This window comes from Carassius carassius, chromosome 34 (assembly GCF_963082965.1).
Source record: "Carassius carassius chromosome 34, fCarCar2.1, whole genome shotgun sequence".
Taxonomy (NCBI): domain Eukaryota; kingdom Metazoa; phylum Chordata; class Actinopteri; order Cypriniformes; family Cyprinidae; genus Carassius; species Carassius carassius.
The window spans coordinates 16,794,600-16,905,929 of record NC_081788.1 but is presented as its reverse complement, the minus strand read 5'-3'; the positions used below and the strand labels follow the sequence as shown (position 1 = coordinate 16,905,929).

The 111,330-nt window shown below is 37.1% G+C and overlaps 5 protein-coding genes across 9 annotated transcripts; 3 read left to right on the top strand and 2 right to left on the bottom strand.

The window, feature by feature from the left end:
• Nucleotides 1-9,353: 9,353 nt before the first annotated feature.
• On the top strand, nucleotides 9,354-17,192 carry LOC132114519 (podoplanin-like). Its single transcript, XM_059522676.1, has 4 exons — nucleotides 9,354-9,605; nucleotides 14,690-15,070; nucleotides 15,233-15,338; nucleotides 16,200-17,192. Exons 1-4 carry the CDS (start codon nucleotides 9,539-9,541, stop codon nucleotides 16,204-16,206), a joined length of 561 nt encoding a protein of 186 aa, XP_059378659.1. The 5' UTR covers nucleotides 9,354-9,538; the 3' UTR covers nucleotides 16,207-17,192.
• A 5,517-nt stretch (nucleotides 17,193-22,709) lies between these two features.
• On the top strand, nucleotides 22,710-28,958 carry LOC132114515 (PR domain zinc finger protein 2-like). 2 transcript variants are annotated; one of them, XM_059522668.1, is made up of 3 exons: nucleotides 22,710-22,789; nucleotides 24,221-24,295; nucleotides 24,455-28,958. In XM_059522668.1, exons 2-3 carry the CDS (start codon nucleotides 24,277-24,279, stop codon nucleotides 28,924-28,926), a joined length of 4,491 nt encoding a protein of 1,496 aa, XP_059378651.1. In that variant the 5' UTR covers nucleotides 22,710-22,789; nucleotides 24,221-24,276; the 3' UTR covers nucleotides 28,927-28,958. The 2 variants fall into 2 exon arrangements, with proteins under 2 accessions (XP_059378651.1, XP_059378652.1); XM_059522669.1 differs by lacking the exon at nucleotides 22,710-22,789 and adding an exon at nucleotides 22,813-22,932.
• A 3,324-nt stretch (nucleotides 28,959-32,282) lies between these two features.
• On the top strand, nucleotides 32,283-59,030 carry LOC132114516 (beta-citrylglutamate synthase B). 4 transcript variants are annotated; one of them, XM_059522671.1, is made up of 7 exons: nucleotides 32,283-33,008; nucleotides 43,007-43,237; nucleotides 45,165-45,251; nucleotides 48,605-48,808; nucleotides 48,992-49,520; nucleotides 57,253-57,324; nucleotides 58,810-59,030. In XM_059522671.1, exons 1-6 carry the CDS (start codon nucleotides 32,846-32,848, stop codon nucleotides 57,284-57,286), a joined length of 1,248 nt encoding a protein of 415 aa, XP_059378654.1. In that variant the 5' UTR covers nucleotides 32,283-32,845; the 3' UTR covers nucleotides 57,287-57,324; nucleotides 58,810-59,030. The 4 variants fall into 4 exon arrangements, with proteins under 4 accessions (XP_059378654.1, XP_059378653.1, XP_059378655.1 ...); XM_059522670.1 differs by lacking the exons at nucleotides 57,253-57,324; nucleotides 58,810-59,030 and adding an exon at nucleotides 51,433-52,247 and having other exon boundaries at nucleotides 32,284-33,008; XM_059522672.1 differs by lacking the exons at nucleotides 57,253-57,324; nucleotides 58,810-59,030 and adding an exon at nucleotides 50,986-51,426 and having other exon boundaries at nucleotides 32,284-33,008.
• Nucleotides 52,286-61,597, bottom strand: zmynd12 (zinc finger, MYND-type containing 12). Its single transcript, XM_059522674.1, has 8 exons — nucleotides 61,361-61,597; nucleotides 59,432-59,573; nucleotides 59,176-59,347; nucleotides 57,835-58,004; nucleotides 57,430-57,552; nucleotides 57,267-57,348; nucleotides 53,508-53,653; nucleotides 52,286-52,873 (listed from the first exon to the last, which is right to left on the bottom strand). The coding sequence occupies exons 1-8, from the start codon at nucleotides 61,471-61,473 to the stop codon at nucleotides 52,760-52,762; spliced, it is 1,062 nt and encodes a 353-aa protein (XP_059378657.1). The 5' UTR covers nucleotides 61,474-61,597; the 3' UTR covers nucleotides 52,286-52,759.
• Nucleotides 61,598-65,096: 3,499 nt separating this feature from the next.
• On the bottom strand, nucleotides 65,097-83,874 carry LOC132114513 (monocarboxylate transporter 1-like). The gene is made up of 5 exons (XM_059522666.1): nucleotides 83,736-83,874; nucleotides 73,122-73,414; nucleotides 67,883-68,026; nucleotides 67,008-67,802; nucleotides 65,097-66,002 (listed from the first exon to the last, which is right to left on the bottom strand). Exons 2-5 carry the CDS (start codon nucleotides 73,336-73,338, stop codon nucleotides 65,764-65,766), a joined length of 1,395 nt encoding a protein of 464 aa, XP_059378649.1. The 5' UTR covers nucleotides 73,339-73,414; nucleotides 83,736-83,874; the 3' UTR covers nucleotides 65,097-65,763.
• Between the last annotated feature and the right edge of the window lie 27,456 nt (nucleotides 83,875-111,330).

The window sequence follows — 111,330 nt, the reverse complement described above, 5'->3', positions numbered from 1 at the left end:
GGTCGCCTGATGGATCTCTGGTCTGGGGAAGAGGGGGGAGGTTTCGGCTCATCAGGGTTTGATTCGGCCCGGAGGAGCAGATGGGACAGGGAAATTGTCTGTCCAACCACACACACAACAAACACAAACACATACTCACACCTATACTGGAACACATTTACACTGACCATCACAAACATTTTTTGAGAATTTTATAGATTATGAAGAAAACTATACTATTTTGTGTAAATTAATTAAATAACAATCACAAGTAAAATGAATCATTTCAAATGCTACAAGTTAATTTAGGCATTCATATGATAACATACAGTAAAAAAAAAAAAGGATATTTATTTTGAGATTTGCTAACCATTTAATATTAAAGAATGTAAGCTACACAATTTAATATCCTATAGATATTGAATTGAGTAAACTGTGAACTGCAAAATTGATTATATATATATATATATATATATATATATATATATATATATATATATATATATATAAATGTATTTATGTAGCAGACGCTTTTATCCAAAGCGACTCACAAATGAGTGGAAGCAATCAGTGGAAGCAATCAAAAACAACAAAAAAGAGCAATGATATATAAGTGCTATAACAAGTCTCAGTTAGCTTAAACATAGTACACGTAGCAAGGGCTTTTAAATAATATAATAAATAAAAAGAAAACAGATAGAATAGAAAAAGAATAGAGCAAGCTAGTGTTAGAGGTCTTATATATATATATTGCTGGAATCACAAGCAGTTCTGTCTTGGCAAGGTTGAGTTGAAGGTGATGGTCCATCCTCCAGCAAGAAATGTCTGTTAGACGAGCTGAGATGCGAGTAGCTACCGTCGGATCATCAGGATGGAATGAGAGGTAGAGTCGAGTGTCATCAGCATAGCAGTAGTATGAAAAGCCATGTTTCTGAATGACAGAACCTAATGATGCCATGTAGACAGAGAAGAGAAGTGTGTATATATATATATATATATATATATATATATATATATATATATATATATATATATATAAGTCTTTCTTTCAAAAAAAAAAATTAAACAGTAGTGTGTATATGAAGTAGAAATGAAAAACTATAAAGCAGAAGCAGTATATAAAGGAACATGATTGGCTGTACCTCATGAGTGTCATGGCTCTCTGAAGTGCTTCTTATTGATAAGCAGTTATATCTGCTCTTCATCTCCCAGATTTGGCCTCCACCCACGCAATGGAACCTGACCCTCTGCAGAAGCACAAGCATATGCACGTTTAAACACAGTTAAAGGGAAGCCATAATATAATAAATGGCAGTATTAACACTAATAGTAACCCCGAGTGATCACTGTTTTCCATTTTGACGGAGTTGAAGTTAATTAGGATTAAATTTCTGTTTAATTTAATGAGTTTTAAATTAAGATATAGTTTAATTAGGAGCAGATCTAGGCCAGTAGCAGAATCTCATTGTCACAAGGAGATTGTGAATTCTTAAAGGGACAGTTCATTCCAAAAAATAAAATTATTTCATTATTTACTGACCTCTTTTTGTTCCAAATACTTGACATTTTAAGCGGAACACAAAATATGAATTTACAATGTTTAATTAATATAATTAAAATGTCTGATTCTGAATGTTTTTTCATCATATTCTACAATGATTTTGGATGAAAATATAAGAATTTTGTGAAATGGATTTAAACATAGTAAAACTCAAAATAATTTATATCTTATTATTGATATTATTAATTTAAATAATATTTATCTGATTAGATTTCTTTAAAAAATACTTAACTTTGATAACCATAAAATTGCTTCAGTCAATGTATTGCTTAAATACATAAAGTGTTTTCCGTTCACACTTTTTATTACATTTTTAATACTTGACATTTTTTTCATAATTCATAATATGCCAGTCAATTACAGATTATTCAGCTCAGTTGGATGACAATGTTTCTGAAACACTAAAACACTGAAATGTGTGCGTGTGTGAAGGCATTAATAAATTTGTCAAAATAGGACCTGCTCATATTAATACCACTGAACTCAAGACAAATACACACAATGACAGACAGTAATATTTCTCAGCATATAAACTGAAATACTTAAAATATAAATCTAAATTGTACAACAGTTAACAGGTCAGGATTTATCACATGCCATCTTCTGAATTGTTCAGAGATCAGTTCATAAATATTCAGACAGACATTATTGCTTTTGGAGTCATCTTTCTCACAACCCTTCACTGTCATCCTCCATCTGTCTTTTATGTCTCAAAGTGGATCTGAACCTGAACACATACATACATATCTAAGAAAAACAACCAAATAGGGAGAAAATCTTTCTCTTTCAAGACCAATTTAAAAGATACATTTTAAAGGAATATCTTAATTATCTTGTGTCTGGTTTACAAACCACTACAGCGCTCTAGGCATTTCATTAGCTGATGACAGATGCTTAAGTGAAATTATACCACTTATCGTTTAGAGTGCTTTAATAGATGCATGTTGATTAATCTAAACGGTGCTGACAGGGAGGAGGACGAAATGAATGTCACTGAATGCTAGTATGAGCTACATCTGTCAAAGAGACTATAAACAAGAAGAAGATTGGTTCAGAGCAAAGGCTTCCTAGTATTTCTAACATTAGATGTGTAAGTCTGCTGAAATAGACATGCTAGACAACCAAGACTGATTTTGGCTGTCAGTCCTAATCTATGAGGACATTACTTATTTTAACTTCACCATCACTGGAAAAAAAACAGATCAAATACTGCTATTAAACAATACTGTTCATGTGTGTGATTATAGGCTTTGCAAGTATTCAGTGTTATTCAGTGGAAAATAAATGGTGTCTATATGGGTCTGTAAGGTTACACTGAGCATCTATGTCGCCCTCTAATGGTCATATGTCACTGAACAAGAGCAAACCAAGAGCAAAGAGCGATCATACAGGATTCTTCCATATACTACCTATCAATAATATACTGCCTATTACAATTAATCATCTAGCAGTCAGTTATCATAATGCAGTCAGAAAAAGTGAAATATAAGGTAGCAAAATACACAAAAGAAAGACATACTACAACATTCGATTTACTGTATAATGTTGTAAAGCTGAAAAAATAGCAATGTTCTCCCACATTTAATTCCTGCAGAAACATCTTAATTGAATTCTCACGTCAAGTGTCAAGAGGGATGTTTAAACAGCAGTGAAGAGATTTATGACACATTTTGAAAAAGAGTGAGAAAGTGATAGACTTCTCAAACAACACAGACTCTAAAAACTCATCTACATCTTGTATAGCCTGATGGTGGTTTAATATGTTATAGTCACCCATTACAGCCAAATTGGTGTTCATCTGTTTAATTAAAAATATATAATATTTTAAAAATATATATTAAAAATATTAAATATCGCTATACTTATTTAATTATCTACATTATTTTACACCAGCGGAAATCATTTAAAGAGACAGATTAGTTAGATTAGGTGTTTTGCATTTGATACCATCCTTTTCTCGGTAAAATTACAAGTCTTTCTGTGCTGAAGTGTGTGAGTATTTGTAAGAGAGTACACATAGGTGTCTGGCAGACTAAATAAAGCTTTTGATATAATGAGAGCTGAAACCAAAGGTCAGAGAACTGAAGCATCTCTCTCCCTATCTCTCTGTTCTTTGGAGATTCACAAATAACGTCCTGCTGTGTTGCATTTAAATGATCTGAAGTGAAGTGAGGATCCTTGCGGTATGTCATGTTTAACTGCTGCCCTCTCGTCACTGCACAGCTGGGCATTCGAGTACATCTGGATAGAAGGCCCTGTCATTGCAGCAAAAAATGTATCCAAGAGGCTTCTGCTGAAGTGTTCCTACTGCGCTCAGGGGTAAAAGCCTGCAGGGTAAAAGAGTGGAGTGAAGGCAGCCAGGCGAATGAGTGTGCTGACATCCAAAATCTACAGAGTTCAGAAACCACAGTCTTGGAAAGACAAAGTGTGTGTGTGGAATAATCTGCTTCAACATTTATAGTCACAAAGTCGAAGAAGACCACAGAAAAGCTGTCTCTCTCTCTCTCTCTCTCTCTCTCTCTCTCTCTCTCTCTCACACTCACACACACACATACACACACACAAACAAACACACATACACAAAAAGCAATCAAATAAAACAGCAAATCTCTCTGTTTTTCACCCTGTTTCTATTTCTTTCTTTTTCTCAGGCTAATTTGACTGTATCCTTGAAGGCTTAAAGGGATAGTTCACCCAAATAGAGCTTTCTGTTCCTCCATTGAAAATGTGTGTACGGTATACTGTCCATGTCCAGAAAGGTAAGAAAAACATCTTCAAAGTAGCCCATGTGACATCAGAGTCAATCCTTTTTTCGTTATCTGGCTCGGCTCGGTGTTCATCTTCAGTTCTCTTTTCACAGCAGTTCAGTCAGTGTACTGTTTGAGTGCATGAATTACTCCGGGATATTGGTTTGTTTGAACTCAGAGGGAGTATCAGCCACATTAAAAAAGTTAACAGTTTTAGTAATTTGTGGATTAATGCTTACTGGAGACGCGAACCGTTTCAAACGATTCAGTTCGATTTGGTGAACTGGTTCAAAAAGATCCGTTTACATCGAATGATTCGTTCGCGAACCGGAAATCGCTAAACTGCAGTGAACTCTCTCACAACAGACACGGAAGAGAAGACAATGCTGAATAAAGTCGTAGTTTTTGCTATTTTTGGACCAAAATGTATTTTCGATGCTTCAACAAATTCTAACTGACCCTCTGATGTCACATGGACTACGTTGATGATGTTTTTCTTACCTTTCTGGACATGGACAGTATACCGTACATACATTTTCAATGGAAGGACTGAGAGCTCTCGGACTAAATCTAAAATATCTTAAACTGTGTTCCGAAGATCTGGTCTGGAGGTCTGACGGGTTTGGAACGACATGAGGATAGTTCACCCAAAAATGAAAATTCTGTCATCGATTACTTACCCTCATGTTGTTCCAAACCTGTACAAGTTGCTTTTTTATGTTGAACATAAAAGAATATATTTTGAAGATTGCTGGTAATCAAACAGTTGGTGGCTCCCATTGACTTTCATAGCAGGAAAATAAATACACTGGAAGTCAATGGGAGCCACAAACTGTTTGGTTACCAGCAATCTTCAAAATATCTTATTTTATGTTTAACATAAGAAAGCAACTCATACAGGTTTGCAACGACATGAGGGTGAGTAAATGATGACAGAATTTAAATTTTTGGGTGAACTATCCCTTTAAGTAAAAATCACCATGTCCAAACAGCATCTCAATCTGTGAACAAATCCTTATAAGCTAAAAGACTAATAAGCTATTGATTATATGTTCATGCTCCCTAATTTTATTAAAAATTATATATATATATATACAGTACAGACCAAAAGTTTGGAAACATTACTATTTTTAATGTTTTTGAAAGAAGTTTCTTCTGCTCATCAAGCCTGCATTTATTTGATCAAAAATACAGAATTTTTTTTTTAATATTGTGTTATATTATTACAATTTAAAATAATTGTTTTTAACTTTATTATACTTTAAATTATCATTTATTTCTGTGATGCAAAGCTGAATTTTTATGATCATTATCACATGATCCTTTAGAAATCATTCTAATATGATGATTCATTCATTCAGTTCTGCTGCTTAATATTTTTTCAGAACATGTGATACTTTTTTAGGATACTTTGATGAATAAAAAGTAAAAAAAAGAAAAAAAAAGAAGCAATGTTTTTAAAATATAAATATTTTGTAATAACAATATACACTACTGGTAAGTAGTAATCAGTAATTTGGGGTCAGTAATTTTTTTCTTTCTTTTTTTTTAAATAAAATCAATACTTTTATTCAGCAAGGATGTGTTGAATTGATAAAAAGTGATAGTAAAGAAAATATATTATTAGAATATATATTATTAGAATTTTTTAAACTTTTTAACCTTTTATTCATCAAATATATTAGACAGCAGAACTGTTTCCAACACTCATAATAAATCAGAATATTAGAATGATTTCTAAATGATCATGTGATAGACTGGATGTTACATGTGACACTGAAGGCTGGAGTAATGATGCTGAAAACTCAGCTTTGCATCACAGGAATACATTATTTTTTATTTTTGATCAAATAAATGCAGGCTTGATGAGCAGAAGAAACTTCTTTCAAAAACATTAAAAATAGTAATGTTTCCAAACTTTAGGTCTGTAATATATATATATATATATATATATATATATATATATATATATATATATATACATACACTCACCTAAAAGATTATTAGGAGCACCAATTTCTCATTAATGCAATTATCTAACCAACCGATCACATGGCAGTTGCTTAAATGCATTTAGGGGTGTGGTCCTGGTCAAGACAATCTCCTGAACTCCAAACTGAATGTCAGAATGGGAAAGAAAGGTGATTTAAGCAATTTTGAGCGTGGCATGGTTGTTGGTGCCAGACGGGCTGGTCTGAGTATTTCACAAAAGTAATTTTCACGCACAACCATTTCTAGGGTTTACAAAGAATGGTTTGAAAAGGGAAAAACATCCAGTATGCGGCAGTCCTGTGGCCGAAAATGCCTTGTTGATGCTAGAGGTCAGAGGAGAATGGGCTGACTGATTCAAGCTGATATATAAGCAACTTTGACTGAAATAACCCCTCGTTACAACCGAGGTATGCATCAAAGCCATTGTGAAGCCACAACACTCACAACCTTGAGGCGGATGGGCTCCAACAGCAGAAGACCCCACCGGGTACCACTCATCTTCACTACAAATAGGAAAAAGAGGCTACAATTTGCACGAGCTCACCAAAATTGGACAGTTGAAGACTGGAAAAATGTTGCCTGGTCTGATGAGTCTTGATTTCTGTTGAGACATTCAGATGGTAGAGTCAGAATTTGGCGTAAACAGAATGAGAACATGGATCCATCATGCCTTGTTACCACTGTGCAGGCTGGTGGTGGTGGTGTAATGGTGTGGGGGATGTTTTCTTGGCACACTTTAGGCCCCTTAGTGCCAATTGGGCATCGTTTAAATGCCACGGCCTACCTGAGCATTGTTTCTGACCATGTCCATCCCTTTATGACCACCGTGTACCCATCCTCTGATGGCTACTTCCAGCAGGATAATGCACCATGTCACAAAGCTCGAATCATTTCAAATTGGTTTCTTGAACATGACAATGAGTTCACTGTACTAAAATGGCCCCCACAGTCACCAGATCTCAACCCAATAGAGCATCTTTGGGATGTGGTGGAACAGGAGCTTCATGCCCTGGATGTGCATCCCACAAATCTCCACCAACTGAAAAATGCTATCCTATCAATATGGGCCAACATTTCTAAAGAATACTTTCAGCACCTTGTTGAATCATTGCCACGTAGAATTAAGGCAGTTCTGAAGGTGAAAGGGGGTCAAACACAGTATTATGGTGTTCCTAATAATCCTTTAGGTGAGTGTACATACAGTATATATCAACTAACAAAAAACAATAAGTTACAGTACCATCAAATTAAAAATATGTGATTTAAACAAACAGAATTACAGTAAACAAACAACAGTACATCACTTACCACAATTTTCACTCACTACAAAGGGAGAGAAGGCAATGCTGATAGCATCTAAAATCACTGCCCCTGGAAATGTGTGTGTGTACACAATTTTTTTTAATTTTATATATATATATATATATATATATATATATATATATATATATATATGTGTGAGTAAGAGTATTTCCTTTAAGTGACGCTTCTGCTTCTCATTCTTGGCTAAACTGACTTATCTTTCCTTTTACTTAGCAGCCCTCCTCCTGGGGTCTCATGTGTGATGTGTGTAGCCTATTGTCTCTTGGTCTTTTACATTTTGATGAGGTGCATCCATTTGAATAAGTTGAAAGAATGTCTTTCAAATACTTCAGGGTCGTTCCTGTTATGCAGTACCTTTTGAACTTTCTAAGAGAGATTAATGTTGCATACTAAGAGTTTAGCATAAGAGATACTTATAAGAATCAAACTATTGATATTAACTTCTGTAGTTTTATCTAAAATGATGGAGTGCTTTGACGTTGACACGACAGATCATCAAAGAATATATCAAATCCATTGCTAATGCCAGTGCAGCTGTTTCCCCACCAGGATTATGTAACTTCCTGCCACTTCATGTCATCATGGAAGAAGCTTTTGGTTTTTAAAGGGACATTACAAACAATTAGAAAATTCGGAATGTGATATTGAGGAAATGGGAAAACCTATCAAATTTGTTCAATCATGTTTTTGGTACATGACACATTTTCACTAGAGAAATGGAAAACATGAAGAAAAAACATATTTAAAATTCACCTTCACCTAACTGTAATACTATAAAAGTAATTTACCATCTTTAAGACTTATAATATACTTTATATACAATATTTTATGTCACATATAGACATGAAAATGTAACAAATAACAGGAATGAACCTACACAATTTTTACATGTTCTGTTATTAAAATCCATATAACTACCCTCAGTCTTGTACATGTACATGTTCTGTGTGGTCTTGTTGTTGATGTGTGAGTGTGGATGTGGCTGCTGTCAGACAGAAGGAACATTGTGCTCCTGTAATTACACTAATTGGCCACTAGATGACAGCATAAAATGGCAGCATTCACGCCTAACAAATGCCACACAGGCCATTTCAAACTTTTTTAACGGTTTAAAATAATTCGGTGTCAAGTTTTCCCCCCTCAAATTCTTTGGAATCATAAACCGTGGAAGTAGACGACTCTCATTTTCGGGGATAAAATAAGCAATCTGTCCATAATTACATCCTAAATTCACAAATTCCCATAATCCAATAAACCTTTAGTCAGGGTGTGCGCCATATTTATATTTATATTTATTTTACACAATTACTTTACACAACATGGCTATGAAGGACAGACATACAGTCTGTACAATAGACTGTACTGTGTTAAGTCACATCTTATTTTCGGAAAAATTTTGGAAAGTCATATATTCAGTAGGCTACAAACCATTGCTCAATCTGTCTAGCAATCGCAGCCCTGTTTATAATCACATAAGATTTAATATAGTATTACAAACCTGTTCCATAAGATAGATTTTTTGTTTATTTAATATTACTATGTTTTTTATATTTAAGAAAAGAAATGCAATGGTCAAAATAAAAAAATCAAGAAAAAAAAGGAATATAAAAAAGGTGATTTGGGGGCTGTTTGAGAGAGAGAGAGAGAGAGAGAGAGAGAGAGAGTTACTTTAAGGCATAAGGGGCAGGACCACCTAACTCTAACACCAATGCCCAACCCCCTCACCCTCTGAAGACACACTAATACACATTTACTCTCTCTCACTTTGGCTCTCAGTCCCTCTGTCCAGACTGCTGCTTCAGACCTCACCGCCCTTTTCCATTTAAACCAACTTTAAGCCACACTTCTGAGCGTGTGAGCCAGCATTTCATCCACAGCCTGTTGTACTTTCAGGAGTCTCTTAATTAGTTAAAGTTTTAGTTGAAGAAAAGTGACCATGATGAGGATCATCCTGCTGTTGCTGGTCACCCTGGCGGGGCCTTTCTCTACCTTTACCCAAGCAAGTAAGTAAACATCCATACAGTGTGCTCTACTTTCTTTCAAACACTCTGGCCATTCTCTCCATCTGTTTCCAACCATATCCTTCATTCATTTCAGCAAAGGTCCACTAAATGATGTTTGTTCTCTTTTAAGGTGTGTTTTGGCTTTAAATTTGATTATGTAAAGTAAAACTGTGTATTACAATGTTTAAATGATTTGAAATTATTTCATTGTATGTATATATATATATATATATATATATATATATATATATATATATATATATATATATATATATATATATATACACGTAAATCTACGTATATACATCAATTTACGTGTATAGTTAAATTACATTAAAGCATGTAAATCTATGTATGATGTTTCAGTGCATTCTGTTCATGAATCAACATTAGCCAGACATCTAAGCATGTGCTGATACAGTGTTTCTCTCATGTGGACCTAGTGCTGGGAAAATTATGTAATGGTGCAATGAGTGTTATGCTGTTATTTACCTGCTTTGAGTTAGTCAGCACTGATCTATTTCTCGGTTTCTCCCTGTTTCTTTCACTCTGGGCAGGGTTACATGTGTATTAATAGAACCAACTCTATATTTAAGGGAATCATTTGAGCATTTAGTACACAGGCTGGTTACGTCTGAGGGCAGAGCAGGCCTGAGAGAGAGAGAGAGAGAGAGAGAGAGAGAGAAAGACGCCCCATAGGAGCTTATTTTGTAGGTCTTTCTTTCCCTCTCCTCACCCCCCTTCACTTGTAACCATCTTTGGCAGGGTATTAAGCTTTCACCCCTCTCAGAGATGGGTTTGGGGGGGGGCATGTGCGTTATTTTTAAACTGCAATGCCTCTGACTCACTGCTCAGGGTCAGTTACAGCCCTCTAAACATCACATTAAAATGCTCAACAAGTTTCAAACTTTGGAAAACTTCTGTCCCTGCTGTCAGAGGAGAGCATCAATGCACACTCTTCCTCTCCTGACTTCCTTCTGTCTCTCTTATTCTTTTTCCTGATAAAGTTTGCCTCCCTTTCTTCCCGTTTTCCCAGTCTGATGGTGCCACTCCCTGTTCTAAAAGTGGGGCTTCAACAGACAGTTAAAGAGTATTCCGTACTCTCTCTTTTTTTTTTTTGTATGCGGTTTCATTTATACAATTAGTTTGAGGAATAGATTAATGTTTGTGTTGTTCTGTGAACTTTTTACCTTTTCAGATCTCTCAGTCAGTCTGTTATGTGTTGTGTGTGTTATGAATAGAGTAATGGTAAACTGACACATGAGCACATCAAGGTATTGGGTGTACTGACTGTTAATATAGCTACATGAACCCTGAAACTCTCTCAGGATCTCTGACTACCACAGACTCAGCCCAACCTATTCAATCTTTAGCTCAGTAGCCTACAACTCAAAATAAATCAAATCCAGTCCTCTGGATCTAATCAGCTCCTGGAAGTGCTGTCTAATAGAGATTAACCTGAACTGACATTCTTGGCTTTATTTGAATGAATTCCATACAACACAAGGTAAACTATCGTCATAATCCAAATTCACTCTTCAACTATATTGTTGCTGATAACTTAAAATAATTTTTAATAAAGGTGCATTAAGCAATTTCTGAGAAATGCTGTTGATATTTGAAATCACCAAAACAAACACGCCTCTAGCCAAAAGTATTGCACCCCTATCTTGCCTCCACCCCAAATTTTAAGAACACAGGCACCTCCCCCATCACTACTGGACACGCCCCTTACTGATGATTGGCTACAAGTGTGTTTTGGTGCTCAGTCTGATCCACTTTCGTTTCTCAGAAATCGCTTACTGCACCTTTACTACAAATAAAGCTGAAATAAAATAAAATATAATTATTCGATGAAAAATTTTAATAAGAAATGTTGCTTTGGGAACTCCTGTAACTGGAGAAATTACTAAGAGCACATAACATTAAATTAAACAGCTTTAAATTAAAACTAATTTAAAATGTCAATAAATACTATACTTTATTGTATATACTTTATTGTGCTGAATTACCTTTACTCAACTGCTTAGTGTTAAATATAAATCAACTTCACAAATGTTCTCGATATCGATACAGTTTCGACTCCCTCGGGTCTGGACTCCTACGTCCTGTATTTAGATAAGCATGTGTGTGTTAGTCTGAGATATGTTGTTCCCTGGAGACTGGGAGTGTGAGAGCCTAAGTATGTGTATAGGTGTTGTTCTAGTGATAAGAGTGATTTTTCACTAGCTCTGTCCTCTACTGCCCACTCATGACATACCTTGATATGTGTTTATATGTTTGAAGGAGTAAATTTGCCTTAATGAGATGTTCTTCACTTGTTCTTCCTGAACTAAACCATTCCAGCTTCATACTCCCACGCAGCATACACACACACCCTACACACACACACATTCTGAAGGAGTAGATCGAGATTAGTCAGAGTAATTAATTAGGGTAAAGGGAGATGTCTATCTTTCCTGTCCATAACCTGGGAAAACAGTTCTGTCTCCCTGTTTAACAGACACCCAATACTGGCCTCTTGTGCTCTATTTCCCTTGTTCTCTGCTCTTTTTCTCTATATTTGTCTCTCCTTTTCCTTGTCTTTCCCTTTTATGGCTTCGGTTTTGTCAGGAAACTGTTTCAGGCTTGGTCATAGATTTGAATTTGATCATCTAATGGGTGGACTTTCGATGACACACACATACCTGCTCTATTTTCGTGGGTTTTGAATCAGTGCTGTCAAGCAAGAGCTGTTTCTCAATCAAGGCATTTGGTGGTCTGATATTCTTTATTTACCACTGCCGATAAACGATCCTACATAGGCCAAGCTGTTTGGATGGATGTACTGTTGCCAGTTTCCATTTTGTATCCATCTTATTTTTTCAATGCAGAAGAAATTTCCTGTGAATGTTCAAGACTTCCTATTCATTAAGTAAACATCTGCATTTCAGTGCAAAACTCAGTGAGCGTGCGAGACTTTCAGTTCATTAGACACAATAGGTAAATAACTACAAGAATAACAAAATGCAGTAAACGGTAAAACTATTTGCGCTAGTGTTTATATTAAAAAGTTTGTTCATGTTTTCATACTGCTAAAATAACTGGAAGTGACAGATACCAGAAGTCTTGTATGCTTAAGGTAAAAATGGCTGCGCTTTCTCTTCTTACATTAAAAATAATGTGGATATTTGTCCAGGTAACCGAACCAACACTACTGTCTTGTCACTTTCACTATCATACAAATGCAACTGGCACCATCTTGCATCTCATTTGGGGAATGTAGTGAAAATTATCACTACAGAATTAATATAACTGTACTATTTTTGTATTGTTTGTCATGCCCAAGTGGACTATTTCCACTTAGAAGCTTAAGATAATGTACAGGTAACATAATGTGTGGCCTTTATAAGTATCAATCTCCCAGTTTGGGTTTATTTACCAATAATGAGCGACTGACTGTACATTATTCTTCACATAACTAACTGCTACAATCACTGGCCATGCTGCTGAGTACAACTCAGAGAACGAGAGGGAGAAAACAGCCAGTTCCTTCTCCATGTTCCACTCCTCCCATCACATTGTGTGTATTTATGTGAGTGTGTGTGGTAGTGGTTGGAAGGGAAGAGAGCCATATTTAGAACTAATTGTTGGGGTCTCACACATAATGAGCTGATTGTTAGCAGCAGTCAGCGAGAACATTAATATGAACACACAAACTGACACTTACACACAAACACACAGGACAATGTGATCTCTGACCGCACCCCACCCTTAAATATGTTTCTTAACAGCACTGTATTGTTTGATTGTGGCACTATGAAAAGCAACAGTGATTTTTTTTTTTTTTTTACGGCCACTTATAATTCAATTATTTTCTCCTCTCATGTAAAAGTTCTTAACTTCTTTTAATGTTTTATTTTGGAGTCCACTTGATTAAGTTATATAAATGTGAGTTTCAAATAACTATCTTAGGGGAAACCTCATTATTAGGGACAGTTATAAGGGATATTTCATCCAAAAATGAACATGCTGTCAATTCCTCACATACTCATTTACTCATGTTGTTCCAAACCCGTATAACTTTCTTTCTTCTGTGGATTACAAAAGGACAGATTTTGCTGGGTGTTCTTTCAATGCAGTTCCAATGAATGAAAAACAACGTTCACTCAGAAAGTCCTAGTACTATAATTTCCACAAACAATTATGAAGAAACAGCAAGTGTGGCTATTCGTGTGATATTGCGCAAACACACACTCAATGTATACTGTAATTTGTCATATATTTTCATTATAAAAAGAAAGCCCTTTAGAAGAAAAAAAATCCCATTTAGGGTTAGAGAATGACAGTCACATGGGTTTGAAACGACTCACCCTCATGAGTAGGCTATAATGACATATTTTCATTAGGGTGAAGAACTCTTTAAATTCCAAACTACTGAAGGACTAAAACATTAATTTGATATTCACCCAGAACTGATGATGCATGCTGAGTTTGAGGTGGTGTTATTGTAAAGGGAGGTTTCCCTCAGATCGCCAAGAGAAAGTCTCTCATATGGAGTCCATTTGGCTTAGACACAGCACAGATCTGAGATGATTTTTTTGCTGGGTCTCTAATGGTTGCTGAGGTAATTGTGAGCGATGCAGAAATATCTAAGATCAGCCCCTGAGGAAACATGCCATTTTTGCCAGTCTTTTTTCCCAGTGCTTTAATTCATTCTGTGCAGTCATTGCCGGCTCCACCCAGGAAGTGAGACAATTAGTCGGGTTGAAGGTATGACGTAGAAAGGATGTGATCTGAAGTCGAGCCGAATACTCAGGACATGACTTTCCCTGTTGCGAGAGAGGCAGAATGTTTTTGTGCGTACATGTCTTGAGTGAATGTGTAAGTGTGTGTTTACTGGCCTGATGGAAAAGGCTGGAATGTTCTCGCTATTAATGGCAGGCCATGAGAAAATTCTGACTTACCCATCCAATACAACCAAAACTTCATCAGTGTTACCGGAATTTCTCAATTTTCATCCAACTCTCTCCTCTTATGTTGAAATATAACATATAAGGGTTTCTAGTGTAAGATTTTTACGAACATTTTTATTGTTTTACCAGGTACTCTGGTGGTGCCAACAAATGTTACTGCAGCTACAGAACCAAATCTTGTCTCAAATCAGTCGAATTTCACTGCCAAAACAGAGGGATCGGCTACCCAAGCTGCGGTCTCAACGCCAACGCCTGCTCCTGAGGCTACAAAAACAGCGTCGTCAACAGAAGTGGTGCCAGTGGTTTCCACAACTGCACCTGTGACACAATCAGAAGCCTCATCAGAAACAACAGCCCCAACAGATACAGCACAATCAACAGAAGCTGGACCTAAAGAGACGACCAGCCCTGAAGCCTCTACTCTCATTCAAGAGTCAAGAAAAGTAACTTTGAAAGCCGAAGTAACAGCACCTCCATCAGAGACTACAGATGTAAAGGTGGAGGATGAAGGTTAGAAATACAGTATACTCACAGGCACACAGTGTAAATGCATGTTAGAGTAAAGGTCTGTTTAGACCAAGTTTTTTTTTGATCATTAATCATCTGGAAAAAAAAAATTTAACAAGTGATTGCAATGATATCGTTTCTCTGTGTTGATTTTCCTCATTTCAGCTATGGGCACAGGACAGTTGGTGGGGATCGTCATTGGCGCTTTGATCGCGGTGATTGTTGTCATTGCTGTAATAATCTTGGTAGCCAAAAGAAAGGGCCAATACTCGTAAGTAGTTATATTATTATGAACAGGAAAGTAAATAACATTTTCAAGGTAAAAGTATTTTTCATAAATATCATTAGGAGATTAGTGCAAAAAATGAAAAAATGTGTCATTTTTACTCCCCTTCATGCCATTCCAAACCTATAAGATCTCCTTTCTTCATTCAATAATTAAACGATGTCTGTTTTTAGCCCATAGAATGAAATCCAATGTTGTCAAACATTGTATTGATAATAATGAGTGACAGATGTTGCTGGCTACTTTAAAATGTGTTTTGTATATATATGTTTGAGGTGAAATTTTGCATGCTAATAGGAACTGGTTTCTACATTGTAGGACTACAAAGAAACGAAAGCGTCAAATACAAGAGAGCATATTGATCTCTGTAACTGTCTTACTGTTTCATTGATAACCCAGATTAATTAGTGTAACCCAATTTCTTATAAAATGGTAAACATGTTAGAGCTTAACAAAACTGTGTTGCAACTCCAAATAATCTTCCACAAATGTCAAACCAAATGGCAAATATCATAGAAAAATCACACTGCAAATATAACATTTTTAAATGGAGATTCAGCACAGTGCTGTTCATGCTATATTATTTATGCTACTAACATGGCAGTGTTGCCCAAAAAACGAAATAATCTAATGATCTAAAAAACAAAACTGAGTGTGTCTGGATCATTACTGAATCAAACTCATGAATGAAACTCATAAATGCAATATAAATGTTAAATAACTTATTTAATGTATATTGTCATGTACTGTGATTTTTTCTTTGTCTGTTATATGGATAAAAACAGGTTTGTGTCTGATGGTGATGTATTTGTGCTAAACTGCTTTTCCTCTTTCCTGCTTTTCAAGCCCCTGAAAAGAAAGGCCCGACAGGAAGAAAAGAAGAAAAAATTTGGGAAGTTCTGAACTATTGTTCTGATGTTAAAAACAATGCAAGCAGCACTCTCACCTCCCATTCAGGACTTACACGGGGCGCAGGAGAGTGCCCCATCCCCTTTCCCATTGAAAAGATACCCTCCCCTTTTTTTGTCCTCCTGAAATCCTAATTTATCCCTCACCAGTACGAGTTACAGTATCTGTTTTTTTTAATGCACATTAATATAACAGGAGATGAATGAATATGGAGTTTGTTAAGGGCCCAATAAACAAAAACTAAGAAACAGCTGCCCAGGTAAGCAAAAGCTTGAATGTTTTTTTTATTCCACTGAGTATCAGTAACATACAGAAAAAAAAACCTAATTGAAAAGCATTAATTTTCATTATTTATCTTACATATTTTATTACGTTTATTTTGAAGTGCATTAATACGGAGTGACTTGACTGTGTTGTTCTTAACTGTCACCCATTCCAAAAGTGACATCACTTCCTCTGGAACACATCTTTTATTGTGGGTTCCAATCAGCTTAGCTCCAGCGCACAGCTGCTATTGGCATGTATCTCTAAAATTCTGATGTTGCTCAGCCTGGACTATATCATTTTAACAGCATACAGACATTTTGCATGGTAGTTGTTTTTGCATTTCTTTTTGTCAGTGTTAGGGTTTGTGTTTCTTACCGACGTTCAAGAGTGTTGCTATCCTGGGCTTTGCTTTAAGAGATCAGTAGGTGCAATGAATGATGAAGAATACGTTTAACATTTAGAAGACACTGCAACTGTTTGCAACGATATTTGTGTTTTTTTTTTTCCTTGCCAGATTCCTCTTTATATCCCGTTACTCCATGACTGCATTTTCCCATTTGATATCAGAATCCGGTTAAAGCCGAGTGTTTGTCTTTGTATTTTGAGGGTGGTGTTATTTTTTTCTTATCGTTGAATCGGTTTAAATAAAAAAGTTCTAAAGTATGTTGCACTTCCATATTGTGTTGTTGTGGATCCCAGATTACATTGTCCGTTTATCGGTGTTTACTTTTCAGCCCCTTTCAATCAGCATTCCAGCTTTTCACACAAATTTCCGCCCATGCACTGTCTCTTTCTCACACAAACACACACCCTCAGATTCCCTCTCTCTGTCTCTCTAATCCCTTAGGTTATAAAGACTGTAAAAGACAAGGGAGAGCGAGGAAGAGCTGATGAATAAAGGCTATGTAAGTGACCTCTCTGGTTAAGTGGAGTAAATAACACAAGAGTCCCAAACAGCTGCCCCCAAAACGTATTTGGACATTTAGACTTTCATTTGGAGTGGATCATAAGAAAGTGTTTTCTTTCCATACATTTTTCAAGTAGCTTTACTTTATCAGATTATTTTTATTTTTGGCCTTCTCAATGCTTTTCTGTTTCAGATTCCAAATGTTTCACTTCACTAATAATGCGCACATGTTTTTATTAAGGTCGGCATGAAATGAAAATTCAACTATTTTGTAAACATACTATAGATTTTATTGATCGTGATTCTCCATGCTTAATTGTATTTTTTGACCTTGTTATGTTTAATTAAAATGGCGTATCTCAAGCTTCCTATGAAAACTAAATAGATCGTAGAAACCCTTGGCACAAATAATCTCTGTGATTTTCTTACACTTACAATGCTTTTGGAAAACACAGCCCAGAGCAAAGTCTGAGTGAGTCTCAAGTAACAAATCACTAAAATCATTGAATGTCCGACTCGAAATGAGCCAAGAAGCGAAAATCACATGATCTGTTGTACTTGAGTGTCTTCGTCCATTGATAAGAAAACAAAATATAAAAATTAAGTGCAAGTCATTGTAAAGAAATATAATACACACATAACTTTTTGAGCAAATTTATAAATATAAAATTAAAAAATATATACAAATTTTAAAATATATCATTTTGTACACTTTCTGCTTGCCAAATATTAGTGGAACATGTTAATATTTAATATGCATGCACTATACCTATGTTATAGTTTAATTGTGGTTTGCTTATTTTGGTCTTGAGATTAGTCCTCCAGCATTGATAATTTACAAAAATAATTTTTAAAAATATCTATAAATATCTCATTCTCTGTTTATTAATTGAAAGCCCTCTAATCACGTACATGATGAAAGTCATTTCTGCGTGTGTTTTTGTTAGTGAGCATGTATGAGGCTGAATGTGGTTTTAGGCAGTAGTAGTTGTTACTCTCTCTGTCTCTCTAGGTATGAACAATGGACTCTTTTAGTGTGAGTCCCACTCTGACGTCCTGCTCACAGTCTGATCTTTATAACAGTTTGTTTGTGATACAATAATTTCTACATTGCTAGTGAGAAGGGGCAATTCCTGACCAGTAAAAGCCTTTATGTACACTCACATGAACACAAAGGAGACCCAGAAGTGCCAGAACACAAAAACAATGTCTGGATATGCACACACACTGAAAAACAAATATACACACAATTTAGCAAAGTGACATCAAAGGTTTGTAAGCAGATTAGGTAGACTGAATAAATGCCTGCAGAAAATAGGGAACACAAACCCTTGGACAATCCTATGAAGTCCTGCTAACACAAACACAGATGTATACATGCATGCTAAACTATAAACACTACAGTTAATCCTTAATCATGTATATTTGATTTTTTTTTTTACATTATCTTGTCTCATTCCTCTCTGCGGCTTCTGTAAAAATCACAAATAAATAAATGTTAATAAAATAAATATATTTATATAAAATATATATTTGTTTCATGGTTATTGTGAGGATCTCATTTCCCTATAGTAGACAAAAATCACTGTATCAAAGTTATTTCTCCTAGACTGTAATGAGTGAAAAATAAGCATCAATGGAGTTAAATGGAGCTTTTTCACTATCTGGTTCTCAGAAATTTCTCCAGAGAAAAAAAAAGGCTCCATCTTTACAATCTTCACTTCATTTGTGAATGTGTAAATTGAATGTGTGTGAGTTAATGTAATCATTCAGATTAAAGGGTACTATATACATGTAGTGGGTGGGGGTTGGTGGGGTTAAATGCCATCTAAATGTACAATACACGAGAAGCTGATGTCAGGAGCCAGGCTGACATTTGAATTTATTGGACAGCTGAGCTGGGTGTGTGTGGATGTGTTAGCATGTGTATGTGTGTGTTGGATGGGTGTCAGGATGGAGGCTGTTTAGTTCACATCTGGTGTTCAGTGATATGTAAGTCTTACTCCCTCTCTTTTGTTAAGCAGTTGTTGTTGCCATGTAGACGGAACATGTATTGTGTGAGATTAATGGCAGTTTAGAAGTGCCCATTGTTTAGTACGTCTGTCTGTGTGTGTGTGTGTGTATGTGTGTGTGTGTGTGTGTGTGGCAATGGTCAGTAGTTGGCACAAACATATATCTACCGCAATGATATGAGTCCTGTAGATTTTTCTGCGTTCATGTCTGGGTTTTCAGCGCATGAATGAAATTGTTAGAAAAGAAATAATGGGAAATTACATGTTTGCTCTTGCTGAGCAAAAACTGTTTGTTTGAGACAAATCCTTTAGCAACCTACGCACAAAACCCCACACCACAATGTTTATTGTGTGACAATTGCATTTAATGGAGAACACTTCATTTATGTAAATTGTATTTATATATACACTGTATAAAATACCAAATTACAAATCATGGTAAATCATCCTATTGGTTTTCTGGAGATCATTTACTAAAAATCCAAGATAACTAGTTTTGTAAAAAAAAAAAAAAAAAAATTTAATAAAAACCTTGGAAGCAGTTGTTATGTTTGCTATTCCCTTTGGTGCCACAATGATCTTACAGTCTCTGTTCTGATCTAGGATGCAGTCATTATCTCATAAATTGATCAGCGCTGTGTATTTCTGCACAGAAGATTTCTCACAGCTTCACTTCTATGTTGGAATTCAGTGGAAATGCAGATGGAATCTGGCTGAAAACTGACGTTTCACAGATTCAAGAAATATCTTGCTTTATTCCACAAATTTTTGAGTCAGGCTTATCAAATAAATACATATGGTCATATTGTTTTGAAACTGTGGAGTATTTCCCTACTATTTGATTCATGTTGAAAGAAATGTTGTACAAATGGGTTGTATTTAAATAAGCAGTATCTAGATTAATAATTTTGTTTAACTCTGTAATAACTTAAAATTCGTTTTTTATTTTTTCTATGTTAAGAACTAAAATCTTCTGAGCAATGAAATAAAATAAAAGTGATAGAGGGCAGATACTGTGATGCTTTTTTTTAAGCTCAGTACACAGTATCCATAGCCATGGGCGTTGAGGTCACGCATAATCTCACTCGTTAACATGAGAGAATATGCATGGCACATTCTTTTGGCTCACTCTTACACAAATAAAATTTAGTATGATGGTGAGAGTCTGAGGGTGGAAGGCAGATGATGGAATAAGAGCGGGACAACACACAGATGAAGGACGAGTAGGTGAAGATTAATGCAGAGTAATGTGACAGTTCTGTCAAGGGTGATTGTTGAATAGAACAGAAACCTGCTGACCACAGATACCAAAAGCAGGCCTATACATTCCACAGATGGCCCATGTGCTCGTATAGGTCCTGTGATTTCACAATAAAGGCCTACTGCGGACTCATGCCTGGCTCCACATGGGGGGTGCCATGGTGGGCATGTAATGTAATCAGTGTATAACCAAACACGGTGTAACACCAACTACAGCAGCAAGTCTAGTGTTAATGTAACACCATTCTTGTTATACCCACAACTACCCCTCATCCCCCAAGGAATATCACTTGGCCCACCCTTCATCTCATATCTGGAGCCGGGCCTGCTGCAGACTTTTATCTCACTCCTCTTTAGACAAAAATGTGACCCAGGGTCCTACTTGTTGACAGAAACAATCACATGCATAAACATACACCAACACAAACATATCAGATGTCAGTTTGAGAAGTGATCCAGCGGCTTCTCTTATGTCTCTCTAAATATCCTATCAAACATATAATAAGCATATCCCTAGTTATGGAGACACAATGCGAGCTCTTGATTAATGCATCACTTTTCAGTAAAAATTGGGACACTGCGACCTCTAGTTGTCACTCGTAATAACTACAGGAAAGTAGGTTTTGGAACTGGACAGACTGCAACGAAACATTCCTGATATTTACCATTAAGGCATTGATTCTAAATATTATACATATATATATATATATATATATATATATATATATATGAGAGCAAGCACAAACCTCTTCCGTGGTTTTCAGGTAGGCCTATATTACACAAACATGAACACACATATTGGCAATAAAACACTGTGCTCCTTTGATATTCATTGAGTGAAAACTTTATAAATATAGCTTTACATTTAAATAAGGGATCGGGGTAGTAAGTTATAGAAGTCCAAGCAGGGCACATTTTCAGAACTTTGGCCAATGTCCTGACAATGTTCTTTTAAAGTTGTGAACATAAGTTCAGTAACAGAATGTACGTTCAAAATTATTTGGTCTATATTAAGGTTCTTAAAACAGTAGTACAAAAACATGGATTATTTATATTATATTATTATTAATTACATGCATTACTATTTATCTATTCATACATCGTTCATGGAATGATTTTTTAGAAACATTTTTGTTCTGGTTTCAGAGAACATAGGCTACACCTATAATGTTTGCAAAATGCTAAAATTGAATGTTCCTTTAACATTCTCATAAGCAGAACAAAACCGTTTTGGAATAATAAGTGATAATAAGAAGAAGAATAAGTAAATATAATAAATAATACAAAAAAAGTAACTGGACGTTTAGAGCGAGAACATTAGCAAAACATTCTTAGAACATATATATATTTTTTTAGTTGGAAGTATGCTTTGTTTCTGCAGAAATCTATTGTCTCTATCTACAGTGAGGCTGTCATGTGACAGAGTGGATGATGAAAACAGCAAATCGTGGGTGTTGTCTAATTTGGAATGCATTTACTGAAAATGATTTTTGATTTGCACAATTTGCATAAAATATGATTTACACAATTTGCATAAAGGTTTTCCTATTGTGTATATTATTTATAATTTATAATAAATAAAACTATTTACATTTATATACAAATAAACAAATTTAAAACAAATAGGCTATATACATTTGTGATTATATAGCCTACATTAGATGCTTAAAAACATTAATAATATGTATTAATGACAATCATTTAGATGCAATACCTGGATAATCTTGAGGAGTTTGTTGTTTCTTTGAGGGAATGTTACTAGGCTAATATATACCTTTTTTAAAAAGTAAAAAAATGTTCATGCATTTAAACTTATCACTTAAGTGACCTTATCATACAGCAGTTTTCCAAACAAAATATACTTCTAGACCTCTAGTCAATAAAACATCATCCCTGAGTCCATGCAGTTAAAGAAAATCTTAAATCTGTTGTCCCTGTGCTTTACGTGTAATATGTCACTGTATGTAACTATACAGGTGCAGAGATCTCGCACATGCGCCTTGTCATCAGTGAAGTCTGCAGTAGCGAGCGTCCTGCGCGTGCCCACCAGACTCAAACAGCGAAGCGTCACAACAAAGCTGGTAAGCAATTCACAGGAATAGCCAATTTAATGCGGAGACCAAAGGTCATACCAAATCAAAATCATGTGGCATAAAATGGCTCGCTGAAGCTTTGCGATGTCAGTCGTTTATGTTGTCTGAGAGTTAGCCCTGAGACTAACCATGTATGTATTTTTATTATTTTTGCACGTAATTACGACGTAAAATCAAAGCGATATATAGGAGCACTAACAAAATGGATGTCGAAGCACTTTAACGAGAAATGTGTCGTGTGTCTCTGCCAGTGACGCTCAGCGACATTGCCAAACAGGGTTTGTCTTATTTTTAAGGGCTGTCAGACACCCGCAACATGTGCTCCCTGACTGTAGAGTAGATGTTTTTACGCGATTATTCCCGTTTTAAACAGTTTAATCTATTCGCTTATACCATGCATTCATGTTGTGTTAGTGCGTTAATTATTTGCGCACATGTAGCCTATAAATCTTAATATGCCTGATATCATAAACAACCGCTGCATGGTAAATCGATTCTCCGCATATGTACAGCGGGTATGCGGCAGTTATGAGTGCATTACGTTATTTATTGAGCATCGCATACAATGAGTTGTGTCTGATCCTGTTACTAAATTTGTGTTGATAAATTCTCAGATAAAACGCCCTGTGACCCTAAGACACGTCTGTAAAGTGAGATGATTTAATATTAGCTTAGGTAAGTTTATCTGACCCCACCCACACCTCCACAGTCTTACAGGTGGACTCCAAATGAACCTCAGGAGCTCACTTTCTTTTGTGTTTAATCATCAAATGTTTATTCCAGTGTGGGGTAGGTTGTAACACCAAATGAAAACACGTTGGATGTTTTGCCTGTCATTTTATATCCATTAACATGATCACAAATCGTAATCGTAAATTGAGACTTCTATTTAATCTCACGATGACAGTGGACTTTTACAATAATTTACAACAATTACACCCTAACTAATTTTAAATTGGTTAAACTTATAAATAACCATATTACAATTAACATGTAAATGTTTTTCTGTTTACATTATTGATAATTATTGATCGTTGAAGGGCAGTGTTCTTGGGTGTTCTTGGGAGAATGTTTTATGATTATTATTATTTTACATTATAATCACGTAATGTAAATATTAATTCATTAACCTTTGTTTACTAATTTTCAGACATGAAAATAAGTAATATTGCAATTATGTGAGTTTGGTTAGTTTAAGATGACATTGCAGCATGCCATGAATCAGCAACTGCACTCTCTCTCACCCAATTAATTAATTATCTTGCACAAAAACAAATTCTACTAAACAAACTGTGTAATTTTAATAAAGATATCCTTTATGCTTTGTTATTTTAAGTAATTGTTTTCGTTGAGTGGTAAATTCTAAAATTACATCATAGAAATTGTCAAAAAATATTACTGCATTTATGTTCCCCACAGCCAACAGGGGGCCTCTTTTACACCCCAGAAGAAACATTGGAGAGGGAAGTTAAGAGATGTGGAAATCAGATGACAGTAAGTTATTATTATTTATCTTCATTTAGTACATTTAGAAATGTATGAGACCTATGATGGACAATACTGCACATAGTAGATATATTAATATAGTTATTGTTTTGTGTTTTTTAGCAAATAAAAATTCTTCATTGTGTCGAGCATGTTCATGTGTTTCAGTTGTGGAAGAGGAGAGGCCTAGTATGCCATCAGAGGTTTTTCTCCAGCAGCCCGAGGTTCAAGATGCCCAAGATGAAATGGTACTTCATAGCACCTCGGAGCCAGAAGGGGGAGAGGTAGAAAAAGGAATAAAAGGAGAAACAGATGTGAAGATGGACTGCAAAGACAAACAGAATGCAAGCCAGCCTGTGTCCCAAAATCTAGCTAATCAAAATCAAGCCTGTCAGACAAGTGAGACTGAGCATGTTGGAATGATAGAACAGGATTATGGGACTGAGTTACCTTTAAATGGCACTAAGGGTGACCTTGACCCGGGTAGTAAACCCCAGGGTGAATTACCCTGTCCTCACTGTGAGAGAAGGATTGCGAGTTGTCAAGGCCTACACCGTCACATACAAACACATGCTCTTTCAACCTGCCACACACAACGGTTTAAATCCAGTCGCTGCAGAAGAAATTTCAGTACATTGTTAAGTCGTCGGAGGCATGAGAAAAGACATGATAATCGATATAGGAAGACAGATGATCTGACAGGTGCCCCTTGCACTGCCAGTCAGAATATGCCTGGCAGTGCTGAACCTTTGAAAACAACATCACAGAACCCAGAGCCAAACAAATGTATTAATGCAGCTGATGGTGAACAAAAGTATAATAAAAACAGTGATGTCAAATCCTCATATGTCTGCAAGTACTGCAAAAAAACATTTAGGTCTCATACTAGTCTAAGGAGACATCAACGCAGGATCCATGAGTACCATCTTCTTCCTAGAGGAGTTTATAAGAAGGTCAGAATCATTGAAGACCCTGAAGGACAGCAGCTTGTTGAGAAGGCACAAGACAACCATACTGCTATCTCACAGTGTGCAGAGGACATTGATCAGGAAAGGGAGTACATGGTTGACATCTCCAGTAACATTTCAGAGAATCTCAGCTTCTACATAGATGGGAAAATTGTCTCAACAAGTGCCATAAGTAACTGCGAGGTGATTGAGATGAACTCTGGCAGCTCTGCTGTGATAGGATTAAATGCTGTTATAATAAGTCCAGCTCAAATTACACAAGCTCTTAAATCAGAAACCAGTACTAGCAGTTTTACCTCTGACCTGTCTGGGCAGTCCTCAGCCAGACGTAGGACTTCTACCCCACCTTTACTCCCACAAATAAAAACAGAATTAGAGTCTGAATCCATCTCGAGTACCTCCTCGTCTTCCTTGTCATCCTTGACACTGTCCCCTACATCTGGAGCTCCGCTGGTCACTGCTCATTTAACTCAGTGCATTGAGACAGTGGCCTTTCACAAGGAAAAAACAATCTATCTGTCTCCTCAACTCAAGCAGATCGTTCAGAATCAGGATCGCAGTAAACCAGCATTTACACTGATTGCTGATGACCACAAACTTGGTCCTCCCATTTTCCTGACTGTTTTACCTGAAACAACAACTAGATTTAAGAGAAGGACAACCTCCCCTCCCAGCTCACCACAGCAAACCCCTGATGTGAATATAAAAAAGCAAGATCAGGATTCTACAAATGCCAGGAAGTCAAAGTTGGAGAGCCATGGGTTGAGCCTCTTGGCCAAAGAGGAACCTGAGCCTTTGAATTCACCCGGTAACAGCTCTGATGGAGCTCCAATGCAGGAACCAATCTTACCGTTGGACTGCTCTGTATCAAGAACTGGTGGAAACTCCTGTAATCAACAGCCACTGGACCTCTCAAATTCTGTGGTTAAGCGAGAGAGCAGCAATGCCTTAGCAGAGTCCATTCTGGACTTAAGTATTAGTGGAAAGAGTTTAGACTGTGACTTAGCTGGAGTCTACCTCAGTCAGCCTGGTTTAAGGAAGATTAAACCTAACTCTAGTATGCTTCAGAAGGTGCTTATGAATGAGTATGGTGGGGTAGACATTCCTTCAGTTGAAGGTCCAGCTACTGCAGGTGTCCTCAGCGTCCCTGACATAACAAATCTTGCAGTCGTGGCAGTGTCTGATGCAGGTCCACCAAAACCTGAAAAGTTTTTGTTCGAGTTGGCTCTTCCTCCTACTTCAATCAGTCCAACCCCTCCATTGCTCGCTCCTGTCAGTATCCATACAGCTACCCCAGTCCCTTCACCTCAGAGTTCACCTTCACCTCCAACTTTTGTATCCTTTCTCTCGACTCCCACAGTGGAACCCACTCAGGACGTTCAAACTCTTCATTCAGCTTTCGTGGTATCTGACAATGAACCACCCACAGGGTGTGTAGAAGAGTGTGCTGATAATCCGGTACATCTTTCACAGGGAGATACAAAAGTTACAATCCCTGACTGGGGGTCCTCTGCTCCTGGAGGTCTGGAAACCCTTATACATGCAGTCCCTTCACTAAATTTACAAAGCTCTCACTGGGTTGCTGATCCTGCTGTATGTGAACTAGCTCAAAGAACATTGGTTGTAGACTCTGTGTTAGCTTCTGATGCACAGATATTTTCTCCATCTCTGCCTGTTAACCAGTCCAACATCACGTCCTTGGCTTTTCCTCCAAACACTGTTGTTATAGAGTATACAGTTGAAGTGCAATCTACAGAAAATATTCTTCCAGCTCTCCAGCATAATTCGGTTCAATGCCTCTCAGATCAAATTCCTGTTGATGCATTACAGCAAGAACTTTATGTCCCATCTGAGCCACAATTTCTGAGTCCTGACACCACCCTACTACCTGAAACCTCCAAACAGTTGGCATCTACAGAGCAGTCAAAAAGTTCTACAGATGGTACATTGACTCTGACTGCTTCCACCAATGTTGTTGAGTCAGAGAGCAATGAGAATGGACAAGAAAATGTCCAGTCCTCTGATTTTTCCAAGCAGGAAAACAAAGTTGAAGAAGAATCATCTCCCTTGCATCCTTTTTGCAAGAACTTCATGTGCAATGTTTGTGAACAGTCTTTCCAGTCCATGAAGATTCTTAGTCAACATGTAGGTGAGCACTCAAAGGAGTGGCCCTATAAATGTGAATTTTGTGTGCAGTTGTTCGAGAGTGACGCAGGTTTGCTGGAGCACCGATCCAGTTATCATGGCATTGGTAAAATTTATGTTTGTAAAACATGTTCCAAGGAATTTGCTTTTCTCTGCAACTTGGAACAGCATCAGCGAGATCTCCATCCTGGTCAAGAGTCCTCACACACCGAAGCAGTACATGGAAAGTTAAGACCTGAAAACCACAACAGTCCCAAAACTGACATGATTGATCCAGGCCTCCCAATCACTGAAATTAAGCAAGAATCTGACAACACAACCTCAGAAGCAGAGAAGGATGCCTTGGACAACACTTCTGAGGAGCTGTTCACAACAATAAAAATCATGGCATCAGGAGCAGTCAAATCAAAAGGCCAAGTTGTACGTCTAGGCATTAACCAACATTACCCAAGTTTTAAACCGCCTCCTTTTCCATACCACAATCACACACCAACTGGGACAACAGCAGCATCGGCCACCAACTTTACCACCCACAACATCCCTCAGACCTTCAGCACAGCCATTCGTTGCACCAAGTGTGGTAAGAGCTTTGACAACATGCCTGAACTGCACAAGCACATCTTAGCTTGTGCTAATGCTAGTGACAAGAAGCGATACACTCCTAAAAAGAACCCTATACCACTTAAGCAGTTTGCAAAAGTGCAAAATGGGGTGTTATCAACTGCAAGGATTGTTAACAGTAAGCAGAATCTCTCTCAAAAGGTTGGACAACCAAAAAAATTTAACTTTCACGAATCACCAATTAAGATAAAAATGCGTATCCTGAATAAGAAGAAACCTCAGCTGGTGCAAAGGGGTAGACCTGCTGGGGGAAGAAAGGCTTTTGCTCAGGATGACCTGGGCATTTTTGCATGTCCTCACTGTAGGAGAGAGTTTACTTACAATGCTAGTTTAAAGAAACACGTAGCTTTTAGCTGCCCTATGAGACCAACCAGTAGAAACTCCAAAAAAAGCACACTCAGCATTGTTTCAGCACAGGAGAACAACGGGAGCCTTCGCAGACAACTTGCAAATTTGAGCGCAAAGCCACAAGGGTCAGACCATGGGCCAAAAACAATAACAAAGAATCAGATCATCAAGCAAAATTTAGCAGTTGAAACCACTCATGATTTTAGGCTTAAAAGATCTACAGTTCTATCAACATCTGTGGTTCAGTCTAGTAAAAAAAGCAAGCCTATTTCAAAGAGTGGCTTTATGCCACAGCTGGCTTCAAAACAGATAGTTCTCTCATCTGTCGCTCAGGTAAACTCTCAGGAGCCAGGTGTTCGAGTACATGTTTTAGGAAGAAAATTGGAGCAGAGAGTGGGTGATATAAAGATACAGCCCAGAAGAGATGACCGTTTGTCTCTGAGGTTGAGAGAGAGAGTAGGAGGACCCATTACTCGCAGTGTGCAGCAGTCCAGCACCACAGCAACAGACAGTGACAGCATCATCATGCGCCCTGTCGTTCTTCAAGTCAAGAAATGAGACTCGTGAAATAAACAAAAAATTATTATTGATGTTGACCGTCTGTTTTCTTAAAATACCTCCTCAATACAACAGTCATTGGTAAATATGATCAATCTAAATATTGGACACCGTTTAAACAAACTTAAAATGATGGCTAAAATAAGAAAGCTCTTAATTTTTTTACTTTTCTTTTTAAATTTAAATAAATAAAACATTAAATCTCAAGCACAGCAGGCTATAATATACATTCTAAGCATTATGAAATCCCATTACACATCAAAATCAACTTCTCATTTGTAAATGCATTTGCTGTCTGGAACAATTTTAATATGCTAATACGGGGAGCGATATTCCTGTATGCTTTAGTTTATATTTACCTGGTTTAAAAGCATTGCAATACAATGAACCCATTACTAGTAATTATTTATTAATGTAATTATTCTGTGTTTAAAAGAAAATGTGTTCAGTGAAGTTCACTGGAGGACAGGTATTATTGTAATGGTAATTCACTTCTATTTTTGTAGACTGTGTTAGTTGCATTTTTACTTGTTGTATAGATGCAGTCTTGACTATTCATGCATGCCAGAGATTTCATGTTTGAGCGTGAGTGTTTATATATCAGACTCTGCACTATAACAAAAAGCAGCAGATGTGGAAATAGAAGGGTCAGAATATACTGCATACCTGACAACATCTGCACCTCAAGGAGCAGGAGAAAAGTATATTCTGTTCACAAAGAATATTCATGACTAAATGTCAAAAGTCTCTGTATTTATCTCATTGATGCTTTTTTGTGCTATCATCCTATGTAATATAAACATATTTGGTTAGTGGTCAAATGAGACATCATATTTAATGGGTCTAATTTTTTGATGCACATGCTGGGGAAGCATTGGGGAAGATATTTATTTGCGAAATAAGAAACCATTTGCCATCAGGTCCTATGAAATGTAGCTTAAAAAGATGATTGTTCAATAGTTTGAGTTTGCACACATTTGTGTCTTGCTGAGTGAACATTCTGATGGTAAACATGGTATTAGATTAAGCAAAAGGCCTTAAAGGATCAATCATTTATAAATCATTATGAAGATGCATTGTTTAGGAAAAATATTACAGAATAAAATTTACTTTTAATTAGAAATCCTTTTTTTTAAATTAGGTCCAATGTTTTAGAACAAGTTAATGGGTAAAAGGCTAATATGAAAGCTGAATTGTTTACACTTTGATTGATTGCTGTGACTGAAAATGTTACCAAAGCATGCCTGTTTGAGACATTTACAGTAATAATATCAGAATTTATCTTCAGGAAAGAAATTTTGTCATTAACCATCACACATAGAGGTTCCACTGCAGTTTCATTACACCTTCATGATGGTGTGGCTTAATACTCAGCAGAGAGGGAGGGGGAAAAAATTATAGGCATACGGAATAATCATTTTTGTTACTTTGCTAAAAATTTATATATTTAATCCACTGTTCATTTCCTCACACAAAATTAAGAATTAAAGGGGATCAGAAGCTTCTTTAATGTGAAATGTGTGTGGTCTGGCAATTAGTAAAATAATGTTCAACATCTCCAGGGTTGAGTTGAATCTGTAGAGTTTAGAAACCTTGTTCTCGAATTATTGAATAAATTGCTCTGATTTAAAGTTCATTTGATGAATGTATGTTTCGTTTTCATTGCCTTATTGCATGATGTCACAAGAAAGAAATTACAGTACAAGCCAAACAATCTGAACAACAGACACTATATCATAAACATAGAAAATACATCTTTTTTTATACTACCCCCAAAAAATAGCATCACAAGTGTTAAGGATTTCAGTGACATTTCAGTTGCATTTCAACAACACTCACAAGCCTCATAAACACACAATGAATATTAGGACAATACATGTTATATGTATTAATAAATATGGCAGTAATGTAAAGCATGTGTTGATGTTATACTAATAATAACCACTGGATGGCAGCATTGACTCGCCTTACGATCGCATCACAACGACATTAACATCTCCGTCGCTGACATCACTGGTGTCTTCTAGTTTTCATTATTTAGAAGTAATGCAGTTGCAAAGCTTTTGCTTAAGGAAAAGTAAAAAAAATCCATCATATTAAAGCGCGTAGTCTTAGTTTTATAAACATTATTCAGGCTGCGCAATGTATGTTGTCTGTTTCGACCATAGACTGTATAAAAACAGGTTTTTCTACAGAAAAGAAATAATTAATGAGAATCACACCATAAATGTTCCGCCCTGAAAATGTTTCTTGAAAGCTGATTGGTTAAGGAATTTGGCGCTGGGGGTTGATGGACGTGTTCGGTCGAGATAAGGGTGTGACTAACAGTCCTTTAGGCTGAAATTAGGATTTACTGCATCGTTATTATTTCTGTGAACGTTACTGATCACATTTCACAACGAATTGAACACCCATTCATCTGAGAGAGGGCTTCTGATTGAAACTCCTTTATTTACTTGCAAGTTTGATGATATCTGTATATGCCTGTTCTCTCTTCCTCTCCTTGCCTCTTTGGGTGTAAACAAAGCCGATGTGGGTCATTTGTCATGGTATGATCTGGTAAAGGTTCTGCATCCCTGACGCATCACGTACAGAGTCGATGTATTTGGTCTTAAACCCACATAAGAAATTAAACAAAGCATTGTGGTACATTGACTCATATTTCCAGACTGACGACTGACAAGCCATCTATATCCGACATCTGCCTTGACAAGAAAAGGATCTTCGGTGTTTTCTTGTTATTGGGGTTGCCACGACACTACGCTGATCGAGCTACACAAAAGAGCAAGGATGCGCTTCGCAGACGCATGCAGGGATTCTTTTCTTCAACCGTTTTAACCGTTTCAACACGTAGCATGAGCGAGAGGCGTTGGTATCCAAACTAAACCAAACCTCCCCACGCCCGGTCTGAACCGGTTCGGGGGCAGTGCGCGCTCCTGGAGACTCCCCTCCCCTCTCCCTTGCTGAAATTCCTGCCACGCGCTTACACACAACACAAAATATGCTTACCAGAGAGAGAAAGAGAGCGAGAGCGAGCGCGCGCATACGTCACCCTTCCCCTCTGCTCGAGTCTCTGCAGTGCAAAAGTGGGCGTTTATCACCTTGTGGGTGTTTTCAAACTGCTGGGCGTTTCTAAATCATGCAATCTAAATGATCCCCCTAACCCAACCCCACCCCTAAACCTAACGTCACTATGACGTCAACCAATCAGGTAGCATGGTGTAAAAACACCCTGATCTGGTAACTCCCATTACTTTCCTGCAGAGATCTGCCTAACTCTCCCCCAGCATCCCCATTTGCTCCTGCGGACATCTCGAGCCTCCTCTTGTTCTCGTCTCTTATTGGTTCGCGGTGAGGACTCTGTCCTGCCATTGGCCGATGCGAGTGCGAGCCCTTTTCGCTCATTGGCTGGTGCGGGCCGTCCATGAGCGCGAGGGAAAGAGTTGTAAACGCAAAGCGCGTGCTGGAAAAGCCGAGGCGTAGAGCTGAGAGCAGCGCGAGCACCGGGGACCAGCAGGGGCATCTCTCTTAACAACATCCAGCCTCTTATCCGCCCGCTCTCCATTTATTTGCGATTTTTTTCGTTTTTATCGTTGAAGCCTAAATTGTAGGAAGCGATAGGCCCGAATTTCGCAGCTAGGCTTTTGTTAGCCCGTGTTGAGGGCAGTTACTGTTGCCCCTCAGCGGGGGAGCGCGTTATCATCTTTCGGTTATTTGGGAGGCAAATCCGCAGCCTCTCACCGCGTGTTCGTTAAATATCGATTTTAGGTGTGTTGTTGCGTAATTTCGCATCTGGTAAAACCGGACTGTTACCTGGGATTAAAAAAATAAATAAAGAGTGTTGCGGCTCTTTGTGTGGCTTCTGCTTCGTGTCTCTGTTTGCAAGCTACCAGAAGTTCTGCACTTCGAGCTCTAAAACATGTGCTCCAGGGTGTGGTTTATCACAGACCGGCGGATCAGCCAGGAGTACCCGCAGGTCCAGATCCTGCGAGCTCTGAAGGAGCGCTGCGCCGAGGACGATGTTGAATTCCGCTATCTTCTCATGGATGAGATCGTCCTGACCATCACGGATGGACAGCTCGGTAAAAACCGCACACAGACATATATATCCACATACACATTTCTTCTGTACGAGCACGGAAATTGTATTTTGTTTAAACTGTTGAGTTGGCTAAATAGCTGGTCAGTGTGGATGGTTAGCGCGCTTGCATTGAGCGGATGTACATCACCGTGTGAGCGTGTTTTGTGTAACATTAGACGTGCGTGGGGTGACCGCCTAACCCACTTTCAGCCAGTAAGCCACCTTAGCCTAGCCGATAGATGGAAGGTAGTTTAAAATCGTTGAGAAATTGTCGTTATCTTATATTGAACATTTGATATATAATAAAAATACTGACGTGAACGTGTTTATATCAGCGTTTATTGTTGCAGCTATGTGAGCGCGGGACAGTCACGAGCGTGCGGCGCGAGCGCGTTCATTATCAACACATAAAGCCTCAAGCGCAGATGGCGCGACGTACACAAAGACCCGTTATATTAAGATGTTAAGCGATAGTTTTTGATTTTTAGCTTTTATCTTTTGTGGGTATTTATATTCAATGCTCAAGATTTTGTTCAGTAGATTAAATTGAGACGTTTGACGCATTCGCGCGAGATTCCACATACAAAGGGCTTGCGTCGAAATAATCGATTCGCCACGTGTCAACCTCGACTGAAATACGATTTTTAAAACGTTTAATCAGTCGGACGAAGTTTGTATCGTCGTTAAGACGATTTTTGATGTAAAAGCATCACGGTTTGGTAGCCATACTAAAGATACAGATATTATCTAATGAACTTGAGGTATCTGGGATGCTCAAAAGATACACACACCTTACGTTATATCGTATCCTGTTCGTCATGGATAAATGTATCTTGTTTTACCAGTTTTTATAGCCCCTTATTTACTTTACCACTTGAACATATGAGACAACAGTGGTTTTTATACCAACGATGATTTCAGGTGACTTTAAGATCTAGTGTGTGAATTTGGAGTGTGTAGAACCCACTGGAATATGAAGAAAACATTTGTGGTGGTCATGCCGTTTAAATTAAATAATTGGACAGTTTAAAAATTAATTTAATTGCCCATATGTTGTTCCAAGCTTATTTTCTTCAGTGTCCTGCAAAATGAGATGTTAAGCATAGTGTTTGAGGCTGGCTGCCTGAGTCACCATTCACTTTAATTGCATCTTTTTTTTCTCCATGCAATTCAAGTGAAGGGTGACTGAGTTGGTCATTCTGCTTATCGTCTTTTTGGAAGCAAGACATATGGGTTTGGAACAACATGAGGGTGAGTAAATGATGTTTTCATTTTCATCTTAACTGTTCCTTTAATATTCAACTAACAGCAAGTTGCAAAATGTTTCATAAGACAATGTTCGGAGTCATTCACACCAGTGTTGCCATTGTGGGTGGGGCTGTTTTGCTTTGAGGTGACAGCATTTCTTTTAGGGGCGGCAGATGGGGACTGGGACATTTTGCATGGACCTGAGGTAAAGGGAGTGGCTATGCACCAATGCAGCTTTGCTTTGAATCAGCTGCTTTAAGTTTAGTAGTGTGACTTCACAACATGAAGGACAGCCAGTCTAACAGGAAGACACAAAGAGACAAGATAAGTTAAGGAGAGACGGGCCGAGACCATATTGACCTACTTTAACGCAGAGGTAGACCGCTGTCTGGAGAGCAGCACAACTGGTGCAGGTTGTTGGCATGTCATATTTGTGTGTTTGTGTTTAATCTGCTGGCCCGGATCCTGTCTTGGTCTGATTAAGAGGTGGTTGACAGTTGGTCAGCTTTGGGACTTGAACCCCCAGAGATCCTGACATTCTGCTGAGTTACATAATCAATAGTAGACACATGGAACAGTGTAGGTCAATGCTTGATCATTATCTCTTGTGTCAGTAAAAACATTGCAGTTTAATATCAGCACATGCAGCCTTATCAAAAGGCAAAAACATTTCTCTTGATCTTTTGACACATAAGCGGTACTTGTACTATTAAAACATCTTGTGTGTTCAGAATTTAAAACTTTCTTGGACTAAAATCTGTTTATATTGAAGTCTTTCAAAATGAAATGGTTGTGAAACGAGCCACTTTATGACGTAATAATGTGGCTAAACTCACCACTTCAGATCAACACCTGCTTCTACATCACTGCCTGTTTAGCCCCGCCCACCAATTTGTACATGTAGTAAGTAAATAACGAGAGAGACAAACACAGGTCTACTCAGAAACCAAATGATACAGATGGCTCTGAAGACAACAAAATGCTTTGCAGTGCCAAGCTGTAGAAAAGTACAATCTTTGCATTGCCTTCCATCTGATCCCAACATTAGGAAAGAGTGGATGAACTTTATTGTTATTGAAGTTCCAGACCGTGTCAGTAAGAACTTGGTCCTTTGGTCACTTCATTTCACTTTGAATTTGTTTGCAAACAAGGCACAATTCAACACAGGATTTTCAGAAAGATTGAAAGTAAAAGATACTGTGCGAAGTCGACTATGTTGGATCTGACAGAAATTTCGCATCACACAAGTGTGAGTAACTTTTTTTATTATGTGGTCACTATTGCTTTGTCTGTTATTATAGATCATTTGTACTGATATGTTCTATAATGCATTTTTAACCTAAATCATAAGAGCATCCATCTATGAAGGATGTAGGCTGTCAACAGTTAGCCAATCATAGCAGAAGTCATACTTCAGTCTACAGACCACCAGGCCTATTCAAATGGAGAGTTCTGATTATTCTAAATATTTTTTGATGTAAATTGTTTTGAGAACATTATAAGTGGATCTCAGAGAACAGTACAAAATAATAAAGGCAGTTTATGACCACTTTAAAAGTGGTGCAAATCCATTAGTGAACCTGTTGACAGGCACTGCAAGAGTGTGTATAGTTATCTTATCACCTGCTGTGTGTGTTGCGCCACATGCAGCAATCAAACAATCAATAGGTAATCAGGGTTCAAGACTTGTGACTTTTATTTTCACTTCATTGATGGTGTGACCTGAAGTGTGTGTTCCTTTTTGATGTCAAGTGTCCATTCCTCTAAGAGATGCAAAATCTAACACCAATTTAAAGTCTCACACATGCACAAAATGGAAGCATGCTAAAAAAAACCAAGCAAACAAAATAAACTGTAGTTGGCAGTAAGTGAATCTTCAGACGGGAACGATTTAATCAGCCACTTCCCAAGACATTTCATTATATAAATAAAATCCTTGGGAGAAGTTTATAGATCTAGATGAGGATGGAGAGGTATAGTGTTTAAATGGCATTGGTATCTGTTGTGCGTTAGGATTATGATTTCACTGGCTTTCAGGACTGAATGTAGGGTTTCTGTGATGTAATCATACAAGAATGATTGCCTTTTCTAACCCTTATTGCACACAGAATAGGTTGTATGTGTTAAAATGTGAGTTGTTTATTGTAGTCTAGCTTATTTATGAATGAAAGGCCAACTTGACTTTTTTTGTGTGTGTGATTAATTGTGGTAGAAAATGTAGTTCTGCACGTAATGGTGTTAATCTGCTCTCATTGGCAGCTGAATGACATTTATTCAAAACTTTAAAAATTTATTTCAATTAAATAAATATGTCATTTATATGTAGCGCATCAATTCTGCTTATGTAAGACTCTCGCTGTCACTTTGTGTGATTGAGAGAAAGCGACGTCGAGTCGTGTGCCTTCGCACTAGAGTTTACGGTATGCCAAATACACAAACACAGGTGCGCTGCGCATCCATTGAGATGAACTGAAAAATATCACAGATCGCTTGACCGAGAGTGAAACTGTCTGAAGCGCTCAGGCAGGCAGTGTTTGGCGAATGAAAATAAATCTGTGCAAAACTTATATTCAGCCTCCAACTCGCACACTGGCAAGTAAAATCTGAGAATTTATTAGCCATTGGCTAATATTAGACATAATTTAGTCACCCAGAGTGAAGATTTAGTCAAATATACGAGTGATTTACTCACAATGTAGAAGGTTGATGATAATGTTTCTTGAGCACCAAATCAACATTAAAATGTATATTTTTAAGGATCATGTGACATTGCAGACTGGAGTAATAAAATTCAGCTTTGCCATCACAGGAATAAATATAATCAAAAAAATATTAAAATAGCATACAGTTCCTTGTAGCATTTCAATTTTTATTTTATTTATTTTTTATAGCAAATAAATGCGGTTTTGTAAGCCTGAATGTATCGTTCAAAAACATTAAATTGTACCAACCCCACATTTTTGAACAGAAATTTGAGTTTACTTTTTTTGTCTGTTTACCTACCTGTATCTAATACTAGCTCACCTCACCCTCAAAGCACTCCTCTAAAGTAGGTTAAACCTGCGTCTTTACTGTACTTAACATAGAAGGTTAGCCTGAGATTCTCACTTGCTCTGGATTTAGTTTGAGATTCAGTTGTGTTTCTTAACCCAGTGAGACAGCTGTCAACAGTCTGTGGATACTTTTACTGATTGAGCCCTCGGGCAAAAAAAAAAAAAAAAACATAAACACTTCATTGTCTTTTAGTAACTCATTCATGCAAGATAAAACAAATAAAGATGTGTACACTTACAAGTGGTTGAGGGCTGATTTCTTGTTGTCACAGTGAGTGTATGACTGTCATTTCCTCCGGAAATTAGTCAGACTGGTATGAGCCTGATTTGTTGGTGTACCTTTTTGTTAGTGTACAATAAGGTGTTAGTGTACCTTTTACCCAAGGTTGTGGGGTAAATTTTTTTTAGAAAAGCTAATAAAATAGCATGATTACATCCAATGAAAAAAATAAATGTGCTGCCTTGTTAAATAGTGTTTAGAAATACTGAGTAAGAGAAATCTGCTGTTTAAAAATTTAGTGAGCCACTTACACCATCCAAGATGGTGGACATGGCAAGAGTATACTGTTCAAAAGTTTGAAATAAAGATGTTACTTTAGCACCAAATCAGCATTTTAGATTCTGAAGGATCATGTGACACTGAAGACTGGAGTAATGCCTGCTGAAAATTCAGCTTTACCATCACAAGAATTAATTATTTTATTATATATTAAGATAGATAACTTTTTTTTTTTTTTGAACTTGTAATAACATTTCACTCAATTATTGGGTAGAAATTATTATTTCGTGATTTGTTGTAATTAGAAATGAAATGGTGCACCCAATATTTGTGTTTTTTGTATTCTTTTTTCCAAGCGTTATGCTTTTAGGTTAGCAATAAGGCTAAATGCAAATTCTATTAAAATCAATCATGACACATTACGAGTTTCCAACATGTGAGTGCTATTTGTTTAGCGTGCAGAATTATTGTCTGTGTAGAGCAGTGGTTTTCAACCTGTGGGCCGCGGGTATTGCAGGTGAGCCGCTATTACTATTAAAAGAAACAATAATATTGTTCATATATGTAAAAATGTCTAAGTCATAACATAATAACACCATTTCATATATGTAATTAAATAACAAAAAAATAAATATTAAACTGATACTATGCTTCCACTATTCAAGCTCGCTGATTGGTTTTAAGAATAAACCACCAATTTATCTTAGATATTTTTGCTGCATATGCTACAGAACAACAAATTCAAACATGCATAAATGGCTGTCAACATGTTCCCTCCTGACTGCTTGCTCCGCTGTCTACCCGCTGCCGAGCTCTGTCTGGATCTGATTTTCCCGTTTTGCTGAGCGGTGCCAGTTATTTTCTGTTCATTTCCAGTCCATTCTAGGGCTGTGTGATTAATCGAAATCGTCATAAAATCACAATTTGAGCGTCACGATTTCTAAATCACTTTATAGCACGATTTTCTGTGGCCCTGACCTATCTGATCCAATCAGAACGCAACATGCCAGAGGGATTCGCGCTCCTATATTATTTTAATGTGCTTTCGCGTTACATTAATGCGCTCTCTCTGCTGCTTCTGCACCGCTCACATATACACACTACAAACGGAGTATGTGTGAACCTGTATAATGTATAACATGTATAATCTATTTGTATAATGAACAATGTATAATCTATTTCAACACCTTAGGCACAGCTACAACTAATGAGCTCTATGAACAATGCATGGCAAAAAAAGAAAAAAAGTCCCTGGACACGGGATTTATTTATATATTTTTTTTGCCATAAGTCTATACATTTTGTTACACATTTACTATAGTGATTATTTTGACTTATGTCTCTTGTAGAGACGTTACAACTTTTTGATAAAGCTCTAATTGGTTTTCTTTTGGACATATGTTTCAAATTCATCCTGAATGCATTTATGACTGTAAAGCATATATGTGTGTGTAAAAAGTGTGATTAAAATCGAAATCACAAAATTTATCAAAGAAATCGCGATAGTTTTTTTTTTTCCCATATCGCATAACCCTACTTCATTCAATAAATACAGTTAACAATCTAGCTTCTGAGTACTAAGTTATTAAAGATCCCGTTTTTCGTGCTTTTTTGAAGCTTTGATTGTGTTTACAGTGTGCAATAACATGTGTTCATGTTTCGCGTGTAAAAAAACTGTATTTTTCACACAATTCACCTATCTGTATACCGCTGTTTTCACTGTCACAAAAACGGGCTGATGACTTCCTTGTTCTATAAAGTCCCTCCTTCAGAAATACGTGGCGAGTTCTGATTGTGCCAGTGGTTCCTGTGTTGTGATTCGACACCAGCTTAGAGCAGGCTGCCCTCCTGGTAACGCGACTGGACTAGTTTTGAGAAGCAAGTGGGCAGGAGCATGTGCTGGAGATGTACTTATTATCACAGGAGCGTTTTTACTAACAAAATGCACATGAAAATCACATTAGTTTTTTTGCACAGCCCTAACATCTAGTTAACAATGCTAAACAGGGTTGCCCTTTGTGTAGTAAGTTACAGAAACTGTTAAACGCACTAACTTAAATAATAAAATACACTTACCGGTTGTGGTCCATAAACAATGCCTTTTCCAGACAAAGAGGGAACTGCTCCATCTTTCAAGGATAATCTTTTTGCGAATCCGGCGTTAAACTAATTGAGATTGAGGAAGTTGTCCTCAGCAAGCTGTCCTCAGCAAAATGTGCTGCACGTAGTTTTACATGTGGATTATAATTTTCGGGAACCGAGTTAAACATAAATTGTAACCATTGATCTCTAAGTACAGCGTCCCTGTGAAGCCCAAACAAAGATGATTGGACTCCGAGATGAAAATAACAGCGTTTCAACGACATGGCAAACACAAACGCAGCTCTTCCTTCTCCGTCGGAGAGCAACAAGGCCACGCCCCCCTTTTTGTGAATTCATGTGGGCTGAGGTTAGTCAAAAAACTGTTTTCGTGACGTCATTACTGCAGGAACTAGAGGGCTGTAGTCCAAACGGGTCGTTTTTTGTAGGCGAATTCTGTTAAATAAAATATCTCGCTTGGCATTGAACTTTGGAATTTTACAGATATTATTTATACTCTAACAACAACATTACACACTAACTAAAGTTTAAAACATTGGATCACGAAGAAGGGGACCTTTAACCCAAAAATAGCGGGGTCAGTTAAATTTTTTTTGTAGTGGGCCGCGCAAACATATGTGTTTGGTTGGGTGGGCCGTGAGTTGAAAAAGTTTGGGAACCACTGGTGTAGAGCAACCTATAAGGTTCTATGACGTCTAGGATGCTGCCTATGTAGGGAACTTCCTACTGTGTACTATGTAGGGAGTTTTAGAACAGAGCTATAAGTAAGGCTGTACAATTAATTGAAATTAAATCGCAGAGGCAATAAATTGCGATTAGGCAGAAGCAGCGATTGTCATGCGTATCTTTCAGTGAAGCAAGGTTCTGTGATCAGCAGTAAAATTAATATCCATCCAAAGGCCAGAGGGCGCCCTCGTGCTGAAAATCCAAATATATGCCCCAAAGAAGAAATCCAGGAAATGCCTATTGCTGCAGCTGAATAAACAGAAGATTCAACTGCTTTCATTGATTCAACGTGACTAATAAACAGACAACTAAAGCAATATATGGTTTATTGGAGTTCTTCTTACTATAATTTCATCATAATAAAGTATATCTATAATGAAATCAAATGCTGTTCCACCTGAAAGCTGGTGATGGAGATTTACTGCTGATCACAGAACCGGCTTTACTAACTAAATGGACATGGCAATCGCAATTAATCGTGTTCGATTAAAGAGTAACTAAACCCTAAACCAACTTTTTTTAGTTAATGATCTGTAAAATTGGGGCTTTATTAGTGCGGTTCATTGATTCGAGTAACTTTTTTGACATTTGAGTATAAAGTGTTTTAATTCTAGTTTTAATAGAGTGCTGCCCTCTTCAGGTTGAACGATGGCTACTGCAGTTGATTTTTCCTATTGGATGTTTGCGGTGGTACGTGACGTAAGCGGTGTCAGGTGACGTAAGCAGTTTCCAGCCCACCACGCCCCTTGGTACGAGCTACCACGCCCTTGGCAGTATAAAACCATCTTGTTCTGTCAAAATCACAGTAGCGAGTCATGAGTTGGAGTTGCCAGTATTGAAAACGATCAGGATAGAGTATTTTAGCATCTAATTAGCATAGCATTTATATAGTTATTTAGATCATTTTGTGTAGCCTATGTAGTTAATTAGCGTAGTTGTTAGTGTAAAGTTAGTATTGTTAGAAGCATAGTTAGTTAGCAGCATAGTATTGCATCAGTTAGGATAGCTTCAAGTTAGCGTAGATTTATTTACAGTGGTCAGGGTGGTACGTAGGTGTAGTGTTGCTGGTTGTAAAAGCACTGCTGGACTGCATAGTTTTCCAGCAGACTTTAAAATTAGGCGCCAGTGGTTGCATGCACTTGGCCTGAAAGACCGCGAGTTCCCGCCTAGAGCTGGAGTGTGCAAACTGCATTTTACGCGGGATTGCTTCTCCAACGCAATGGAGGTGAAAATGGGCTTCTCCACACACAGCTCACGCTGAAAAGCGACGCAGTGATGATCGCGATGCGGGAGTTAAGACCGCATTTTGAGCCAGCGGCTTGAATTGATATGCTAGTGGGTGGAGTCAGGCTCTGACCAGGGGTTTAGTTACCCTTTAATCGTGCAGCCCTAGCTATAAGATACCAAAAATTTAATGCAGATAACTGTCTATTCAGTCGATACAGTAAATAATGTTATATACTTGCATTTCTTTTTGAAAATCAATAATATCCATCTTGTCATGCCTGTATAGTCCTGTCCTACTGTTTTTAACTGCATCCATTTGAGTCCCAACTGCTTTGATGAGAGGAAGAGGGAGTGCTGATGTAGCAGTTGCTAGTGAAGATGCTGAGTCGTGGTTTGTGTGTGTTGCTCCATCCTAAGATGGCAGAGAAGCTGGAGATATTAGAAATTGTGTGACGCATTCATGTTTTGTCTTTGTCTTGTTCTTCCATGGCTAGTTTTAGATCCACTGTTTTACACTTCCTGTTATCTCATGAATGCTCAAACACATGCTTGCCTTTATGTAATCTCTAAAATCCTTTTGTGTGATCATCTGCTGTTTAGTGTGTTCTGTTCCATCCCAACAACAAAATTACATATTTGCCATTTATGTAAGTTTGATTGCTCTTCATAGTCCGAGTCAAAATGTGATGATGATTTGTGAAGTAAAATCCAATGAGAGCTGGGAGTGAAGGCTGGTGTTAAGTGAGCATAAAACCTAACTGGCATCTTAATTAAAAGCAGAAAACAGTGCAAACTGGTTTAGTGGGTCAGCGTGAATGTCGAAAAAGCGAGGCAAAGCAAGCGAGCAAGCGACATTCCGCAGTGTTGTGTAACTGCTCTCAGAAGAAGATCAGCTATTCAGTATTGCAGAGATGCTATCGTGTGTGTATCATTTTGGAAACTAAGCCCAGCTCATCTGTCATACTGAGTGTCTGTCTGTGTATGTGTGTGACTGAAAGAAATGGGAGACACATCCAAATGAAAGTCTGGCTCTCATTGGTTGCCCAGATACAACAATTGTAATCCCTTCACACAATACTGTCCCGGCCAAAACACAGACTGCACTGACCCTACTGCAGCATTGTGATCTTTCTTTCATTCTTTCAGGTCTGAGGGTTGGGCAGGAAATCGTTACATCATTCCCGCAAGTTGCTGTGATGCGCGTTCCGACCCCATGGGTCCAGTCGGACAGCGACATCACTGTACTGCGTCACCTGGAGAAGATGGGCTGTCGTCTGGTCAACCGGCCTCAAGCTATCCTCAACTGTGTCAACAAGTTCTGGACCTTCCAAGAGCTCGCCGGGCATGGAGTGCCTCTGCCAGACACGTACTCCTATGGTGAGAGAGCATCTTTATCTCTGAAACACACCACCACTTAATCTGCAATTAAAAAAAAATAAGGAACTGCACAGAAAGGAGAATTGAAATTTTCAAGAAAGCATTTTTATGTCATGACCGAAAACAAATATGATAAAATTAATAGTTTTTAAATGCCAAATACTTATACACACACACACACACACACACACACACACTTCTGTTCAAAAGTTAGGGGCAGTAATTATTTTTAAAAAGAAAATAATACTTTTATTAATCAAGAATGGATTAAATTGTCACAGGTAATAATTGCATTAAAAATCTTATGTCACAGGATTAACATTTAAATATGACATTATTTATGCTTTTCTTTTGAACTTTCTATTCATTCAAGGGTTCTGAAAACTTTTATGGCTTTCACAAAAATATTATGCTGCACAACTGTTTTTGACATTGATGATAATGAGAAATGTTTCTTAAGCACCAAATATTAGAATGATTTCTGAAGGATCATGTGACGCTGATGACTAATGGCTGCTGAAAATTCAGCTTTGCCATCTCAGGAATAAATAGCATTATTATTTTATTTAAAATGGAAAACAGTTGGTTTAAATTGTAGTAATTTTCACAACTATACATTTCTTTTCTGTATTTTTTTATCAAAATAAATGCAGCCTTTGGTATGTGAATCTTTTTTTATTATTATTTTTTTTAATCCATAATCTTTTGAACAGTTTGTGTGCGCTCCTGTATTTGTCATTCATTCGTACAGACCAGGGCTGTTTATGTAGCAGTCTCCTGTTTGCAGAATGAAAGGGGAAGCCCTTATGACTAACTAAAGAATAACAAAATGAAATTCCAGAGAGTGAAAAGGGTTGGGGGTGTATAACAGCACTTCCAGCTGCTGTAGTGATGTGGTCCTGGCAGAGCCGGTCTGACATACCCTGCATTTTCTCTCTTTCGCCCCCTCCCATTGAATGCTAGTTCATCTGCTCAGCTCAAACCAGCCAAACAGATTCTGCATCTCAAAGAATCTTCTCTTCAAAAGCATGAAGAATATTTCGAGCATGTAGATGGTACAAAAACATCCAGCAGTTATTCTTACTGTGGTTTGGGTTTGAGCTTAAATTATATTTCCACCCACTCTCTTTTCCATACACTTTCTCTGTTTGTTTCTTCTTGGACACGTTCAGTCAAAGCAAAGGATGCATTAAATGAAAATATTTTGTCATTAACCAAACACTAATGGTTTAATTCAAATGTTGCCTAGGATTTTGAATATAAGTACAAGGCAGAAAAAAACATTGAAGCTATTTTTCCTTCTTTAAACATCTGTAGCTTGTATCGTGTGTTTTGCCAAGTTCAGGTTGTTTAATTCATAAACATAGACTTTAAAATTAAATAGGGTTAAAGCATGAATATCAGACCTACTGGACTCTGGTTATTGTTGTTTGTCAATTAACAACGTTTTACATTTGCTATACGGAGATATCAAATGTATGTACACAAAACAGAACCGCATATATTTACATTCTTAAAAGGGGAACATTTCAAATGAACTATTTATAAAAATAGACAATGATTTTTTTTTTATAAACAAAGGGACAATTTATAGTGCTGCCTCTAGGTCAAACATGTGGCTGTCATGTTTCATCTTAAGCAAACATTCTCCGAAAACATCTTTGAGCTATTAACCTTGAAAAACTGGCCACATAGTTGGATAGAATGCCGTTCAGGAAATGGGAAACATTGTGCGTGGCAAAAAAATCTGTCAGTCTTGCAGTCCTTCTCATGTGGATATTGAATGTCTCAGCATTGCTTGTTTCATTAGAGCTGTTTGCATCTCTCTCAGGAATCTCACACTCAAATTAAATCTAAATTTTAATTACATTCATTACATGTTCAATAACCAAAATCTGTGTGTGTGTGTGTGTGTGTGTGTCTCCAGGAGGACATGACAACTTCCGCAAGATGATCGATGAAGCCGAGCCGCTGGGTTACCCCGTGGTGGTGAAGAATGCTCGTGGACACCGAGGTATATGACTGATTCTAATACAGCCGGTCCTTTGGGGATTGAAAGAAACGGGCCACATTAGACTTCAGATCTGGGTGCTGACAAGCACTCAGGAGCCCTGAGAACACAAATGCCTCAAAGTTACATAGCACACTGGATCTCTCCAAAAGAAGAAATCAGGCAGCTTAGAAACATCATCTCTTTACCTTAGAAACAATGGTTGTCTGTCTTTTTCTCTCCCAGTGCACATAAGGCATCTTTGTCCTGCACTGTTGTTGTTTTTTTTTCCAAGAACATTTGAAGAGTGTGTGCTGAAAGCATAATTTTCATTTCGACTGTTTTGTTTTAATGGTAGTTTCTGATCACCAATCTTACAGAATTACACAGACAGCTCTGAATCAAGTCTTACGGTCAGACAAGAACTCACTTTGATGACTAGCAGCCACACCTGAAGAAAATTATTAAACAATGCCATTATCTTATGATGCTATATACTTTATTAATATTTTCGGTGATGAAAAAATAACAACTAATAAAAAATAAAAATGATTAACGGACGCAAATATAGGCAGTTTCTAATTCTAACACGTTTGCAGCATTGAGCAATGCAGACATATCTTGTTGATTTCTGGGACTCATTGACAATTAGAGGTGTTTAAGTTGGAATCCACTCACCCCTCAAAACGTCTGAGTTTTAGTGCAGTGCTGAAATTTTGTTCAAATTTCATTTGAAAATTTGTGCTCACTATTGCTTTTATTTTAACACACAAAAAGTGTAGACATTATGAAAGATTCACTGTAGGGCTGAACGATTAATTGCATTTGCGATAATATCATGATATGAAAAAAAATATATTTTTCAACCACAGAGACTGCGACTACAGTCGGTCACGTGCTAATACACATTCTTATTTATTTAAAATCTTTCTAAAGTTAACATACTTTATGTTGTCATAATTATTTCATGCTTACAAGGCTGGAAGTTCAACAAATCAGTCAATATACTACTGTGATTGTAGTTGTTAAATCGCGCAATGCATCACCTAATTTCATCGTAACATGTAGGCCTGGCCTACAGAAAAGAACATCTATGATTAATCTATCCAATATTGTGTTGGTCATGCTTAACAATGATTTTTAGTTTGTTGAATAATACAGAACATAAAGGGCTTTAAAAAAATTGCATTTAAAATTGCAATCGCAGTTAGATTTTCCAAAATCGTTCAGCCCTAATTCATTGTGCATGTATATTTGTGTTTTATAACAGAGCTTTGTGAGATCTCGATGAACTCAGATGTCAGCATTTTAGTGATTATGCAGGAGTGCTCTTTGCTCGCATTCTGCAATTCCAAACCGTGCATTTCAGCCTGTGTTTGCTTTTCTGTAAAAAAAAATAAAAAGAAACAGTGGTTTGTGAATGTTGATACTTTAATTACAAATATTTTATGGGGAGCGTTTATGCTGGGATTTTGTGGCTAGGCAAGATTGAACTTAATATTTCATATAAATTTTATGGATGTACTAAAAAAAATCTATATAGGCTACATTTATGCACGTGGGAGCGGGATAAAACATGAATGTTGCAGGCAAGATAAAATTTCTGTGGGAGCGGGACCGAATCCTGCGGGAGCGGGTCTCTATTGGCGCTTTTCTACTGTTTGGTACGGCTCAGCTTGGTTTGTTTCCACTGCAGTTTAGTAGCGCTTTAGAGTGGCCGGGATTATTCACATGGTGCTATAGTCGTGCCGCCTCTACTGTTTCGACTCATTTTCGTTCCGCGTCGCACCATCAAGCTCTCGCTGGATCTGCTCCTCTGCTATCAACGAGAGGAATGTATGTACTTCCTCAACAGATAGCGGAACGGCCATTTTTGGGTTGTAAAAAAAAAAAAAGTTCACTTGTTCAAAAAAGTTGCATTTGAATCTTCCGTTGACTGTGCTGATTTAAATCTAGCAATTCTGTTGCGTCTCATGTCGCAAGTTCAGTGACACTGGTAGTGAAGATTCTCTCTTGCCAATCCATGATCAGCAGTTTGCACGCCACGTTTTGGTAACTGTGCGGTTTACTTGGAACTTCAACCGAGGTGGTACTGAAAAAACTACCAGGTATTGTACCCAGTGGAAGTCCCCCCAAAAGTGAACCATACTGTGCCATATGCCGTATCATGCAGTGGAAAAGTGTCATATGATGCACTTCATGTCTACAGGTTCATCGTTTTGTGAAGTCATTGTGATATGGAGTGTTGCATCATGTTGCAGGATTCCTCAGAAATGTGAGAACTTGTGAAACTTAAAAAATGGAAGTCAAATACAATTTAACTAGTATGTATTGTACTGTTAATTTGCAATAGAATATTAATTTATCATTTTATTAATTCAAATCTATTAATAGAAAATTCAAATGGCCTTTATCGTTCTGTTTATTTACAACAGAATATTAATTCAATGTTTTGATACAAATCTGTTAATAGAAAAGTAATAAAGAACAAGTTCGTCTTGTGAATTGTTTTTATTTTCTAAAAACATTGGCTAGACATCACTTTTTTTCTGTCTCTTTCTCTCTTTTAAAAAAAAAATCTAGTAGTGGTCACAAACTGGGAAAGTCATGTAAATGATTTTTTTAAAGGTGTAGAAACTCTGGTTATGTAAAGCAAGTCTTGTGCGCACAGATTTCAGTCAAACCTTTGCTAAAAAGAGTATTGGGTCGATGAACTACAGATGAAAATAAAACCTTTGGCAAAATGTTGACCGTTGTCAGGCTGTGACATGTTTTAAAAGGCCCATTGGGGAATTGGGTGGGGTGGTGACAGCCTGATAGTTGAACATCTGGAGAGTTCACAGCCCTGCTGTATCACCTTTGTGCCCTTGAGCGACTCGAGTCACTTAACCCCTAGTTGCTCTAGGGAGCCTCTCCCTGCAATTAGTGTCTTGCACATCTCCTTGGATCTGTTGACAGTTATGCAATTCTCTTCCCTACCTTCTCTTACTACTTTTGTTAATTGAAAACAAGTAAGGCATTCTGCATGTGTCCAAAGACAAGCTACTACCTTGCTGTGTATCAAGAGTGTAAAATGTCACATGAAACTTCATGCATTTAACCCTGGACTGTTACAGGTTGCTCCTGTTCTGTTTGGTAGTTATGCAGAGAAATCAATCATTAGTTGAGCTTTTGGCAATGACACTTAAATGTTGCATAACTTCCTAAAGTAGCAGAAGACACTTTTTGCTTTAGGTAGTTCCTAAAATTAATTCTGTGTATTGTAGAGTAGGTCAGTGCACTTTTTTTTTTTTTTTTTCCTGGTAAAACCTCACTTTTGATAAATTTGTACTTGATCATAGTTGGGCTTAAACGGTGTGGCACATTTCGATCTACAGGTAAAGCTGTGTTCCTGGCCCGGGATAAGCAGCACCTCTCAGACCTTTGTCATCTGATTCGCCATGACGCACCGTACCTGTTTCAGGAGTATGTCAAGGAGAGCCATGGGCGGGATGTGCGAGTGGTTCTGGTTGGGGGGAGAGTGATCGGATCCATGCTGCGCTGCTCTACCGACGGACGCATGCAGAGCAACTGCTCACTGGGTATGCAATCGTACACTCACCTCCTTTAAAATATTTGAATTTTTTTCTATTACATTTTTAGTAATTAGTTTTTTTTTTTCAGTTACCAATTTTTATTTTTTTAGTTTTAACTGACAAAAACACTGCCCATAATTTCCCATTAGCTTACCTGCTCATGATTTTGCTCTTTTTATTTTTTGATAGGTGGGGTGGGAATGATGTGCCCCCTCAGTGAGCAGGGGAAGCAGCTGGCTGTGCAGGTGTGCAATATTTTGGGGATGGATGTCTGCGGAGTCGACCTGCTGCAGTTAAACGACGGTTCTTTTGTGGTGTGCGAGGTCAACGCCAACGTGGGCTTCATCGCGTTCGACCAGGCTTGTGGGATGGACGTGGCAGGCACTGTGGCTGACTACGTTCTCTCCCTTCTCCCAAGCCGCCTCAGCAGGAAGATGTCATTGCTTTCTGTGGTCTCTAGCACCAGCGAAACCAGCAGCGAGCCCGAGGTGTGTATCCCAACCGAGGTGATAATCCCCACGGAGGTGTGTATTCCCAATGAGATCTGTCCACCCGGCACTACCTGTGCCATCACTGACGCCGTCTCCACCATGAGCACAAGCTCCACCTCTAGCGAGAGTGAGGTGGATCTAACAGAAACAGGCCCCGCCCCCGTCACTGCAGATCCTGCCTACAATATCAACTCCCTTCTCGCGAGTGAGATAAAACTGTTGACTGAGTGAGTTGGAATTACAGCCACAAACGCACACTTACATATACACATACACCCACATACACAAACATCAAAGAGCGAAAACATACTGAAGTGGACATTTTACACACAGATGCACACATGTAATCATACTAACCCTCCCTGTAAACCCCCGCCTGAGGCTGCTCCCCTGATGTTTCTTCTCCATTGACAGACTATAGAATTATACAAGTGTACAGTGCAGTTGGAAGTGCACTAGCTAGTGTACACTCCAGCCTGGCTGTAGTGCACCAGCTGGATATGTGTTTGTCACTGTAATTTGAGGGTGCATGCACTGTAGAGTGGTTTTACCAGGACGTGATTCCCAAATGTAACCTTTCAGCTACCATCAACTGGATTCTGATGTACATACTCTGGGTTAGGGTACACACATACTGACATACACTATGTGTGTTAATTAAGACATATTAAAGTCTGTATTATAGAGAGAGAATGAATACATTTTGTCTGTTACAAACCTTGTGGTAAAGCCTGGCTGAGGGTATAATGCATTGCATGCATGGGGCAAGAAAGAGGAAACCGAATGGACAGGACCAGGATACTAAGGCACATACCTCCCTGCCCTCAAAAAGCCCACACAGACACATAGAGGGACAGCAAGAACAAAAACTGGAAAGCTGTGAAAATTCTTATCCATCCTAACTCTTTTAAAAGCATGAATGAGTAGGAGTTATTTTAGTCTGTTGCAGTGGCTGCCTGTAGTAAATGAATTACTAACGATCAGACAAGCGTAAAGGTTTCATTTGCTTTGCTGGTGTCAGTAAAATTGAATGACTGATGTGGGACCCGTTTTGAATTACCTTTCTTAATGTGCAAGCGAGGATTTGGCCCATAGGAACTTCTTTCTCTCAGACATCTTCTGTCTGGTAATTCTGTGACGAGGCAGCCATTTTAGAAATCCACCATTTTGGACTGGTTAAAGCAATCTGTTTGCGGATCAATTGTATGGAAGATATTGTGAGCGGGAAAAAAAAATACCAACGTCTACTACTCAAATTTGCTAATGACCACATGCCAATCTGCATGTGTGCCACCCCAAAAGCAATTTCCCACAGAGTCTGAACAGCGATTTTCAAAAAATCCGAGCGAGTAGACTTTTAAATACGAATGTTTTTACCACAAGGGCTGAACGTTTTGCCAACACTAAGCGCTGATGATGAATAAGCTATTTGTCTTCAACGACTTGTTTGTACAAAAATACTGCAACAATAAAACTGAAGTTTCAACTCAAACGGGTGCTACAACTGTTTTTAATTCAGCCCAGTGCTCTAAAAGCCAATGAGAACCTGAAGGAAAATTGTATTGATTTGAGCTAAATTTACATGTATTTGTTGTACTCCGTTATATCTGTACACAACACATTTTTCACAAGTCTAATTCTTCTATTTAAAGTTAAGCATCTCTATTGTCTCTTTCTGGGAGTTAATTTCAGCATATTGTCATCGAAGGCAATCCACATCTAGTCTTCAGGATTCCATACAGCAAACCTAAAGTGGACCAAGCTCACAATCCAAACCAGCTCGGAATGGTTTACAGTGTTATACGTCATAGTTTTAGATCAATTTAATGTGAGTTCAGACTTTCAGATAAATAGTTTACATTAAGATGCAATATAGATTTGAAATTTAGAGTTAACTCAGGGAAGCAGCCTTGATCAAATTCCTCTCCTTGGTAACATGACACATTCATGCTAGACAGTTCTGCCTATGTGTATCAATAAACAAAAGAACAAAGCGTTATAAAATATTAAGAAATGGATGCTGTGAGACCTGATGGTTACATGCACTCTTTTCTTGTTCGTTTTATAATATTTGGTGTTCTGTTGTCTTATTGTTTTCCTAATTTATCATTTTTCTTTTTTCTTTTTTTTGAGAAAAAGGTCAAACTGGTTTATATGCGATAATCTTGCTTGAGAAAGACTGAAGAGTGCCGAAGGGTTTTAGTGCAAGTTTGACTGAACAGCCGTTGACCACCTGAGACACACACACACTCTTCTCAAGCGTTGTGATTTGCCATCTTGTGTGTGTGATGTGTTCCATCATTCCATGCAACCAGAGACTTGCACCTTCCACCTCTTCCCACGCAAGAACAAGTGTCCCTGTAAACTCCTGACACTTTTCTGTGTTTTTGCGATAACACACCATATGGTTGTCGAACTTACAAGCTTTGCCTCCACTTCAAGGATACAACAGGAAGTTTCTTCTCCACTTATCAAACCTGTGTGACTTCAAAACGTTATAAAATGCTAATTCAGAATGGAGAGGTCAAACCTCCATGACAGCAGTTCAAAAACACACCTCTGAACTGAGAGCTAAAATTGCATCATCAGATCTGACAAAGTGGAAAACACGGTCTGTATGAAGTAGTACTCGATCTGATTTGATAAGCTCTACCACTGTACCCTTCTGACCTGTGCAAGTTGGCAATAAACGTAGCATCACATAACTAAAAATGAAAAGCAACAGTTGCTGCTAATGAACACCTATCTCTCTGGTATGGAAAAGGGAAATGTTTTGAGGTTCCATGTGGTCATTTCATTGCCTTTTTTTTTGTGGGAACCTAAATGCCAAAAACCAAGCAATGTTGTATAATTTAAAACAAGAAATGACTAGTGATAGAACGCTAACATTGATGTTATGTGTCATTACGTAATAATACCAATAAAGACATTTTAAAAATGTCCAGAACATGAAACTGTCGGCTTGTCTATTTATCTCACATCACAGTTGACAGGCCTTCTCCACTGGTCTTTTATTCAATTTTTGCTGTGGTCTGCCTCACTAAAGGTGTGGTCATATACTGTTGTTCAGTGAATTTTCATGGGCAAAATCAAGTTATTTCAGTAGGAATCGCTTGGGAATTTTACATGAGGGTAAAATATTTCCTCACACACAGATTTCGCCACAGGTTGGAGTTCACAAACTCACTGTTGACCAAGAGACAGCTGCTTGGTTTAAAAGTAAATTGAGTGTGAGCTGTGCTTCATACATCACTGTTGAACAAGACAATGGACTTTTTTTGCCCATGAAATTTGGCTAATGTGACTGCACCTTAATTATACATCAATATCTCCCAATATCCATGGATTTAATAAACGAATATGAACACTGTACAGTGTAAATACAAAGTTTGACTGTTGTGCTGTATATTGTGGGGTTTTTTTTTTTTTTTGTGGAGGTTTGTGTTATGTAGTTTAGTGGCCAGTCTCATTCCAACTGTTTTCCAGCATATTGTAGTAGATTATGGATTGACTCTCTCAGTCTGTTTTGCTCACTTAACCCCTGGAACAACGCCTCAGCCTTCTTCCCATACTCCAATGCCTATATACACAAACACAAAAACAAAAGGAATATATAACCAAAAACAAAAAAGGAAACTTAATTTTCAAACACATGAACAACTGAACAATAACACCCGTTTAATATGATAGTGTGGTAAGTTTAGCTGTTTAATTCAGGGATCTTAGTGTAGTTCGACAAATAATGGGATGTTAACGGTTTGATATAAAAGCTGAGGAGCTGTGAAGTGATACATTAGGGAGTTTTGTTGTAGTTTGATATGAGAGCTGGGAGGTTGAACAAGTTTGCGATAAGAACTGCAGATTTAAACCGTAGTCTGAGATGTAGGGGAAGTCGGAGCAATGTTAAGGAGAATCCCATTACAACGAGAATAGCAGTGGAACAGTCTGACTGTCAATTTCCATCATGTATTTAGTGTTAAGCTGCACTGAAGTCAAAAGAACTTAATGTTCACAGCAAGATAGCCATCCAAGCTGAATTCAAACCTTCCACTTTCGTGGATTTAATTTGACTTTTGGTTAAGGCTTGGTTACTTGCTATGATTTGATTATGCAGAGCACTGGTGAGGTGAGTGTTGAATTCAGGAGAACAATGTAAATGTATCTCATGAAGCATCTGAGTGGAATATTTTAATTAGTCAATCTTTATTGTTTACCTTGGTGTAGTTGTTGCATAGTAACCACAGCATAGCCAGAGAATGTGCCAACATGGCTGACTGCTCAGGGCGAGGCTTCACACACTGTTCCTCAAACTCTAAGATACATCCCAACATCTGATCAGCCTCCACACACTGGGCCTCATCTACACACAAAAGAGGAAGATCAATGTCAGCTATAATAACTACTCACAGGTGAGTGCAGTAGTTTGGTTCTGAGAAACCAGATCTATCTGTGAAAGAGGCTGAATTATGAATTCTGTTGAATAATCTCTAGAAGATATTGAGAAGCATGATCTAGCATCTAGTGCTTTGAAATCTATCCCCTTGTAGGGAGTTGCTCCTATCTGACATTGTTGGCCAGACTGATAACTCAACCAATATTTGACCACTTTTTGAGATAAGCTGAATCGGCTTATAAGCATGCTAGCTTGGTCCATTAGGAGAAGCACTACCACTCCTTGGTGCCAGTTCAGAAATCCACCAACAAGCTAGTCAATGAATAATTTGTTTCCAAATAATTTTATTGCATAACATTTTTTTTATTGAATTTACACTACTGTTCAGATGTCTGGTCAGTGAGATTTAAAAAAAATAAATTAATATTACTTTTCAGCAAGGTCACATTTAACCAATCAAAAGTGACAAATGTATAATGTGTATATATAAAAAAAGTTTGTCTAAAGTTTTTCTATAAATTTTTTAAAATGTAATTTTTCATCAAAAACTAAAATAAAAAATGTATCATGGTTTTGAACATTATTAAGTTTCTTGAGCTGCAAATCAGCATATTAGGATGATTTCTGATCATGTGACAATGAAGACCGGAGTAACAGTTGCTGAAAATTCAGCTTTGCCAGCACAGGAACAAATCATTTTTAGGATATAATAAAAAAAAATTAATATACTTAATAAATTTAAATGGTAATAATATTATTAAATAATTTAAAAGTATTAGCTCATATCATTCATTTTTGTTATTGTATATTATGAGTTATGAACAAACAAATGCACAGTAAACAGTAGAATTTTTATAAATTAGCATTGCACTTATTAAACGTTTAATGTATTCATTTATAAACAAAAAATTATTTTTTGCTGATACCTACTGCATTACCAAACATTCAATATTCAACTGTATTGTAACGTGTCACTGAGTTGCTTGACTGAACAGTGAGCACAGTTGGATGATTGACTTCACTGATCAGTGACACGATATGACCGTCTGCTCTACAGAGACAAAAAGAATAAAAGTCTGGTTAGTCATGTGTCCTTGATTGATATCAGGTCATGCTTGTTGTCGTATCTCTGCACTCGCATCCACATGCAGAGCAGGGCTGGCTGAGCTGTTTCCTGCTATAGCGTCATCTGGTCAGAAGTTATAATATGATGTGGCTAGCCAGAGGGCAGAACTGGCGCCAGCCTACTGACCTCGGGTCAGTCAGTATGAGGCCAGAGAACAGAAAGGATCAAGCGTACTGACCACTGACCAGCCAGCCACACTGAGCAAAGCCATCCACGTCACTGGAAGACTCTGCCAAAACACAGCTGAGCTTAATTGGCTTAGAGAGAGAACTAGGACAGGACTGCTCCATGTCCTCACGGCTGTGTCATGTTTGATCTTAGTTATCAGTGGAATCAACTAGGTTTTGCTCTAGGACAAAACCTTATGACTCTAAATATAATGCTTACTTCATACAAACTAATACATAAACATATACAATCATGTCATAACCGGAACAGGCTGATTTAAAAGCTTATGGTAAATTAAATGCACACCATAAAGATGTGACATTTCATGACATCGTAGCAATAAACAAATTAAATGTAATATATATATCCAGATATTTACATATTAATTATCAAAACCAAACATGTTTATTTTTATTAGATATTTATGTTACAAGCCGTCTGTGAAAAGAGTGAGCTGTCAGATTTCCGAAAAGGACAAATGATGAGAGCCTGTTTAACAGGAGCATCTGTAACCCTAACGACCTAATAACAGTCTTTATGATTATGACTACATAACAGAAAGCATGACAAGCCTTCATTAGAGAAGAAGAACAGTGAAAGTGAAAGATAGAGAAACACTAAGAAGGACTGTGTTCAAACAACAGAGAACTACTTCTGTAAAGTGACAGCAAATGCCAATATTCCTTGAAGACCTTGAACCTTGTTTCCGCAAAAAAACGACCACAGACAACTTCACAAAGCCAGCATTCATGAAAAAGATGCAATTTGCTAAAACGTTACTCACAGACATCTATGTGGAAATGTATGTATATATATATATATATATATATATATATATTATATATGTGTATATATACACACACACACAAACACATACATGCTGTCTTGATCATAAAACCTGGAAGCGCCCTGGCCAGCTCAATCACATGACTTGAATATTATCAAAACACTTTGGACAGTTTTGGTGTGAAGACTGAGAAGCTGATTCTATTTATTAAACATTAATGGGCATTAATGCAATTCAATTAAAATAATTATTTTCTATTTGAATATATTAAATTCTAAATCTAATTTATTAATGTGACATCAAACCTGTTTTCCAGCATGTTGTAGTAGATTATGGATTGACTCTCAGGTTTAAACAGACAGACTATGGATGAAACCTGCTATGATAACCCTACTTTTAAAGCATAAATACATAATATTCTCATTTGCAGTTCATAGGGGACATACTGTATTATACAGTTACAGCATGAAATACTATTTAAACCTGTATCATTTTACATAACATTGACCCATTTTATTTTATTTTATAATTTTTTCGCAAATGCAAGTTTATATCTCCTAGTTCCGACTTTATAACTCGATTGGACTCAACAATTGCGAGTTTGTCAATTCTGAGGAAAAAAGCCAGGGATAAAACTCATGATTCTGAGCTGAGGGGAAAAGAGAAAATGACTAGTTGATTTTTCTTATTAGGATTCTGAGATTACACTAGCAATGAACATTTTTTGAACAGTAATATTTTTTTAAAGAATTCTCTTCTGCCTGTATTTATTTGATCCAAAAGACAGCAAAAGCAGAAGTGATAGAAAGAAATGATAGAAATTAATTATTTTTATTTAGCAAGGATGCTCTAAATTGATCAAAAATGATGATGGAGACATTTATAATGTAACGAAATTTTTTATTTCAGATAAATGCTGTTCTTCTGAAAATTCTCTTCATCAAAGAAACCTGAAAAAATTCTACCCAGCTGTTTTCAACATAATAATAATAATAATAAATGTTTTTTGAGCAGCAAATCAGAATATAAGAATGATTTCTGAAGGATCATGTAACACTGATAAATTACATTTGACAATATCTTCAAATAGTTAAAAAGTAAATAATTAAATAGTAAAAATATTTCACAATATTACTGATATTGCTTAATCAGACAAATGCAGGCTTGGTGAGCAGAAGAGAATTCTAAAAAAAAAAAAAAAAAAAAAAAAAAGAAACGTAAAAATCTTAGTTCAAAAACTTGACTGGTAGTGTAATCTCAGAATTCCAAGAACATTTTTAATTTTGAAATATAAACTTTAAAATTATTATTATTTTTTTTATTATTTTATTCCAAATTGGTCAATTAAATGTGTCTGCACATTTAAAATACTCATTAAAAAAAAAAACTGACCTGACTTTTTAATAGTACACACATATTTCACTGATGGTGATTCAATGAATAATGGATTGGATGAATAATGTTTGCGGACGTGTCTTTGTATAGGTTTACTGTCTTACCAAAACACTTCTCTGGTTGAGTGCTGCTCTGACTGATACCATCCATCAACTTACACAGGTGAGTGTGCCATGAATTTGCCACCTGTACACATGCACGCAATGTGATGAGAGATATTTTACAGAGACAGATATCTCACTGTGTGCTGATGGTGGGTATGCCCACCTCTGTGTAGAGCGACTGGGCAATGTCAGGCTTGTTTTGCTTCAGAAACACATCAGCCATAAGGAAATATCCTCCAGATGTCACAGTACTGCCCAAACCAAACATTTCACTTGCATAGTACACCTACACATAGGAAAATATATATATGTACAGTCAGTTTTTTAATTAATACACACATAAACAAATGATATCAATAAATGAACATAAAATGTAGATTTTTAGTTAAAATTATTCATGCCAGTACGCCACAATTGACCAATCATAATTAAGTGTTTCAAAGGGCCTTGCAATATTTCTACAAAATCCTAATGTTTATTACCACACAAACACGCATCAGTAATAAGTCATAGCAGAAAATTATGTACATGTACAATTATGTCCAAATTCACACATTTTAGTACTTACATCATTAGCAAAGTGAGTGAGAGCAGATGTGTATTTTCCCATGGCAGCATGAAGGCGGCCCAGGGTTCTGTGTAGCTGATGAAGGACAGTGTGACTGCAGCCTGGTGTTTCCATTACTGTCCACTCGGCCTTAGACAGATACTCATGTGCTTGGGAGAGAGAACCTAAACCTTAACACACACACACACACACACACACACACACACAAACAACATATGCTATGAACAAAGGGTCCTTGATGCCTATTAGAAGGTCTCTCTACTCAATACAGCCATCTTTGATGTTTCTGTTGGAATATACATCCAATGTTTTAAAGATTCATGCCTGGTTTGTCTTCTAAATCAAAAATTTAAAAAATCCAGAGAGAATCAGCTGCTCACTATATTCACTTACTGAAAATGCCGTCATGTCTGCAGTCTCCCCTAGTTCTGAGAAGATGAGTGCAAGTGTATTCCTAAAATGCGTGGAAGGGAACAGTCCTGCAAACTTTTAATAACTATAAATGAACTAAGGGTTTTTATAAGATTAATTTAACATAAAATATTTTAATTTATTTTATTAATTTTTTTTTTTTATTTGTTAATTTATGCATGTTCTGAGATTTTGTGTGGTCTGTGGTTTTTCTGTGGTCTGTAAGATAAAAAAAAATTCACAGCCATTTCTTCAGTCTTCAGCATCACAAGATCCTTTAGAAATCATTCTAATATTCTGATTTGATGCTCAAGAAACATTTATTATTATGATTATTGTGCTGCTTAATATTTTAGTGAAAACCATGGTTTTTGGTCAGGATTTTTTGATGAAAAGAAAATTCAGAGAACAGCCTTTGTTTGAAAATGAACATTTTTATAAGGAAATATTATAATGTCATAAATGTCTTTAATCTCATTTTTGATCAATTTAGTGCATCCTTGCTGAATAAAAGTATTCATTCTTATTTAAAAAAAAACTAACTTTTGGATTTTCTTGTCACAGAAATGGAGATGGAGCTCACGACGAAGAGCTTTCAATTCAAGAGTTTCTCATTGAGACAGAACACATCTATGACTAGCCTGCCACATCCTGAATTACATAACAATTGCCTTTCCACTCAGTTCATGTCCAAGCACCGCCCTTGAGCCCATCCATAGACCATCCCACAGGAAGTAAACTGGGCTCTGCCAGCTTCAGATTTTAGCAAATGTTTGTTTCCATTCTCTTCTAAAGTGGAAGTTATTGCTGGTCAGCCTCTAGAGAGGTTCTAGAACTATTAGTGGCTCTCAATCTAATGGAACCTGGAACAATCAAATTTTTACAATCTGAGCATCTGCATCTGCATCTGTGTTTCAATGCATGCCTCACCTATATTAGCCTGTGCGAGCAGTAGATAAGCTGGCACCAGTTCAACAGCAGAGGATCCGTGCACTCGCATGGCCCAGCGCAGGAATAGGAGAGCGGCTGGTAACACATCTTGAAACCTCTTCTTGGACACCCACCTCTGCGACTCTAAATGAGCCATCTCTACTAGATGTTTCTAGTGTCAAAAACATGCAAAACACAGATAATTACACATCTGCATAACATATGCCCAAGTTTACTTGATGGAGTACATACAAACCTGTTTCTTCAGTGTTTCTTTGTGGTGATGCTCTCTGTCGGACTGCAGTGTGCCGAATGGTGCAGGTGTGTGGATAGATACCAGCAACGAACATACTTTTCCATGAATACTGGTCCAATCAGTTTGCTGGTGGTCAGAGTTACTACACACACACACACAAACACATACATTCCAGAGATTTTTATTGTTTTTATACAGCTAGTTATAACCAAACTCAAATAGAAAACTTAATGCAATTTTACAATTAAAATAGTTTTGGTTTTTGGGAGGTCTTGTCAGATTTAGCTAATTTCTAGGTACAAATTTGTCCTTAAGATATAAGTAGGTACATGTGAACATGCAGATTTTGGTATATGTGGTTTACGGAGACTCTCTGGCATAATTGTTTTTATACTGAACAAACTGTATTTTCTGTCCCCTTAGCCTAAACCTACCCCTCACACAAAACCTCCTGCATTTTTTGATTTTCAAAACAATGTTTAGTATGACATTTGGTTTAGGAGCTCCCTTGAATGGAGCAGCAACCCTGCGAGAATTAAAAATAAATAAATAAATGTAATAACAGGAAAATAAAGAAATAAATGACATAATAAACAAATTTAGTACATCTATAATAAAATTTAATTCAATTTTTTTATTACATCTTTCCTATATGTATTTATTTCTATTTATTTTAACTTTTTTTTACTTAAACTGAAATAAATAAATGTATTTAAAAAATAAATACATACATTAATAAATAAATTAAATATTGAAATAAATGAGAGAATAAGTAAATAAAAGTTAAAAAATATAATACAAAGGAAAAATACATAAAGCATGTAAAAATAGTATTCCAGGAAGCTAAATAAATTCCAGGTTAAATCTGATTACAAATTAACTAAATTTGTTTTCATCAAGTCATTTATTTATTTGTTTATTTTCCAGTTTATTCATTTATTATTTCGGCAGGTTTGGTCATTCATAGGAGAATACTTATAAAACCATATTCACACACATTTGTGTCCTCATAAAACAAACTTGCGCGCGCGTTCCAACTTCTAGGCAACAATCTACTTTTGTGAAACAGACACAAAACAAAGCAAGCAAGACATACAGGTTAGGAACAACCTGTATATACCTATATATATATATATATATATATATATATAGGGTCAAACGCGATTCCTTCGCGTGACACGTGTGCGTTGCTTCTCTTCTAAAGACACTATAAGCATTAAGCACTGCGGAAGACGCGGTTATTTAAAAAACAGAAGCAGAAACACTAGCAAAATAGATCGATACTTTTGATAAAACATTACCCGTAACAACATTTTCTGCAAATTGCCTCCTGTCTTACATATGTATAAAACAGATAAAACACCTGATCTTATAATATTTATATCTAATTGGGATTAACTGAGGAATTAAAACATTTATTTATTTTAAATAGAAATACTCTCAGAAGCCTTTGACTCTGAGGACCCAATGTCTTCATCTTTGATGACTATTTGGACCTTTTTTTTTCTCCCTTTACGAAGGAAAAACAGAGAAAGGACCTCTTGGAACTGAATAAACCTGCTGTAAATCGTTGTGAGGATTGTGGCTTCTTTAAAAACAGCAATTGAAAACTCCAAGCATGAACACAAAACACAAATTTTTCCAGTCATATTTCTTTCCCTTTTTTCCTGGTTGGTTTTAAGCACGCGTGGCTGGCTATTCTCTTCTCCCTGCATATAATTTTTCCTCCAGCTGTTTGAACTCGTTCAACCTTTCCATCTCTGCAGTAACACGGCCAAGAATGTGAGCGTGACGTGTGTGTGTTTGGCGCCACCTGCTGTCTGTCCGCGCAGTTACATAGTTAGCACTGCGGTCGGTTGGTTAATATAAAAAGTGTAAGAAGACAAAAACACATAAATTAACTGAATAACCCGAAGGCTCCAGACTCACCAGTAAAATGTGACCAGGCATCTTGTGCAATGAAGTTTTGCAGGTTTCTGGCAAAGTTCGCACAGCTTCTTTACTCCTTTAGGATTTGCTAGGGGGATAATAGTTGCCGACATCACAGATAAATTTACTCGCAGCTGTTTCAGCCTTTAAAATGTGCTGAAATTAATACTTTTATTAGGAACTTGTATTTTTTCTTTCAGACAAGCTGTTTCAACAGTTTTCTCATTACAAGTCGGCTCACGCAGTAACTCTTCCTTTGTGTTTGAGTTTGTGTTTTTCATTTTAGTTCCCATGGAGATGACCTCGGGGCAGCTGACGAGGATTTGCCTGCACCTGCGATTTTTATGTTTTATATTTGTTTCGTTTTTCATATAAACGATGTATAGTTTTGTATTTAACAATAGCATTATTATTGTATTTCAACAGATATATGACATGTTTATATAGTTTACTTAATGTATTGAATAACTGTATTGTAGGCTATTGTCTGGAAACTTAACTGAAAAGTTTTCCCTATTGACCACTACATTTGAAAGACCGGGGTTAACGTTAGTTGTCACAAGGGTTATTTGTCAGGTAGGTACTTTGAAGTTTTCAGTCAAACGATCAATTAAAATGTAAACCAGTGATTTTGTTTTTCAAATCTTACAATATACATTTACATAAATGCTGTCCTCCATCTGTACATTAAAGGTTTTCAGGCATGCTAATATTGGTTGTCAAATATTATGAATATTCTAAGTTTACATTCGTTCATAAGATGCTTTTATGAAAGCGACTTGCAAATGACAATTCAAGTGTAAACAGTTAAAGTAAGACTATACAAATAGTGGTACCATAAAAAATGAATTCCACAGATAACAGAAACATTCCACAGCAGATGGGTAAGTGCATTGTTTTTTTAAATAAATATATATATATATATATATATATATATATATATATATATATATATACAAACACTGCTGTTCAAATGTTTGGGATCAGTAAGATGTTAATGTTTTTTTTTTTTTTTTTTTTTTTAAGAAAGTGACATGACATTCAGCCAAGTATGGTGACCCATACTCAGAATTCGTGCTCTGCATTTAACCCATCCAAAGTGCGCGCGCGCGCGCGCGCACACACACACACACACACACACACACACACACACACACACACACACACACACACACACACACACACACACCCTGAGCAGTGGGCAGCACTATTTTAATAAAATTATAATTTATATGAAATTTAATTTATTTCTTCATTTTTCATCATCATTATGCCAGTCTTCAGTGTCACACGACCCTTCATATACCCTTCTAAGTTTTTCTGGATTATTTGATGAATAAAGTTAAACAGTGTTTATTTAATATATAAATCTACTGATCCCAAACTTTTTAACAGATGTACACACACACACACACACACAAATAACATAAACAACAGGTTGATATTTTTGTTAAGTGCCTTTTATATTTTCATAATTTTGTTTCATGATTGCTGTACTTAAAATTAAGCTGTAATGCCTGGGTTTATTGGCACATTCTGTTGTGAACCCATATAGTGACAACATGCTTCATTACCATTATCCACACTCAGGGAAATAATAGTGGAAATGTTCAGTAACTTTCTTTAAGACTTAAGAGGTACATTTTTTTATAGTAATATAGTCACTCAGCCTCTTCGTGACCTATAAGCTGCACCAAGTAATTATTTTTCTGAATTTATAGATTTCTCTCACAGTAATAACACATTTACATTTTTCAAAAGTTTATTAACTTGCTCATCCACACACACACACAAAATCAAAACATACAAATTTTCACACGTGATATGGTAAAAAAAAAACTAAGATTTTTTTAAGAAGACATTTATTTTTCCTCTGCCCTGAATACCTTGTAAGGGCCAGATTCTACACGCTCTCCTAAATTAATCATGAAATTGTGAGTTTGCATGGAAATCTCTGTGCACAAACACACAAGTACATACCCCTCTGTCTCTTCACCTCAATCTTTCTGACAGGAGACATTTCAAAAGCATACTGGTTAGTGTCACTTCTGTTACATCGACCCACAAGAAAAAGGCAATACACCGATGGAAAAATGAGAAGAGTTTAAATGCATTGAAAGGCTTTACCCCTTTTTCTCAGGGTGGTCTATTTTCTCTATACGGCAGTATTTTCATTCACACAATTACCAACACTAATAAGAAATCTTCCTGCACACATAGTGGAGTTCAGACAGTTCTGATCTTGTAAGAGAAGTGTAGTCAAAGCAGTGATACTGATCTACTCTGAGATACTGAAAACAAGTCGTTTACACTGCTCGGATTCTCTTTCTGCTGTTTTGTCTAACATCTGCTATTATTCAGCAGAACTCTGAGATCACATCACCAGAGAACTGTATACAAGCATGCATCCCTCAGGACCATACAGATACATTTCTACTCAGGAAAAAGGTCAATTAAATAGCCTTACACTGTGAATGCTGCATGTGCAAAACTCAAGAGTGTGAATTTGACCTTAAAATGTACCGAATTAAAGTGCACATTAAAAAAACTGCCATCTTAGGTGACTAAACAACAACGCTAGAACAGATCTACTCCTTTGCAGAAATGCACAGAAACTGCTGTGAACCAGCATCTTTGATTCACCTATTTGACCTTATCATCACAATGAATGACAGCAGGCAGAAGGTAGTGGTGCTTCCTCCCTTTTGTTTCAACGTTTTCGTGTTAAATTGGCTCACTGTAGAAAGCCAAAACGGTCACTGATACACTAGAGATCGGTTAAATCTTCTTTTTGCAGACTCGAGAGTGGTGTTGTTTTGTTCTCAGAATCGACAAAGAATAGAGTGGCTTGAGAAACTACAAAAATATTCCTTCACCTATTTGAGTTTGTAAAAAGAATAAGCACCTTTGTTTTTCTAATAAACGTGTGTGACGCTAACACTAGAAGAACTTAATATGAATTATTCTTTATTTCTAGCAAACACAGATTCAGTCCTGTTTGTTGCTGGCTCAGTTTTAAAATGAAGCATTCCACTCTCCTCTCGGTATGACAGAAAACAAAGCTAATTAATAGCAGACACTTCACATCCTCCTGACATTGCAGAAAGCTCTGTAAAAAAGGGGTCAGGAGTTGTATTGTTACATGTATGGCTGTTAAATATAAATTCTTGCATGTAGATAGAAAGGCACTTAAGTAAGGCACAGGATCTGTAGGCAATGGCAACCATAATTAAAACTGTTTCTAGACATTTAAAAACAATGTGGTCAAAAAGACAAGTGAACACAATTTTAAAAGGATCCCCTATTTGAATGTAGTCTTACCTAGTGAAATCATCATCATCTTCACTAAATGCCACATGAAACAGAGAAGCTGAAGCACATCACTGGCAGACTTTTCATGCGAAGTGTCTCGAATGAAAACAAGACATTTGCAATATTGTGTCTGTAAAAATTGTCACCACAGAAATCTTCATGTTACAGTACAGAGAGTCTGATAACCAATGTGAAATCATGATATCACCAGACCAGGATGCAGCCTGTCAAAAAAGACATTGAACAACACTTGAATTAAACCATAAATTCTACTGCCATGCAAAGGCGAAACACAGCAATTACGCATTTACCCTATTTTCACAAGTTTTTGACGTGTCCCGTAACAGACTAGATTTCCTAAACTATGTTTAGAGCACAAAAGTTGATATCAAATAAAAACTTTATCAGTCTTGACATAATTTCTGTGTTTTGCCTTTAAATGGCAGTCTAGCAAAGCCTGGGAGTATTTTCTACCAGCCAATCAGAACAGGGAAGACTACATACACATCCTAAAGCAAAAAAACTTCACACACACACACACACAAAAAAAAAAAAAAAAACAGAAAAAAAAATGTGTATCCTACATATGATAATGACCTTTAGTCCAAAAACACTATATTTCTAAGATGGAAGACAGACAGAAGAGTCAAAGATATCTCTTTCTTCTACGTCTTCAACTGACAAATTATGTGTGCATGTTTCATTAAATGTCACACATCATAATACTCTAAAAGTTTTGAAATGTGCGTTTTGTGGCTTCATTTAACAGTGCATAACCTCTGTTATTCTGGAGTCAAAAACTAGGAACGCTCTCATAATGGTTAAGATATATACCACAAAAAGGTGACTTGTGACATTAGGTACAGAGACACTCTCATATGAATCTCGGGAGAGTGACTGTAATGCCTGAGGTGTGTGTGGGATTGCATAAAGAGAATTTCTTGGCATCATAGTCCTTTGTGCTGTTTTAAACACTGGTTGAATCGTTAAGTAATGCATTAGAGGGGGAATGGACGGCCAAAACCCAAAGAAATGGATTGTTGGTGTTTGTCCACATAATATTGTGTGCTTTTCAATTTGGCAACGTCAGATCACGCATCCAGTGCGTCTCCATCCACCTCCCTTGCCTTCTCATTCAGGACATTGTCTATGTTCGTTTCTTCATCCTTCTCTTCCTGTCTAGTTCTTCTCTCCTCCTCCCTCTTCTCTTTGTCCAATAGCCGATAGTTGATTCCCATTCCCACGAACAAGAATATGCTGCCAATCACCAGGATGGCTCCACAAGCCTGATATGTGTATTTGTAATCACCATAATCATCATTGAGTTTTCCTGCAGAAATGGAAGAAAAGGACAAACAGGTTTGTCAGTCTCTTTTACACACGAACTGGAACAGGATATATTATGAAATTCAGTGATTAATTCAATTGAAGCAGAAAAAAGTCCATTTTAGTTTAAATGTAATTTTCAATTAGGTCGTAACAGTAATAATAACATAAATTAATATTAAAATTACTTTAATTTTTTTTTATATTATACAACTTTATAAAATCGTATGTGTTTATATTTTTGATAAAAAAGGTATTTTTTTAACATTTAATAAATTTTTAGTCATATTTATTAGTTTTGGTATTCTAGCATTTTACAGCAAACATTTAAGCATTTTACATATGTAATTTAAGTAATAATAACTTTCAAATATTTATTATTTTTCATTTTAACAAGAATTTGTATATATTAATATGTTTTTTATAAATATTATTTTTAGTCAATGTCATGTAAAATTCATTCATTCATTTGTATATTAACATTATAAATATTAATATAGCGGTATCTAATGTTATATATCAATTTGTTTGACACAAATCTCCTTTAAATTCAGACAAAATTAAACCAAATATTCAAGCATTTTACACATTATAAAATAATTAAAATTGCTTATAAATGATTAAATGCATTTTATATATTAATATTTAAGAAAATATAAAATGTATCCTTAAAAATGTTGATGTTCAACTATAATGACACTCCTAAAATTAATACATTTATTAATCATAAATAATTAAATTAAACTGAATATTCAAGCACTTTATATATTAAATGTAAACGTGCATCAATGAATAATACATTTTAAAGGGAAAATTGTATCATCATTTACCCTAATGTAAAAACCTGCATGACTTTTCTGTGGAACATAAAATGGTCAATGGTAACCATAATGCTTTTTTTTTTTTTTTGTGGAAGTAAAGTCATACTGGTTTGGAATGACATGAGGATAATGCCAACTGCCAACTTTTTGTGGACCATGAAGTGAAAAGGATTTACACTCAGTCTTACCCAGTAACGGAGGACTCAGCAGCACAGGCACACACTCCATGATGGTGACCAACCCGACAGCACTGGAGAACTTCTGAGTGCCCACCAGGTCCATGAGAGTCTCAAACAGCACGGAACTCAGCCAGCCGAATGCCATGCCGAAAAACACGGCATATATAGCAAAACCCACAAAATCGGTGGAGATTGGTGCCAACAAGTGGCAGACGCCATTATACAACACAGATGCGGCGAAGAAGTACTGGATACGTGGACGGACCCAGCGAGTGTTTGCCACCATGCCCATGGACGGCCGAGCGATCATGTCACTGAAGGCCATGATGGACAACAAGAACGCAGCCTTATCCTTGGAAATCTCTTTACTCTTTGCATAGTTACTCAGGAACACCAGGGGTGTAAAGAGGCCGAAGAACATGATGACATTTCCGAGCAGGTACAGCAAGAAGCCTCGGTGAGTGAACAGGGTCAGATCCAGGTAGCTGTTGATGGTCTGAATGCATGTTTTTTTCTCTTGAGGTTTGAGCTCTCCATTCTCTTTTGGACTGGCAGGTTGTGGTTTTGGTCCAATGGGTCGCATTAGTGACCCCGCAACACAGCAGTTCAGCAAAGCTCCGCCCAGAATGAGGAAACTGCCCCTCCACCCAAACTGATCATACAGCCAGCTGTTCAGCGGGGCAAGGGTGGACAAGAACACTGGGCTGCCCGCCATCGCAATGCCATTAGCTATTGGCCGGCGCTTGTAGAAGTATTTGCCAATCATGGTCAATGCTGGATTCAGATTAAATGACAAACCCAGTCCTAGAAACGGGAGAAAACTGATTCAGAAACTTTCACTATTTAATTGTACCCACATGATCCATGTCATTCAGTGTACTTGCCGCCTATAATTCCCACACAGAAGTAAAGACCCTCCACTGTGTTACAGAAGGATGCGGCGATTAATCCTGTGCCAGACAGACAGCCCCCAACAATCATGACTGGCCGACTACCAAACTTATTCACCAGAATACTGCTGATCGGTCCTGTTGAGAGAATACAGGTTGGTTAAAAAATAAAATAAAATAATAATAATGATGATGATGATGATGATGATGATGATGATGAATATATACATACATACATACATATATATATACACATAGACATATACATACATATATACATATACATACATATATATATACACACACACACACACACACACACACACACACACACACTAATTATAAAAGAAATAATCTTATTTATAGCTACAAAATAAAAATAAACAATTCTAAAATAACATAAAACACACCAGAATGGAAATAATTTAATAATTCTTATTTTATATTCTATTCTTTTGTTGAAAGCTTGAAAACATAAGAGAAAACAGGTGGGTTTAAAAAAAAAAAAGTATGTAGTATGTAAGTATAAGTATGTAATATGCAGCCCTGTTACCCATTGGGTTATTTTTGCATTTAATTCATGTTTATTAAGTTTTTAGAAAGCAGCAAAATAAATGTTTTAAACTGTACTCATTTTTTATTTAAATAAAATTAAATAAATCACCAGAATGAGTAACAATTTTGTAATTCTTTTATATTCTATCCATTTCATATGACGTTTTACAAAAATGGTCAACTTGAAAAAACAAGGTGGAATAAATGAAAAAAGTAAAACAAACAGGCCTCACAGGGTTGCACAATTTGTAAACCTCTGATCAAATAAATAGAATACAAGACAGCTCACATAATATTTACTTTGTCCTCCTGAAAGCTGACAACCAACATTTTACCAACGATTTGTTGCAAAAGAAAAATCTCTTCGTTTCAGGCCGTATTTAATGCCGCATTTAATACCCTTTTAATGCTGCAATCACATAGTTCCACCACATGATGGCATCACAACAGAAGTCACTGGCACCAGCAGGACTGCAGGAGGATACCGCAGACTATTTAAAGGAAGGAAACTGTGATACTTCACTACATGACGTGATCAACTGAGCTGGTGTGAAGCAGAAAAACATAAGCAGCAGAATGAGACCGCACTCCAGCAACCAGAACAGGAACTTGCTATTTGTGTGCGTCTTTGTGTGTGGCAATTCATTTCAGTTAACTTACCTCCAACATTATGTAAATCAAACACAACCAGCAGCCTTATATAACCTTCCTTTTTGAAACGCAATTACTGGAAGTTCCCTCACTAATACAATTGCAAGCTATACTAATATACTTAAATACAGTAATAATAATAATAATTCCACACACATATATATATATATATAATGCTTTTCTAGGTACTCAAAGCACTTTACATAGTCAGGGGTATCTCCTCATCCACCACCAGTGTGCAGCATCTACCTGGATGATGCGACGGCAGCCATAGTGCGCCAGAATGCCCACCACACACCAGTTTATTAGTGGAGAGGAGAATCAACAGATAAGGGGATTGTTAGGAGGCCAATGGGCGAATTCAGCCAGGATGCCGAGGTCACACCTCTACTCTTCTCGAAAGACATCCTGGGATTTTTAATGACCACAGAGAGTCAGGACCTCGTTTAACGTCTCATCCGAGGGACGGTGCTTGTTGACAGTATAGTGTCCCCATCACTACACTGGGGCACTAGGACCCACACAGACCCCAGGGTTAGCACCCTCTGCTGGCCTCACTAACACCTCTTCCAGCAGCAACCTAGTTTTCCCAGGAGGTCTCCCATCCAGGTACTGACCAGGCTCAGCCCTGCTTAGCTTCAGTGGAAAACCGGTCTTGAGCTCCAGGGTGATATGGCTGCCGCCTATAATAGTATTATTATTATTATTTTTTTTTTTTTAATAAACTGTTTGGTAGTCAGTGCTTTGCTTTTCTTGTGAAAGGCTGCATTTAGACCAATGAGCGTTGAATAACTTCACTTACTGAAAACCAAAAGCTTGTTTGGTCAACATGGTAATGAAGACTTTCAAATGAGAAACACAGAGGAGACAGTGATGTTTGGCATGGTTCCACTAATAACCAAACCTATATTAGACAAATCCATCACAGTGTTATTGAGAAACCCCATAAAAACGTAATCGCAAATAATACCGTGTACATACAGCCCAAGCGAATGCTAACATGTCAAGTAGCTTTAAAAAAGGCTACATAAATAGTTTATTTTAGCGTACAGAAATGTATAGACAATTAACAACTAAAATTGTTATAAATTCTTGCTTGAAATGAAATATCTGCAAACTTTACATGTGCCAGTTCACCATAAAAGCTAATCTTTCATCAGGAGGAGAAACGTTCCTTTTGGTTTCATGCAGCCAATGAGAGTTTAAAGCAATTTGTCCGTCCCCCAGTCACATTCCTCAAATTAATTTATTCTGACAGGCTTTGTGTAGCACCAAACGGGCCATCACTTCCAGTCCCAAAAAGAGACAAAGGCAGCAGTGATCCCAAAGAATACACACATAAACGATTATATAAACTGGTTCAGAGAGACGTGAGAGTCAGCAGAGGTCCAGACATTCAGTCTGAGAGCTACTTGTGCTTTTACGGCGAGGATTTCAAATGTACAACTTACAGGAGCAGCACTGTGACTCCTACTAAAAATCAAACGCTTTACAAGGCTGAAAACAGCCAGTGATGTGCCAACAAAGAGATATTACATGGCATAACATCAAATCAGTGCTGACATGAGCCAAGGGAAACAGGTCAGAACACACACACACGATTTCGCTCAGAATGATTCTGGATCTTGAAAAGAAGTACAGGACTAAAGGGCCTCAACACTAGATTTTGTGTTCAAATCACTTTTTATTCATTCATTCATTCATTCATTCATTCCCAAATTGGAGTCTATGAGGGAAGGGCAGAGAGTTTGTGAGTTTACAAATTATTAAATCGTTTAATTAAAGTGTATAATTTAATTAAATAAATGCTTTGTTAAAAATAACAAAACATGCTAGTCATGTATGGTTACATTTTTGAAATATGAACTTAAAAGGGGTACTGAAGTAAATGTTTCAGATCAACAGTGTTCAGCAGACAACAAAGTTTGGGGAAACCCTGGTGTTGATTCTCATTTTGTGGCATACTAAAGTTCAACTCTCATCTGCAAAATACAGCAACAAGGTGTTTGACCAATAGAGGCTCTAAAAGTCACAGATTGACCTCTTGGTCAAATGAAAGATGTAATAAACTCTCATTGACAGTTTCATATTACTACAAGAGAAGTGAAATGTGCAAATGGTAATATTGTGAAATAAATTATTATAATGAAAAAATATATATTTTCTATTAATATCTTTAAAATGTTAATTTATTCCTGTGCTGGCAAAGCTGAATTTTCAGCACCATGACTCCAGTCTTCAGCATCACATGATCCGTCAGAAATCATTCTGATATTTTCAAAGTTTAAAAGAACAAATTAAAATATAGATCTTTAAAGACATTATAAATGTCTTTTATGCCACCTTTGATCAATTTAATGCATCTTTGCTGAATAAAAACAAAACTTAAACTTTTGAAAAGTTGTGTATTAACTGATATTCGTATTTGTTGGCAGAGTTTGAAATAATTTTGCATTCTTGATTTAGTGCCTTATGACAGAAAAGAAGACAAAAAGAGAAAAAGATTATTTCAGCAGGTTACAGCATACGCTCATTTGCCGAACATTTACATTTATTAACCTTTCACTTTTCCTTTCAAAAGACAAGCACACTTTAACTGGTTCAAGAAAGAGCATTTCTCTCTCTCTCTCTCAGGTTATATGTGACAGGAAGAGCCTCTTTGTTGAGTTCAGGCTACGTGCACAGCCACATCTACATAATGAAGTCTGTGTTTGGAAACCACTGACACATTCCACTTCAGGAAGTGGCATCATCAGTCTACACTGTCCTCAGTCAAATTCTCTATTACGTGGCTGACTGAAAATATTAGTCATACTGGAAGTTCATGTTCGGATCCTCCCTACCTAGTATGGCGTGTGAAGTGACTCAGCAACACTTCAAACCCTAAACAAAAACATCTTTGCCCTTACTCTCAAACCTGGCTAGGCAGTTAAAAAATTTACAAATGAATTACACAGAAGTAATGAAGTGTAGTTTAACAGTCCGATCAGGAAAGCATTCTGGGTGACTGCCTGCAACGACATCAGGTTAGAAACCCAGTTTAAACATGCCTCTACACAACCAGCTTAATTAAAGGAAAAGTTGTAAAAATGAAAGCAAACAAACAGATTTGCAGCCCTGCAATGCACATCAGTAGAAAAAGCATATCAGGGTTTAAACACACAGCTGTGTTTCAGTTCTGCACTTATTTTACTCTACCAGAACACAACCCCAACAGAAATTAAACCTCTGCAGAGAGAGCGGTACTCAAAATACAGAATTCACAGTTTTCAGTCATGTGACTGGCACAGAGACACAGAGGGCAAAACATCCACTGAAAGTGCAGCGCAGGCCTGACAATTTTCCATCCGTTTCAAACCATGAATATTTAGATCACCTCTCAAAAGAAGTATGCGTGAACAAACTGCCAGTTCTGGGCAAGTTAACATGAAACGTGTTTAAAGTGGCATAATGTACTAAAACAGTGGCATTAAAAGACCACACTCAGCATACACTTTACTGATAATGCATACTCTATACAGAACAGGCGAGCAGATGACCTTAGAATATGAATGTGATGCTCTAAATTGCTAATTAAAATTTTACTATGGTTTTTGAACTGTTATGTTTTTGTTTTTGTTTTTTTTATAAGGTATGTATTTGGTTTTAGCAACTTGAACTATTGCTAAACTTGCTATTCAATTATGACAGAAAGAGAAATTGACTAACAAACAAACAAAAAAAGTTATTTCAGTTTTTAAGTTAAAAATACACTATTAATATGCAATATTAAATAGACATTATTAAAGAGACTTATAAACTGATAATAATCTTACCAACCCCAAACTTTTAAACATATTTTTTTCTCTTTCTCCAAACACTTATTATCAAATGTAATAAAATATTCCATTATGGGTGAATGATAACATGTTTAGGGTAATTTGGATATATATATATATATATTTTTTTTTTAATTCAATTCTCACAGAGAGATAAAGAAGTAGAGTAAGTACCATGGACAGAAGTGACAGCAGTAAATGGAACTGACCTCCTCCATACATGACAGCCAGCATGATTGATGAGATCCATGACACTTGGCTGCTGGTGGCATTGAAGATCACCTCGATGTCTTTGAAGAACACTGTGATGGACTTGGGGAAGGCATAGGAGAAGCCAATGCTGATAAAGGCCCCTACCACCACTGCCCAGCCCCAGCCTCCCTCAGGAGGAGTGTAGCCCACCGGCCCTCCTATCGCTGGCGCCATCTTTACACACACACGCTGACGACGAAGATGACAAAGAAGAGAAGGATCAGCTGAGCTTCAAGCGCACTGGATCAGTCTGTGAGGGGAAAAGGAGAAGGATTTACAGCAGAGCGCACACAAGCACAGACTAAAAGAGAGAAGATTCACACAGTAGTTCTCATACCTGTGAACTGTGTCAGATACTAGTCCACACTGGCTGAGATTCAGCTCAGGGAAAGTTATCCACGCGGACAGAGCAAGAGCACAGCATGTGATTGAACAAAGCATGAACACAAACACTGTGTAAACAGCTTGTACTTTGAGCAGAACTGCTTTAGACAGTTACTTTTAAACTGAGCTGATGTCAAAATACACTAACATACAAGACCTGGACACATCAATTGTCCTTTCCCCCATAAGTAATACAGAGAATAGGCTTAGATGCCTTCACACACAGAACAGAGTCCCTCAGGCTTCAGTGCACAGAAAACATTCATTTGAGCACGAAAGTCATGTTCTCAGCCTGTTATGTGTGCTCAGGGAGAAAGGCTAAATCACTCCAATTGCCCCAGAGAGGAGGAAGGGCAATATATCAGAGAGGATAAAACATGGGGGTAACGGCTTTTAATTAAGTCCTCTCAATGTTGCACTGTTTCAGGCAGATTCTATTTGTGCACTCAAAAAGCTGCTATGATGCAACTACTGTGAAGTATAGTGTGGAGCATTGTGTATTTTCAAGGTCTGCTTGGAACTATTTCGATTTTGAACTTAAAAATATTATGGGTGAAAATTGATTAAAATAATTGGTTTTGAAACCTATTCTTCCATAAATCAAAACGTTTCTGCAAAGTGAATCACTATGATAATGGGCATTTTGAACAAATAAATGATATCCAGTGATGTCTGGTTTGGTTTTTAGTTCTAGGTTAGCTATAGGGTAAATGGAGAATAATATACTTTATGTCTGAGCAAGGATTACAACGTCGTTTCATTCTGTGTTTAACTGGTTTAAGAATAAGGTTATATGGTTTTTGCAGAATCATGGTACTTGTCAAGGCCTGCTGATGCTTGTCTGAAAGTGTACAGTTACACTCCCACCATTCAAAGGATGAAGGAGAGATTGAACAGTTTTGGGTAATTTTTTGTGAAGTCTAACACAGTGAGCAGTGTTTAGCTGCCAAAAGTTCAAGAGAGACGAACTGAGACTTTACTGCATGTTAGCCGGTGCAAATGTGAGATACAGCAAAATCAAGAGTGGACTCAGTGGTCAGCACAGCACCGCTTTCGTAATGCCACCAGACCAGACACAGCTGGGAGCTCTAGTCAAACATAGCAAACAGAGTTTGCTACCCGACCTAATATCTTGACCAAGAGCTGCACGATTGACTGACATCAAAAGTGACCAACCACTTGCTTTTACATTAAAGGCATGTTTCTTTTTTGCCATTAGGCCACATGATGTTCTTATGAGAGCAACAATCTGTTTCTGTTGATTTAAAAAGCACAATTAAAACAACACAATGTTGACCAATGTGCTGTACAATCTCACAAAAAATGTGATGTTATATACAGCCAAAATATTACAGAGTTGCCCAGTTAACAATGATTTATGAAATATGTGATATACCTAAGCAGAAGGGATGCCATAATTCTCAATATAGTCTAATATTGAACCTTTCAGTACAACATTCACGGTTCAATACGTGCCAATTGCAGTTTTATATCCGAATTTGATTTGTATTTGCCTGTCAGTTCACTCCCTACTTATAACATGCATTTGAAAAAGCAACACATGCCAAAATTCTTCCCTCGCCCTTTCTAAACCTGTTGATCAACAAAAATATTATAACATGTTTTTACTCCACAAAATACGTCAAATGTTTTGAAATATCTGCCTTTTGTAATCTGATGTGGCTTCAGAATGAAGCAGAGAATATATTCTATTGATTAGCAATGGATTATATACTTTGTGAAATTACCGGAGATGGCTTGAAGAACACAAACTATATATTGTCGTAGTCGAGTGTTTGTCTTTATATTTCATCATTCAAAACTTCTTTTTATTGAGTTACAGTGATAGATGAATGCCTTTGTCAATATTAAGACTTTACCTGAATTAGTCATTCATTCTATCACCTCGGTGATGCATAATGTAGAGTCCCTCCGGCTTTCAGTATGAATGAAACATTCATGTGTTTATAGCACTCAGTAATGGCCAATCCAATCTTTTTTGGGTAAAAAGTAGAAAAAACAACAACTGATAATCCATGTTTTTCTCCAGTTTAAAGAGGTGTATTTATTGTTGTTGTTACCATAATTGGTTTTAAAAATCTCATTTAAAAAAAAAACCTCTGATGTGCCAAGCATCAGAATCACACCGAACTGAAAAACGTGGTAAAAAAACAACAACAAAAAACCTAGGTATGTACTGAACTGTGGGCTAACGGTGTTGTTGCATCCCTCCTCTTCAAGCATTAAGACACATTTTACATCACTGCCAACACTGAAATTCCGAACACTCATGTTTTGAGAAAGGAACTCCTACTGAAGTCAACAATTTCAAAAAGCAGCTTCCTCTGGTGCCGACGATAAAGTCCTTACTGGCTCTCACAGATATTTACACAACTATACTATCTTCTGCCTTGCCAAATCTTAAATTATAGTGCAAAAAAGTACAAGGAAAAAATAAATAAATCTTAAACTCAGTGTGAATTGCTTCTGCAAACCTCTCTTGACTATCTATTTCTATAATATTTTTAATGCTTTCCCAAGTTTCTTTGGAATAATATGCTAAATTAATTGTTCATAAACGGACCAAAAAGCTGCATTAAGAAAAAGAAAATTTAGATTTTTTTGTCAACCTGCATGTGACGTTTCAATCCAGTATGTGATATAATCCTCTTGAATTAATGCTGACTTATGCACAAACATCTGCGGTCAGACGAGCTCATATACACACTAGCTAGACTGTTCTGGGAACAAACCGAGAATCGAGACTTGAGTTTGAGAATACCAGGCTCTCCAACTTCCCTGTGATGTTTTATTGGTGACTATTGAACAAGTTTTGGTTGGCCGATGAAGTGATGCATGGAATCATCCTCTTAATCCTAATTGGTCTGCAAATCTGCCAAACAATTTCACCAGCTGTTGATTTGAGATTTTTTGGGATGAGTATACACTCCTACACAAACTGAACTAATAAAACCTCTGCTTTGAGTTTCTAAGCATCCGCAGACTTGAGGCCTTTAAAGTGCTGATCTGTTTCCTAACACACTTCAACAAGGCCTGTGAGGGAACTTTGTGACTTTGCATATGCCCTCATAAGAGCAGTGCAGTTAAACTGGTGTACAGTTATTTATAAATAATAAAGTAATTAATAAATAATTTATAATTTATTAATAAATCAATAATTAATAAAGTGTATGACTCCCTGCAAAAACATAAGCAAAGATTAATGCTTCTGGTTACTGAAGAATCACCATGTTGTAATATTCAAGGGTCAGAAATGCATTTAAAAGCAGCACAATGTTACACCTATCAATTATGGGTTACTTTTAAGGACCATGAATACCATGCTAATATTAAATAGTCTGTAAATCTCCCAGCATGCTTCAGTATGGCCCAATTAAGCCATGAACAGCCTCTTTCCTCCAGAGACTGCAGTATTGGACAGGGAACTGGTTCAGTGGTCTCCTGAGAGTCTTGAGATGTCATGACCTGCTCTCCATTGTGGATGTCTCTCTGTGTGGGTTTGTGTGTATCAGCCAGGCTCTTTATATCCCCAAGACCTTTAAGTTAGCATCCATCTACCAAGATTCATCTATTTGTGTTATGTATATAATGTTAAATCAGACTGAAAGTAATTACATTTCAAACACTGTGTCCATTAACCTCCATCTGTTAGGCAGGTGACATTTAGTCTACCTTCCAACCTCTAAATGGTTGTCATAAGTTTGTAGAAGTGGATTTTCCAGTCCTCTCTGACACTGACCATAACAGATCACAGAGAATAAACCTATCATCAAAATAAGCTGCACATCAGTAGTACACATTTCTGAGATGCTTGAAAGAATAACAAAACCCCAAGAATTTATACATTGCTGTAGTATATATAAATAAACCTTCAATTCAACCACCATCAAATCATCTGTAAACACCAAATGCATCTTCCTAGAATGTTTAAACAACAGCGCAGAAATGCCAGTGACCGTGTACAATTTGAAATGGCTGGAAAGATTAAATAAGAGAAATAATGGATGACGCAGTCACTCACTTAGAGACTATAAGGGTTTAAATATGGCCAATAACAACTGTCTAGAGCTCTTAATGTTATACATATCTGTTAACTGTTCAACAAGTTCATCAAGTCATAAAAATGAGAGGCCTTGGCTATGTTCAGACTACAACACTACTCGAACTATTGCTGAATTCCATAGAAAGTATACATATTGTACTTACTATGCTAATTTCTTTATGGACAGAATACCAAGATAACTATTTGAACTATTTTACATTTTATAGCAACTGTGATGGAGCAATGTCTTTGACTCATTATATGACTCAAGAAGACTGGACTGCCCAAAGACATAATGTGAAATAACCATTTTAATTTTCCAGATGTTAACTGGACATCACTTGCTAAATTATACATGCACTGTTTAAAAACAAAATACACTATGCAGATAGTCAGAAGCTCCTATAGCCCATTTCCATTCATACTTGGTGTAAACCCTGAGTTTAATGATCTTATTTAACCAATTGACAACAGATGCATGACAGCTGGCTGCATCTCAAAAGAAGGAAGTGACTGTTTTCACAAACGTCTTGATCTGGGAATTAACAAGTTTGTTTTTTCTTGGAATTTACAAGTTAAATGTTAAACAAGTTAATGTTTAGTCATTTAATGTTTAAAAGGTCAGATGAAAGTGTGATACAATTCATGTTAAAGACATTATGCCAATATTTCTGGTAGAGAAGGTCAACTTTTCAGTTGTATTGAACATTTAAAGAGTGTAGCTAAACTACCCTCATGTCATTCCATACCTGTTTAAATGTCTTGCACAAAAAAAACAAAAAACCTGTATTGAAAACAAAACCAACATTAAATTGTCACACCAAGACTTCTGAACCCATTACAATTTCATGTTGAACGGATTGAAATGTATGTCCTTTTTTTTTTTTTTTTTACTGAAAATACATATTCTCTTTTAAGTGGGTTAATGAGAGAAGTGATTCGTGAACAAATCATTTACTGTATGGCTTCAGAAGACTTATAAAGAATAGCTTATATAGAAAAGAATGACTAGTTCATTATTTAAATTTCTCCTTAGGTGCTCCACAGTAAAAAGGAAAGCATAAAGAATAATACACAATGACGACTTTAGTAAAATTACTATTTTTCTTTTCATTTCAGGAATATTGTCACAACGCCCCTGAAGAAATCTTCACATCATTTCCTCTTCTTAAGAAATCTGACAGAACGCCCAACATCTATGTTACAAAACAAGTGAATCACACATGAAATCAATTCACTGTTGCATAACGTGTGGTCTTTAATCAGAAACCAGACTTACTCTTTTGCTGACATTCACTTTGAAAAGTGTGAACTAAAGGTAATAGTTAATTGAAGCCAAAGGCCTTGTAAAGTCTATCAGACAGATGGCAGTTTTCACAGTCCCTCTTCTCTCACTCTCAGCAAAGAAGCAAGAATGGTACTGAATGACATACTGTATTCAAGAGCTATATTGTATGTGCTACTAGTACAATAATATTATTACCGTATTTTCCGGACTATAAGTCGCACTTTTTTTCATAGTTTGGCTGGTCCTGCGACTTAAAGTCAGGTGCGACTTATTTATCAAAATTAATTTGACATGAACCGAGAGAAATTAACCAAGAGAAAACATTACCGTCTACAGCCGCCATAAGGCGCTCTATGCTGCTCTGTGCTCCTGTAGTCTACCACTGAAAACATAGAGCGCCCTCTCGCGGCTGTAGACGGTAATGTTTTCTCTTGGTTCTTGATTCTAAATAAATGCGACATAGTCCAGTGCGACTTGTATGTTTTTTTCCTCATCATGAGCGTATTTTTGGACTGATGCGACTTATACTCAGGTGCGACTTATAGTCCGAATAATACGGTACTTTGTTTACTTTATTCATTCATTCATGGAACCAAAGTACACTTATTCAAACCAGGTTATTTGCTTCTAAAAACAGTTGACTGCTCTGTATAACATCTGATGGAAATCTAAAAGTGGGCCCACAATCACTCAATCCACAGAGAACCATTTTTGTGTACCAGATCAATTATTAACAGTGACATAAGTAGCACACACACAGTAACAAATAAGGAATAACAGCCAAAAACAATTTAACAGGCACATATACATACAAAGACATGAACATCACTTGCCCTGTCAAAGTCTTGAGGCGTGAGAGGTGAGTTTAAACACTCCCCCATCATTCAATAGCTTCTGACTACAATAAATCACTCTCCTCAGGGCTCTGACAAGGAAACATTTGCCTAATGCACAATAAACACTTACATATGAGGAGCAGTTGCAAGTTAAAGCAATAATTCAACTCAAATATGAAAATTACTTTGACAAAGACAATGGAAAAAAGTTTTGAAACTCTGTGGGAATTTATATAAAACATACATTTTACTAGATATGATAAGCTCTGAAATATTTAAGAAATTGTGAAAAAAACAAAAAAACCTTTCTAGTAAATCTTGTCTATCCTATATACTTGGAAAACAACAACAACAATAAAAAAGCGGCCATGGTTAAACTATGTTTAGTGTAGCAAAACTGTGGTTAATTTGTGGTCACTATGGTTTAAATATAGAAACTTTGTTTTTTCTTTTGTGTTATTTGTAAAACCATGGTTAATTTTCATAAGGGCACTCTCCAAACTGACTTCTAACCCTCAAACTAATGAGTGAAGTCATATCTTTAGGCTCATCCCTTGAGTATTTTACCTTTAATCAAACCACAATCTTTAAATCTACCCAATTCATTTACAAGACCGACTGTCACAAAAACTTATTTTTTATATACTTATTTGTTTGTTTGTATATTTATTTTTGTAAAATTATCTTTTGTGCCATCATCATGCAAAGTTGTTTGATGACATAGTGGCCTAATAACCTAGTTAACAATTACTAGTTTACATAGGATGTATAATGTAACCTATTTGATATTATTTAGGTATTCACAGGCTATAGTTTGACTGAATGTTCTAATTCAACATGCCATGGGAAGACAATCTAATTTAACATTTTCTTATATGGATGTTGTTCATTTCTTACTCCTCAAGAGTTCATTAACCTATGCCATCTCTTGGAATATCTGAAGGCCAGTTTTTTTCTATCACTCAACACAGAACCTATTTACACATGGCTTTTGATTCTGACTTGTAGCTACTCTCCGTCTTCTGAAAATGTACCATAGTTCTTAACAGCATGTGTTATAATAAGGCTATCCTATTATTCATTACCAGGCCAATAATGATTTTTTTAAATTATTAATCTATACAGCATTTTCTTATGAAAAACCAGAGCCCATACCTTTAGAAACAATAGCTACAACATGCCACAGTAGTGATATAAATCTGTAGGGAAAAATCAATTCCTTTAACAGATTATCGATTATAAATTCTACATCAAATTCAACAAAATAAGCCTACAATAAAATGTGATAAATTCTTCTGGTAAAGGTGGTCATGAGTATTTAAAAAAACATTTTTTAATATATGTGCCTTTTTTAGATCGTGTTCAACTTTATTCATAGCATTTTAAAATGCCAATTTCTCAAAAGAATTAAAAAATAATTAAATATTGCTCGTGCAAATCTGATCTCACTTTAAGCACGCTGATGAATGCACGCCACTCGTGCACAATTAAAAGAACTGTGCATCAGCCATATTGTGCTGATAACTGCTCCATTCGGTTCGTATTTGAAGTTACTGATTATAAAAGCACTGAAGTCGTGATTAATTAACAGCCTGCTTCTAGGATTCCATTTAGGGCTGCACGATGTGTCGTTTAAGCATTGATATCGCGATGTACGAATCCACGATAGTCACATCGCAGGATGTGCGATGTAGGCTGTCGTAGTTGATCCGTTATTCATTAACTGTACGGCCCTTGACGAATGTTATTCGCGGATTAATTGCACAGTAGTTTTAAAATTTTAAGTCCTGTGAGTTTAACAGGGCAGAGAGAGAGAGAGAGAGAGAGAGAGAGAGAGGGAGAGAGGCGAGAGAGAGCGCGCACGAGAGAGAGAGCGCGAAAGAGAGAGAGCGAGCCCCGGCCGCACGCTCACCGTCTTCAAACAACACGAGCGCTGTCTTGCTCTCTTTCCCTCGCGCATATTAATCAATTGACACGATGTTGACGATGTTTAAATAATTTAAAATGAGAATGTGCTCACCCCATTTTTGTTTGTAAGAAAAAATGTGATTAGATTTCATATCGCAATATATATCGCAGAAAAATAAAATATCGCAATGTCATTTTTTCCCAATATCGTGCAGCCCTTATTCCATTTACCATGGTATAAATATTTGGGGGTTGGGTGGGGGGATTTGTACTTGCAATTTTGCAATTAGTTCCCCCAATCCCCATCCTCCTTCCCCCCCAGGCAAAACCCAAACACCGCCTGTGAGACTATACACATAGATCTGCCAAACGATCACAGAATGACACTATAATTAGTGTGTGGTTGTCGAAGCAACAAACATCACTAAACAATACCTGTAAAGAAATATAATAGCCATAACTGTGTGCTAGATAGAGACTATTTGGCACCCTGCACAAATCAATTCAACTCAGTGCTCTTTATCAGTCTTGTGACACCTCTGAATTGTTGAACAATTGCCACTCTCCCTTCCACAACCTCAATTTTGTCCTTGTGTGATTTTGATTAAATACTAATTACACGTGACCGCTGAACTTGACATTAAATCCTGGTGTAGGTTAAGTCAATCCGCTGGATCTCAAAAAAAACAATAACACCCCAAACAAATGGACTTTTAAGCAAACATTACAGAAAAACATTACAGACCCAGTTTCATTGATGGGATATTATTGCCACACTCTCAATAGAGGCAAAAGTTGAACGTTATGTTGCATCAGAACGCTAATACTGATAAGATACAGAAGCAGTTTTTTGTAAAATTATGTTTTTAGATACAGTTTGGGTAACTGGGGTGCATCTTATGCTCGAGTTCACTTTCCATAGGCACAAAAATTCATATTATAGTTAATTCATATATACCGGTTTCTATATTTTGTACCACACAGAGTCTTGAGAGGCACCTATATTGTGCTCCTATTGCTAATACAGTCTGAACTCTCTGACATCTTTCTACCAACCATCGTTCTCCTCCATGCTACTCCTAAATGGAGTAGGGATCTATTTGATTCAATCTGAGATTACCTACATTTAACCTTATGAAATTTGCTTGATGATACCAATAAGCTAATGATGCAACACCATAGATGTTGAAACTTTCAACTGCAATAATTTTAAACAGCATTTTAGTTTTGGCATTTCAGACACAAATATACTAGTGGAGTGAAGTGGAGTTTGCTTAGAACTTTTTGTTTATTCAAAGTTTTGGTTTCCAGTGGAACTGAAAGCTGAGCTATAATTTAGCTTAACACAAGTAGAGGGTTTCAGAAGTCAATCAGTGTTTTTCCCTCACTCACTTTACATCTACGAGCTGCTTAGTGACATTGGTTGATTAGATTTTAGACTATAGAGATTTTGCCTGAAAAGCAAGCCACTCAGTGTTTCAAAAACCAATGAGATGCATTCCTAGATGGAATTTTTGGCCATCATATACCCTAAAACACTGCACATGGATATAAGCTGAAATCCTTTCTAGGTAGGAATCTCATTAGCTTCTGAACCAGACAAAAATTCCTCATAATCATAAAAAAACACATCTTCAAATAAATTATAAAAAAAGGTATGTGAACAGATGCTGTTTTTAATAACTATTATCATTTTATTTAGTTTAACGTTTTTTTTCTCTCATATCATCACACCTTCATTGCGCACGCTTAGCGATAGAGTCAAAAGGTGAGAAAATGAAGCAACGTGACAATGGAGATCCGCTCTCCGATGACGGTGGGTCACAAAACCCCTTTTCACCCACCAGTCTATCTCTAATCGGCACAATGTCTCGATCTGCCAGTCTGCGCGTACTACAACATCGCGAATGAGGTAACTAACCCAAAACACTGTACTGAGAGGTGATCACAAAGAGAGTTGCTCACACCCTCCAGAGTTCAGGTAAACTCATTGTGTTCTTCTAAAGCTCAAGAAGCGCAGTTAATGGATCCCCCTCTCTCCGGTAGCTATAGGACCAAGTTGTCCTTGTAAAAGCGCCCATGAAACACATACCTGCGCTTTTCATTCACCAACACAGGTTGAAAGTTAACGCTATGCGTCTCCGATGTGCGGCTTCGAGTCACTGAGAAGCATGGAGAGTTCCGAAAGTCTCCGTCGATTCGTGGATGCGGTGTTTGAGTTTCCCATCCGCACGACTCTTCATACATACAGTCGGCATCTAGTCATAGCTGGGGGCGTGGCGAGGGCGGAGTCGGCGTGGGGTAAAACACTGCCTACATCGTGTGTATCCTGTTTTTATAGTCTATGTGTGTATCTGAATGACAAAAATGCACGTATTGAGCGCTCATTCCCAGAGACGCGTAGAACAATTTTAGTCTCTTTTAACTTTAATATTCATATACACAAGTCCATATCGATATTTGATTCATTTTACAGCCCTAATATAGATGTATTCAATCAAAAATAGCCAAATTCCGTGACGTTCTGCTTTATACAGCAAGTTTCGCAAACACAGACGGGGTGAATTTATGAATGAAAGTGTAAAAGTTCTGACACAAAACTAAGTTGTTACGTGTCCACACGCTTTTTTAAGTGGGTAAACGGGTTTATGTTCGACACTAGGCTAACGTTACATAGTTTTGCTTAAGGTAGAATGATAAGGCTAATTATATATACATGCCACTTTCTGAAACAACCTTACACAGTTTTGATAGCGTTAATAATGAACACAATGTTAACGTAGCCTGCCTGTGATGAATGCCGACTGCACACATTTCCACAACTTCCCTTGATCATCCTCACAACTTATTGCTTGTAGCCATTTTGTCATCCTTTCCGGTTCTGTATGTTTATTAGGAAGGCTGTATAACTTCATTTCATAATTTGTTAGTTTATTGGAGGTACAGAAAACGACACAACAACTCTTCGGCATGATTGTCCCGTGTATTTCAATAGGCGCCAACGCAATGTTTCCCCCCACGGGCTAAATTCACATCACGTGACGGGGCGTTCCCGGGGGCGTTCCCAGACCAACCGTCTGTATCTATAGTAACCCTGCTGCACATGCGCACAATTGTTGATCGGTCCCACTTGGCCAACCATATGGTGCAATAGTCTCCAGTTACAAGAGGCGCTTTCTACTTGAAGTAGCGCTACACTGAAAGATGACTGTAGACATCAAAGTACCGTGAGAGCGATAAGAGAGCACACGGATCCAATGCATTCAAATCGCTTTCGCGGTACTTTGATGTCATACAATGATCATTCTGTGCAGCGCTGCTTCAAGTCGAACGCGCCAAATGACACGGGGTTATGACGTTAAAACCTCACCGGGACCTTTTGAAGTTTAAGTTATATAGCCGATCATTTGTAGTTGTACTGTAAATTAAGTAATAACAAGAAAAAAAATCAAGACAGTAAGTACAAGTTTAATTGTAAAGTTGTGTTCATCACTGAAACGTGATGAAAACTTTTTTTTATATAAAATATATTAAACTGAGAAGGAAAAAAAATGAGATATTGATAAGGTAAACATAAGATATTTAAGTACTAAGTGAATATTTAAGTTGAATGTGGATACTTTTGACTAAATAATTGTGTAAGCCATATATGCATGTGTGTATGGGGAAAGTACTTAGGCTATTATTTCTGATCAACATTTTGACCTGTATACTTTAACCTAAGTACAGTTTCTTTGTACTTATTACACCCTAACACATTGCAATTTTTTAAAGTTTGCTGCTTAAGTAAACTGAAAAGATATTTAGGTGTATTTAACATCTTAGAGAATGTGTGTTTCCTTGTATTCCCCAATATTCTGCTTTCATTTCCAGATGACAGCATTAATCAAAAGTTCAATCTGCAGAGACTCAATATCACCACAGAATTGTAAACTGTGCTTTGTGAAATAACTGAAACATTTGAATGAACATTTGGCAGACCTACAGTTCACAAAGGTTCACCTTTAGTTTCACCTTTCACCAAGTCTTTAGTTCTATATATGCAAGGATTGGGATTTGTTACAGGATCTGATATTTCCATAGAAGTCCCAGGACGTGTTCTTCTATATCACACCCTGAAATCAGTTTTGATTAAACATTCTTAAAGTAAGCATTTGACTTTCCAAACATTTGTGATGGTTTATTTACATTCCATATTTTTTTTTTATTCAATATTGAGTGTCCAAAGGAGTGATGTAAAAAGCTGAAATCCCTGGAAACTCCCCACTGAAGCATTCCAACTTTAAACAGGAGTGGAAATCAATACAAGTGGAATCTCTCAGATCTCTCAGTCCACAAGCACTTTAGATATGTATGAAGACATTAGTGATAACATGATCCATTTGCAAAATCAATTCAATTCAAAGGTGAAATTATAATCTTTTAAATACTCTTGTGGCAAGTTTGAAAGTTTAGTGGCTGCTGTTTAGCATTGCTTGAAATGAGCACCTCCATTATTCATTCAGTGCATATTAAATAATTCTATCTTTCTAAATGGATACTGGCATACTTTATATCCTGCTTTCATCATCTTTCAGGGTTCAAAGTTCATGTACCAGCTTTATAAGAAGCAGACACACCTATCAGTGCCAACACAAGTTCAGACATCACAGGCAAATTATTTGTTGGTATCAAGTGTCAAAGAAAAAAAGTGCCAGAAAAACAATTTTTGAAAGTCTTTGGTAAGCTCTACATAGTAGGCTTAAGGTGCAGTCAAATTTACTGTTATTTGGCAAACGTTTATGGACATAGTCCAGTCATTTCAATAGAAAACCATGCAATTGGGAATTTCGAGTGAAAGACAAAAGATTTCCGCACATAGATTTAGTAACGGGCTCAGTTTTGTCATGTAAATTTGCAACACTGTCCACCAGAAAGCTGCTTGATTTGAAAGTTGCTTCTGTGTGAGCTATGCTTTTCACAATACAAAATGGCTCCACGAAATTTCACTGTAAATAAATTTGCGAATGTGACTACAACTTTAAAGATACTTAAATTAGATAGCTTGGAGCCATTTCCATAGACAAATTTAAATGGGATGTTTTTTTAATTTTAATTTTAATTTAATTTTTACCCTTATGTCGTTCCAAACCAGACTTATGTGGAACACAAAAGAAAGATGAGTATTTTTTGTCCATGCAGTAGGGTCTAAAGTTGTTTTGGACCCCATTGACATTCATTATGTGGACAAAACAGTCATTTCAAATATCAAATTATCTTATTTTTTGTTCTAGTGAGTCTATGTTTTCCTTACATCACAGAACCAATATGTTCCAGCACATATCCTCTCCCGCCATTTTTTTTCTCTACTGCAGATGTAGAATGACCCGTCTCCGTTTGAACTGATCAGAGGTGGGACCTTTAACCCACAACCCCACAACACAAGCAAACTAGCCCACAGGCCTGTTTGTCCATGCTGAACTTCTTACAAGTCCCTCTCAAAGCATCCCCCGGCAGTTCACAGGGAAACCGCCTGTATCTCGTCCTGTTTCTGTGGTATTTATGATCAACAGAAGCCTATTCTTTTGTGCACAAACCAAATATAAACAACAGCAGCGGAGATGGGTAGAGCAGTGTTTTAACCAAATAACATGATTAATACTGAACTGTGGCCATCAGTGGAGTGGACGGCTTGCTCTGATTTTATTTGGCTTGGCTAAACTTGTATAAGCATATATATTCCTTCTGCTTATCTAAAAGTCATTTCCAGAATGTTTTAGCTGAAGAAAAGCACAATTCAAAAAGCCTTTGTATCTCTGGTTATATTAGAAATTAATTTTCATGTGAGATGCTTTTGTTAGCTTCTGATCAGGGCCGGATTTATGCATTTCATGTACAAATGCACACACATAGGCCTACAGGAACACACAGCACAGAAACTTGTCAGCGCTGAAGTTTCCATATCTAAGGTCAATATTTGATGAGAGGTCAGTGGTGAAAATGGGTGTTTTTCTGTTTAGTTCAAACTACCACTGAATACAGATTAAGGGTCCTGAAATGTCAATTGAATCTGTAGAGCAAACTGGTGTTCAAGTTTGTTTGGTGAATTCAAAACAGCTTGCCAAAGCAAACTTGCCGGAAAGATTGCTCCGGCATGGAAATCTTTTCTAGTTTAATTCCTTCTGTTCAGTCCCTTGAGGTCAGACGCAAGTAAAAACATGAACACATTGGAGATCTATTTTATAACAGAAACTGAAGCTGTTATTTTAACTGAAAGTGACACTGACACTGTTTTCATGTGTAATATCATAAAGCTGGTTGCTTTAAAGCAATCTATTGTATTAAAGTACTATACTGTATAAATAAATATGTGACCAGAGTGCCGAATCGCAGGGCATATGTGTTGCTGTGATTTTTGTTGTGTTTTATTTTGTTATTGAGAGGAAAGTGTGCACCACATATTTATATATTCATCTAAATGCTGCTCCACAGTGTAGGCAGCATTAAAGTGTTTTTTTAACGGTACACTGCTGCAAAAGTTATTTTGAAGTTTTGTGAATAACGGAAAAAAAAAAACTTTGCTGTGAGTATGTCAGGGCCTTAAATCACCAACCCTGTATCACAAGACTCTCAGTAAAACAGAAATATCAAGTGCAATACAGTTTGAGAGACCATCGGGGCCACAACTATCACCATGACACTGACCAGAGACACAGAAAGAAGTTGAGCTCTTTTTTTCTGTTACTAAGGGGTGACATGTGGAGTGAGAAGCATGTGACATGCTCTAGATCAGGGGTTCTCAACCACATTCCTGGAGCCTCCTCAACACTGCATGTTTTCCTTGTTTCCTAAATCAAACACACCTGATTCAGTTCATCAGCTCATTAGTAGAGACTCCGAGACCTGAAATTGATATGTCAGACAGACACACCAGGAGAGATGCAAAATGTGCAGTGTTTGGGGGGCCTCCAGCAACTTGGTTGGGAACCAGTGCTAGATAGTACAGAATATGATATAACACATCTCACTGAAATGCCTAATACAGTTGCACACATATTTTCCACCAAATGAAAGAATGTGTTGGCCCCTGATGATTCTATGCACTATGAGATGGAAGGATATACGAAACAAGCTAAGCCAACAACAACCAAAAGATATTTCTTGTTTTAATTCACATACTGAATAAAATTATTTATATATTTTTTTATTGAAGAATTATAATTCTTGTGGTCTTGCAATCTTGAATAATTGAGGTAACCTCATTTTAACTTGTGATTTCTAGACCTGGAAAAGTTTTTTTCTAGTTATGCCATGCTTTAATACATCTAATCAGGTATAAATTGTGAGTAAAAAAAGAAAAAAAGAAAAAAGATGATTCTTTAAATCCAGCAAATGTATCCAGTAAATCACTGCAACATTCAGCTCTAAAAAAAACCCTTTATTCTTGGATTTTAATTTTTATGTTAGGGTAATTTTGACTTTATTTCTAATAACTGCAATTTTTTCAATCTCACAATTTTTATTTTTAAGGATTGCAACACTATTTCCTGGAACTGCATTTTATTATGTCACAGAATTGCAATACAATATAACTTCATTTTTGTATGTGACTTTATATCTTGCATTAAACTCACAACGACCTGTTGTATTTTTTTTTTTATCTGACACAGAAATAGCCTAGAAACCTTGACTACTTGACGAGTCAAACAGCACTATATTCCTAGATGACTAAATGCCTTAAAGCTGCAGTGCGTAATTTCTACACCACTACTGGCAGCAAAGTAAACAGCAAAACTTAGGATTGCTTTCAGACAGGTTTCTCAAGCACTCCTTTTGCCTGTCAGACTGCTCAAATGCACATAGCAATGTTTTAATTCCACTACACATCCTCAGTATTTATATTTTTTGGAATGCTGACCAACGAATGGCTTACTTATAGTTGTCTCTGCATAATAAACATCACAAAATTACACACTTGATCTTTTATATGTCTTTACAGTTTGTTTTTTTACCTTACATGGTGTATTATACTGTATGCCAACCACATTCCAAGGCACTTTTTCGGAGTCACTGTTCAATACATAAGAGCAGATGTCTCGACCCATTGGTGGACAGAAGATGGATGGGTGTGTGGCCATCTGTGGCTGATTTAAAGGGATACTCCACCCCAAAATGAAAATTTTGTAATCACGTACCCCCATGTCGTTCCAAACCTGTAAAAGCTTTGTTCGTCTACGGAACGCAATTTAAGATATTTTGGATGAAAACAGGGAGGCTTGTGACTGTCCCATAGACTGCCAAGTCAAAGTCCGGCTGACACAGAAGAGCATAAGCAGTTTGAGTGATGTGGAGAGACACATAGGAGACGGTTGACAAAGGAATTGTTGAATAAAGTCGTTATTTTTGTTTTATTCACGTATAAAAAGTATTCTCGTCGCTTTATAACGTTAGGTTGAATCACTGATGGCAGATGAACATTCTGATGAAGCCTTTCATACTTTTCTGGACCTTGAAAGATTAATTTGCATGTTTATTTGTGAATGTTTATGCTTGACATGTTACTTCTGAATTGGGAAGTTTCAACCAGAACAAACAGGCTGGAGTTTCACTGTGACTTTGTGTGTGTGTGTGTGTGTGTGTGTGAGAGAGAGAGAGAGAGAGAGAGAGAGAGAGAGAGGGGTTTTGTGTCTGTAGTCCTGGTGGATATTTTCCAATGCGTTGACAAGCACAATCAGCTTGAGAACATGAGAATCATTTTGTCATTCAGTAATTCTCTGTTCTTTTCAATGTAACTAAACTAAACTAACTTGTATGGAATTAATGAAAGCTGCATTTAATGAAGTTCTTAGTGACCTCATTTGTCAAGGACAAATACACCATTAAAGTATCTCATAAGATTTGAAATAGAGTGCATATGAAAGCTTAAGCTTACCTCGTTAAGCTTTCCATATCTTTATTCTGAACCCTATAATGTCTTCTGTATCATATTTGATCTTTTTTTAAGGCATCACAATTATAATCAAGAATTTACTAAAAAATCTGTTGTGCACAATCTGTTGTCTGATTTATTTATGTCTGATTTGTTACTCTACTTTTTCTATTATCCTAGATCTCAATGTTGTCCTACATTTTGGCCATATAAATATTAGCAACTGCACCAAATTGCATATTTTTGCTCAGATTGGGCCTCTGAATAAAACAGATATGTTTTTTCCTTCAAGTATGAAGTATCAAGTGTCAAGCTCTTTTTTCTATATTTTTTATATTCTATAAATTATCTATAAATTTCATTTGTACTGACATTAACAGGCCATATCTGAGTACAAGAACAAGCTTCACACTTCATGCTGTACTAAACTTTCCATTCAGGCTTCCTCAAGCCTACTTCAACATGTGTTCACAAACTTCACTCTAGTTTCTTTTAAGAGATCTTACAGACACTGATTATCTTTTTCAGGTGTGTTTGATTAGGATCGGAGGGGAAACTCTGCAGGACAGTGGCCCTCCAGGACCAACACTATCTCACGACCAATTCAGAGGTATTTTATGAGCCAGATAATTCATATGAATTCGTCTAGATTTGTCTAGACTCTAGACCGGCGAACAGGTTTAGGGGCGGGGGTAGGTGTAGGTCATTCGTACAAATTCATACGAATTGTGATACTCGTAAAATACGTGCGATTTAGCACAAATCATATGAATTTGTATGAATGAGGTCGTACAAATTCATACGAATTAGCCACCTCATAAAATATGTACGAATTGCAGTGAGATCAGGCTGCCAGGACCGAAGTTGGCCTGCTTGAGTTAATGTGAAGAGCTAATTTCAGGGTTATCAGTCCTGCTCCTGGAGGGCCAATATCCTGCAAAGTTCAGCTGCCCTAATTAAACAGACCTCAACCAGCTATCAGCAAGGTCTTCAGGATCACTAGAAATGTCCAGGCAAGTGTGTTGGAACTGGTTGGAGTGTAATGTACAAAAGAAAAAGGAAAAAATAAATAAAAGAGTTCTACTCATGTTGAGTTCAGCTCCAACCAAACTTGCCTGGACATTTCTAGTGATCCTGAAGACCTTGCTAATAGCTGGTTCAGGTGTGTTTAATTAGGCTATATGAACTTTGCACAAATCAGTGTGAATAAACAATATCTTAAAATAAGGTAGCATACTCAAACCACTAAAACAAAACTTCATGGTCAATTATTATAAACCATTTTGGCTTTATTTCTTTCATATGGCCTGTTTAAAAAGACAACATTATGATGAGTTAGGCACTTGGCCCTTGACTTTGGTTTAATTATTTATATTTCAGCAATTATTGAAAGTGCATGCTATCATTATTGTCTACAATATTTCATGCTTCTGACTGCAATGACATACCTTTTGAACACTTTTTGGAATCAGTGACTGAGAGCTGGATTTTGACATGTGTTCTCAAACAGGTATTTTCAATTCTGAATGATATTACAAAGTTGTATTATTATAATGTAACATTACAATGAATCATGTTTTAATATTGTAGGGTTTCAGCATCATTAATCTGTTAAAAATAGAAATATACAGCAAAAACAATCCTTGTCCCCAAACACTGCTTTCATACAGACAACTAATTTTTGCACTTATACCTGCAAAACCATGCTGGTTAACCAGCTCCATTATGCTTGTTCACCAGCTAGACCAGCTGTAAACCTTCACTAACCAGCATGAACGAGTCTGGACCAGCATGGAACTCATGCTTGTTTATTCTACATTTGTCAGCAGGGTAGAAAATTTGTGAACAAGTTTTGAGATAGGCTTGCTTGAGAAAGTTTGAAATGGAGAGTGGAGTATGGTAGCTCTACAGACTGAAAGTGAAGCTGGTCTATTTGTGTCAGTACAAATGAAATTCATGCATTTATTTGTAATTTAAACTGATGTAAACAGAGAGAAAAGACTGAAAAGATTTCTTATCCTGTTTCCCCCTCTAGTGAGAGGCGTCTATTCATTTCTTGCTGAAATTAAATTATCAAAACGTACAAGGACCTGCAATAAATATGGGTCTATTCCTCACACAAAGCTATTAAATGACCTCAGAAGAAGAAGTATCCTGCACAAGTCTTATGGAAGACTTCTATAGTCCATTTTTGTTTAAGAAAACAAAAAGGTTTTTCAAATTTTTTTTTTTTTTTTTTTTGCAGAAATACTATAGCTTAGCACTTTGTTCAAGATCATAATTGAGATTTATCAGGGTTTTAATCTCTCTGTTTCATGGGCCAACATATTTACATGTCTGTTAACAGTTAAATGATCTTCCAAAGTCCACCCAAGCAACTGACAATAATCAAGAAACACCGGAATAAACAGTTGTTCCACTAGCATGCATCAACACTTAAATATAAGCCGCATTTAAATATACTTAAAATGATTCTGAATGAATAATGAGTTAATGTGAATTTACTGAATTAAAGTTAATGTGCTCTAATGGAATCAGAGTTGACAAAGTATTGGAAGAGATGTATGCTAAAGAGAAGTGTGGTCCACAACTGTTGTTTATGTTACCATGATGACCATTATGTTACCATCTAGTGGAGAAATTTGTTGTTAATTGTTTATTTAATTGCTTTTATATTAACTTCAAATGGGTTTGACTGACAAGAGGTTTAGGGATCGCTGCACCACGTGGACATTAATAAACATGAAAACAGCAATGACCTGGTCAAAGTCTTCCGAGTTCTAAATATTTTTGTCAGTTATACATCAGCAGTGTTTAGTAACTTATTATTATTCATCTCATATATATATATATATATATATATATATATATATATATATATATATATATATATATATATAGTTTTTTTAAGGGTTGTCTTGAAGAAACAATTACTCACTTTTCAAATACAAAAATTAAAAATTCTATGCGACTATTTTTTTTTTTTTTTTTTTTTTTACAGTTTATTTGCAGATGAAAGACAGCAAGTAAACAGATGTCTAGTTTCTGTCGCAGTTTTTCTGTCAGCTCTGGATATTGCTCGACCTGTCTGTTTCTTCCTGTCCGACTGCAGCTTCAGGCTCATTACTCAGCATCAGATGTTCACACCACCTGCAACAATTATGACTCATTTTTTAACTAAACAACACAGACTCTCACTCTCATTTTGAATAAAAAATTAGAAGGTTTTAATTTCACCTTTTGAAATTCTTTGCTAAAGATTTAATGGGTAGGCCTACATCTCCAGGCAAAATTTGTCACACTCTTTTTTAAGTTTTATATATCTTTTAATCTATTTTTTATCTATTAAATATATTTTCAAGATTTGAACTCAACTACAAGTGTATGTGCAATACAATTGAGCACATTTGTTTTTTCAGTATAAAATAATGTACAACAATTGTCTATCCACATGATTTCTGAGTATGATTTCATACTGACATGATCCAGACTTTAACAGATGAATGTATCTTGTTAGCAACTAGCCCCCTCTAGTGGACAAAGCGAGATAAATAACCCGGACTTGAGTAAATACAGCAAAGGGCAGTCATTTTGGGCACAGGGCATGTGAGAATATCATAGAATCAGAATTCACCTAATGACAAAATATTGATTCATTAACTGTGCATAGAGCAAACAATTTATAATTCTAATGAACTATGAACACATATAGATGTCCCAAAACACATCTGAACATGTTTAGACACTTATTACAATTTGATACATTTTATTATAGTTCATCATTTTAACTATGAACATGTTCCACAAACAAAAAAGACAAACCATTATATTATTTATTCATTTTTGAACAGTATTGTTGTTTTAACTTAAATTGTATTTATTTCATTATTCAGTGTAGAATTTTTTTGTTTTTTGAAGAATTTTGAAGTATTTTTGGTTTGATATTTTTTTCTAATGCTAATGTAATTCATAGATTTTTATGTTTGTAAGTGTCCAAAATCCTTGTGGGGTTGCCTTATGAAATGGAATCTTAAATGTACAAATAACTAATATCATATTCTTAAATATAACTAACTCTGTTTCTATACAAGTTTTGGTGCAACTGAGTCATATTGACATATCCAACATTCAGAGCTGATTTTTCACACTAAAACATTAGTCCCCCCCCCCCCCCCCAAACGTGCAAAAAAACAAAAAAACAAAACAAAAAAAAAGATCTACAGTCTCCCACAAACGTAATTGTTTACCAATCTGCCTAAAAAACACCTTGCAAATATAAAATTCCTTTGAGTGCTGATTTTAGCTTTCCCATAATACAACAACTAAATGACATAAAAAACTAGTTCCAGTGAAAGCTGCTAAAGGTCAGATGAGGTCAGTGTTTTGACTGCAGACCTGCAGCATTAGATTAGAATAGATTAGATTAGATTAGATGAGATTAAAGGGATTAGAGCAGAAAGTCTTGTCAGATGGATGTCGAGTCCTGGAAAGCCAAAGAACAATAAGTCATTAACATATTCTGCCTTATTATAAGATCTTGGATTCCGCATTATATCACTGATGGCTGTTTTGGCATGCAAGCACGGCTTTACATTTGAATGATTTTATTAATAAAGTTTCAAATAGAGTCTTAAAGCTGTCAGAGCCAGTAAAAGTTATTTTACAGGCAGACAGAGAAAGAAAGAGTGAGAGAGAATGGTCTTCTCTTCGACAGTGGTCCTGACAGACTCTGAGTCCATCCTGATGAGGAGATTAAAGGTCCCAAATTCAATAAATGCAACACACAATTGCACCTGAATGTGCACGCACACACAAGCACATACACAGACATATAAAGATAAACTCACAAACACACTTCTCACTGTCACACAGATATGCTCACTGACACATAATTAAGATAAGTGGACCAGGGCATTATTGCAGCCCCACAGAGACAGACAGGTGAGAGCAGGAAATTAACCCCTGTGTGAGAGACAGAAAGGGAGAGGGAGATCATTGGGCTAAAAGTTACAGCTAAATTGACCTTTGAAAGAGAGGGAGAGCATGTGTAATTGAATAAAGAAATAAAATAAAAATAAATAAAACATGCAAGAGGGTTTCTGTCTGACATTGATAAAATGGCTTCTCATGACTCAAAAACATATTTCAATGATAATGAATTCTAATGTATGACACCGTATTGAAGGGAAACTCCTAGCATGGTGTGTTCTGTTCAAATTGTTATTATATATATATATATATATATATACACAGTACAGACCAAAGGTTTGGACACACCTTCTCATTCAAAGAGTTTTCTTTATTTTCATGACTATGAAAATTGTAGATTCACACTGAAGGCATCAAAACTATGAATTAACACATGTGGAATTATATACACCTAACAAAAAAAAGTGTTAAACAACTGAAAATATGTCATATTCTAGGTTCTTCAAAGTAGCCACCTTTTGCTTTGATTACTGCTTTGCACACTCTTGGCATTCTCTTGATGAGCTTCAAGAGGTAGTCAGAAATGGTCTTCCAACAGTCTTGAAGGAGTTCCCCGAGAGATGCTTAGCACTTGTTGGCCCTTTTGCCTTCAATCTGCGGTCCAGCTCACCCCTAAACCATCTCGATTGGGTTCAGGTCCGGTGACTGTGGAGGCCAGGTCATCTGGCGCAGCACCCCATCACTCTCCTTCTTGGTCAAATAGCCCTTACACAGCCTGGAGGTGTGTTTGGGGTCGTTGTCCTGTTGAAAAATAAATGGTCCAACTAAACACAAACCGGATGGAATAGCATGCCGCTGCAAGATGCTATGGTAGCCATGCTGGTTCAGTATGCCTTCAATTTTGAATAAATCCCCAACAGTGTCACCAACAAAGCACCCCCACACCATCACACCTCCTCCTCCATGCTTCACGGTGGGAACCAGGCATGTAGAGTCCATCCGTTCACCTTTTCTGCGTCGCACAAAGACACGGTGGTTGGAACCAAAGATCTCAAATTTGGACTCATCAGACCAAAGCACAGATTTCCACTGGTCTAAATGTCCATTCCTTGTGTTCTTTAGCCCAAACAAGTCTCTTCTGCTTGTTGCCTTTCTTCATCAGTGGTTTCCTAGCAGATATTCTACCATGAAGGCCTGATTCACCATCTCCTCTTAACAGTTGTTCTAGAGATGTGTCTGCTGCTAGAACTCCGCGTGCCATTGACCTGGTCTCTAATCTGAACTGCTGTTAACCTGCGATTTCTGAGGCTGGTGACTCGGATGAACTTATCCTCCGCAGCAGAGGTGACTCTTGGTCTTCCTTTCCTGTGGCGGTCCGCATGTGAGCCAGTTTCTTTGTAGCGCTTGATGGTTTTTGTGACTGCACTCGGGGACATTTTCAAAGTTCTCCCAATTTTTCGTTCTGACTGACCTTCATTTCTTAAAGTAATAATGGCCATTCGTTTTCCTGTACTTAGCTGCTTTTTTCTTGCCATAATACAAATTCTAACAGTCTATTCAGTAGCACTATCAGCTGTGTATCCACCTGATTTCTGCACAACACAACTGATGGTCCCGACCCCATTTATAAGGCAAGAAATCACACTTATTAAACCTGACAGGGCACACCTGTGAAGTGAAAACCATTCATGAAGCTCATCAAGAGAATGCCAAGAGTGTGCAAAGCAGTAATCAAAGCAAAAGGTGGCTACTTTGAAGAACCTACAATATGACATATTTTCAGTTGTTTTACACTTTCTTGTTATGTATATAATTCCACATGTGTTAATTCATAGTTTTGATGCCTTCAGTGTGACTCTACAATTTACATAGTCATGAAAATAAAGAAAACTTTTTGAATGAGAAGGTGTGTCCAAACTTTTGGTCTGTACTGTATATATATATATATATATATATATATATATATATATATATATATATATATATATATATACACACACACACACACACACACACACACACACACACACACACACACACACACGGAGAGAGAGCTCAGAACCTCAGAGGGGACGACTTCATTAAATAATTAAATAAATAAATAAGTTATGATATAATTACATAACCATAATAAAATGTAAATAAAAATCATGATAAAATAAAGTAAAATAATCAAAATGAAATACAATTCCTTATTTTCAATTCAGTCTGTACTGTATATGCTGGTTAATTCACTATGGTATGTGACAGATTTAAATTTCTGTATCACATGGAATACGATAGCTCTGGGGACATCCTTAATCCATAAAAAAGACTTTTAATAATAAAATAAAATAAAAAGAATAAAGTAAAAATATAACTATATATGTCATCACCTTTTTATAATAATTTTATAATATAAATTTATAATATATATATATATATATATATATATATATATATATATATATATATATATATATATATATATTTTTTACTTTAATACATGTTAAGTTTCCCTGTAAAGAAATGGTTAGGGATAGACAAAAGACAAAAATACGAAGTAAGAAAAATATATAACTTTTTTTTTGCAGTGTAGCGATTATAATTCATTTTAAATTAAAAGCAATACGTGTCATAAGGTATATGTCCTGATTTGGATTATTAAGTAAATGCTTGTGTGTGTGTTAAAGACTCCTCTGTGACTGACTGAGCTAACGTCTGCTTCTGAACTGTTCTGCATCTGTTCCTGCTTAAGTGAGTTAGCATGACAGCAGGATAACCCCATCACTGACGCTAAAGAGCAGCAGAGAAGGATTTCAAAGCTGTGAAACACAGAAAAGGGATGTGAGTAGATTACTGGGGGATTCCAAACAGAGATATTTTAAAGCTACAATCTCTGGAAGAACAAAAGAGGGCGAGATGCCAGCTAAACTGAGAGTCCCTTTGTAAACACCAGCTGCTTTGGTCACCAGGGCCCAAGTATTGCTCCATTTATTTCAGACTGTTGTTTTAAAACAGAACGCTAATAGAAATAGGGGACATGGTCAGCTGTAACTGAAAACAGTGGACATTTTCTCAGACTATCGGATAGCCACAAGCGAGGGCTCGTTAGCTAGCGGAGGTTAGCGCAGCCTCATTAGCTTGTGCAGGATAGTGATGGCTACTTAGCTCAAGCTATGGAGGGGGGGGGGGGTCTCAAGTCTGCTGGCTAATTACTCCCCATTCATCTCTCCTTAACAGTCAATTAAATAATTAATGTTTGATAAAGGTGTGATGTCAGGCTGATCTCGTCTGTGAAATATTAATTAGATTAGGAAAGTAATTTATGAGAGTAGATTAGGAGAGTGATTTTCCTCACCCATGAGAGAAAACGCAGAATTCTACAAATAGAGACAGAGAGAGAGAGAGAAAGGGAATGAAAGAACTGAATATTTGTCCTGAATTCGTCTCTGTGAATGAATTAATACTGACCACCACTACAGTTCTACTTGTAACTGGTTATATTTGATGTTTTATTTTGGGTAGATTTAAAGTTAAATGTGCTATTGACCAATTATTTTGTTTTAAACATGTATTTATAAGTTTTTTCTTTCTTATTGTTTCCTACTAACATCAGTTTGGGAGCACTGGTCTAGAGCAAGACACTACTGAAGAGTCAAGGACGTTTCCTGTTGTCCCAAATAAAGTCAAATTTATTTATTTTACAGTAGTCTATTTCTGTAGATTTTAAAGCATAATTCTCTGGATGATTTTACCACTTCAAAGCTTTCTAGTGAGCCTCAACCAAATCTTAAAATAGCTAGGACGCGCTGTACCCTTTTATTATTATTTAAATTTTTATTTTTTAATACATTAAGAAAATACTCCAAATATGAGTATGAGATGAGTTTTCATAACTGATTCTGCTGTTTAGAAGCCACAGAAATCATAAATAAATAGTAGAAAATCAAAACATGATAAATTTATATTAGTTTAATATTTCTAGTTGTATATTGGCTCTGTCTCTAATTTAAATCAGATTTTTGATTACTCCATCCCCATCACACTATTGATGCCTAAACACAATGAAAAATATTTTTACCGCAAGAAACACATTGAATCAAACGTGAAATTTTCAAGTAGAAAGGCTGAAATACTACTTTATTGTCAGTGTACACGAATAATCTTTTATTTTTTATTTTTTTTTACAACTTTTCAAAATATTCTTTACAATGCATGAAAAAATAACACTAAACTCAACTTAAAAGAGGAAATGACAAAAGCAGATCTACTCCTATTTAACATTTGTAATTAGTTTTTTTTTCATGCTTGATATGACCTTTATTATTACAAGTCCAATATATATTTAAAATGTGAAACAAACACAATGACAGAATCTTTGAACTCTTTCAGAAATGAACCTTATAAAACCTTTCTAAAAATTGAAATGCTCCAGTTTGATAGAGTAATGGGATGCTGATTGTATAAACTGTGGTGCAGCATGTGAGGACAGGCAAAGTGTCATCACATCCTACAACATCAAACACACAGTCACTTACACACAAACAATTGTTCTCCGATTCTGGGAAAGGATAATATCAGCAGGAAGTGGTGGCAAGGGCCTTGGATCAATGTTCTCCTAATAACAGCACAGATCAGGACAAGGCTCTTCCTCCAAGCGGTGTTAACTCCCATAGCACTGCTGGGCAAATGAGAGAGAGAGAGAGACTGGGGGAGCTTATACATTGTGTGATGATGCACAGTCAGTTTAGGCCCAAAACTTGCTCCAGGCTGTGAATTGAGAAAAATACCAAGGCAACAAACAACAGTGTACTGTACATGAATGGCTTTCTATTGCTATGGAAACACATCTCTATCCCCATCTCCGTGGGCAACAGGCATCCCGAGAGCATTATTGGATTAGCATAAAAGCTTCTTTCGAAATAAAAAGCACTTTTATTGCTCTGATCATTTTATTTTCCAATGAAGTTATGGCCAGCGGGAAATCTCTGACCCGACCCTGCATGGCCTGCTCATCTTTTTTTTAAAGAAACACAACTGTACTCGTTTGTGCACATACTTGTAGACTGAACAGCATGTCAACATTTTCACAAATTAGCATTTTTGTCGTTTACACTGAGATAATAATGGAATAGTTTTCAAAAGCTTGCACTTAGAGACACTTAAAGTTTTCTGTTTTTATTTGAAAACAATGTCTTGTAAATGTCCCCAAATTTACATTTATCAGGAAATTCAAAGAGTTAATGCCTTTTTGATCCTCACTGATGTCTTGTGAAAGATCACAAGGAATCTCAGCTCAAACTACAGCACAGAATGCGAGTGAACACAATCATTCCTTACTAGTTACAACATATAGCAAACATGAATTAACTTCACAATTTGTAAATGAAACTATTGTTTAATAAAAAGGAAATTAAAAAGCATTTTTTTATTTAGTTATTTCCTCCCTACTTGACTGAAAATACAGAACTGTGACTTAAAGAGATACTAAGCTTTGTTTGTCTTCGATATTTTGGATGAAAACCCTTGTGTCGCGGCTGACACAGAAGAGCATACGCAGCATACGGTGATACAGAGGGTCACAGAGGAGACTGTTGACAAAGAAATTGTTGAATAAAGTTATTATTTTAGTTTTCTTCTCTTACAAAAAGTATTCTTTGTTGCTTCTCGTTACGGTTGAAACACTGATGGCAGATGGACTATTCTGACGATGTTTTTCATACTTTTCTGGACCTTGACGGTGTAACTTACTTGGGAGTCTATGGGACAGTCACAGGCCGCCCTGTTTTCATCCAAAATATCTTAAATTATGTTCCGAAAATGAACGAAGCTTTTACGGGTTTGGAACGACATGGGGGTAAGTGATTAATGACAAAATTTTCATTTTGGGGCGGAGTATCCCTTTAAAAATGGAGGTACGTGCTGAACCATCATTGTACTCCCCTGATAGATACCGTATTTTCCGGACTCTAAGTCACACTTTTTTTCATAGTTTGGCTGGTCCTGCGACTTATAGTCAGGTGTGACTTATTTATCAAAATTAATTTGACATGAACCGAGAGAAATGAACCAAGAAAAAACATTACCGTCTACAGCCGCCAGAGGGCATTCTATGCTGCTCAGTGCTCCTGTAGTCTACACTGAGCAGTATAGAGCGCCCTCTGTACGGCTGTAGACGGTAATGTTTTAGTGCTCCTGTAGTCTACACTGAGCAGTATAGAGTGCCCTCTGTACGGCTGTAGACGGTAATGTTTTCTCTTGGTTCTAAATAAATGCGACTTAAGCCCCCTTTCCACTGCACACGACATTCGAACATGATTGTCGCATTTCTCTCTCTAGTGGCAGTCGCTCAGAACTTTCAAACTGGTCGTGCAGCAACCGTTACCTTGGCATATTCACCACGGTAAAATTAATAATTTTAATGAACATAGTTAATGTATGAAAGCATCGTCACAAATCAGATGACCCCCAAAATAAAAACAGTAGGTTTTATGGGGCTAATCAACGTAAATAATGGTTTAATAATTATTAAATAATTATTTCTGCCATAATTATTATAAACCACCATTTTACAGAAATAGTGTTTAAAGGATAATGTTAATGTTAACAAAATATTGGTAATTCTGACCTCGCACCAATAGTTTTGATTAGAATACATCACATCCGCTTCGGGCGTTCGTATATGGTCTAGTTGCAGAAGTTCAAATATTTGAACGTATCCGAGGCTCAAATCGGATCCGAAATTTCCGCATACGCATGTGATCGGAACTCCACGCAGCTCCCGCATTACTTTCCATTGGAAATGAATGACTTCCCGTCTGTCGCTTGTCGTTCGTCGGAGACAGTGGAAAGGCGGCTTTATAGTCCAGTGCGACTTATATATGACGTATTTTTGGACTGATGCGACTTATACTCAGGTGCAACTTATAGTCCAAAAAATACGGTAAACACAATGATCAATAGATGGATGGATGGGTGGATAGATAAATAGATACATAAGGTTACAGTGGGTTCAACACTATGAACTGAGTGATTTACTGTAATATAGGAGTCTCTCTCTCTCTCTCTCGCACACAGTGTTTGAACTACACTCAGTTTACTGAATCTCTATCAGGCTGCTCTGAGATACTGAGAGCCATTCTGTTGTGTCTGAGCTCTGGGGTACAAACCAGATTTTCCTCTAGCTATGCTAAACGCTAAAGAATACTACACATTTTGTTTCATCGATTCTTTGAAGAGTTAGTACTATTATGTGTTTGTGAGGTCAGAAGTTCCTGTTAGCTCAGCCTGGTCTGTGATGATAATTGAAATCCTGTGGCCTGAATCTCCTGTGCAGCAGTGTGGATCACATGCACCCTGCTGATGTTCCAAGTATGCCAGAAAGTCTGTCAAGTCTGGAAATCATCTATAGAAGACACCTGTGGGATGTGCTGTTTTTTGGATATTTTTTCCCAGCAGATTCTGTTTTCTTCAATTTCAGTTCACATTGTTCTGGTACGGTTTCAAGTCAGATCTTGTCATGACCTGATCCCATTTTGACCAACATTTCTTGTCATTCTCTGTAATATCTAGACTTAAAAAAAAAAAAAAAAAAAAAAAAATTCATAGACTGTTGCAGTTGGGGAACAGACTCATTCAAGGGTAATTAAAAGAATAATCCAACTTTCATAGACCTAAATTAAATTAAATTAAATTAAATTAAATTAAATTAAATTAAATTAAATTAAATTAAATTAAATTAAATTAAATTATGGTTTAAAAATAATTACAAATATAACAACATAATTTTAAATAGCCGAAATTCAAGTCATATCTGAATGATTGTATTAATAAGTTTAGCATGTATGAACACCACCTTCTACTCATGATTACTTTCTTTTCCTTTTTAAGAGTTTCTGAACTGGAATTAAAGAATTATGGCAGAAGCAAATTGTTATTGATCAAATGAGGTTTTACATGAGTTCAAGCTTTGTTGAAGGTCCTGCTTTTGGCTTGACTTGGTGACCACTCAAATTCCACCTCTGCTGGAATCTCTCTCGTTCTTTCTCTGTTTCTGTAAAACAATAAAATGGCAAAAAGGATCAGCTAGAGGATAAGTGGAGACAGCTGTAAGGCTGACAAAAGCTTTTCTGGCTAAAAGACAAGTTTTGCTCTATACCGTGGGCTAGCATTACACAACAGAGATCTCCAATCAAAGAAATGATAGAATATTATGATCTTTATAAAGCATCTCTCTTCTCACCAGACAATAACTTCAACCTGTCAGAGAAATATCAGGAAACAATCAGCACTAACAGCATTGATCTACAGTATATGTGCTGTCAGCACGCAGATGGGAGTTTTACTTACTCAAACATGTTCTGAGGGCAGAAAGGAAAGTGATTGGTTTACAGATTCAACCAATGAATTTGAAGCAGAGGCGGAGTCAGGAAATTTGAACGTGTGGAAGGAATACTTCAGACAGATACGTTACTGACACTTCGTGGGAGGCATTTATTGCAAGGTAAGTTAATTTACCATGTATTCTCATGAAAAAGTGAAAATCTCTAACATTTTAGATAATTAGACACAGCATTATTAACATAAAAGATAATTAGCGAACAAAGATACACAGAACAAATAATCATGCATTTCCACTTGACTGCTTCATCAGTTAATTGCAGCAAAGCTGGTTATGAGGTAACTGGAGTAAAACATGCTTTTCCAATGTTCCCACGCTGTCTGTGAAACCGAAATGAGCGAAAAAGTACTCATTCATATCTCCTTGACATTACATCAGTCAGTTAGCGTTAGCATTAGCATTAGCACTGCTCTCAGGGCAGGAGTACTCGATTTAACTGTTATTTTTTATGAACTGTGTGGTTCTTTCAGGGCAGGAGTACTCAATATTCATATTACTATTATTTTACTAAACTATGTGCTGCTTTCAGGGCAGAAGTACTCAATATTCATATTGCTATTATTTTACTAAAATATGTGGTGCTCTCAGGGCACGAGTAATCAATATTCATATTACTGTCATTTTTAGTGTATTATGTGCTGCTCTCAGGGCAGAAGTACTCAATATTCATATTACTTTTATTTTACTAAACTATGTGCTGCTCTCAGGGCAGAAGTTGTCACGATCGGTGTTACCGAAAACACGAAGAGGGAACCAATAGCAGGTAAGTCATTTATTAAAGGGTAATCCACGGGGTAAACAGTCCAGGCAGGGTCAAAACCAGAATATCCAAACAACATGAAAACAAGACAAGAAGACAAGGCAAGGGCAAGACTGAATTGACGGACATGAATAATCATAGGACATTAAACAAGGACTCCGTAACACAGACTCAGACAGACCGGGTATGAATACACAGAAGGATAATGAGGGAACAGGAGACAGGTGGGGAACAATCAATTACTCAACAAAGAGGAAGGTGACCAAATAAGGGAACAGGAAGTGGTAAGGTGACAGACACCGTGGGAAAGGAGGACACCTAGTGGAAACCCAGGGAACACAACCCAGACACTGTGACAGTACCCCCCCTCTACGGAGCGGCTCCCAGACGCTCCACGACAGACACAAAACAGAGACCAGGAGGGAGGCGGACAGGTGGAGGCTCAGGGGGAGGGACGGAGGGCCAGAAAAGAAAAACATGGGGGACAGGCACCAGAATTGAAAACACAAAACAGGGAGACCAGGAGGGAGGAGGACCGGAGGAGGTTCAGGGGGAGGGACGGAGGGCCAGACTAACAGAAAGGAACAGGGACAGGAGTGAACACAAAAACAAAAAGCAAAAACAACAACATGAAGCCCCCCCAGGGCGGAGCAGAAGACCACCACATCCTTGTGATCGACGCCAGAGTCCTCCAGGGCGGAGCGGAAGACCACCACGTCCTTGTGGTCGAAATCAGAGTTCTCCAGGGCGGAGCGGAAGACCACCACAACCGTGTGGTCAGGGCGGAAGCCCCCCAGGGCTGAGCAGAAGACCACCACAACCCTGTGGTCGAAGCCAGAGTCCTCCAGGGCGGAGCAGAAGACCACCACAACCGTGTGGTAAGGGCGGAAGGCCCCCAGGGTGGGGCAGAAAACCACCACAGCCATGTGGTCAGGACCAGAGCCCCCCAAGGCGGAGCAGACCTTCGTGCGGCCGGACCAACGGGACGACTAAACTCTGGTAAACCTCTGGTGTCCTTACTGGACTCCAGAAGATCGGTGCTGGCCTGACACTGCTCATTAAGATCATTGGTGACTTGTATTTGTACATGAAGATCATTGGTGACTTGTATTTGCTCATGAAGATCAATGGTGACTTGCCTTTGTTCATGAAGATCAGAGGTGACTTGCCTTTGTTCATGAAGATCACCAGTGACTTGACTCAATCCTTGAAAATCACCAGTGACTTGACTCAGTCCTTGAAAATCACCAGTGACTTGACTTGACTCTGAAAGGTCAACGGTGACCAGCCTAGTCTCTGGAAAGTCCATGGTACCTAGCCCTGGCTCTGGAAGGTCAGCGGTGACTGGCCCTGACTCTGGAAGGTCATCGGTGACTGGCCCTGACTCTGGAAGGTCATCGGTGACTGGCCCTGGCTCTGGAGGGTCATCGGTGACTGGCCCTGGCTCTGGAGGGTCATCGGTGACTGGCCCTGACTCTGGAGGGTCATCGGTGACTGGCCTTGACTCTGGAGGGTCAGCGGTGACTGGCCCTGACTCTGGAGGGTCATCGGTGACTGGCCCTGACTCTGGAGGGTCATCCGGAACCTGACTCGACTCTGGAGGGTCAACCGGAACCTGACTCGACTCTGGAGGATCAATAGGAACCTGACTCAACTATGGAGGGTCAACTGGAACCTGACTCGACTCCGGAGAGTTCACTGGAACCTGACTCGACTCCGGAGAGTTCACTGGAACCTGACTCGACTCCGGAGAGTTTACTGGAACCTTACTCGACTCCGGAGAGTTCACTGGAACCTGACTCGACTCTGGAGAGTTCACTGGAACCTGACTCGACTCCAGAGGGTCAGCTGTGACTGTCATCCTGTGCAGCGGCGCTGGGCAAACAGCCATCTTGGGCCATGACTCTGGACAGGCGGCCATCTTGTGCTGTGGTGCTGGGCTGGCGACCATCTTGTACTGTGGCGCTGGACCGGTGGCCAATTTGGGCATTGGCGCTGGGTTAGCGGCCATCTTGTGCTGTGGCACTGGGCTGACAGCCATCTTGTGCTGTGGAGCTAGGTTGGCGGCCATCTTGGGCTGTGGCGCTAGGCTGGCGGCCATCTTGGGTTGTGGCGCTGGACTGGCGGCCATCTTGGGTGGTGGCGCTGGACTGGCAGCCATCTTGTACTGTGGCGCTGGACCGGTGGCCAATTTGGGCATTGGCGCTGGGTTAGTGGCCATCTGGTGTGGTGGCGATTGGCTGGTTGCCACCCTGGGCAGTGGTGCTGGGCTGACGACCACCCCGCCGGAAGAGACAGGAGTGGCTGGGGCATCCCACCGAAGCCGATGCTGCAGGTAGCGCACGAATTCCCAGAATTCCAGTGTCTCTAACTGCGCCATCTCCTCCTGAGACACTGAGATCCTGAGATCATCCAGCCCGCCATTGAAATAGTCTTTGAGGGCCACATCGTTGTAGCCCATGCCCTCGGCCAGGGACCAGAACACCTGAGCCAGGGCACCCACTTAATTTCCCTCTTGGCGGAGGGCGGTCAACCTAAGATACTTGGCTCGCCGCTCCGCCATCTTGGCTGGGGAACGGAAAAATGACATACCGCTGGTTCCTACTGTGATGGAGTCCTTCTGTCATGATCAGTGTTACCAAAAACACGGAGAGGGAACCAATAGCAGGTAAGCCATTTATTAAAGGGTAATCCACAGGGGTAAACAGTCCAGGCCGGGTCAAAACCAGAATATCCAAACAACATGAAAACAAGACAAGAAAACAAGGCAAGGGCAAGACTGAATTGACGGACATGAATAATCATAGGACATTAAACAAGGACTCCGTAACACAGACTCAGACAGACCGGGTATAAATACACCGAAGGACAATGAGGGAACAGGAGACAGGTGGGGAACAATCAATTACTCAACAAAGAGGAAGGTGACCAAATAAGGGAACAGGAAGTGGTAAGGTGACAGACACCGTGGGAAAGGCGGACACCTAGTGGAAACCCAGGGAACACAACCCAGACACTGTGACAGAAGTACTCAATATTCATATTACTATTATTTTACTAAAATATGTGCTGCTCTCAGGGCACGAGTAATCAATATTTATAGTACTGTTATTTTTAGTGTATTATGTGCTACTCTCAGGGAGGAAGTACTCAATATTCATATTACTGTTATTTTACTAAACTATGTGCTGCTCTCAGAGCAGAAGTACTCAATATTCATATTACTATTATTTTACTAAAATATGTGCTGCTCTCAGGGCACGAGTACTCAATATTCATATTACTGTTATGTTAAGTGTAACGTACTGCTCTCAGGGTAGGAGTACTCAATATTCATATTACTGTTATTTTTACTGATCTATGTGCTGCTCTCAGGGCAGGAATACTCAGTATTCATATTACTGTTATTTTAATAAACGATGCGCTGCTCTCAGGGCAGGAGTACTCAATATTCATATTACAGTTATTTTTACTGATCTCAGGGCAGGAGTATTCAATATTCATATGACAGTTATTTTTAGTGTATTATATGCTGCTCTGGGGCAAAGTACTCAATATTCATATTACTGTTATTTTTACTGGACTATGAGCTGCTCTCAGGGCATGAGTACTCAATATTCATATTACTATTATTTTACTAAGTATGTGCTGCTCTCAGGGCAGAAGTACTCAATATTCATATTACTATTATTTTACTAAACTATGTGCTTCTTTCAGGGCAAGAGTAATCAATATTCATATTACTGTTATTTTTAGTGTATTATGTGCTGCTCTCAGGGCAGAAGTACTCAATATTCATATTACTATTATTTTCTTAAATATGTCCTGCTCTCAGTGCACGAGTACTCAATATTCATATTACTGTTATGTTTAGTGTAACGTGCTGCTCTCAGGGTAGGAGTACTCAATATTCATATTACTGTTATTTTACTAAACTATGTGCTGCTCTCAGGGCAGAAGTACTCAATATTCATATTACTGTTATTTTTAGTGTATTATGTGCTGCTCTCAGGGCAGAAGTACTCAATATTCATATTACTATTATTTTACTAAAATATGTGCTGCTCTCAGTGCACGAGTACTCAATATTCATATTACTGTTATGTTTAGTGTAACGTGCTGCTCTCAGGGCACGAGTACTCAATATTCATATTACAGTTATTTTTACTGATCTCAGGGTAGGAGTACTCAATATTCATATTACTATTATTTTACTAAACTATGTGCTGCACTCAGGGCAGGATTACTCAGTATTCATATTACTGTCATTTTAATAAACGATGCACTGCTCTCAGGGCACGAGTACTCAATATTCATATTACAATTATTTTTACTGATCTCAGGGCAGGAGTACTCAATATTCATATTACAGTTATTTTTACTGTTCTATGAGCTGCTCTCAGCGTGGGAGTACTCTATATTCACACTACTGTTATTTTTAGTGTATTATATGCTGCTCTGGGGCAGAAGTACTCAATTTTCATATTACTGTTATTTTTACTGAACTATGAGCTGCTGAGTAATCAGTTTTTTTAATCATTACATTTGTAAATCAATAGACAATTTCTGCATTATTGAATGATCTTTTATTTTGTTTGCCAGTTACCTGAAGGAGCTGGCAGAAACAGGACAAATCAAAGGAGCTAATAATGACGAGTATCTGATGCTGCTGAGTGCAAAATGGTGCAAAAATGGAGATTGAAGAAAAATGGTGTGTGTTTGGTTCCACCTGATAAAAGCACACAATAGCCAAGGTTATTCGAAGGGTAATCGGTTCTCATGGGGACGTTAGCGATTATCAACATTTACAGGGGTTAGTCTGTAATTTTATTGCCATCTGAATCCAGAATGTCATTGTTTTTTTCTCCCACAATCCACATGAAAATCTCCGGCCGAATCCCAAGGTCATGTGTTAATTTAATCGCTGTCTAAATCCACATCTCTGAGATTTAATCATTTCAAAAATAACCGTATAAAACCGTTCTCACCACTGTTTAACACCATATACTAACTGTTGTACTTTGCATGCATATTACAAAAAAAAACAAAAAAACAATATATATAATATGTTATATTATGTGGAAATACTAAAATGTTTACGAGAATTCTATTTCAGAAATGCTCCATCACAGTGATTGGATGCTTATTAAGAACAAAAAGGCCAGAAAAGCACGTAAACATTTGAAATGGGTCATTATTATGGCAGTAACAGGTATGCAACACAATTTTGTTATATTTATAGGCCTACAATAACATACTTAAAAATGCAAACCAAGTAGCTTTGTTTGCCTCGTGTAAATAAGAGGTTGCTTTTTCTTATTAATGCTAATCTCCATATCTTTAATAACACCCATCATTTTGAGAGATAAAATTTAAGAAAACCATTTCAGCTATATTGGGTTTATTTTCCTTTTAAACCAGAGATTTAAATAAATAATAAATATTATATTATTACATTTATATCTATTATTCCAAGAGTATGACATTTTATTTAGAGCAGAAAACCATGCAACTGGCCATGTCTGCAGTGCGTTCCTAGGTTCATACATCTATCTTCTCCACTGTGAATAAATCGTCAAAGCCATGAGTTATCACTGAGGTGTCATGTAAATAATTATTTCCATATGTTCATATGAATAACAATTGCCATCTGAATTGTGAGAGAAGTGCTGAGTTGACTTGGTGATACATAAATGTGATTTCAAAAGTTCCGGGTGTCAATCTATGTGCAACCACTTAATGTTCTCATAGGCTGTTGCAGAGAAATTAAGCCCTGTAATTCTAAAAATAACCAAAATGTTTATATATATATATTTATTGTGCTGTAAATGTTGTTTCATTCAATGTCTGTTGTACAGATTATTTGTGTAAGAACAAAATGAAATGTTGATTGAAAATAATCAAGTATAATTATGACTTCTTTCCTTTTTTAACCAATTACAAAAAAATCCAGTGAATTAAATGCATGTACAATACACAGGAAGATTTCGCTGCAAAAGGTAGGTGCATCATTAAACTGCTGTAGTTTGAACGTGCCCCTTTAAACCACGCCCTAGGTCGCCTTGCAAGATATCTTCTCAAAGCCAGTTTCTCAAAGTCTCCAGAAGTGTTTGCAATGTCTTCCTGCATTTGAAATGCATAAAGAGTCTGGTTTCAATTTACACTGATGATTATGAAAAAATAAGTAAAAATATAAAAATAAAAACAAAAACACTATTTTACCTAAGACTATAAGTCTTTAGTTTTGGACATTGAATCATGAACATCCTCATTTTCATATATTTCCTAGACCAATTTCTTTTGTGGAGCAAACTTGCAAACCAGGAACATTACATATATGAACAGCTCACTGCCCAGCATCTGAAATTTAGCAATGTAAGCAAACATAATTACTAGTAAAATCATAAAAAAATCACGTTTCAACTCCCTCAAAATTGACAATTTCTTAATGACACATAATACATCCTTAAACCCTGCCATTTCTACAGCCTACTGTACTCTGTTTGGCCTCAGCTACAACTACAGTGATTGAGGGCAGATTAGAGTAGTAGACGTTTGAAGGCCAGCCGATGACGTCCATAGGCTGGCATTATGCAAACAAACCTAACAGGCAACTGGTAACAAACGAGACAAAACTTTATTTGTTGTGCAATTTGATCTGTAAACCTTTGCAGACCTTTTTACATTTACAAACAGCTATATTGCAA

Bases quoted from the DNA above. Each gene is read 5' to 3' on its own strand.
- LOC132114519 (XM_059522676.1), top strand. From the start codon at position 9,539: ATGATGAGGATCATCCTGCTGTTGCTGGTCACCCTGGCGGGGCCTTTC. The intron at 9,606-14,689 runs GTAAGTAAACAT...TTGTTTTACCAG, and splicing joins CTCTACCTTTACCCAAGCAA to GTACTCTGGTGGTGCCAACA. The intron at 15,071-15,232 runs GTTAGAAATACA...TCCTCATTTCAG, and splicing joins TGTAAAGGTGGAGGATGAAG to CTATGGGCACAGGACAGTTG.
- LOC132114516 (XM_059522671.1), top strand. From the start codon at position 32,846: ATGTGCTCCAGGGTGTGGTTTATCACAGACCGGCGGATCAGCCAGGAG. The intron at 33,009-43,006 runs GTAAAAACCGCA...TCATTCTTTCAG, and splicing joins CATCACGGATGGACAGCTCG to GTCTGAGGGTTGGGCAGGAA. The intron at 48,809-48,991 runs GTATGCAATCGT...ATTTTTTGATAG, and splicing joins GCAGAGCAACTGCTCACTGG to GTGGGGTGGGAATGATGTGC.
- zmynd12 (XM_059522674.1), bottom strand. From the start codon at position 61,473: ATGTCGGCAACTATTATCCCCCTAGCAAATCCTAAAGGAGTAAAGAAG. The intron at 59,348-59,431 runs GTTTGTATGTAC...TTTTGACACTAG, and splicing joins AAGAAACACTGAAGAAACAG to AAACATCTAGTAGAGATGGC. The intron at 58,005-59,175 runs GTGAGGCATGCA...GTGTGTGTTAAG, and splicing joins GCTCGCACAGGCTAATATAG to GTTTAGGTTCTCTCTCCCAA.
- LOC132114513 (XM_059522666.1), bottom strand. From the start codon at position 73,338: ATGGCGCCAGCGATAGGAGGGCCGGTGGGCTACACTCCTCCTGAGGGA. The intron at 68,027-73,121 runs GTCAGTTCCATT...TTCTCTCAACAG, and splicing joins GGCTGTCATGTATGGAGGAG to GACCGATCAGCAGTATTCTG. The intron at 67,803-67,882 runs GCAAGTACACTG...TCCCGTTTCTAG, and splicing joins CTGTGTGGGAATTATAGGCG to GACTGGGTTTGTCATTTAAT.